Genomic DNA, 143,195 nt, shown 5'->3' on the forward strand with positions numbered 1-143,195 from the left:
GTACAAGGTGTTTGATTTAAGGTGATCCTGCCTCCCGGAGGATGGTGCCAAAGCCTCACGAGGTATTGTCTCTGAGCTGGCTTTTCCACTGTCTCAGCTCCGCACCGTCACACTGCTCCATGTGGCTGCAGATTTTGGGTGGTGGGCTGTGTGGTGTTACCAGTGGATCCTACGATTGCGGGCCAGCCCATCCCCACACTTCCTGGATTATAGCCCTTAAGGTGGGTTTTTCTATCTGAGGTGATATTATGGGGGGGTCATGTGCCACTGAATCAAATGCTTCATAAGCCCTTGGGTAGAGAACCATGGGCAGGAAAGGCGAGTCTCTGCTGAAACGTGTCTCTACTCCTGGTCTTTCAGGGGCGGCGGCGGCAGTCCTGTATAGTCATTTGCCACATACTGACCCAACCCAATCCAGAGGTTTGTCTTCCTCTCCAGCTAGATGGCACAGGACCCCGATGTGGCTGTCGGTATGAGCTGGTGCTGGTGCAGTAGTGGCGGTGCCAGGGGTCTTTCTACCTGCGGTGTAGCTTGCTATGAACTCAAGTCCTGTTCGTGTTCCGCTCAAGATGCGCCCACCTTCTGAGGTGGTGGGTCTGACTGACCCGTCCCGTGTCAGGCAGTCCCGGTGACAGGATTGCTCAGCATCTTGTGATCGGTGCTCTGTTTTCAGGAGCACACCACAACCTGTTTTTCAGAAGGTGTGTGATTCTTGGCTGTAAATGATCTTGCTTAGAAGTCCCTGGGACCGTGGTTGTGATTCTCTCCTTAGAGTCTGCCATGCATCATGTGGCAGCCTTCCTGTGACTGGAAAAGAAAGAAACATAGCACTTAGGTGTATCCGACTCTTGCGACCCCATGGACTGTAGCCCGCCAGGCTCCTCTGTCCATGGGATTCTGCAGGCAGGAGTACTGGAGTGGGTTGCCATTTCCTTCTCCAGGGGATCTTCCTGACCCAGGAATCGAACCCAGGTTCCCAGCATTGCAGGCAGATTCTTTACCCTCTGAGCCATGCGGAAAGTGTGCCCTATCACTACCTGATTCTGTGTATGTCACTGTCCTTTATGTCTGACACCACAGGGGCTGCGGGGTCACACGGCCCAAGCCATAAGGCTAACAGTAGCAGCAGCTGGAACCTTCTGTGGAGCCCTTCCTTGCTCTGGGCCGTGGTGGTTCTTCATGTCACCTGCCTGGGGAGTTGGAGCAGGAGTCCCAGCTAATGGAGTATGTCGCCTCCAGACTCATCGGTCAGGTGTTGTGTTTTCTTCTTCATGATGGGAAGTGAAAGATGAAATAATTTGCCTTTACGTTGGAGACATACTCCAGTATTTACCAGACCACTAGAGTCTCAGAAATTTTACTGATGCGGTGGGCCCCTGGGTCTTTATTAGTTTTCTCTCTTGCCTGCTGGCCTCCAGCTCCCTGGTACCTCTTGTTCCTCAGTCTCACTGGCACAATGTGGGCAGTGTGCTGGACCAGTGGGGCACGTGGCAGCAGCCGAATGGTGCTCAGCTCCGTGGGCCACCCAGGCGGTGCCCTGTAAGAGTGGTGGACGCATGCTGGCATCTGCTCCTTGTGAGTGTGGGCTCTTTTTGATTCTCTTTCTTGACTGGGATGGTTTGTTGTCGAGTTGCTAAGTGGTGTCCAACTCTTTGTGACCCCACAGACTGTAGCTCACCAGGCTCCTCTCTGCCCATGGGATTCTCCAGGCAAGAGTACAGAAGTGGGTTGCCCTTTCCTTCTCCAGGGAATCATCCTGACCCAGGGATGGAACTCGCGTCTCCTGAGTCTCCTGCATTATTAGCAGGCAGATTCTTTACCACTGAGCCCCCAGGGAAGCCTGAGGAAAATACATTCAGCAAATGAATGGCGTCGTAACGTGTTCCAGAGTTCATGTTAACCTCTGCAGCAGCCGGGTCATTCCTGGTAAGGCACGTGCTACAAGGCTGCCGCTTTTCACATTCCTGGGTCGTCTGCAGTTCCCATGGGGGCCAAACCCAGGAGTTCAAAAGAGCAAAGAATTACCATCCTGCACCCTTTGGATCTTTGAAACAGCACTAATCTTTGTCATCCCTTGGGGATATAACACTGTTTTTGATTTACTATTTTAGCCAGAAGCAGCAGTTTCAAAACCTCCTTCCATCCATCCTTCCGATCATGACAGCTCTAACCTCATAGGATTAGGAGGAGTGTGTGTGTATGTGTGTGTGTCTTTAGCACTCAGTCATGTCTGAATCTATGGGACCCCAGGCAAGAATACTGGAGTCAGTTGCCATGCCCTCCTCCAGGGGATCTTCCCGACCCAGGGATCAAACCCAGGTCTCCTGCATTGAAGGCAGACGCTTTACCATCTGAGCCACCAGGGAAGTCTTAAGGAGGAGTACATGCCAGTTACTAAGCATGTCAGTTCTGATTATCCATTTGGAGACCATGGGGTGGGGTGTAGCTGGAACCAGTGTGAGATGGTCCTGGGCTAGAGCTCCATTTATCAATCCCCCCATCTTAGCAGGGACCATGAGGATGCTTAGCTTTCCAAGTATCAATGTGAGTTTCAGTTTTTTGTCCAGCTTCTCTAGAATTGCTTGGCTAACCCCTTTCCACAGCCTTCAGTTATCTGAGTAACTCTGGGGAAGGACTGTGGTCCTTCTTCCTTTTAGCTAATGAGCTCCAGGTCCAAAAACCTGCTCAAGTATGAAGCTGGGGAAGGGATTATTATTTTATATTGGGGTGACTATTGTCAGCCTCCTGACCATCCATCCCTGATCTCTTTTGATTTTGCAGATGGAGTCGTACCCTTGTTAGCTGCCCATCTATGTTAGCCTAGGGATGCCGCATTCCGGTAACTCCATCACTCTTTGCAGGGCTTCCTGTTTGCCCCTCCACCTTAACACGCATCACAAAATTGCATCTTTCTGCCTTCGGATGGCTTCTGGTTTTTTTTTTTTTTTTTTGGTTCATATCTTCCCCATTGCTGTGAACAAGTCCACTTCTGTAACAGCATCTATCTATCTCCAGCCCCAGCCTACAGGGAAGAGCCATCATTGGACTTCCAAGTGATGGGGGCTGCTTCCAAGTGATGCTCACCTGCACTCTCCCGACAGCCTGGCTGAGTGGGGTGTCCTCTGGGCACTGGGTGTAACACTGGCCTTTGGAGGTGGGGTGGGGTTTCCAGCCTTACAGAGTACATCTCCTCTGGCATGCCCACTTCTCTGAGCCTTTCCCTCCCCTCTTCTCCTGTGCTCCAGGCCGCTTCTCACTTCATGTGGGCCATCACAGTAATGAGTGTGCATCGTCTCTTGGGGTGCTTGTCAGAGTGTAAATCCTGCATCCTGGAAGAATGCTCCCAAATTGATAAGCTTGCCTTGTGGCTCAGCTGGTAAAGACTCTGTCTGTAATGCAGGAGACCTGGGTTCGATCCCTGGGTTGGGAAGATCCCCTGGTGAAGGGAAAGGGTACCCACTCCAGTATTCTGGCCTGGAAAATTCCATGGACTATAGTCCGTGGGGTCACAAAGAGTCGGACATGACTGAGCGACTCACTTTCACTTTACTTTCACCCTTTATCCAACTTTATGATCTGGGGCTCTCGACCAAATACTCTCTGTCCAAATCTAGTCCCACATTGACTCTGTACTGCAGTTCCTTTGGGGTATAACCCCCCTCTTTCCATATCAGGACCAACATGCACACAGCTAGTTTCTGTTGTGACTTAAGCCTAGTTGTTGGCCCAATGGCAGCAGGAGAAATGGAGCAGATCCTGTGTCTGCATGGGCTCTGCAGTCTTCCAGTGAAGAGGCAGCGCCAGCCCCCAGCAGGAAGGGGCAGGTCCTCTGCAAGCTTGGAGGGCTCAGGAGAACCTGGAGAGTCAATCCAGAGGTCTCCATCCTGGGCGTCAGGGCTCCACTCTTTCCCAGCTTGGGCTTTGACTGTGGCAGAGTGGACCAGCCTTGGCTGGAGTCAAGCCTTCTTTGGAGCCTGGGATGAGTTTTCATTTCTCTGCCCTGCCATGGAGGGAGATGACAGCTTCTCTAAATGCCAACAGCAGGGCCTCTGGCTTTCCCATTTAGCTTTTAATTGCTGATTAACCACACTCTACCCTTTGTTATGTTTTTCCAGATCAGTTGGGTTTAACAATAGCCACCCAATTCAATTGTCCTGCTAGTTACTGTTCCCACCATATTTCTCAAATGTATCACACCAGTTAATGAATTCTCTTTTCCAGGCTGCCATCCTAATTTATCACCTGTGCCAGGGGCTATCTGTTGGGGGAGGTGAGGGATGGCCAGCTGGTTAGCAGGTATTTCAGCTCCAAGCTCTCATCCCAGTGTCTGTTTTCCTGACCCACTTTCGGTACCAGCTGTATGTAACAGGTTGGGCTCTCAAAAAGCAGATTCTGTGACAGAATTCAATGTGTAGGATATTTATTAAGAATTATTCTTAGAATCAACACCTGTGGAGGGAAAGGGAAAGAAGCAGGATGGGGCAGAGAGGGAAGTTGCGTTGCCCTGCTCTGCCAGTTGAAGCCTCAGCTGACCCTGGGGTGAGTTCTGTAGGTGGCATATCCTTAGTACGTTAAGAGGTGTCCTGAGTTGGGGCAAATGGGCCTGGCCTTTATATCCCCATTTTGATCAGTCACAGGGTGTGTGAAGTCCTGTGAACAGGAAGTCACCTTAGGTAAGAAGGCCCTCTTCTTGTGAGGCAATCCCGGAAGGAGCTGATAGCTGAGGACTGTCTGACAGAGGCAATTTTCTGCAGTTGGGATAAAAAGTTCATTATTCTTGAAAGGGTACCTGAGTGGTATATCACAGTATCCATGCAAGGAGTGTACTTATTTGTAAAAGAAAGATGAAAAAGTTTTTAGCTGGTGTTTGGCTAATCAATAAGGACTCCATAAACTACTGTATACTCGATAGGTAGTTACTTGAGGACATTTACAAGTGATAGAGCATTATTTGGCATTGGTTTTCTTTGGGATTGGAATGAAAACTGACCTTTTCCAGTCCTGTGGCCACTGTTGAGTTCTCCAAATTTGGCAGCACTTTCACAGCATCATCTTTCAGGATTTGAAAAAGCTCAACTGGAATTCCATCACCTCCACTAGCTTTGTTCGTAGGGATGCTTTTTAAGGCCCACTTGGCTTCACATACCAGTATGTCTGGCTCTAGGTGAGTGATCACACCATCGTGATTATCTGGGTCGTGAAGCTCTTCTTTGTACAGTTCTTCTGTGTATTCTTGCCACCTCTTCTTAATATCTTCTGCTTCTGTTAGGTCCAGACCATTTCTGTCCTTTATTGAGCCCATCTCTGCATGAAATGTCCCCTTGGTATCTCTAATTTTAATGAAGAGATCTCTAGTCTTTCTCATTCTGTTGTTTTCCTCTGTTTCTTTGCATTGATTGCTGAGGAAGACTTTCTTATCTCTCCTTGCTATTCTTTGGAACTCTGCATTCAGATGCTTATATCTTTCCTTTTCTCCTTTGCTTTTCACTTCTCTTCTTTTCACAGCTATTTGTAAGGCCTCCTCAGACAGCCATTTTGCTTTTTTGCATTTCTTTTCCATGGGGATGGTCTTTATCCCTGTCTCCTGTACAATGTCACGAACCTTAGTCCATAGTTCATCAGGCACTCTATCAGATCTAGTCCCTTAAATCTATTTCACACTTCCACTGTATAATCATAAGGGATTTGATTTAGGTCATACCTGAATGGTCTAGTGGTTTTCCCTACTTTCTTCGATTTAAGTCTGAATTTGGCAATAAGAAGTTCATGATCTGAGCCACAGTCAGCTTCTGGTCTTGTTTTTGCTGACTGTAGAGAGCTTCTCCATCTTTGGCTGCAAAGAATATAATCTATCTGATTTTGGTGTTGACCATCTGGTGATGTCCATGTGTAGAGTCTTCTCTTGTGGTGTTCGAAGAGGGTGTTTGCTATGACCAGTGCATTCTCTTGGCAAAACTCTATTAGCCTTTGCCCTGCTTCATTCCGTACTCCAAGGCCAAATTTGCCTGTTACTCCAGTTGTTTCTTGACTTCCTACTTTTGCATTCCAGTCCCCTATAATGAAAAGAACATCTTTTTTGGGTGTTAGTTCTAAAAGGTCTTGTAGGTCTTCATAGAACCAGTCAATGCACAATTGCACTCATCTCACATGTTAGTAAAGTAATGCTCAAAATTCTCCAAGCCAGGCTTCAGCAATACGTGAGCCGTGAACTTCCAGATGTTCAAGCTGGTTTTAGAAAAGGCAGAGGAACCAGAGATCAAATTGCCAACATCTGCTGGATCATCGAAAGAGCAAGAGAGTTCCAGAAAAACATCTATTTCTGCTTTATTGACTATGCCAAAGCCATTGACTGTGTGGATCACAATAAACTGTGGAAAATTCTGAAAGAGATGGGAATACCAGACTACCTGACCTGCCTCTTGAGAAATCTGTATGCAGGTCAGGAAGCAACAGTTAGAACTGGACATGGAACAACAGACTGGGTCCAAATAGGAAAAGGAGTACATCAAGGCTGTATATTGTCACCCTGCTTATTTCACTTCTATGCAGAGTACATCATGAGAAACGCTGGGCTGGAAGAAGTACAAGCTGGAATCAAGATTGCTGGGAGAAATATCAATAACCTCAGATATGTAGATGACACCACCCTTATGGCAGAAAGTGAAGAGGAACTAAAAAGCCTCTGGATGAAAGTGAAAGAGGAGAGTAAAAAAGTTGGCTTAAAACTCAACATTCAGAAAACGAAGATCATGGAATCTGGTCCCATCGCTTCATGGGAAATAAATGGGGAAACAGTGGAAACAGTGTCAGACTTTATTTTGGGGGGCTCCAAAATCACTGCAGATGATGACTGCAGCCATGAAATTAAAAGACACTTACTCCTTGGAAGGAAAGTTATGACCAACCTAGATAGCATATTCAAAAGCAGAGATGTTACTTGTCAACAAAGGTCCATCTAGTCAAGGCTATGGGTTTTCCTATGGTCATGTGTGTATGTGAGAGTTGGACTGTGAGGAAAGCTAAGCACCGAAGAGTTGATGCTTTTGAACTGTGGTGTTGGAGAAGACTCTTGAGCGTCCCTTAGACTGCAAGGAGATCCAACCAGTCCATTCTAAAGGAGCTCTGTCCAGAGTGTTCATTGGAAGGACTGATGCTAAAGCTGAACCTCCAATGCTTTGGCCACCTCATGAAGAGTTGACTCATTGGAAAAGACCCTGATGCTGGGAGGGATTGGGGGCAGGAGGAGAAAGGGTGAGACAGAAGATGAGATGGCTGGATGGCATCACCGACTCAATGGACGTGAGTTTAAGTGAACTCTGGGAGTTGGTGATGGACAGGGAGGCCTGGCGTGCTGCGATTCATGGGGTTACAAAGAGTCGGGCATGACTGAGCAACTGAACTGAACTGAACTGAACAAATGATAGAACTTCAACTCAAAATAATTTAAGTAATACAAGAAATGTACTGTTTACATAATTAAGAAGATGGCATGGACTTCAGGAATGGATTGGTCTAGGAGCTCAAAAGATGTCATCAGGATGGGTCTCAGTCTCTCGCCACGTTCACACACCTGTCTCTCCATCTCTTAAGTCTCGATCTCCTCTGCATCAGCTGGAGTCTGAGGCAGTCTGGCCTTGTGGACCAGAAGATGGCCACCAACAGCTCCAAGCCCACGTCCTGTCGGCTCAGCAACAGAGGGAGCCAGCCCTCACCCCTCATCCCACCCAGGGATGAATAGTCTAGGGTAAATCTCAGAGCTGACACTCATTGGCCAGGCCTGGGTCATGTGCCCATCCTTAGAGCTGGTGGGGGTCGGGGGGTCGGGGATGAGATTAGCCCCTCTTGATGGGAAGTTGGGAAGAAGAGGTTCCCAAAGGAAAACTGAGAAACTCTGAGCAAAACAAAAGGGAGATGCTAGTTAAAAAACAAAAGCAAACAACCCAAAGACAAGTATCCATGCCCTCTACATCTGGGAAGACCTCTTTCATTCTACCTAGAGGATGAAGGGCATCAGACTGGTCTTGTCTATTTGGGGGTATGTGAAGGGTGTGTTCAGAGAAGGCGATGGCACCCCACTCCAGTACTCTTGCCTGGAAAGTCCCATGGACGGAGGAGCCTGGCAGGCTGCAGTCCATCGGGTCCCTAAGAGTCAGACACTACTGAGTGACTTCACTTTCACTTTTCACTTTCATGCATTGGAGAAGGAAATGGCAACCCACTCCAGTGTTCTTGCCTGGAAAATCCCAGGGATGGGGGAGCCTGATGGCCTGCCGTCTATGGGGTTGCACAGAGTCAGACATGACTGAAGCGACTTAGCAGCAGCAGCAGCAGCAGCAGCAGCAGAAGGGTGTGTCTCATATGTCTACACAGGAAGCATCTCTGTGGCTTCCTGGCCCACTGGACCTGACTCTGGGGAACGTCAGGCTGGGTCCTGGGATGGAGGCTAAATGCAGGTGGATTGAGAGGCCACCTCCCACTCCAGTTTGTCCTTAAATCATTCCTTCTGCAGTTTTGCATCCACTCAGTACACATTTTTCAGCCTCTGCTTTTCCTGGCCCCAGTGCTAAGCCAGGGGGGTGGGGGGGCGGCAGGGCAGGGGCAGCTGATGGCCCCTTTCCAGTGAGAGGCTGGGGGTGGCTGAGGGCCTGGCCATGTCGTGTTTATGGGACAAGGCAGCTCAGAGCTCATAGTTGAAGGGAGTCGGACCCAGAAGCCCCCAGCCTATCTGACCCTTGGGTGTGCTCTCTTTGCCTGGGCAGTGTTTTCAAGCATTTATTTACATTGGTGGTGGTTTAGTTGCTCAGTCGTGTCCGACTCTTGTGACCCCATGGACTGTAGCCTGCCAGGCTCCTCTGTCCATGGGATTCTCCAGGCAAGAATACTGGAGTGGGTTGTTGTTTCCTCCTCCAGGGAATCTTCCCAACCCAGGAATTGAACCTAGGTCTCCTGCATTGCAGGAGATTCTTTACCGACTGAGCTACAAGGGAAGTCCTTTATTTACATTACCATTACTGTATTATTTCATCATACCTCCTGTGAGACTGATTGAAGGTGTGTCTCCATTTTATATACCATTAAGGAAGAAAAGCTCACAAACCCTGACATGCCATCAGTTGCAAGATGAACCCCAAATTCAGTGATTTTCAAATGTGAAAACGTCATTCCTGACATTTAAAAATGGGGCTAGTTCACATTAAAATCCTGTATTCTGTTTTCTTCTGGACTGCAAACTCTGGCAATGCAGGACCCACATCTTTGCATGGAAACAGTCAGCTGGAGATAAGTGGGGCTTTCTTCTTCTGTTATTTAACATTTTTTATTTGTTTTATTTTAAATAGATAATACATTCTTAGAGTTGTAAATCAAAACAAAACAGAATAAAAAGAAAATCTGAACTCCCACACTTGTTGCCATCCAGTCTGTTCTCAACCCCTCACCACAAATAAACCCTTGTATTAGATTCTTGTGTATCCTCCCAGTTTTGGTTAAGGAAAACAAACAATAAGAATAGATATTCCTTTGAGTTTGATTTATAATGGTGGTGGTTTTAGCTTCTAAGTCGTGGCTGACTCTTGCGACCCCATGGGCTGTAGCCCACCAGGCTCCTCTGCCCATGGGATTCTCCAGACAAGAATACTGGAGTGGGTTGCCATTTCCGTCTCCAGGGGATCTTCCTGACCCAGGAATCCTGCGTTGCAGGCAGATGATTTACTAACTGAGCTATTAATGATGTATCTGGCAGATGTTTCCAAATCTGTAGAGAGTCGCTGGCCACCCAGAGAAGTCAGTTCTCCTTTAACTGAAGTCTCCTTGCCGCCCACTTTCTTCTTTACAGACCCACTGGGTCCCTGAGGCATTGATACTGTGCAAGGACCTTGTCGGTGCCCCTTGTGCCCCCTTGGGCTCCAGAGCACAAGGCCTTTCTGTGTCCCCCATTTCTTTGATTATAGGAAGCAGCTTTCATTTAGCCTCCATGACCTTCCCTGAGTTCTGATCAGCGGACTCAAGCAGTTGTTAATTAGGGAAGGGAGGGGATGCGAGACCAGGGAGAAACAAGCAGTCAACAGCAGCCTTGGGGCAAGGTTCTGTTTCCCCATCAACAGGTACACACGACCATATCTCTGAGCCGTTCTGCAGATATTCAAACCCCCTCCAGGTGGGAACGTTAACGATTAGTCATATGCTGCCCACACGCATGTAGACCTCTGACCAGCTGGACCTGAAGGTTATGATGCAGACTCCACTTACCTCACCACCAACCCATCAGAGGAATGTCCACAAGCTGATCACACCCTCTTTGAACAATTACTATAAAACTTCTCACTGTCTTCCACAAGTTGGGGCACATGGTTTTGAGGGTGTTAGCCTGCTGTGGCCCCCTTTGCCTGGCAAAAATAAAGCTCTCCTTTTCTACTTCACCCAAACTCTGTCTCTGAGATTTTATTCAGCATTGATGTACGGAGAAGCTGAGCTTTTGGCATCAACATTAGAGGGCACCCTCCTCATCTGTCCTGGGGACACTTGGTGAATGTCAGGGCAACGCAGGTGAGGAGAAAGATGGCTAGATAAATAGGAAGGAATATTTATGAGTCTTTCTTGGTGGTCAGCCTGTGTGTGAATGCTTCCAACTGATAGTAAAGGCTCTCTGGTGAGTGGATAAGAATGCAGGGCTGCACAAGGTCAAGGAGTTCAGAATCTTGTTAGGGGTGGGGAGGGGAGAATAACATGAAACAAAATGGACCATGATACCACCAGAGAGGAAGGTATGATCCTGGGTAAGTTAATTAAATTCTTTGAGTTTCTGATGCCTTATTTGCAAAATAGGGATATTTTAGTTCCCATCTTTTAGGGTTATTGTGTACCTTAATGCACTAGTACAATGCCTGGCATATAGTAAGCTCTCAATATGTAATATCTCCGTAGGGGCAGGGTTGGGAGGAATAATAAGACTGCTTGGAGGTTACGATGAGTGGGGTTTTGAAGGTTAAGTAGGAGTTCACAAGATGGAGAAGTGGAAGTAGTACACTCTAACCAAGGAAATAGTATGGGGTCTTCTAGCTTGCCTTCAGGTGTTAACTCCATTTCAAAAAGAATGTAACTGCATCTCATACAAAAGATGTAGCCTGCCTGAGGTTAAGCATGCAGGGATGCAGAGCCGGGGCCCATAACCAATTCTGTCTGACCCTGAGCCTAATGGTCAATGCTCACTTCAGCACTTGGGAGTGCTATCACTCCCTAGATTCAGTCACGTGGCAACTCAGAGTTTATGTTTGGTTGCTGTGGGATGTGGGCAACTTTGCTTTTTGAAGGAGGGGAGATCACCTGGTGCTCAAGAGCTCAAATCAGTGTCTTTCACCATAGCTTAGCTTTGAGCTCCTCTGTATAAGCTGCCCTCACAGATGAGTTTTCCACATAAGGAGTAAAATGACTGTGGGAAGCTCAAAGCTCTTACTGGGCCAACTCAGCCACTGTACAGGAGAGATGGAGCCTCTTTCCTGGTGGTTTCAGGTAAAGTCACAGGTAGGGCTCTCTCACTGGTCAGACTTGGGTCACAGGCCATTGCCAAATCAATCACTGCACCTAGGAGCCTGGGGCCCTCTCATTGGTCACACTTGGGTCATGTGACCATCCCTGAACCAATCAATTGGCTAAAAGAATGTGGCCTTCTCACAGGTCAGACCTGGTCACATGGCTACTCCTGAACCAATCAAATGGCTAGAAGGTGTGACCCTCTCACAGATCAGACCTGGGCCACATGACCACACCTAAAGCCTTGGCATCCTGTGCTACAGGAGCTGAGAGTGTGGGAGAAGTGGTTCTGCAAGGTAATACTGGGGTCCTGCATCTAGAAGAAGAGGAGATGACATGTAAGCAGACTAAGTGGGTATTCGTCACAGGACCCCAGAGGAGCCCAGAGAAGTGGTTTGTGGAGACAGACCTGTCCATGGGTCTCCTTAGACCCAGGCTGAGGGAAATCAGGGGGTCAGGAAAGCCCTCATGCAGTCCTTTAGGGAAGGTAATCAGGGCCCCAGACAGCAGCACACCTGGGAGTACCATAGCCCTTGCTAGTGACTGGCCTGGTCACAGGCAGCCCCGTGGGTGGGGAGGTGGCATCCTGTTTCCTCCCCACACTTTGTGGATTATAGTTTGGAGTAAGGAGGTTTAAAGGGACTTCCCAGGTGGTGCAGTGGTAAAGAACCTGCCTGCCAATGCAGGAGACATAAAAGATGCAGATTCAATCCCTGGGTTGGGAAGATCTTCTGGAGGAGGGCACGGTAACCCACTCCAGTATTCTTGCTGGAAGAATCCTATGGACGGAGAAGCCTGGAGGGGTCGGTGCAAAGGGTCGCAAAGAGTAGAACACGATTGAAGCGACTATGCACTCATGCACGAAGGAGGTTTAATGGAAAGATCTGAGCTTCTGTGATCCGTGGGCCCAACCCTGGAATCCATCTGACAAATCACTCCAGGGGTTCGAGGTGATTAAGCAAGAGGAGGAAAAGGCTTTTCCAAATTAGTACCAACCCCTGGAGGGACAGAAACCGGCCTAGGGGAAGCCAGAGAGGGGAGGCCAGTCCGGCAGCATCCACTCACCCTTTGTACAGAGAAACCTGTGTTTCCAGGGCAACAGCCACATCCTGATTGGACACCTCACCTTGCCAGGGAGTGCAATTTGAAACATTCTGGCGTATAATTTATTGCGAACATTCTGTGCCCCAGGCCTTGTGTCAAGTGCTTTACATACATGACCTCCTTTTATCCGTTCTGCGTGAGGGGGTATCATCGTCCCTGTTTTAAGTAGGAGAGATCCAAGGCTCCAAGAAGTTAGGCTCCCAAGGTCACACATTGTGAGGCAGAGACATTCGTTTAATATCCAAACCCTGGTTCTTCCAAACCAGGACCCCTTTGATGCTGGGGGATGGAGACCCATGTGCAGCCTGATGCCCTTAGAAGAGAGGCGGGTGGGTCTGCTGGCTGTTTCCTGCAGCCACTCAGCAGACGTTCTGAGAACACTCAGATGTAAGACTCAGGAAGGGACGTTCTGGCCCCAGGATCCCCTGCCCCAGACAGGTGCCTCCTTTTGTGGCCTCTCCTGGAGCCTGGAGCTCCCTTTGTCATCTAAAGCCTGGCAATTTAGGGCCCAGACGGAGGCCCCCAGGCCTGAGCGCTTCAAAGGGGAGAGTGGGAGGTTTGACAGGAGGGGTGGGAGTAGGCGGGGAGGGGCAGGGCTCAGAGCCCCAAGGGCTGCAGGAGGCGGAAGGCGGCTTCATTAGTCTGTCCCCAGGAGACCTGGCAGCCAGTTATTAAATGCTCCCTAGGATGGTGAGCTTGGCAGAGGCGGGAAGAAAGCAATTGTGGAAGTTGCGGGAGGTTGTCTGCCTCTGTCCAGACCAGGGAACCCCTTCTCATTATACGAGGGCACGGCTGAGACTGGGGTTCTCCAGGCTCTAAACCTGTCACCATGGTACCAGGACTTCCTTGGCAGTAGGGTTGGTGTCCTAAGCATCCTCGGATGCAGTCATGGAGGTGGGTTGACCCCAGAGCCATCCCTAGGCCTCTCCAAGATGCACTGCCATCCTGGAGTCTCCTTGGCTGCCGTGGGAGCTGTGGGGTCTAGCGGACCCTCAGTCCTTGCCTTGTCTGTCTCTGAGTATCCTGACAATTCTCTTCGTAGTCTTGAAGTGTCTTCCTGCTCCCAGTTGTGGAGAAATCTGTTAAGTGACTGAATAGTCTGGCCTCTCCTCTTCTCCCTTCCCAACATTCCGTTGGGCCATGGGCTTCCAGAGCCTCGAAGCTCATCTGTGCTAACTCACATTCCTCCCCCGGGGCTCAGACTCACTGCTGAACAGTTGCCTCCTGGACATCTCCTGGGGCTGCTTCAAGGTTAAGTCTGCTCCGCCTCTGTGGCGCCACCACCTTGTAGAAGGGCTCCCACTAGAGCAGACCAGGAAATGCAGTTATTCCCAACTCCCTCCCTTCCTGGATGCACCATGGGCAGGCCACACCTAGCCTGTTCCATTCTTCATTAGCTCTTCAGTGTCTTCTTCTCTGCGCCCTTCTCCATGGGTGTGCCCTAGTTCATCTACCCTTCCTTCTTTCCTGGAATCTCCGTGTGGGTCTCTGAACCTCTGCTTGACCCTCCTTGCTCCCTGTTCATATCTCTCTCCTGCTTAAAATTCTCCATGGCTCCCCACACCTGTGAGCTTCCCTGATGGCTCAACAGGTAAAGAACCCGCCTGTAATGTAGGAGACAAGGAGACATGGGTTCAATCCATGGGGTTGGGAAGATCCCCTGGAGGAGGATATGGAAACCCATGCCAATATTCTTTCCTGGAGAATCCCACAGACTGAGAAGACTGGTGGGCTACAGTCCAAAGTGTCATAAAGAGTCAGACACGAGTGAGTGACTATGGGCTTCCCTTGTGGCTCAGTTGGTAAAGAATCTGCCTGCAATGCAGGAACCAGGTACTGACTACACATGCATGCATGCCCCATGCCTGTGGATGATGTCTATATTCATCCTGGCATTCTGCACTCTACATGGCCCAGCCCCTGCTGGAGCCTCTGCTTCCATACCCCTTCCCAACCTCTGCATGCTCCACGTCCCACAATGTGCCGTGTTTCTTGACACTCCGAGTCTTCGTTTCTGCTGTTCCATCTTCCAAGAACAACTTTCCCTGCTTTTGGTTGTGATCTCAGCTTTTGACTCCTCCAGGAAATGTTCCCTGAATATGTCCCTTCTCCCTGCCTTTGGTAGGTTTAGGTGCCTCTCCTGTGGGCTCTCATAGCATCCCATATGCTTCTGCATCATGGTACTTAGCACTGTCCATTCAAATTGACTACAGATCCTGTCCTCTGCTCCGAGCTGGCTGTGGGAGCCCAGAAGGCCAGGGTCAGGTGTCTGGTTGGTGTTCCCAGTATCCAGCTTAGGCATATGGTAAATGCTCAACCAGAACTGCAGAAAGAAATGAGATGTTGACCAATCTCTCTAATGTAACATCAGGGTCCTTTAATGTGTATATTACTCAGTAGTCATGTATGGATCTGAAAATTGGACCATAAAGAAGGCTGAGTACCAAAGAATTGATGCTTTTGAACTGTGCTGTTGGAGAAGACTCTTGAGAGTCCCTTGGACTGCAGGGCAATCAAACCAGTCAATCCTAAAGGAAATCAATCCTAAATATTCATGTGAAGGACTGATGCTGAAGCTGAAGCTCCAATACTTTGGCCACCTGATGCAAAGAACTGACTTGTTGGAAAAGACCCTGATGCTGGGAAAAATTGAAGGCAGGAGGGGAAGGGGATGACAGAGGATGAGATGGTTAGATGGCATCACTGACTGGATGGACATGAGTTTGAGCAAGCTCTGGGAAATGGTGAAGGACAGGGAAGCCTGGCATGCTGCAGTCAATGAGGTTGCAAAGAGTCAGCCACAACTGAGCAATTGAACAACAACAGCATCACTATTGTGGCAAATCACCCCAAATTCAGTGGTTTAAACAGCACATTCATTCTTCTACAGTTCTGGAGATCAGAGATCCAATGGGAGTCAATCTCACTGGACCAGCCTCAAACGGTGGACAGGGCTAGGTTCCTATTGGAGGTTCTAGGGGAGAATCCATTTCCTTGCTTTTTCCAGCTTATGGGCCCTTTTCCACTTTCCTTGGCTTTTGGGCACTTTCCTCACTTTCAAGGTCTGGAATGTTGGCTTGAGTCTTTTTCATGTTGCCTTTCTCTGGTTCTCCCTTCTGGCTTCCTCTTCTTTAAGGACCCTGGTGATTACACTGAGCCCAACTGTATTCAGTTCAGTTCAGTTCAGTCGCTCAGTCATGTCCGACTCTTTGCGACGCCATGGACTGCAGCATGCCAGGTCTTCCTGTCCATCACCAATTCCTGGAGTTTCTAGGACTATCTCCCATTTTCAGGTCAGATGATTAGCAACCTTAAATTCATCTGCAGGATTAATTCCTCTTTGCTGTGTATAGTAACAACATATTCACAGGTTCCAAAGATTAGGACATGTACATTTTTGCAGGGGAACCCTGTTCTGCCCAACACAATGTGGAAGAAGGGCAAAGTAGTACTGTGTGAATTTAGGGGCCAAACCCTGTGAAACTCTAAGAGTTGGGGAGACCAAGAGCAAAAGTGGTGGGGTGGGGTCAGAGAGTAGGTGATTTGATGCAGGTGAGAGAGTTTCTGAGAGAGCTGGAAAGGGATTCCTGTCTGCAGTGGTCAGATCTTCAGGTAACAGAAACCCACTCCAAACTGGCTTTAAGCACAAGGCAGATTTATTGACTCATGAAGCTAAAAAAGAACCACAGGTGAGAATTCCTCTCAGTATGGCTTGGTTGGGGTCAGAGGATGTCCCTGCAACTCCATTTCTCTTCATTTCCCAAATGGGCTCTCCATCCCAGGCTGGCTTAGTCCTCAATCCACACGAAATAACAATATGGCAGCAGCCATTCCTGCCCCATAGCTCAAGGTTCCAGAGCAGCTGCTGGGTCTCTGCTTTGCCTCCCCTGGCTCCTGAGTCTTGCCCACAACTGATAACAGGACCATGGGAATACTTGGTGCTGGGTGGATTGGATTTGACCCAATCCTGGGTAGAGAATAGGGGAAGAGTGGGTTCCCAAAGGAAATTCTGGGAGCTGTTTTACCACACGGGCAATGCTCCCTACACTGTCTTAGGACAGAGGGTAGCAGAGAGAGCACTGAATTAAGAGGAGACCCGGGTTCCCATTCTGGTTCTGCTGTGGGCTCGCTGTGTGACCTTGAGCAAGTTACTTATTGACTTCTCTGGGCCTGGCTGTAAAATGAGGGGGAGAGGTGGGATGCTTTCTAAAGGACCTTCCAGCATCAACAACCCTACCACTTGGGGGCATTTCCCATCTGCTTAGTCCATCTGTTTTCTTGTGCCTCTAGATACTAGTAGTAAGAATTCTTAGAAAACCCAGTAGTTTCTCTGTGGGGGAAGTTTCGGAGAGTAGGGCTAAGTTTGGGATCTGCAGTAGGGCTAGAGAGGCTTGATCTTCCAGATGAAGTGCTGGGTTCATGTGAGAATTTGGGGCCTGAGCAGGTGGTCAGGGACTACCACGACTTAGGGCTTGTCTGCCCCTGGGGCTAAACCTCACCCTGTGCCTGGTGTCAGGGCTTAGAGTGTGACCAGGTGGGGGTCTTTGTGAGAGTTGGGTTCATATACGGCTGAAGGGGAGACTCAGCCTAGGTTTGGTCGGCAATCGGGGGCAGCTCCAGCTGGTGTGTGGGTGACCCTGGTGTCATGTAAAGGTGGCTCTGGCCACATGTGACCTTTCAGGCATTTATTCTCATCTAGCATATTATGTATTTTCCTTATAATTTTGAATCTCATCTGCCTCTCTGATCAGAAAGTCAGCTCCATGAGCTCAGGCGGTGACTTGGTCCTCTGTGGACTCTCCAGCTCCTAGAATAGTGCCTGGCACGTTGTCCATGTTCAGTAAACAACTGTCAAGTACTAAATGAATGTGGAGGGACATGCATCTAGGTAAAGCTACTGCTGTGTGCACCAGACTAGCAGTTCCCCAACCCTGCTGCCCATACGAACCTCCAGAACTGACAAGAACCCCAGTGCCCAGGGGGCACCCCTTACCAATTGTATCAGAATGTCTGGAGGCCTGAGCCAGACATTGGTATTTTTTAAGGACCCCAGGTCATTGCACTTTCTGCAAAATTTGCCAACTGCTCACTACAGTAGACCATGTGAAGTGTGGATGTGTGTGTGCCAGGGCTGGGGTGGGGGTGCATGTTCCACCTCGTGGGGACACACAAAGCGGGCCACACACCGGCAGGAGAAGGGGGACCAGTGACGAGCTGCAATGAGCTCAGGTTCTGGGTGCAGGATGGAGACTTTTGTCCGAGATCTCTATCACAGTCTCCGCACACCCGCCACGGAGGTGATTACTTTGCTATCACAGAATAGATTTTGGCTGTGAGTCAAGAAGAGCTCTTGCTTCCCAGCTAAACGATGGCAAGTCAATTTGAGGTCTCGGCTGGAGCTTCTGATTAGGGCTGGCAGCCAGGAGCCTCAGGCTGTGAGAGTCACTGCAGGGCTCAGCTAGGCCTTTGGGAGGAGGTGATAGGCAGGACCCAGGGGGCAGCCTTGGGGTCAGAGAGCCCCAATTTTCTCTTGCGGGGCAGGGGAAGCCTAGATGGGGCCACTGTCCAGATTTGGGAGTGCAATCTCCGTTTACTTAAAGTAATAATACTGAAAGTATTGGTCATCATTTATTGAGAACTTGCTATGTGCTAGGTATTTTAATACACTTGTTGCAATTGCTGGGGAGTGCAGATACTATTATCCTTTTATATGGAGGCTCTGAGGGGTAAAATAATTTGCTCAAGGTCATTCCATTACAAGCTGGGTTTGGGGCCAGAACTGATGGGAAAAATCCAAATGTTTGCTCATGGTGACTTACCATGTGTTGGTGTGTATGTCTGAATTTTCAGCTCCTATGACTATGTCATTCAGATTGGAGGCTCAGTGCCTAGCCCAGCATTTGGTCATGAGGAGGCCCTTGGGAAGAGTTTGCCATGTGGATGGATGAATGAAGGAATGTGAAGGACTACTTCACGATCCATGAAGTAGTCTGCCTCCAGGATGCCCCCCGACCTCCAATGCCCTTTCCTCCTGGTGCCCATGTCCTGTGCAGTAGCCTCCCACACTGAATCAGAGCTAGTTTATGTGACAAACAGAAAATTGCAGAAATGATGATGGGTGACTTCTGAACCTGGGTCATGGAAGATGTTGCAGCTTCTACCTTGCTCTCATGGATTACTCACTCCAGGGGAGGCCAGCTGCCATATTGTGAGGACATTCAAGAAGCCCTCAGGAGAGGCCCTCCTGAAAAGGTAGCCTCCTGCCAGCAGCCAGCACCAGCTTGCCAGCAATGTGTCTGGGCCATCTTGGCCGGGGGTCCTGTAGCCCCAGTCAAGCCTTCAGATGAGACTGCGGCCCCAGCCTCACTAGAGATCTCAGTCCAGGACCACCAAGTCCAGTCACTCCAGAATTCTAGCAGCTGTGAGAGACAAGAGATGTTCATTGCTTGAAGCCACTAAGTTTTGGGGTAATTTGCTATGCAGTGACAGATAACTAATACATATTCCTAAGTTTCTTTTGAGCTGAAGAGAGCTTCCTGGAAAAGACAGTTACTCCCTTCTGCCTCCCTTCTCACTTGTGGCCCTTGTCTCCCAGCTTGTCTTGTGTTACAGGGAAAAGACATGAAATACATTTGGCTTTAAATCCAGGCTTCTCAATTTACTATGGAAATTAATTCTTTTCCTTCTCATTTCCATATCTTCTCCCTCCTCTCCTGTCCTCCTCTTCTTATTTGTCTTCATCAGTCTGCCCTTGGTAGAAGTAGCGTTTTGTAGTAATGGCTGTCACTTTTTAGGTACCTGCTCCATGCCGGGTACTGTGCCAGTAGACCTATAGACATTATTTTCTTTAATTCCTTAAGAGACCCTGGTGGTGTTAGTTAGGTTGGGCATTATTGCACTCAATATTTTTTTTAAAAGATAAAGAAACCAAGGTTCAGAGAAATTGAATCATCTGCCCAAGACCAGACAGAAAGAATCAGGATTCAAAGCCAGGATTGTCTGAAAACCAAAGCCTGTGCCTATTCCCATTATAAACCTCTACTTCTGAGCATTGGTGTTCTCATGAGGAAAGTGAACACAAACCTGACCTCAGAGATTCCTGTAAGGATGAGCAGAGGTGATGCCTTTAAAGCAATCAACCCTGTGGATGCCGTTTAGCAGGGGCTTAGTAAGTGGAAGCTTCCATCCCTTGCCCCATGTACTTTAAGATGCACTGCCTTGACCCTCTTGTAGACAAGCTCATGCCAAGTGCCTCTTACTATGAGAGTTAATGTGAGTCAATGTGGCCAAGAGCTGGAGTCCATGGGCCTGTCCCAGGATGGAGTGGGTGCCTGGCCCTGGGGCCCAAGGAGGTGGTAATATCAGCCCCTGGCCCCACCCATTCAGCCTGTACCCTGAGTCTGAACCATTCGGTGCTGGCCTGGAATGGGGAAGAGCCCTGCAGGAGCCTGCAGTCACAGTCAGTGCACCGTGGAGAGGCCAGTATGCAGAGACAGCTCCAGCTGGAGGATCCCAGCTAAGAAAACATTGTCCTTGGGGGGTATCAAATCATCTCTCAGATAAGGCAGAACACCCCAATTAATTACAGGCACTAAGTGAGTGGTCTGAAAGCAGAGTTTTGCAGCCAATTAAAGGGATGCTGGAGGAGGCTTCATTAACTCCCTGTCTCCTGGCAGCTCTTGGTTTAGGACCTGTCCACTTCTTTCTGAAAGGATCTCTTCCACACTCTGGGGGACGGGAAACGTGCAAGCAGAGTACCCTTTACTAGAGATGGCACAGGAGTAGCCTGAGTAGCATAGGAGGATGCATTTAGCTAAATCCTCTTCCCAGTCCAGGTTTCTTGATGTCCTGTGCTTTGATGCCTGTGGTGAACTAAATGGTCAAGACATCACTCCATTGGAGGGCTAGCCCAGCAATCACATGGTTTGTGCTTTTTCTGCCCTCCAGACTCCCTACTGGACTCTTTCTCAGGTGCCTCAAACCCAGAAACCCAGATCAAACTCATTATCTTCCTCCACACCTGTCTCCTAGCACCATTCTAGATCTTGGGGAATGGAACTATTAATACTTAAGATGGAGACACAGGCATTGGCCTGCACCCTCCCTCTCCATACCCCTCACAGCCAATCCTCATGTCCTGCCAGTCTTCCCTCCTGTATGGCCTTCTGGTCTACCCACTTCTCCCCACTCACTTGCCACTGCCTGAAGTCAGGTATTGCCATCTCTGATCTTGATATTGCCCCAATTCCTCCCTAGGCTCCTAGTTCATCCTCTTCACCACCCTAATGGTTTTCCTCAATCTGATCAGGTCACACTCTTCTAAGGACCCTGCAAGGGCTCCCCACCACCTGCAGGAAGAGCCCAAGCTCCACTGTGTGATATCCCACCTTGGTTGATGTCCCCAGACTCTCAGCTTTTCACCAAGAACTCAAGTTCCTGTAGACATCTCTCACCTCTTCCTACCCTACTCCACCACCCATGTCAGACAATGCCAGCTCATTTGCCTGCAGTGTCCTCCTCTACCAGCTTGACTCTTCCTAGTTTAAAATTCATTTCAGATGCTGCCTCTTCCAGGGACCCTTCCTCAAGTGCCTGGAGTTTGCCTGTATCATTGCAAATATTTAGGTGGGTAATAGGTCTGTTTATCTGCCCGTTTCTTCCACTAATGAGTAGATTTCTGGATGGAAGGGCTGTTAGTTGATGTTCTTGGTACCTAGAACTACCTAATGCTGCCTGGCAGGTGGTGGGAGCACAGTAAGTACTGTTTAACTGACTCTTTAGGACAAGACATTCAAGGCCCAGAATAAGAGGATGCTGGCATTTCCCACCAGGGCACTTTGGGGTGCATCTGAGGTAAAGGAGAGGAGAGGGAGGCAGAGAATAAACATCTGAATGCCTGGAGCTGTTAGTTTACTGAGGAGGGACCTGGGCCTTGGAGGGACACTGGCTGGCCTACTTGTGGAGCACACAGGTGGGCTCCCAGGGGAGCAAGAAGCCTTCACAGACCACTTTTCTCCAACTCCCAGGCTAGAAAAGGGTTTTGGAACCTCGACCCCAGCTCTGAGAATGGCCTCAGTCTTGCAGAAGCCCCAAGAGAGCATACCATTGGCCCCTGCCCTGCTATGAGACACTTCCCCCACCACCCAGGGCGGAAGTTTGTGGCTTGGCTCCACTGAAGCTCTGCTCAACTCCTGCTCCTCTGTGGGGAAGGGGCTGCCTCGGGCTCTGTGGGAGCAGACTCTAAGATGACCCGAGGGATCCCTGTCCCAGTGTTTGTACCCTTGTGCAGTCCTTTCCCTGCAACTGTGGTTGGATCCTGTGACTCCTAACCAATCAGTTCAATTCAGTTCAGTCACTCAGTTACATCTGACTCTTTGTGACCCCATGGACTGCAGCACGCCAGGCTCCCCTGTCCATCACCAACTCCCGGAGCTTGCTCAAACTCATGTCCATTGAGCTGGTGATGCCATCCAACCATCTCATCCTCTGTCGTCCCCTTCTTCTCCCGCCTTCGATCTTTCCCAGCATCAGGGGCTTGTCCAGCGTCATGCAGGAGGTGACAGTGGAACTGGGTCTTGAGAAGCTAGGGAGGGGACAGGTACTGTTCATTTTAGGCAGAGGGGACCGAATAGGCAAACATGAAACAGCATGAGACATGTGGGAACTACTCGGGGGTGGTTGTTTGAAGCACAGTTAGGTGGGGTCAGACCTGGCCAGCGGGGGTCATATCACACATGGCCATTTTGACAATGATGATTTTGCCCTGTAAACCACTGAAGGATGTTGGGCAGCAGAGTGACATGGCTAAGTCTGGGTTTTAGATGAGTTTAGGTGGGATGGGGTGGTGCGGAGAGGGTGGGTAGGAGGGAAGAGATACAGTTTAGGAGACTAGGGTGTGAGGAATGAGTGTCTATCCAAGCAGAGAGAAGAGGCTTAGCTTAAGGAAGGGTTATGCGGGGGAAGGGTAGCCAAAGGTGGTCTAGTTCTGACCCTCAACAAAGCCTGGCATGTGTCTGTGTCCAGAAGCAATGCTGAATGACATCCTTTCTCTGGGTCCCCGGCCTCCTGCACACAGCCTAGCAGAGGTAGAAACTCCATCAGTGTTGGTGAGACAACCAGTGACAGACTTAGTTGGACTATAAGAAGGCTGAGCGCCGAAGAATAGATGCTTTTGAACTGTGGTGTCGGAGAAGACTCGTGAAAGTCCCTTGGACTGCAAGGAGATCCAACCAGTCCATCCTAAAGGAGGTCAGTCCTGGGTGTTCATTGGAAGGACTAATGTTGAAGCTGAAACTCCAATACTTTGGCCACCTGATGCGAAGAGCTGATTCATTTGAAAAGATCCTGATGCTGGGAAAGATTGAGGGCAGGAGGAGATGGGGATGACAGAGGGTGAGATGGTTGGATGGCATCACCGACTCAATGGACATGGGTTTGGGTGGGCTCCGGGAGTTGGTGATGGACAGGGAGGCCTGGCATGCTGCGGTTCATGGGGTCGCAAAGAGTCGTACACCACTGAGTGACTGAACTGAACTGAACTGATGTGACTTGTCTCTGTGTCAGGATGCCACACCCAAGAAACTTGTGAGAAAGGGTGGCAAGAGATGGGGTGTGGGGCTTACAGTCAGGCTGAACCACCAGCTCCTGGGGTTGTCAGCGGACTTTGAAGGGCAGGATGTGAATGGCCCTGAATCTCTGGAGCCAGCCTTCACTCTGGCCTCAGTGGTTTCTGGGGGTCATTCATTGCCACAAGGTCCTGGCCAGAAGTGAAGGTAAAAGGGAAGGTTTTCTGGGGCCGCTCCAGCTCTGTGGGTTGGCCCCTCACTTCAACTGGTGTCGCAAGTCACCCAGGCGGTGCCGATGGACAGAAGAGGACAGACAGACCGAGAGCTACTGTACAAGGTCTTTTCTTTGTGTCATGGTTGGTTTGGTACATCTTAGCATCTGCGTCATACAAAGGGGGAGCAACAGCCATGGCTTTTGGTCAGGTTCAGGGGGCATGAAGGGGTGCCCCTCCCCTCCCCCCAGGCACTGACACATTTAAAGGAAGCAGAGCAACAAGGACACAGCACAGAGGTGGGGAAGGGGCTCCCCCACATGGGTAGGATGGCCGTCCTCGCCCAGGCCTCACTGGGACCCCCAGCCCCCACTGCCCCAAGGGCCAGCAGGAGTGCCTCTTACTCTCTTTCCATGAAGATAGGGGACACCGGGGTGGGGAGGAGAGCAGGGGCTGTTTGTGGGGGGCACGTCCTCAGTGCCAGTCTGACCCCCAGCCCCTGTGCTGGCCCCCACATCCCAGCCGGATGGAGCAGTGGCGTGGTGGTGGTGGGCAGCCCTGCCAGCTGGGCGCAGGGGCTCGGGGGCTGCTGCTTTGCCCCCCTTTTACTCTAGCCAGGAGCCTGTGGGGAGGCTGTTTTGCTCACCAGCTGTCTCATCTGAAAGGGACCTGAGCTGGAGTTATTCTGTACCCTTCTCTCTCTGGCTCTCGCCCTCTCTCACAGCCAGAAAGGTCTCTTGACCTCGCATTTGGAGGAGACTGCTTCCTAGTTAAGGACACCTTCTGGCCCTGGATTGGAGGATGTACCTGTGTGGAAACCCTAGCCCTCACCAGTGCCCGGCACAGGGGACCTGGAGAAGCCCGTTCTCTGCTCCCTGGCGGTCAGCTCCCAGGCACATTGAGGAGGAGGCCTTCCCTGGCAACTTGACCTCTTGTTCTGTTTTCACTCACGGGCGCTGATCACTCCTTCCTTTCTCCTAGCTAGGGGATGCCTCCCTTGTGTGCTGTGTGTGTGCGTATGAATTGTGGGGTCACTCCCTCCCTGCCCCGCCTCCTGAGTGTGTCGCATGCACACTGCCCCATTTGGGTGTGATACACTCTGCGTCCTCCCATCAGCGGGCCTCACGTCCCTCTCACCCCATGTACTTCGTGGGACCATCCATTCCCAACTAGAGTGCCCCACAAATATTCTGTGCCCCCACAAGTGTGTTGCCCATGACATCCTCTCTGGTCACATGTTAGCCTCTCTCCACAGTGAGGTCTGTGTCAGGAACGATGGTCATTGTGTTTCTCTGGACCCAGGAGTCATCCCCTGGAAGTGTATGCCTCAGCAGAAATTCTTCCCCTGTCTCCTCCTCTGGAAAGATGGCTAGTCCTGCAGCTCAGAAGCAGGCTGGAGGAGTCTGGGATGTGCACCAGCCTGAAGCCAGACAGCTTGGAAGGCACTCTCCTCTGGGAAAAACCCTGAGCCCACTCTGGGCGTGCAGAGGGGCTGTGAAGACTGTGAGAGACACCCTCTGAGGGTCTGGTGCTCCTCGGGCCTGCCTGGGATGTCCTGCATGTATGAGTAGGTTCCCCTGTGCATCTGAAGCGCCCTGGGCCTTGGTCTCCACTGCCCATCTCGCATTCTCTGTGCCTTGGTACCACCTCTGAGGTCTGTGGGCCCTTGTCAAGAGGGAGACCTCTCTAAACACGTGGGGTCCATCCCTCTGTCTAGGTGGAACCTACACACAGGGTTGGGGAGGTCTGGGGCCCCAAGATTGGACCCCGTCTGTTTCTGCCTCAGGCCCCTGGGGCCCCTGAGAATGACCATCCTGCCCAGGATAACAGACACAAATAGACAAGCAGACAACAGGGGTGCAACGTGGCTCCCCATCACAGACACAGGCACAGACACGGGCCCCTGGGGCAGGACACAGGGGCACAGCAGAGGTGGTAGGGGCAGGGGAGAAGGGCAAGTCCAGGGGACTGCAGCTGCTGAGGCCCTGCTCCCCAGAGAAGGGACAGACCAGGGGACTTTTCTGGTTCCCTAAACATATGGATTGTTTTGTCTTGTCTTTAAAGTATTGCAGTCTAACTGATATGGCTTTAACTATTGGAAACAGACAGAGAAGACACATGTCTGTCTCTGAAATAAAAGCATAAATTCACTAAAATGGAAAACCTGCAGAATGCAAACTGGGGCCAATGGGGCAGGGGCTTCGGGGCAGGCAAGTCGCCCCCACCCTGGCCCCTGCTTTTGGGGTAGGCCCTGGTGGGGGCCAGCATGGCTTCTTGGGGCACTGCCTGGGTCTGTCTCAGTGGACTTCTAGGACTTCAGGCAGGAACCCCCCAAGGGCAGGAGGACTCCAGGCCAAGGACAAGGTCTCCTGTTGGATGTGGCCACCCGTGACTAGTGGTTTTGGGTCCAAGAGCAGCCATCTTACCTATCTTCCTTTTCCCCAAGCACACATCCAGCACACAACTGCTTTTTCAGAGCCCACACACATGCATACGATAGTCTCAGCATATCTGACAGTTCTCTCAAACATGTACTTTTACAACATTTAACACATTCTTATCACTCCTGATTTATACACTATTTTTGAAAACAATTGCAGACATGAGCTAACTCATGCAAGCTGTAACACACATACAAGATGGTTAGTTTGCACCTATGACACAATCTGAACTCATACATACCACCTCAAACAAGCATACATATACAAGGCTGCCTAACATACATGGGTCTCTGACACAGGGATGATGACTAACACACACACAAAATCTCAAGACACTGTAATCACAGGGCTATATGTATAACCTCAGGACACACAATTGCTGGTACAGTCTCTGCCATGCACATTCATGCATGGCTGGACACACACCTTCCTCTCTCACGTGCTCCACGACTCCCTCGTTCTCACACAACTGACTGAGAAGGAGGCCTTGAAAATTTGGGGTGGGGGGAACAAATGTCCATCTCACATCCCAGAGGAGAGATTGTTCTTGGCCAGTGAGATGAATGAACAGACACCTTCTGTCAAGTGGGAACTGGCTTTTCCCCAAAAGCTTGGGGCTTTGGCCAGGAAGGTCAAAAGTGGTCTTCCTGGGGTCTGTGGAGCCCTGGAAGCCCATGAACAGGACAATGTGAAGAGGGGTGGGTAAGAATGGGGGCAGCGAGGCTGCGCCAGGGGGGGAGTCCCATGGCATAGGCCATCGCTGCCCAATGGCTCCAAGTGTTTTCCGGGGGCCTGGGCAGCCCCTTGGCTGGGCAAGCTGGGCCCAGCCTGGCAGTGGGGCTCCAGACCTAAGTGGAGTGGGGGGAGGGACAAGGGGCTGCCCTACCCTGGGGTCCCTCCATAGATGAGTCAAAGTCCACAGAGGATCCGTGTGGAGGGACTGGCTTGGCAGGGGCTGTGCCTCTTCGGGTGGGGGTGGTAGAGGGGTGCTCCTGGACCGGGTGTCTTTAGAGGGAGGCAGGAAGGAGAGCCCCAGCCTCCTGCCCAGCCCCAGGCCTGGCCACAACAGAGCAGGCCAGCCTCAGGCTAGGCCCTGACAGGCCAGACTTACCCTGACTCCCTTTCTCAGAGCCAGGCCACTCAACCCCTGCCCTGACCTGGAGGCCCACGGGGATTTAGAGGCCAAAGGTCAGCATGCTGGGCAGGGCTGGAATGTGTCATTACTTTGGCTGGCTGGGGACAGTGGTCCTCCTGGCAGTGGGGCGCATGAAGGAATGTATGGGCATCACCACACCAGCACAGACTTCAGGCTTCCGGAGGGGGCCTCCAGTGCCTCCCGCCTTGGGCTTAACACCTCCTGTTGGAGAGAAGCTGTCTTCTTCTTTTCAAGCAACTTGGGAGTGAGGTGATGGAGGCGGGATACCCTGGATGAAGGAGGGCATGAAGGAGTGCTGAGGGGGAGGAGCCCCTGGCCGGGGAAGTGGGGCAGAGGCCAACTGAGGTTTTCCCCTTCAGAACTGAGACTTAACAGAATAAAAAGAAAAGAAAGAACCAAAAAGAAAAGAAAAGTAACAAGTGGATGGGGCCGGGGGTCGGGGGGTGGGGCTGGTTACTTCTTGAACATGTCCTGCAGCGGCCCGGGCAGGTATTTGAGCACCGTGTCCAGGATGCTCTCCTCCTCCTCCTCCTCCTCGTCCCCGCAGCCTGCTGGGATGGCCTTCTTGGGCCGGGTCAGGCTCCCCTCGCAGGGCTGCTCCAGGGCCGCCTTCTCCTCGGCCTCCTTCTCCTCCTTTTTCTTCAGCCCATACTGGGGAGAGGAAGGGTGGAGAGGAGCGTGAACAGGGCAAGGAGAGAGCTGAGTCTCACGGTCATGCACGTGCAGCCGGGGCAGCCCATGGGAACTTGCTAAGCCTCGGGCCTCCCATCTGTAAAATGGGCATAAGGGCATCTTCCTTGTGGGACTGTGCCTGTCTTCTGTGGGTTTTTAACAAGAGAGAGACGATGCATGGGGTTTCTTTTAAAATAAATACCTGCCCTGTTAATTTCTCTGCTTTTGTTTGAAATCTTTCAAGATCTGAAAACTGAAGGGTCTCCCACATGCTTGGGGCCCAATTTTGGTGACAAAACTTGTCTTGAGCTTATGGAAGCCTACTTAGAGCCTTGATTTTTCTGCAGGGCAAGCAGACAAGTATTGAACTGGCACAGGGCGGCAGCTGCAAACCCACCGGAAGTGATGCATGACCGTGCTCGGGGCACTATAGTCCTTCCCCCAAACATCTAAATTCTGGATTCCAAACTTGTATGGTCTCCAGGATTTCGGACACAAGGTCATGGACCTACAGCAGCAAACATTCAGGACTGTGTGCACTATCTTGGTTAATCTCCAAAACGGTCTTGAGGGAGGGTGTTCTGTGACATGCATTTTTCTGATGAAAGGAGTGAGGCTCAGAGAGAACCAGGTCTAAGGCAAGCACCAGGATTCAGGGAAACCTGAGGTTGTGGGGCACCTCTTCTACCCCCTACACTCTAGGATGGGCAGGAGGGCGGCGCTGACCTTGTCTCGTATCTGCTGCCGGACCTTCTCACGCTCCGCCTCCATGCGGGCGTGCTTGGCCTTGCGTTCCTCCTCTTGCTGCCGAAGTGCCTCCTGCCGCTCCTCTTCCTTCTTCTGCGCGTCAGGGTCCTTCTCCTCCTCTCCACCCAGCATCTTCCCCATGTCCTTGGTGGCCCCTGTGGGGGAGGGTTGGGGAGGAAGAGGGCGGCGGCGTGGTGGCAAGGCTGGCATAGGGAGGCCCGGGGCACTGAGGCCCCTGGGTTGGGAGTGGGGAGCGGGTGCGGGGGGCGGGGAGAAGGGGGTGCAGGGCTAGGGCCTCACCTCCAAGGGCCTGCTTCATGACGAAGTCCATGCCTACAACGTGCGTTAGTGTGCCCTAGCCAGCAGCTGAATTTGCATGCAGCGCTCCAGGCAGGCCTGGCTTGGGGGCGATGCGGCTACCTGCAAAAAGAGGAGTTGGAGGTCAGATGGGCAAGGCCTCTGCATAGGCAGGATGGTGGAGTCAGACAGAGGAACGCCTCACTCTAGTTCGGCATCAGGCACCATCAGTCAGACCCTAAAACCCAGTGCTTGGTACTTCAGGGAAAGGGGATGGAAAGGAGCTGTTTCCTGAGCACTATGCTTCATGCAAGGCATGAGTGCGTGAGCATGCTCAGTCCCGCAGTCCTGTCCAGTTACTCTTTGCAACCCCATGGACTGCAGCCCACCAGGCTCCTCTGTCCATGGGATTTCCAAGGCAAGGATCCTGGAGTGGGTTGTCATTTCTTCCTCCAGGGGATCTTTCTGACCCAGGGATCCAACCCATGGTTCCTATGTCTCCTGCATTGCAGGTGGATTTTTTTTTTTTTTTTTTTTTTTTTACCGCTGAGCTATCGGGAAGCCCTGTGCCAGGCACATATATGCTGTCAAATGACTTCTGATCCATATTTTAAAGCCTTCATCTTGTCTGTATTGTTTTAATTTGATTAAGTCCAGGAAAGCTGGAGAAAGTGCAGAATCTGGATGCAGGTGGAGCTGGGTTCTAATTGCCACCCTAACTCCTTATTTACTGTGTGACTGCCACACAAGTAATCCAATCTCTTTGAGCCCCCGTTTCCTCCTCTGTAAGACAGAGATGGCAGTGCCTCCTTTCTCAGGGCTGCTGTGGAGACTGGAGAGAATTCCAGCCTGGGTTGCTGCATTAAGCCCTAGAAGGAGTGAACTTGCATTTGGGGTCCCAGCAAATCAGAGGTGGGTGGAAAAATGAGAACAGCCCGCTTATATTGAACATATCCAGGCTTCTGAAATTAGACAAATGGAGAAATAAGTTATTTTCATTGCATCATACATGTAAGTTTTCTGTTTTATAGCTTAATACTGATTTTTATTTTGAATTATGCATAGGGAGTTAGAGAAATGGTAATATTCTTGGGGCTTAGGCCTTTAAAGTACCAAGCACTGGGTGTTGTAAGCACTCAGCTTATGTTAGGCCTCCTTTCCTTCTCCCTAAATCACCAACTTTCAGTTTCTATTATATTTTTTATTGTTATTTTTTTGCCTCAGAAGATTTTCTCCAAATAAACTCTTAATGGGAATCTCATTATGCAAAACATAAATATGGAACTATTCCAGCAGTGGTGGAGTGGAGGGGTAGCCTAGAGCCTTTCTCTACCCTTGGCCTCCTTCTTAGGCTGATCTTCCTGCATCCCTGAGAATTTGAACCCAGATGCTCTAACTCTCAGACTCTTTCTTTTTATTTTAATCATTCAATTTCACTGGTGCCTTTGTAGGCAAATGCACCACAAATTCTTTCTCGGGTGTGGGGGGGGGACATCCATGAGCTAATCAAAGTGTCGTGTGCCCTGATGGTCAACTGAAGCCAGACCTACTCCCCGAGGCTTGGGGGTCTTTATGCTTGGCGAGGAGGATAAAGGGGTCCTAGGAAATGGTGGCAGAGGAGTCAGGCCGGATATTACAACCAGGCTGAGTTCAAGGTCACTGGCTGTTTTCTGATCTTGGATTTTCCTCATTTCTTTCAAAATGAGGAGACGTATCGGCAGACTGAGATCTTTTAATACAATGGCCCTGGAAGTTCATCTGAGGACTTCTACGTGAACACATCACCTGATTATGGGTTGTTTTGTGGGGAGAAAGTCATGATGGAGTTGAAATCCATCCCCAGCGACTTTGGTATCAGACACACCTGGTTTGAAATCCTGCCCCCACCCCCAGTCCTCACTGGCTGTGGCTCCCTGGGAAAGCTTCAGCTTGTTCCCTGCAAAATGAAGGAGTGTTAAAGGCTAACCCTGCACTGATGTTAGAAGGGGAAGATAAGATACCGGTCAGGTGCCTGGTGTGTGGCTGGTCCTCCTTAATGTCAGCCATCGCTGACTGCATGTTTATGAAGACACTCCAGAAAGGAACAGGATTTCCAGGAAATGCAGGAGAACCCACCCTGATCCAGAATTCTGAGTTTGAAGGCGGCTCAGCTCAGTCAGTCAAGATGTTTTCATTTGACTAAAAATATTGTAAAGAGACTGCATGTCTAAGAACAGGAAACGAATAATAATCAAATGATTTCAGGAACTCTTGGGTTCCTTCTCTGTGTTTACATGCAGCTCAAGGAATTGCCAGGTGGTGGTGGAGGACGCAGGAGTCTAATTTGAGATGTTTCAAATTGGTCCACAGGGCACCTGGGCTTTAGTGCCTGCCTCATCCCTAACTTGCTGATCTGGCGAGTCTCTCTCCAAAGTCAGATGATCTACTGGGCCCCTTTCCCAGCTCTTCTGTTGAAGCAGTTCTGAAACATTTGAACTGCTCCCTACCCCACTGTATCCCCAAACCCCTCTCCTTTCTTGCTTCTGTGACTCAGTTCTTTCCTCGCCTCCTGCTCCTTCTTCCCTCCCTTCATTTGCTGCTTCTTTTCTTCCTCTTGTCTCTTCAAATTGAGTTCTCCAGGACTCTGACCTCAGTCCTTATCTCTTTTTCATCTCTAATCTTTCCCTGGGGGAACTCATCCTTTCCAGAGGCTTTAATGGGCACCAACACTGATGACATCTAGGCATCTTATCTGGGCACCAGATACTCATTCATCCAATAAGCATTAGTTGAGCCCCACCTACTGCGTGTCAGGCAGTGTGTTAGGCACTGGGGAGATAACAGTGAACAAGACAAAGTCCTGCCCTCGTGCAGATTACATTTTGGGGTGCGTGTGAGTGAGTGTGTTTGTGCGCACGCACGTATGTGTGAAATAGGCAAATTAGTCCAGAAATACACTTGCCTCCCTCTTGAACGCCTCCCCCTGAATGTCCCCTGGCACCACACTCGACATGCCACCTCTCTATCACCAAACCATCTCCTTCTCCAGACTCCTCTGTTTCCTGCATTCATTCAGAAAACTTCGATTGCCACCACCCACGCCCCTGCATGCAAAGCAGTCAACTCAAGGACTCGAGTCTTCTCCATGCTACACCCCTGTCACTCCAGGGGCCTCTTACTCCCAGCTTGCCAGGATCATGGAGCCCAGCTTCTTGGGTCCACCACCAAGGTCCTGCGGCTGACTCCCAGCACGGCCCTTTCAGCTGCTGAGCCATTTGTTCACCCTAGTGAGACTCCCCCTAACCAGTTTCTTAAGGCCCAACCTACTCCTTCCTCATCCCTCTCAGCAGGTGATTTCCTTCTCACTCTGTATGATGTGGTTCAGCTGAAGATTCAGGAGGCCTGGAGTCAGGCACATCTGACTCAGATCCCAGATCTGCCACTTTTTAGCTGTGTGATAGTGAGTAATCGACCTAACCTCTCTGAGTCTCAGTCTTCTTTATAAAGTAAGGATTGTAATAGCCTTTTGAAGGCTTAGAAATAATCTATGGAGTGCAGTTGGCATAGGATGGAAGTTCAGTAAATGGTGGCTGTCATCATTATCAAAACAATTAATGTTTTGGTAGTGTAAGCTCCTGGAGAAGGCGACGGCACCCCACTCCAGTACTCTTGCCTGGAAAATCCCATGGATGGAGGAGCCTGGTGGGCTGCAATCCATGGGGTCGATAAGAATCAGACACAACTTCACTTTCACTTTTCATTTTCATGCATTGGAGAAGGAGGTGGCAACCCACTCCAGTGTTCTTGCCTGGAGAATCCCAGGGACAGGGGAGCTTGGTGGGCTGCTGTCTATGGGATCGCACAGCCTCGGACACGACTGAAGTGACTTAGCAGTAGCAGCAGCAGCAGTGTAAGCTCCTGCACGCCACAACCCCCCTCCATCCAACTCCCAAGGGAGAAAAGTCTCCCTCCTCCCCCCCGAAGCCTATCCATCTGCCTTAGCTTCAGAGTTTCTCTCTTTGCATCTTCTCCTTGATCCATTTACTACTCCCATTCCCTCACATCTTCAATCTCTTCTCCTTAGGTGCCTTTCATCCCCTTCCTTCTCCAGCCCCTGCTCTGACGCCCATCTTTCTCCTAATCTCTGCCTCCTAGCTTCATGATCAAGTGGTTTCCCCTTGGTGTTACCACTTTTCCACCTCCCGGTCAAACCCTTTGTCTCTGTGAGATCAGAGACATGGAACTGCTGCCCTTGCTGTCGAAGCTGCCCTGGCTGGAGTTGCCAGAGTCCTCCTAATACCAGACCCAGGAGTGTTTCCATGGCCCTCCTCCTCCACCACCTCCATCCCTCTGCAGCATCAAGGCCAATGAAGACCCCTCACCGCCCTTTCACTCGCTCCGCTGTTTTCAACCTTCTTCCTAAATCTCCTGAATTCCGTGACACAGCCCTCCTGTGGTCATCATCCTACTTTTCAGATGGTCTTCCTCTATCTTTTGCTGACTCCCCTCCATGGCCCCTCACTCTCCCACTGTTTAAGGGGAAATTTCACCTCCCCTTAATGGTTTATGCCCTTCTTCAACCCTCTGTCTCTCCCCAAACCTGCACATTTAACTCTCTGCTAGATAGTCTCATTTTGGATCTATCCAAAGCTCCATCTCATCCTCATCTCTTTTTCCCCTTACCCCTACCAACCACCTTTTCCTTAGCATGCCTTGTTCCCGTGGCCTCAGTGAAAAACACCAGAGTCGGTGAATGCTTCATTCATTCCTTCACTCACTCACACTACAAATGTTCTTTGAGCATCTTCTGTCTGCCAGGCATTGTTCTGGGTGCTGGGCTGCGGCAGGGAACAAGGGAGTCATTGCATTTGGTCTCACAGCATTCAGTCAGCTGCGGAGGTAGACGCTGAACAAAAACCGCAAAGGGAATTGGCAAGTTATAATTGGGATGGGCTTCTGAGGGAGAAGCCCAGGGATTATAGCTTCATAGTGTTTCCTGCATCCACACACCCCCTCTCCTGTGGCTGCTAATGCCGTGGTTCAGGGCCTCCGTGTTCTGAATTTGCGCATAACCGCTAACTCCATCCCTCCCCTACCTTTCATCCATCCTCCATAAGGCTGTCCGATTAATCTTCCTAAAGGGCAGATGTACTCATGCAAACATACCCTGCAATGGCTCCCCATGGCCTGGTTAAACCAGCTAGAGTCCTTGTGGTGACCTTCAGGTCCTGCACAGTCTAGCATCTGCCTGCCTCACCATTCATTTCCCATTCCTTGCATGTGGCTCGGTATCAGCTATACCTCCACATATATCCTTTCCAAAAACTCCTGGGCATCTGTTCAAGCTATTTCCACAGCCCTGGAACCTCTTAACCTCATCTCTGCCAGTTCAAGCCCTGGCCTCTCAACTTAGAGTGACCTTGAGCAAATGACTTTATCTTTTCTCATCTGTAAGATGGGGACAATAAAACTTATGCCCAATTCATGTTGTAAGCATTAAATTAAATAATGCAAATAAAGTGATCAGTCCAGCATTTGGCACATAGTAGGTTCTCAGTACATGTTAGCTGTCATCATCATCACCATCAGCAGCAGCATTAATTTTCAAAGGTTCCCTTCATACATCATTTTTGCCATAAAATTTCCCAGATATCTTTGGTGACATGTGATGGAGTCTTCCTCTCTTGAGACCCATGGCACGTTCTAGGGCAACCCTGCCTGCCTCCAGCTCATGCACCCTGTCCACCTATGCGTCTTTCCCTTTCCAGCCACTCTGAAATCTTCCCAGGGCAGGGCTTGTATCTTGTGCTTTTTTTTTTTTTTTTTCCTTTCCCAGAATCTACAATCTCTCCTAGCTAATGGTAGAGCCTCAGGACATGTTTGCTGGATCGAATTGAATGCTGTGTTTAGCGAGTATGTGGGAGTGTACTCGTTCAAGGTATGCTCCTGCGTGTTTGAACTTAGGCATCATTGTGATTCTTCGTGAGCGTGAGTGCAGGCGTGTGTGTAGATATGCCTGGAGGAGTGCTGAGGTCCGGCCGGTTGCCTGCAGTTGATTTTGGCCAGACCGCCAGGAGGCGCTCCTCAGCGGGTCTGCGGGAAGCTTGGTCGATCCCTGCGCGGGAAGGGCGATGGTGGTGGTGGTAGTGGGGACGGAAGGCTGGGGGAGGGGATGCAAGGAGGGGTGGGGGAGGGATGCTGCTGCAGCACCAGGTTTCCTTGCCCTTAGCGCGCCCGGGATGCAGCACGCGCCTTCAGCTTCCGCTCCCAGACTCTCCCAACTCATCCCAGCCCGAAGGCAGCTGAGGCACCTCCTCAGGCTCGACCATCTGAGCCCCGGGCAGGTTTTAGGACTGGGCCCCGCCACCCGACAAGCAGACTCGAGCACCTGCAGTGTTTGTTCTTGTGACTGTTTATCCGTTTTTGTTTCTTTTCTTTCTTTCTTTCTTTTTTCTTTAATAGCTCATGTCCGGGCCATGTTCACTGCAACTCAATTCAACACTCATTTGCTTTTTGCGGGGAACTCTATGCAAATGCGGTACAATGACAGGGGATGTCCCCCTATCCCCCTCCCCACCCCCACCCCATGCTAGAAGGGAGAGCGCTAGGGGAGAGAAAGGAGCAGTGGAGGGTGGGAATGGGTAAGGAACTGGCTTCTGGAGAAAAGCGGAAGAGGCGGGGGCTTCGTAATTCTCCCAGCAGAAGAGGGGGACAGAAATCCTGGCGCCCCTCGATCGGTCCCCCGCAGAGATCAACGTAGCCGGCTGCTCAACCTGGAGCTCGTGGTTGGCCACTGAAAGCGCCCCTCCCCACCGCCCCCCAACACTCAGAGCTCCAACCTCAAGACCTGGCCGGGTCTCAAACTTTGCTGAGGGAGGGGGCAGAGTAGGGCCGGCGACTGTCCTAACTGACCCCAGGCAGCGAACGGGGCAGCCTCAACCCCGGCCCCTCCTCCTCCACGACAAATAGAGTCCTCTAGATTCCCCACCCCCAGTCGACGTGTGGGCTCTCCTCCCCACCACCTTCGGTCTGTCCTCCCCACTCCCGCCGCCCTCTGACTCACTCCGATACCCGAACCGTACCCCTTGGCGGGTGTGTGTGTGTGTGTGTTGGGGGGGGGTGTAGTCCCTCTTCCTGGGCGAAGAGGGCCTTGGCTGTCTCCAGGTTAACCACAAACCTAAAGTAGCTTAGATTGACGTGCCCCCATCCCTCCGCCAAGAGCTCGAAGTTGTTCTCTAGGTTCAGACTTGAGTCGCCCGCCGCCTTCGGGGCGGTCCTGGCTCCCCGGGAGCCGGGCAGTTTTGGGCTTCTGCCCGAGGGTCTCTGGCTCAGGGACCCACCCCTCCTTCCCAGTTGGCTAGCGCTTCACTGCCTTTCCCTTCCGCCTGCAGGCGTCCCCTTCTCGCGGGGAGCTGTCCTTTCAGCACCACCGCGAGCGCGCCCGGGGGGTCCCTGCAGCGGCCGCGCAGCCTCCGTTTCCAGCGCCCGGGTAGTCGCGGGGAGCTGTCCCTCCGAAAGCGGTACTCCGCAGCTTCCCGGGCTGCGCTGCGGCCTCGAGGCGAGAGCCCAGACCCTGTTGCCCACAGCCCGGCTCCGCCCTCCCGGCCCGCGGCCAGCACCGACCTGGCGGTCCTCGCAACCGTCTGAGCCACTGCAGGGCTCCGGCCGAACTCAGCGAGGCAGTTCCTTCTGCGATTCCAGCTCCCACTGCCGCCTCGTGCAACTCCGCCCGGTGAGCTGGGGCCGCGGCTACTGCCGCGGGCGGCTGCCGGAGGCGCCCTCCAATCACGCCCGTCAGCCAGGCCCTGACGTGCTACCGCTCCCCTTCCAGATGGGAAATTCAAATCTCTCTCTCTCTCCTCTCTCTCCCCCCCTCTTCTTTCTCCGGCTCTCTCCCCCTCTCTCCCTCTCTCTCCGTTTCTCCGTCTCTCCCTCCCTCCCTCTTCCTCCTCCCCCTCCGTTTCCCTTTCCCATTCTCCCTCCTTTCCCCTCTCCTAAAATAGAGAAATCTCCCCTCTCCTTCCTTCTCCACCTCCCCTTCCACCTTCTCCTCCAGATACCCCAGCAATCCCTCCCGCAGGGATTTAGGATAGAGCTGCCTATCCCGGCCAGGCTCTCCGGACGGCAAGCTTGCTCCTTCAATATTCCAAGGGGTAGTGCGAGTCAGGAGACGGAGGGAGGGTGTTTTGTTTTTTTTTAAAAAAAGCAGAAATCCAAGATCCATTGCTCAGGAAAGCCCACCTTGAGCCGCTTTTTTCTGGGGGTGGGTGGGGGGTGGGGCGGTGGCGGCAAGAATACTGGAGTAGGTAGGAGATCCTCCCGACCCAGGGATTGAACCCGAGTCTCCTGCATTGTAGGCAGACGCGTTACCGATGAACCACCAGGGACGTTAGGAAAGCCCACCTTGATTCCTCCAGGCAGAACTGATCACACTTGCCTCAGCACTCGCTCAACCCCCGCTCAACCCCCAAGCACACCCCTGTTTCTCTGTTTGCTTGTCTCTTGCCTGTGAGCTCCTACAGGGTGACAGGACCACCGTCAGATCATCTTTGCAGCCCCTCCACATCCTGTCCTGTTATGGGAGCACTCAGGAAACGGATGGATCATATGGGCAAGGCCTCCATAGGCAGTAAGGAACATTCCACGTGGACCCAGAGGGAGAACACTGCTGCAAAACTGCTGTGGACCTTGGGCAAAGTGAAAGTGAAGTCGCTCAGTCATGTCCGACTCTTTGTGACCCCATGGACTGTAGCCCACCAGGCTCCTCCATTCTTGGGATTCTCCAGGCAAGAATACTGGAGTGGGTTGCCATTTCCTTCTCCAGGGGATCTTCCCAACCCAGGGATCAAACTCAGGTCTCCCGCATTGCAGGCAGATGCTTTAACCTCTGAGCCACCAGGGAAGCCGTTGCTAAGACGTTCTAGATCTGATATTCTGTGAAGAATAAGAATAAGGAATTCTTTGGCAAAGTTTATTCTGGAAGGCCATATTTTCTCTCCTTTGCCCAGGGAAGAAAAGGAACTACCAAGAGGCAGGACAACATATGCCCCCCCACCACCACCCCAGTCTTTCTTTCCTCCTCTCCTCACACTCATCTTTTCACTTTATGACTCTCTCCTTATGAGCCTCTCTATTCTGCTTGCATCTTTTGGCTCTAAAACACTTCCTTTAATCCAGCCCCATGTGTAGGAAAATGGCTTCAGAGAGGAGGGGCCATGCACCAGGCCTTTGAAAGATTTGCTGGAGTTTATGCATCAATCAGGGTTATGTCAGAGTGGAGATGACTCCTGCTTCTGTAGGGGATGGCTTCCTTCCAAGAAGGGAGCAGTAAGAGCGGCAGAAGGGCAGGATCTGGGAAAGGCAGGAGGCCTGATTTTATTCCAATAAACGGGGACTATTCCTTTATTTATGTCAACAGCAAAGACCTCAAAATGCAGGACCCACCCCCCCACCCCCCCACCCCCCCCCCAACCTCCCGCCATGCACACACACACACACACACCAGAAGGCATTGGAAGACCTACCTTCCTCACCTACGGAGTCACTTTCTAAAGCTTATCTCAGGTTGTGAGACTGGGAGTAGGGGAGTCCCTTCCTTTATGGCTGAGTTTTCCATTCCATGCTGTGTTGGCCCATCAGCAGGCTCATTTAAGATTTTTCTTCCTTTTTTAGAGGCAGACACTAATGGAGGGGGCAGAGGGGAGGTTGTTTGATTAGAGTGACTTAGACTTGCCACTAATGCCTGGAGGGGAGTTCTGGGCAGAGAGATCTGACATCCTGTCATTTCAAGAGTCATAGTCCTCCTCTCTCCGCTCCCCTCTTTTTCCCTGTTCTCCTAGAACAGAAGCTCAGCGAGTGGATCTGGCTGGCAGCACTCTAGTTGCAATTTGGCTTTTTCCACAGTGGGCATCGCCTTTGACATGGATGTTGACTAAGCTGGGCTAAAAATCCAACTTAGCCTTCAGAAAAATACTAAGCTCAATTTTGGTCACAACACTTTAAGATAGATTTTAGTAGGCTCAAATATGATTAGAAAAGAAGCAGAGTGGTTAAGTGGTGGGTGTCTGGAAATCAGGTTAAATGAGAGATGGTTGAGGGATTTGAGGATGCATTTTACCTGGAGGAGAGGGTTCTTAAGTGGGATTAGCCCTTCAAGGACTGGCAAGTTTTGCTCAATTTGTAATTCCAGCACTTAGCATGCCCCTGGCAAAGCAGGCGCTAAAGAATGGCTGTTGAATGAATAAGTGACCATTGCAAGGGAAAAAAGGAACTATCATTTTTACCAGTGCTAATGACAGAATGGGGGCAATGGGGGAAGGTAAAGGAAGGCCAACAGAAGCTCTAGGAGGAAGGACCTTCTGCCAGCGGGAGCTGTACAGCTATAGTATGGACTGCCCATGTGAGGTGCTGAGTTCCCTATCCCCAGAAGATAGCAGGTGGGCGGCAAGTGACAGCTAAAACCCCCTTTGAGCCCCAGTTTCTATGAGCCTATTAAAACTGCATGAGCTGACATGAGTCATGTCTAGCTGCAGAAAATCTTACTGGCGAATAAAAGGGCAGCTCAATCAAGTTTTGGTGGCTTTGTCCTTTGAACGATTAAGACATGATATTAGCCACTTCCTGTCAAAAAAAGATGGTAAAAAGATGAACACTTGCTCCTGTTACCACTGTACCAGTGGACAACGTTCAGTGTCACCACTGAACCAGTAGACATGGCTCCCAAACACTCTTTTATAATTGCCAAAATGTTGCTAAATATTGTGAACATTTCCTACTGATTATATTATTGCTAATCATATGACCATCAGGCCCCAATTATGTCTTAGGTGCTCACTTCGGTGCTTTGCATAAAGTATGCTCTCTCCTCTAGTTCACACAGACCCCTATTTTCAAGATACAGAGGGCAAGGTCCAGGGAGATACAGTGAGTTTGGGGCAGATCCAAGACTCCAGCCCATGACGGCATGACACTGAGCTCCAGGGGCCTTCCACCAAGCTGGGCTGCTTCTCTTCTGACACATCCCACAGCCTATGGAAATGTAACTTTTGCTCTGCCGATATATTTTTTTTACATTGACATTTATCGTCTTCCCTGTTCTCCAGTTTCTCGCTTGAAAAAAGAAAAACCTGCTATGAGTTTTCACACTCAGATTGGGGTCCTCATGTCATGTGGGTTGTCAGCGTGTCCTTCATCTACTGCATCTCTAACCCAGCCTGCTGAAGTCCCCACCCCACCCTGAGTCTTGGACCTTGCAGAGCCTGCTCTGTAGACAGCTTCTAAGACACCTGCTAAAATATGAATATGGCTCTGCTTAAGGTGTCTAACCCTGGCTAGTGTTGGATTTCTACTCTTATTTATGAGCCCTGTGGGCTGGGGCAGGGGGCCAGGTTTGAACAGATTTTTAAAAATGATCATGTGCATGTCTCGAATGCTCACTAAGAAGCCAGTCAAGAGAGCGAATGTCAGTACTTTGTGTGAGGAGTGAGGGACAGTGTGTGAGGAGTGACAGCTGTCAGAGACTATAAATGTGATCAGTGAGAATGGCTCTTGTCCAAAGGTCAGCCCGTCTCTTCCCTGCAGCTGCCTCTGTCCAAAGGACACCCTGGCTGCCATGTGGGAGATGAGGAGGGTCTTGCTGAGCTGGCCCTGACCTCCACTAGGAGATGAGCTGGTCAGTGCAAGGAGACATTTGAATGCTCCAGATGCTGACTCTACATCCTGCCATTCCTAACTGGAGCCTGGAGGGGCAGAGTTGGTCTTGGTTTGAGGGGATGGCTTCATGCCAGAGGAGGACCAGAGCTGTGGGGGTGGTGCACAGGGAAGGGCTCTAGGCCACCTTACTCCTCTGGTGAGTGCCTCCCCTCTTGTCCCTGATAAGGCTAGGGTGCCATCACTGTCGGGCTATGAGGTCAGGGTCCCAGTTTCTCTCCTTCAACATGGAGTGACACAGACAAAGGCAAACCCGCGGATGTTCAAAGCTGCGTGTGTGTGTGTGTGTGCCTACTTCTGGACGCCGTGCAGGTGGGAGTGGGCAGCATCCCTGTGGGGGCATACAGGGGCTAGCAGGGCAGGTGTGGGTCTGTCTCCATGTGTGGTGGTGTACCCCTTCTGACCTGAAGTGACTCTGGTGTGAGCGTGTGATTTTGTGTAGAGCTTAGTGGGTTGTTGTTACAGTAGAATGTGATAATGGCATGGGGTGATGGTTTGGGTGTAAGGCACAGGTATTATATGCAGCTAGACTCTTGAGTTATGACCAACCCAAAGAGCATATTAAAAAGCAGAGACATTACTTTGCCAACAAAGTTCCATCGAGTCAAAGCTATGGTTTTTCCAGTAGTCATGTATGGATCTGAGAGTTGGACTATAAAGAAAGCTGAGCACTGAAGAATTGATGCTTTTGAACTGTGGTGTTGGAGAAGACTCTTGAGAGTCCCTTGGACTGCAAGGAGAGCCAACCAGTCCATCCTAAAGGAAATCAGTCCTGAATATTCATTGGAAGGACTGATGCTGAAGCTGAAACTTCAATACTTTGGCCACCTGATGCAAAGAACTGACTTATTTGAAAATACCCTGATGATGGGAAAGATTGAAGGCAGGAGGAGAAGGGGACGACAGAGGATGAGATGGTTGGATGGCATCACCAACTCAATGGACATGAGTTTGAGTGAACTCTGGGAGTTGGTGATAGACAGGGAGGCCTGGCGTGCTGCAGTCCATGGGGTTGCAAAGAGTTGGATATGACTGAGCGACTGAACTGAACTGAATGCAGGGTGGGCTCTGTGCAGCGACAGAGGGTGCCCTTTATGTAGACCGTGCCAGGTGCAAAAGTTCTGGGGCATGTCACCATGTCTGTGTGATGATGGATGTCCTGTGTGTTCCTGCCCATGAGGGATGACACCGTGTGTCAGCGTCAGTGTGGAGTGGTGCTGTCACTGATGGTAAGGGTGCAGGGCTAAGTGTGTCACAGTGAGTTGGCACACATGCCACTGTCCCTGTGTGGGACAGAGGGGCTTGCACGTGCAGCCAGGAGTGTGTCATCACCACCGTGCAGGCAGACAGCCTAAATGTGTCACCAAGGATGAGCGATACTTTCTTTTCCATTCCCCCACTCCCAGAGAAACCCCTGGTAACCCAGCCTGTCCCGTCTGGGAAGCCGGAAACTTTTGCCTCCCTTCTCCATCCTCCACTTTTGTTTCTCAGGAAAAGGATCCCAGGTTCCTCTGCTGAATCCTGACCCTTTGGTGGCAAGTGGAATGTGTGTGGGAACATTCTGAGGAAACCCTCTCTATTCCAGACTCTGCTCCCCAACTCAAAGCTCCTCCCCAGCCCAGCATCTGCCTACCAGCTCCTCAGAGGTCCTCCCTACCATCCTCCCGTCCCCACCCTCCCAGATCCAGGCACTCATTAGCATGTCAGACAGTCCTCTTTCAGCCCACACGTTGTACCCTGGGATATCCCCACACAGTTGGCTTCCTCTCGTCCTGGGTTTTCCTAAAGCCTTACATTTTCATGTCTGCCAAACCAGTCTGCACATCCCCCCCCATCCAGCACAGGCACAGGGAGGATGTTTTGGGGTGAATCCTTCCTCTCTTGCCACAGGTTCTTTTTTGAGCTCTCTGCTTGGCTACTGCCTCCACTCCTCCAGCCTCAGCCCTTCCAGCTCTCTGGGACATGGTTGGATCTCTCTGTCCATCAGGAATCCCCCCGATGGTCCCGCATGCATGTGTCATCCCAGAACCAGCCAACGCACCCCACCAAGTTTCTTCATTTGAGTCCTAGTGCTGGACTTGCTCAGGCATATCAGTAGAGCATCAGCCTTTGGGCTGTGCCCTCAGGAAGTTCCCCTTCCAGAATGTCCCTCTAACCCCATGACACTGGGTCCCTTTTCCCCTCCCCCAAGTAAAAACCTTTACTCAGAAAGATAATCTTTAGACCTTGGAATCTTGTCCTTAGGCACATGGAAACAGAATAAGAGTTGCAGAATACTAGAATCATGAGCACGGAGAAGGCAATGGCATCCCACTCCAGTACTCTTGCCTGGAAAATCCCATGGACGGAGGAGTCTGGTGGGCTGCTGTCTATGGGGTCGCACAGAGTCGAACACGACTGAAGCAACTTAGCAGCAGCAGCAGCAGCAGAATCATGAGCAAAAGGCCATTTTAGAATCACATTTAGAATCACAGACTCTAGAATGACAGGCTCTCTAAGTGGTCGCCTCCTACTCAGATCCCGTGCGATGGGGGGAAGTGTTAGAAAGATTGCAGACTTTTGGGGCTCATCCCATGTGGATAGGCAACAATCTTAGAGATGGGAGCCCAAGAATTTGCATTGGTTACCAAGACCCCAATATACCCTCTAGTTCTCAATACACCCACTAGTTCCCTGGTGGCTCAGACAGTAAAGAATCCACCTGCAGTGTGGGAGACCTGGGTTCGAGACCTGGGTTGGAAAGATCCCCTGGAGGAGGGCATGGCAACCCCCTCCAGTACTCTTGTCTGGAGAATCCCCATGGACAGAGGAGACTGATGGGCTACAGCCCATGGGATCATAAAGAGTCAGACACGACTGAGTGACTAAGTACGCACACTAGTTGAAACAGCCTTGTCTTGGGTCAGTAGAATCTGACTACATATGATCCTGGGTCTTATAGGAAAAAAAAAGACTGGATCAAGGAATCATAGAATATTTTACAAGCTAAGTTTCAACTAATCACACACACGCACTCACACTTTGACAATGTCTTGAACTGCGGATTGGAAAGCCATCCTACAGTGTGATTTTGTTCCTGTTCTAGGAGGAATTTTTCTTTTGCAGCCTCGCCGCTCCTTTTGGAATGGAAGGCTTTTCCCCCTGTCTCTGCCTCCATGGTCTTGCCTCCATTTGTGGAGTTAAATGTTCTTTCCATCTGGGTGCAAAGGCGGCCGACAGAACCCCTGTGTTTACGGAGCAAGTGAGCTGGAAATGACTTCTACTTTCCATTTAGGACCAGCACACCCTGGCCCACAAAACAGATTTTGCTGCTTGATAAAATGAATCTGAGGGGACATTATCGCTGTTTTACTAAAGCAGTCATAGCTGACGAACATGGACAACAACGGTTAGTAACCTCATGGAGCTTCTTCTGGTCAAGGAAATGAAAGACAGAAAATGCCGAGGGGCAGCAGAAGGCTATTTTGGAGACTGACGGGAATGCATGTGGGGTGTGTGTGTGTGTGTGTGTGTTTGGGGAGGGGGAGTGAAGGGAGGCGATTAAACATGCATGAAAAAGCACATGTATTTCAGCAGCACTGAAAAGGTACATTTCTGGCCATCTCACCCAATGTGTTCAACTCACAGATGAAGAAACCGAAACCCCCAAAGCGGGGGACTTTCTAAGGCCACACGGCAAGTTATTGAAACCCCTAACTCCTGGATAAGTGTTCTTTCCCAGTTGCAGCTCAGCATCATGTTCTTAAAACACCTCCAGCATGCCAAGCACTGTTCTAGGGATGTTATAGACATCAACTCTTTCAGCTCATGACAATGCTATGTGGTAGGTCTTTTTCACTCAATTATTCTTTTATCAAGCATGTGTGGAAGGCCTCTGACACCAGGCAGTCTCCTAGGCAGACAAAGATAAGAACTTTCAGAGTTTCTCTTCTCCTCTTGATTCTGCAGCGAGAGATGCAAATATTCCCCAGAGAGATAACGCAGGACCAATTCACACGTTCAAGATCTTTTCAGATCGGAAGCTCTGATTTGAAGCACTCAGGAGTGAGCGGGGAGAGGTGCCCACCAACAGTCAATGATAAGACAGCATACTAAGTGCTATCCTAGTGAAGAGGCAGCTCTGAGGAGGAGAATCAAAAACACAGCTTGCAAGACAGATGGGACTGGAAGCCCAGAGCAGGGAAGGACAGGGAGGCTGGCTCCAGGGCTGCTCGAGTCATCTCAGAGGCACCATGGAGGGGACAGCAAGGGCTCTGCTCACACAGAGAGATGGGTGAAATCTCAGCAGCTCTCTGCCCTTTCCGGAGACAGTGGCTTTTCTCTGAGACTCAGTTTCCTCTCAGTGAAATGGGTTAACAATCCCGAGCTCCCAGGGCAATTGTTAGACTCAGACAAGACAGTGCCTAGGGAATCACAGCACAGTCTCAGCAACCTCTTTCTCTCCAACAGCTGAGGAAGGTGGGAATTTCTTCTGGTGTCTGGGGCAGGGTGATCATTAGACAAAGCCTCCTTTTATGAACTTCTTGGTCAGAGGACTCTGCATCACGAGTCCTCTGAGTTTGGTTAAGTTGGGGTGAGAAAGGAGAATTGGAAGCTTAGAGGAAGCTGGGTTTGGGGAGGGGGATGTTTCTTCTCCGTCTTTACCCCTCCTTGGGCTTCCTCTCCAGCACAAGTCGGGTTGGAGCATCATGTCCTCTCATGTGAATTGCCTGGTGGAAGTCCAGAGGGGGCTTAAATTCGGGCCTGAGAACATGAAGAATTTTCCACCCACAAATCTAAAAATGGCTGCTCTGTGCCACTCAACCTCCAGTTGTTTCTTTCTGGCAGGAAAAAAAAAAACCACCTTTTATTTGGCAAACAAGCAAGGGGTTGGAAAGGTCTTGGGAACATGAAACCAGGGAGAAGCTGAAGGGTTTGAAGAGGAAGGAATTTTCATATCCTGAACCTCTCACTGTGCTAGGTGATTCATATCTTTATCCGCTTTAAACCCCACACCGACGCCTCCCATACCTTAAATGTCACCATGTCCACTTTATATTCAGGTAGTGATATTCACACTCAGAGAGGTTAGGGCCTTGCGTGGGGTAGCACAGCTGAGAAGTGGCAGCAGCAGCAGCATTGGAACTTGGTAAGTCTGTACAGGTGGCCACATTTTCAGAGGGGGACCAGGTGGGTTTCTGGCAACCAAGCTAGGATCTGCAGCTTTGGGGCAACTGGTCCCAGAGTGTAGGTGATCCTGCTAGGGCACCTATATGGGGATCATGCCACAGGCTGGTCCTTTATGGGGCTGGGTGTTCCAAATCTGAGGTGATTATAGGTGATGGGGGCTGTAGGTCAGGGCCCTGAGGATTTAAATGAAAAAAATCCCCCCTCTGCCACACTTGGCTCACTTCTGCTCAGGCTGGCTCAACCTGACTCTTCACACTGGCATCTCACCATTGCTTCTGCCTCTGGTCTTCCTGCACGCTGACTTTCTAACTGGCTTCCAGATCTGTAGGAGAACCATAGCTTTCTAAAACACGGCCTGATTGCATCAGTCTCCTCCTCAAAACACATGGTGGTCACAGCTTATTTTGCCACCTCGCACCCACTCCTCCCGCGCGTGCCATCAGCTCTGGAGGAGCCAGCCTATGTATCTCATCTGGAGCCACGGATGGATCACATGACCTGGGCTAAACCAATCAGCATCTCATTCTCCTTGGTTCCCCAGGTCAATTCAGGGATAGTCCCAGGACCCAAGTCAGACCAGTTGGGGCTACAGAGACACTCGATTCTGGAATTACTGCTTGAGCTAAAGGACGTGGACTCTCTCGCTTCACTGATCTCTATGAATCGAGTTTCCCAAGAGCTACCGTGAGGAGCTTCAGAATGGGGACCAGCTCAGAGTCAAAAAAAGGAGAATGGAAAAACCCTAGCCTGGTGACCTTCTTTTCCCCCTTGGCTCAAGCTGTACCTAGAGCTCTCCTAGATCTTATCATTTTTATGAGCCGATAACCACCCCTTCCCTTTTCGTTCTCCTTAAAGCTGCTTTAGTTTTTTCTCTTCTTGCAAAGAAAAGGATCTTAACTGACACAAAAAGTCCTTTAATGTCTTCTGATTGCCTTCAGGAGAAAGTGCCAACCTTTTAGACTGGTCCTTCAGGCCCTCCCAGACCAAACGGTCTCTCCAGCTCCATGAATGCCGTCTGTGCTGCCCGACCCCGGTGCCTCTGCACCTCTGCCCACACTGGCTGCTCCCAGCAGAGGCCTGCCCGCCCTATTCCGCTTTGACTGGCATGGCTCAGCTGAGGTAGAAAGGAACCCTTCTGGAAAGTGAGGCTGAGTCCGGGGTGTCCTATGTGTTCCCACATCCACCTCTGCATTGCAGCACCCTTGAGATTTTACATTGGATGTTGATTTCCTTGTCTTTCTCCTGAGATTTTGAGCCCTTTGAGGAGGGGGGACTCACTGAGCATGAGGGATTCATTCAGTCAGCAAATATGGACTAAGCGCCTACAACAGGCCAGGGACTCCTGTAGGTCCTGGAGATACCACGGAGAGAAGAAAACAACTCACAAACTTCTGTCTTGTCTGAGGGGGGAAGCAAACGCTGCTCCAGTAAACAGACACAGCACTGGGTTCATTTCAGAAGGCGCTCAGGCTATGAGGTAATAGGGGAAGCCTGCCCCCGTCTCTGGGCTCAGAGGCTAGAGGAGAGCCAGGCTCAAAGCAGGCCCTCAGGAGCAGTTTTTTTCATGAATGAATATTGAACATCCCCAGACACCCGGGTGCCCCTCAGCCTTCCTTTATGACGACTGCTCAGAACTCTACCAGGACGTCTTTGTTAGTGATTTATTCCCCACTTCCAGCCTATGCCCCCACTTGTGGGGATGGGGGGGGGTCCCAGTGACATAAATGACATTTTTTGTTTGTGTGACACTCACCTGTCCCCATAGGGGTTAAACAAAGCCACCTTCTCTGTGACTTCGTGATGTGGCTCCACCTGCAGCTCAGTCCCGTGTCAGAAAGCAGGGTGTGCCTCTGCCTGACTTGGATCAAGTCTCGGCCTGGCCTTTCTCTTTCCAGTCCTCGCTCTGTCGTCTCCCTCCACAGACCTGTCGCCAGCCCTTTGATCCCCTCTGTGACGCTCCTTTGGACTGTATCTGGCTCCATAAAGCCGATGAAACCTCTTCCTGCTTGTGTCACTCCCGGGCTCCGAAACCTTCGGTGACTCACTACTGCCTACAGCAAGTTCAGACCCACGAGGGGTTCCCTTGATCTGCCTCCTGCCTCCTCCGCCAGCCGCTCCCTGCTGCAGTCCACTCCACACTCTGAAGTTCACTTTGTTCCTCTATTAGTTCATATATCCTTGGTTGTCTTCTCCTACTGGGGTGTAAGCTGCTTGAGGGCAAGGAATGTGTCTTGCTCATTCCCGAATCCCCAACATCGAACAGTGAACTTCCTCGCTGTGAACGCTCCATGCCTGTCTCCAGAGGCAGCATCTGTGCATTGCATCGCCCTGCCACTTGGGGTTGAAATGGCTTGTGGGCCTTAAGACCTTCATCTTAGGTGCGGGAACTTGGAGACCTAGGCTCCTTGCTGGGCCACAGACCACAATAATAGTGCTAGCATCCTCATTTAAATCTTGTACTGCTCCCCTCTGTCCCCTTCTTTTTTGTTTTTTTTTTTTGGCATTTCGTAGTCCATACACATAACCCCCGGGAGTCCCTTCCATGTCTTGGTCCCATCACTATGGTGTTTTGTCATTGGGATGTTTTTGGTGTCATTTGCTGTGGTGACCACATTTTGGCCTGTTTGGCATCTCTTTGACATCTTTTTGTTCCCTGCTTTTAGACTTTATGATCCCGGTGGGCATTAGACCCACAGCCAGCCAGTGAGCACTATTAGCTCACACAGCTCTGGCCACTGTGATTGGCTCAGGGTTGGCAAGTGATGCAAGTTAAGCCAATGAGAGTCAGCTCTGGGACTTTAGTAGGAACCAATGAGAAAGAAGCTTTCTATTTCTAAGGGATTTGCAAGGTTGGCAGAATGTGGGCCTGAGCAGCTGGACCTTTTTGTCACCACCCAGAGAGAGCCTGCCTGAGGGTGATGCCAACACAGAGAAGAGGAGAGCCAAGAGAAGGGAAGGAGACAAATTCCTGATGGCAGCATTTGAGTGTCCAGATCTCGATGTGCCTTTAAGCATCATCTGCTCGTGTACTTTTCCATTATGGGATCAGTAAATGCCATCTTTCTGCTTAAATTGTTTGGAATGAGGCTTCTACCTTCGCCACCTGTGAGGGACTTGCTGGAATCTGTGATGTTGGAGCTGTATGTCCCCTCCTTCCGAAAACTTCTAATCAAGCAGGCTCTGACCCTGGAAGGACCCTCTGTTTAATGTTCTCACATCCCGGGAAAGAAAGAGCTGCTCGTCCTGGTCCCAGTTTTCTCTCTGTGACCAGTGCGATGGTTCCCACGGTCATGTTGATTTCAGCGAGAGAAGGACCTCACATTGCCAAAGCCCCAAACTTTACATCCACAATTCCAGTTCACATATCCACATCCCCTCAAAAATGCACATATTTTTGGCCAAGAGCTATGCAATTTCACCCTTGAGTGGCATCAGCTTTCTTGGGCGGGTGCCATCTCTTTCTGGCGATTTGTCTGCATCTCGTTTGTCAATTGGAGTTGGAACATTTGCCCGTCAGAACAGTGCCTTTGGTGTCCCCACTTCCAAAAAGCAATTTGGGAGCAAGAATTTCCCTGAGGTCCTCCGCAGTCAAGGCTGACGCCGAGGCTCCCTCAGATAGTCCAGACTTCTCCTTTTCGTCTCTGAGCTCTCTCCCAGAACTGGGATCAGAAAGCATCTTGCTGGTCCTTTATCTGACCTCTTTCCATCTGATGGATGTGAAAGACTTATGATTCTTGTCCCCACATTCCTTCTCAAGGTGACTTTTGGGGTGTCTTTGGACTACATCATTTCAAGGTCTCACTGTCCTGGGTAAGCTTCTTGAGCCTAAGTCATTAGTTTGTAAAGGTTTTTCAAAAGTTGCCTTTCTCCTTGCAATGCCTCTGAGGCACCTCTGTTTAGCTTATTATTTTATCTTGTTTTGTTTCTGACTATAGTAGTCAGACCATGCTGAGCTGTGGCTGGGAGAAGGAGGTTCTATGCAAGGTTGATGAGGCTCAAGGAAAGTTCTACCATCTTGATGATGCTGCCAACTCGATATGTGGCTTCCAGGGTCACTGTGGCAGGAAGGGAGAGCTGGAGTGTCACAGAGGTTCCCACAGCCCCAGCTAGGAGGCGATCTTGTGGGCTTGCTTCTGTTTGCAGCTCGAGATCCATGCTCCCACTTCCTGCCCAGCTCTGGGCCCACAAGCCTCATCCATATGGACCAATCACCAGGCTCCCTTTGCCCCTGAGCTTCTTTGTGTGTGTGTGTGTGTGTGTGTGTGTTTATGGGAGTTACTGGCAGGGATTAGAGGATGTTTAGAGCAAAATGAGAGCGGCCCTTGTCTAAAGGCCACTGCTCCTGTCAAGTGGTCCTTTCCGCATAGGTACCTGCTCCAGGTTTGGCAACTACTCCCTCCTTGCCCTTCGGCCTTGGAAGTGGTGATGGCTCCCCACCAATGCTGGCCCAGGGGAACGGCACTGTCCCCATGGGACATGCCTGTCCTGCCTATGTTTCCTCATCGGCAAAAAGGGGCATTGCCACTTTCTTTAAGATGCACTGGAGAGCTGAGATGGTGCATGTACAGGCGCTGGCACATGGAGGCATCCAGGGAATGGCAGCTAGAATTAGCCATCACATCCCTGCCTTGGAAAGAGTGGCATCCAGGTAACACGTTTCCCCATGCACCTGCTCAGGGTTGGGTGTGTCTCGGTGCTGGAAGAGGGGTGGGCAAGAGAGAAGAGGTATCTGCCTCGTGGAGTGTTTCTGGTAGGCGTGGTCAGGCAATTAACAAGTAAATGGAAAGACAGATTATTTCAGAGTGGTGAGTGCGCTGCCGGAACAGAAAGGGGAGATTTGCGAAAGAAAGATGGGGTAGGGGTGTCTGGGAAAGGCTTCTGGGGATGACACTGGAGCTTGGCCTGAATATGGGATGATGTGGGGCAGCAGATTTGGGCTGAAGGACCCCCCCCTCCCCGAGCTGAGTGTGAGAGTGGCCTATTCCTGGAACAGAAAGGAGCCTGGGTGGGAGGAAGTGTAGGGAGCCAGGGGTAGAGAGCTGGCATCCTCTGGGTCCTTGTCAGCCACACTGAGAGTCCAGGGTGTTACTCAGCTGGGATGGGGTCATTTGCTAGGAGGTCAAGGGTCAGGTCAAACTCATGCAAAGTCTCTGGTTGAATTTTGCTATCCCCAACCCCAAGTGCTCTGATCTCATCAGCTGGGGTAATTTCTTTCTCAAATTGCCATTTGGGGAGAACTGAGGGCCTCGGTTGCAGGGAATCTGGGGCCTGCAGTCCCTCGGGTCAGGCCATAGTCCCCCTGGATCCCCTCTGAGGGAGAGCACAGCTGCTGAAGCCCCTCTGTGCTCCAGGCACAGTGCGAGCCCTGCATGCATGCTCTCTCCTTTCCTGGCTCCATCTCCCAGAGAAACTGGCGTGATCCCCTCAGCTCTCTAGATGTGGAAACTGAGGACCCAGCACCTCCTGTTCCCTCCTCACCTCAGGACGGCTCCCTCTCTCCTGCAGCAACCCACACGGCATCCTGTAAATAACCGCATGTTCCCAACACCTCTCCTCCTTCTCCTTGGAAACCTGCTCTCTCTTTGGATTAGGGCTGCCTGGTTGTTAGATTCCCCTCTGTGGTTCAGAGCTGAGCACGGTGGAAGCGGGAGCTGAAACGCTGTATCTAAAGGCCTGGCCTCTTTCCCTCATTAGCTGGGTGACCTTGGGCAGGTCACTTCACGTCTCTGAGCCTCAGTTTCCTCACCTGAAGCTTGAGTAGTGGATGGTAACTAACGTTCATGATGGAGATCAAATGGGAATCTGTAAACAAGGGCCCAGCTGAGTGTGGGACAGGCTCAGGGTGATTCATGAACGTGATTTACTGCTTTTCTTGCTGCTCTCATCAGTTCTGCCTCCTAGATGTTTGGGTCGGGGAGGGGTAGATCAGGGTGCACACACTAGGGCACTTGTAGGATCAGACAGATGACAGACAGGGAACACAGCTGAGCTCCTTGGGAATGTCCTGTGAAGCAGCTGGTTCTCTGAGCAGACCTGCACAGAGCCTGTAACAGGGAAGGGAGTCTGGTCCCCGGGAGGAGGTAGCCAGAGTAGTCCAGGTTCTGATGCCCCCTCCTGGGAGTTCACTTTAACTCAGGGCTGGCTGCAGACTCCCCCAGATTACAGGATCCACTCACTTAGGTTTCCTGTTGCCCCAGAGTTTCATATTTCCATCTAATTTCACCAAGTGGAAGGTCAAATATGGCCTTTTGTTGGCTTTTGGTGGATGTTCTGGAAGCAGGGGGAAGGGGCTTTATCTGCGGGGAGGGATGAACCAACACGACCCCTGAGGTTCAGAACCTGTGGACTGATGGTAGTGACAGGAGCCAACCTGACTGAGCGGCTGTGTGCTTCATACCTGCTACCCTGTTTATGCTGTGCGACCGCCTTAGGAGGTATTACCGCTGTGCCCATTTCACAGATGAGGGAACAGGCAGAGACAGGACAGGAAAGTTGTCAAGGTCACACAGCCAGAAGCTGCCCTTAAGGATTTGCATCCAGCCTGTCTGGTCCTGGAGTAGGCGCTCACCCCTCTGGGACCAGGGAATCTACCTGGGGGTGGGACTCACGCCATGACCAGGCTCAGGCTGAGGCGACTCTGAGAGATTTTTGAGCACGGTTAGTGTGTCCCCGACTGCCGTAGCCCAGGTCCCTGTGTTTCTGTGTGTTTGCTATGGCAGACACAGCTGTCTTATCTTATCCTGTAGCTTTTATTCTGCTCAGCAGCTTAGTACTCCCTTGAGGACCCACCCTCCCCTTGTTCTCTGGCCGTGTGGTTTGCATGGAGTCCTCTGGTCCTCTTTCCCTCAAGCTCTAAGGGATTGGTACATAACCCAGGCCTAGGGATGGATATGTGACTCAAGATGGCCCAGGGACACTCAGTCCTGAAGCTTGTTTTGGAAACATTAGAAAAATTCTCTTTCTGTTGGAGTTACTGAGCTGAAAAAGTGTGTACCTAGAGCTGCAGGGTCATGGTGTGGAGAGAGCCTGCCTAAGGGGGAAGCCGTGCCAGAGAGAAACTGAACTGATAGAGAGGGAGAGAGACTGACCCCTCACGATTTTGCATGACTCCTGGATCAAGCCTTTCCTGAAATCCAATACACTTGAATTTTTCAGTTACACGAACCAGTACAATCCTTTTTTGCCCTTAAATCACTTTGTTTGATTTTTCTACTATTTTCTATTTCTAAAATAGGATTGACTGGCATTGTGCTAACTATTCCATGTATGTTATTACCTTTAATCCAGTGAGAATATTGGCGTGGTGCCCATTATGCAGCTGAGGGAACTGAGGCTCAGAGAGATTTGTTATATTGGCGAAGGTGTCACAGCTAGTACATGGCAGAGCTGGGATTAGACCTCAGGCATTTTGACTCTAGACACCTTGATCACTTTGCCTTATGATAGAAGGCTGGTTTTACCCCCTAAATATCTCTTATAATCTCTACTCTCCGATCTCATCCAGCTGCTCTCCCTGCTTCTCCTCTGATCCCCTTTAATCCCCACTTCCTATGAGAAAGAAGCCTTCACCATCTACACCCTCAGACTAAGCTCTGTTTCCTAGCAGACATTTTTATGGCACAATGTACTTTTTCTTCTTAGCTCCACTGAACTTCAACAATGATTTGTTCCAGGTTTATCTCTTCTGCTGGGTGGGAGTCCCACGGGGGCAGAGATGACGTCTGTTTGGCCATTCTGCAGCGCTGATGCCTGGCACAGTGCCTGGCCTGTGGTGGGTGCCTGGTAAATGTTTGCTGAATAAATGAATTGTGCAGTTTTTTCGCTCCCACGGTGGCCCTGGATCACTGTGCACCTGTTTGACTGCAGTTTTGTATCATCCTGACACTGCAAAATTTGCTTGTGCTCTATTCTAGTTCACTCTAGTGTAGGGTACCTATGACCTTGGATGCTTACTTATCTTAGTGTATATACCAGAGAGTGCATTCTTTGGAGACTGGGGCAGAGTCTCCAACCATCATCCCTCAAGTAGTAGTAATAATAATAACAACAACAATACAAGGAATAATACTAACAATGAGCACTTACTATTTGCTGGGCTCAGCTCTGAAGCTTTAACATGCATTGCTTCATTTAATCCTTATGCCAAATGTATGTGTGTATACTATGATGACCCCTTATACTTAAGGGCAAACTCAAGCTCAGAGAGGTTATATGGTCTCCTTTGTGTCTCTAGTTTAGAGCTCAGATTCTGTTGCATGCACTCAAGAGAACTTGCTCCCCTAGTGACTTTAATGCAGGAAGGCGAGCTGGGTTGGAAGGCAGGAGGAGAAGCAGAACAGCTGAAGGGGGGCTAAAAGGGCCTCTTGGAAGGAAAAGCATCTTCACTGTGAAGGTCAGTGGAGGGTTGAGCAGTGAGGCGGGAGGGGAACCCTGAGGGCATGGGGGTGGGGTAGGAAGAGAGCTCAGGGGTGCCATAGAAAGGGCACCGGATTAAGCTGGAGAGCCTGGGTTCCTGCCCTGGCCCAGTGCTTGCTGGCTGTGTGACCTGGGGTAAGGGGCTGCATGTCTCCAAGCCCACGTTGCAGAGCAGATATCAGCCTCGACATAACACCTGGCAATTGCCTAGCCGGGGTCTGACACCAAGTAACAGGCACCATGCCAGGGGTGGGGTGCAAGCCACTTGCTGGGGCTGCTGTGAATTCCTCCGCTGCCTGAACTCAGGTGTCCCTCTCGAGACCCCTAGGCAGTGGGCCCTGTGACGGCCCCACCCTGCAGAGCAGGGGCCTGGCGGGCCACGCGGCCTCTTGGCTCAGCATCTCCCAGCATATGCGAGGCAGCTGGACCGTGCTCTGGCTGGGTGGGTCCACACCTCCTTTACCCTTGCACTCTTCTCAAGAAGGTTGAACTTGGATTTCAGTGGGAGAAGGGGCCAGGTGGACAGTTACTCGCTTGGTACTGTCGCTTCTTTGAGGCTCCAAGTTTCTCTTTTCATGGTTCTGCCTCTAGGGCCATGCCCTTTCTCCCTGGTGATCTCAGGGGGCAGCAGACAGGTATGTGTCAGCCCACGTGTGGGGGCCTGCGCTGGCACGGGGCCCAGGAAAAACAAGACCCTGAGCCCAGCCTGCTCTGTGAGCAGGGAAGCGCTGGAGCCGGCTTCTCAGGGGCCCCACCAGTCAGCTCAAGGGACGCTGCGTGGGGCTGGTGCCAGCCCCGGCCTAGAGGTGAGGCGCCCGCTGTGGCAGCCTCACTCCCTGGAGTAGCACCTTCACGGGTTTGTCACATCTGTACAGCACCTCTGCTCTTTACTTAACGTCACCCTCTAATTCCACTCACTTGCAAAAATAAAACCCTTCACTGCGTTCACTTAAAAAGGAAACCTCGACTTGCCGCTTCACACCGGAAAACCAGTGTCACTTGCTGTAACGGGGTAACGGTGTGCACACACACAAGGAAAAGGAGCTGCGTGTGTGTGTACAGCTCTGTGCTCGGGGCGGGTGCGCCCCGCGCCTGAGGGCAGTGAAGGGGAGGGGCTTGTATTGGAGAGTTGTGAGGACTCGGCCTGAGCCTGTCTCCCAGGCGCGATGAAACCCTGAAAGAGAACTGAAAAGGAGGCGTAAACCCAGCCAACGACTTTGTCTCTAAAGAGGCACCTCCCGAAGGACCTGCAGTCATCGGGGGACCCAGGCTTCTGGGCCCCGGCAAATACCCGCAGACACCTCACTGCTCACCTCGCTTCCCCTCTGTCCAGAGGCCTCCTTGGCCTCAGCTCCTCCAGCACCGAGGAAGCCACGACCTTGCAGACTGGTTGCTGGAGGAAAGGCCCCAGGTCGAAACAGCTTTCCCTGTAGCCAAGCGGGAGGGCACTTTGTCTCTCTGACCCTCAGTTTCCCCATCTAGAAACTGGGGATGACAGTTCCTATTTCCAGGACTGTTTGAAAAATTAAAATGAGATGCTGTGTGTCAGAGTGACTTTGTATGGTGCCTGGCACAGTGAGCGGGACTCAGGCGGCGTGCCTTCCTGCCTTTTTATCCCAATCCAATCTAATTTAAAATTCTGCCGCCACCTTTGCTGCAATTCCATTTCCTATCTCACAGGCTCTTTTTTTTTTTTTTTTTTGTCTAGAGACTCTGACAGCCTTGAACTCAGATCTTCTCTCCTTCATGTCCTCCAGGGTCAGGTCACTTCTCTGATCTTCAATTTGCTCATCTTTAAAATGGGAACAACAGGGAATTCCCAGGTTAGGGTTTGGTGCTTTCACTGGCAGGCCCGGGGAGGAAATCCCTGGTCAGGGAATGGAGATCCCTCAAGTTGCAAGCATAGCCCCCAAACCCCCCAAACAAAAGGGAGCAATAGCAGCCACCTCATCAAGTTGCTGTGTGGGCAAGAAAACACGTCATTGGCAAAGTTTGGTACACATGGACCGACTTATTTTTATGGTTTGTGACCCTCTGGGATGCGAAGATTGCTGAAGTGTTTCTGAGGTTGGACTGCCCATATCCTCGGGGGAAATTATCTGAGTTTGAGCCCATGTGAAAGACTTCTGAGTTCACGACAGGCACGAGCTGGTAGCTCTGCAGAGGGGGATGTCGTGGGCTCCAGCTGAGGCAGCTTCTGTTTTTAGCTGGAACCATTGCTGCTGAGTCCTGCCCACCCCCAGCCCCCCACTGCACCCCTCCCCCATGTGGGAAAACGGAACGTGGTGCAGAAATAGCCTGGTCCCAGGGGCTGTCCATGAGAAGGGCTTATTTTGACTCAGGATGCTGTAGAAGCTGTGGCAGGCTTGTCAAAATACATCTGCCTCTTCCCGAGCGGCCCACGGAACCTCAGACTGGCGCCAGGACCAAAGCACCGCTGCCAGACGTGCACATGTGGAACCGGGCCCCTGGGAGCAGAGGACAGGCCCTGCTTTGTTTCCAACAATAACCACCTCCCAAGCACTGGAGGGCAAAAAATAGATACCCTCTGACAGTGGCGTGGAGGAGCCCACCTGGGTCCTGAGGCTTGTTCATTGCAGTGACTCCCCCACCCTCTGCCTCATTCATCTCCGCACAGGGCCTGGCAGGGCCTGGGAAGTGGATGAGAGGGCATCACAGCCCTTCCTCTGTGGTCCTTACAGAGGAGCCTACCATGAGGGTTGTTATACCCATTTCACAGGTAGGAAATTTAAGGCCCAGGCCATGCAGTGACTTCTTGTGATGAGGCCTCTTCTCCAAGCCCTTCTTTGCACCTTGAGCTGCCGTCGCTTTCCCCCTGGGGTGCCCTTCCTCCTCTTAGGATGGCTCGTGACTCAGGACACACGTCTTCTTCTCTGCGCAGAGCTGGTCCCCGCCTCCTTGGGACTTGTGCCTGTTCCCAGATGGCTCTTGTTTGCCTGCCTGGTGACTTGGCATAGTGGCTCGTCTCAGAGATGGCAGCGTCTCTGCACTGCTGGGCTGAGCCTGGCCGGCCCAGGGTGGACCTGACAAATTTACTGTAGGAATGAATGGCTCTGGAGTATTTTCATCCAGGGGCTCCCCACTTAAACCCAGGGATTGACTGAGTGCTCAGTTAGGGAGCAGAGGAGGGCAGGCCTGCATGGGGCTCCCTAACCCGAGGGTAGCTTCAGGATGACAAGAAAACAGGCTCATGGCTTTAGAGGGTGCAGCCACCTGACCATGGGCTCTTCCCGTGCGAGGCGCCTCAAACTGGACTCCTGCATCTACCATCAGGACCGTTGTTAAGTAGCGGCTCTGTCATCTCCCTGTTTCCTCAAGCCCAAAGCCCTGGGCAGGGTGAATGCCCAGCTCTGAGTCTGGACTACCCACCCCATGCCATCTCTGCCCTTTCTCCTCCCCGTGGACTCCTCAGGCCTTACCAGCTCCCCCTGCACTGTGGCCCAGTCACCTGGTGTGTTTCCCCACCTCTGCCTGGCTCCCTCAGCCCCACCTCCCTCCATATCCCTTGCATGAGGCTGACTCACAGCTCCTCTGTGCGCTGAGCTCTGACCACGCAGTGCTGACCCTGCTCAAAACACTTGGCAGCTCACTCCTTTCTCCACCGGCATTTTTCCAGTGGGTCGTGCAGGTGTCCACAGGGATTCTGTGAGGAAGGGAGCCCTCCGTCATGTGAGCGGGGATTGCTGGGCTAAGTGAAGTCAAACAGATTGTTCCCTGCAGGAATTTTCAGGGCCTTTGATGTGCTGTTTGGATTACGATTCTCTGAGAGGCGACACAGCGCCTGGCATTTCTAGAGCTTATTTGAGCACAGGACTTTCCGGTATGGAAGGAACATCAAGGCGAGGGGTGTTCTGAGGCGTGCACTTGGGAAATGCTGCAGTGTTGGCTGGAGCCTGAGTGCCTTGCCCTGGAGGTCAAGGTCCTTCACAGCACAGCCCTAGCCTGCCTTTCCAGCTGCCAGTCCACAAACCTCCAGAAATTTCCACCCAGAAAGCGACCCTTCAGATGCTCCCTGTGCCGGCTGCAGCTGTCTGCCGCCCCCTCACCCACCTGCCAGCTCACTCTTTCCGTCTGTCCAGAGCTGCCTTTGCTGAGAGTGAAGATGGAGTCGCTCAGTTTTGTCTGCCTCCTTGCGACCCCATGGCCTGTAGCCCACCAGGCTCCTCTATCCATGGGATTCTCCAGGCAAGAATACTGGAGTAGGGTGCCATGTCCTCCTCCAGGGGATCTTCCTGACCCAGGGACTGAACCTGGGTCTCCCGCATTGCAGGCGGATTCTTTACCGTCTGAGCTGCCAGGGAAGCCCCCAGCCCAAATGGCAGCGGCTCTCCCGAGCGATGGCATGGGAGTTCTCCCGAGCGATGGCATGGGAGTTCTCCCGTCTTCCTCTGGCTCCATGGGTCCCAAATCTTGCTGCCCTCAGGTCATTCTGAACATGACTTTATTATGGGGAACTCTTTGGATCCCCTCTAATTTGCTTTTAAAAATTTGCAAACTTGAGTATTTTAACCCATATCAGTGCAAGCCCCTCACTTACGATGCATGTCTGGTGTATCTAGCTGCTGAGGGTGAGGCTGCTACGCAGACAGTGCCTCCCGTGTGTGTGTGTGGTGGTGGGGCATTAAGAACTCCTGATTCACTAGGCAAACAGGACGTGTGCAAAGCCGTGCTTCTGATGCTCAGCTCACAAGTTTATTCCCCCTAAAGGAATGATCTTATTAATATTCTGGGAGAGGCTAGCATTTACTGAGAGCTCCCATGGTGCACGATACTGTCTTGACGCTGTACACCTGGCACATTACCTATTGGCCAGAAAGGTGCCAGGAGGGGAGCTCCCAGGAGTGGAGCCATGGAGCGCTTGAGGGAACAACGTGGAAACGTGACCCCAGCCCAGGGTGGTACCGGAGCTGGGCTTCTGCTCTAAGGTCCCCAAGCAGGACTCACGTCACAGGACTCCTCTTCCAGGAGCCTTCCCTCACCCCACGGACCAGGCTGCCTACACTCAGCCAGAGCCTCTGCTCCTGTGTTTGAATCCCCCACTGGGCTGGGAGCTCCTCAAGGTCAAGGCTTACTTGTCTTTACACCTCCAGTCTCTAGCATGGGGTTTGGCTGCATGCATGGAGTCGTGTGCCTGAGGGAGGGATAAATGTGTCCAGGCCTAAGGAAGATTCCGGGCTTTTGTGGGAACAGTCCTGGGAAGATACAGGCTGAGGTCCAGCGCCCTGAATCTCACATCACACATTCCTATGAGTTTCCCTCTCCTTTGGCTCCAGGGTAGCTGGCCTGCCTGATGACTAAGAACATCACTTCTAGCTGCAAACAGCCACCTGGAGGTGGCTGGTGGCAACAGGTAGGCCAGCCCCACCCAAACAAGAGGACTGACTAACTTTTGTTCTCTGTTGGTACCTGCTGAAATGTGGACACGGTTCAGCATGCTCTACAGCACTGATTGGCATCAAAACACACCAACACAGTCTTCCTGGCATGCGGAGGAATCCTGAGAAAATGCAAATTAGATCATTGCATGCTTTTGATTAAAACCCTCCATTAGCTTTGGAAAAACAACAACAACAACTACACTTAAAATGAAATACGACATTCTGGGACTTTCCTGGCTCTTCAAGGCCCCCGCAGGAGCTGGGCCGTCTTGCCCACCATTTGCCCTTCATTAGCTCCACTCCAGTCATACGAATTCTTTGTCTTCCTTGCGCTGCCAAGCTTATTGCTGCCCCGGGACTTTTGCACCTGCTGTTCCTTCTGCCTAGGACACCTTTCTGCCATATCCTCACCTGGCTGGCTCCTTCTTGATATTCATATTTGCCTCAAACATCCTCTCTTCAGAGGCTGCCCCTCTTTTACTCTATCTAAATTCTATTTAAATGAGACCATCACTTCTTATCTCCATTTAATGGTCTTCATGTCACTTGCCGCTGTCTGAAATTGCTTTATCTTTTTTTGGATGTGTTTGTTTACATGCTTATTGCTCATCTCTCCAGCTAGAATACCGTCTCCACGCGGGCAGGAACCTTCTCTGCTGTGTTCACTGCTGTGTCCCACTGCCTGTTTCACCCATTGCCAACAAGAGGGCAGCTGGGAGACAGTGGGGTGGTTTGGAATGTGGGCTTGGGCTGATGGCCAGGGTTCAAATCCTAGCCTGCCATTCACTGGGAGGTGACATTCTCACTTTACAGATGATGAAACTGAGGCACGAGGAGGTTTACCCTGTACACAAAGCACCCTGGTGGCCCTGGGGAGGAGTCATGGTCCCATTAGCTGTGGGGCTGGGGACAGGAGCGTGGGAGTAGAAGCTGGCGGTCCGCGGGCTTTGGACCTGTGTCCTTAAGCCTGCTGCCTGCACCTCCACTGAGTCGCTGCCTCTTTAACCAGCCTTCCCTCTTGTCACCAGGCCACCCCCATGTGGCCAGGCCCTCTGCACCAGCTGGACTGTCATTCTGGCTCTCTAGCTGGACTTGGGTTCCCTGAGTCCCCCCACCCCCCTCTCCCAGATCTGACCAGTGTCACCCCCCTACACAGAAGCTCTCAAGAGCTCCTGCCTGCTTTCCAGATGCAATCCTGCCTCCCCCACGTGGTGAATAAGGATCTCTGCCATCTAGTCCCTGTGAGCCTCTAGGGCCTTAATCCACCTGCACCCAGCCCCCTGCCCCGGCATCTCTCCTTTAGTTGCTCTGAACTACCTGCGATTTCCTGAAAACATCCCGTCTGTTCTCGCCTCTGTGTCTGGGCCCCTGGCTCCTCCCTTTGCCTGGGACACCCTGTTTGTCAACCTGGCTTATTTACCTCCCCAGCAGGCTCAGCTCCGCACCACTTCATCCGGACACATTTCCTGACCACCGAGTCTGTGAGCCCCATCAGCAGCAGTCCTGTCCCTGGATTCTCACCGTGCCTCAGCCTTGGTCGCTCGTCCGTCTTCCCCGCCCTTCTCTGTACCTGGCTCCCCGTGCCCCCAGCTCTGTAAGCAGGTGTGGTGGGCCCTGGGAGCCTTCCTGAGTTCCTTGGCTGGATGAGGCACCCCTGTCTCTGGAAGCTGGCTGTGCACCCCTATCACACACTTACCATCCTGCAACTTCCCACCTTCCCCTCCAGCCTATGGGCTGTGTGAGGGTAGGGATCTGTCTAAACGTTCTCCAGGGCCATGGCCAGGACCTAGTGTCCAGCAAGCACTGCAGACAGCTTACTGAATGAACAAGCAATGATTGTCAGCCCCGCGAGGCTGCTGCCAGGTGGTGGCTGGGAGCCACGCTGACAGCATCACTGACTGGAAACCTCACTGATTACAAGAAGACCTGAGCCTCACAGGGCACTGGCCAGCACAGCGTTTGGAGAGGGGCCCAGGCTGGGCCAGAAGCGCAACCTGCTGGGGGACCTGGGGAACCATGGTGCTCGGCTGTAGGCAGCTCTTTCTGCTACTGACTAGTCAGGCCTGGGGAAGCCAGGGTTAACTCCGTCGTGATTGGTACCAAGAAATGGAGCCTGTGTGGATCCAGGCATGTTTTGTATAGGCTGGCTGGTGCCTCTCTTGGAGTGGAGGGCCCTGGGCTGAGCAAGGCTTTCCACTCTATCTAATCCTGTCCTGGACTGAGATGAGGGCAGAGAACGCCTATCGGAGACTCAGGGTTCCGGGGACTGGCCCATTCCCATCCCCACCTACTTCGAGTTTCTGTGACTGCATGGAGGGGCATTGAATTTGATGTTCTTATAAGACCTGGGTTCAAATCCCAGCTCCCCAGCTTCAGCCACAGCTCTGAGATGGACTGACTGGCCAAAGGCGATGTGCAGGAAAGTGCTTTATCATGGTGCTAAGTCGTTCAGTCGTGTCCGACTCTTTGCAACCCTATGGACTGTAGCCTGCCAGGCTCCTCTGGCCATGGGATTCTCCAGGCAAGAGTACTGGAGTGGGTTGCCATTTCCTTCTCCAGGCTGCCATTTCCTTTGTCATTGCCAAGGGGCTAATGCAGCTCAGGAGGGGAGCCAGCTGGAGAGTTTCCATGGAGCACACCTTCAGCCTGGGGCCATAAATGCAAGCTGGGTGGGGGAAGAAGAAGCCCCCAGCCCCAACCTGCTTCTCAAACTGCCTCGGATGCTGGAGTGCTGGGGAAGGGTAGGGGGGCTCACTTATAAGCGTTTTCCAGGCACAAATCCTGCTCACACTCCTCCACACAGCTCTTCCAACCCAACCTGTGCTGTGTTGCCAGAAGAATCTTCCTAAAATACTCCCATCATATCACTCCCTTGCTCAGAAGCTTCCTGTGGTGGCCCCATGTTGCCTGGGACGAGCCCACCTCCTCTGCCAGCACCCACAGCCCCCTCCAGCCTCGTGTCTCTCTGTCTCTGTACTCAGGGTCCCATCTGGAACCTCCTTTGTGTCCCTGGCACCACGGTCTCCTTGAGTCATCTCAGTGTCCCCGAAGATCAGAGGTGCCCCCTACCCATGTTGTATACGAGGAAGCTGAGGCTCATAGAGGTGGCCTGACTGGCTTTGCTCTTCCTCTTTGGAGCTGCAAGATTTCTCAAAAATCACTGCATCCAAGCTGCTTTCCTTTTGCAGATGAGGGAACTGAGCTTCAGAGGAGGGACTGATCTGCCCAAGGTCACTCTGCTACAAGTGGGTGGAGAAGCCTGGAGCCTGGGTCCCCAGCTTCCCACCCAGCCCTGTGGTCACGTCACCCCACCGCTGGGCTGACCACGTGCTCCCTTGAGCTGCCGGGGACACACAGGCGTGGAGCACTGGTGTGTCGTGCTTGCCCTGTGGAGTCACAGGTTGGCATTCTGGGGGTCCCGAATGGCTAGTGCTGGAACTGTGCCCACCCCTGGGGAGGACTGGCCTGGCACCAGGCTGAGGGGTGTGTGGGACACGGTCAGCAGTGAGTAACTGTAAGGCAAGCCTCAAAGGGAAGGGAGGAAAGAGCCAGGGGTGGCAGGAGGGTTGCTGTCCCCACTGAGGTCGGGTCCCAGTGATTCAGGAGGGGGAGGTGTGAGCCAGGAGACTGGTCGTTTGTATCACTCGGGCTGCAGAGGTTGAAGTCACAGGTGACTCCCCTTTCCTGCAACCAAGACCACCCATCCTGAGTTCCCTCCCAGTCCTGGGCCCCTGAGACCATCTCTGGCCTTAGAGGGTCAAGGGCTTGGGTGACCTTGGACACAGGTCTGTCCATCCATTCCAATAATCTCCCCTGGGCTCTTGCTCTGGGCCAGGCAATGTGTCAGGCCCTACCAATGAGAGCCCTGCCCTTAGGAGGCTCTCCATCTAGCAGGGGCATCAGACAACACCTAAACAAACAAAAGACAAGGTAATGTCAGACAGTGATGAGTGCTCTGAAGACAGTGAGCATGGGATGAGGGGGAAGGGGCCATGGGAGGGCTTTCTCTCAGAGAGCAAGCCCTCCCGAGGAGGTAACATTTGCACTGCAGGCTGATCTGCCAAGGGAAGGAAGTGGCAAGTGCAAGGGCCCTGGGGCAAGAATGACCTAGAGCTTTGCAGCAATGGACAGGAGACCAGTGTGGCTGGATCTTCAGCAGCAGGAATTTGGGGAACTGAGCCATGAGAAGCCACACGGGGCCATGAGGGTCCCAGAGAAGACTGGATTTTAGTGTAAGTGTAGTGGATCCTTGTAGAGTTACAAGCAGGGGAGGGACAGGTCCAAATGCCTTTTAAGAAGGCCTCGCTGGGTGGTGTGTAGAGAACAGATTAGGGCAGGGACCTGAAACGGGGTTGATGGGATAGAAGTGGGTAGGTGGGTGGCTTCCTGGGAGAGGCAGACAGTGAAGGTGTTATGTGTTTGGCCTCTTAACATCTTAGAGCTTAAATTTTATGTTCCAGAAAAGGGATCTGCTAGTGACTCTTGCGCAGGATTGCTGAGAAGTTAACATGAGAAGCCTTCAGGAGAGTGAGCAGTTGGCCATGGCGTCTGCAGCCATACGCTGTCCAGGGCGTTGGGAAGGCCTTCGGGAATCACAGGTCAGGTCCCTCTGGGGTTGCTGTCTCTAAGAACTTATCACTTTTGGAGATATTCTAGGCAGAGGGGGAGTCTGGAAGCCCACCAAGCCATGTCTCTAAGTCTATGCCAGCCTCTTCTGTCTCTCCCAGGGGCTACTGCATTGAAACAATATTTTCCAAAAATACAACCCAGCTCCCAAACAGAGATGCCTCTTTCCAGCCTCTGCAATTCACAAACACTCCATTTGTAGGACTCAATGTCCTACAGAATCTTGTAGGAATTTTGTCCTGCAGAATGTGTCTATAGAATGCCCTCCTCTGGAAACGCACTTTTCTACTACCCCCTTCTCTACTCACTCAGTCTCAGAGGGTCTCAGTCTGCTCTTCTGGGTGTGACAAGTTATTCCTACCTCAGGGCCTTTGCATTTGCTATTCCCTCTGCTTGGGTTCCAAGGGAACATTTCATGAAAAGATGGGGACAATAAAGGACAGAAACAGTATGGACCTAACAGAAGCAGAAGATATTAAGAAGAGGTGGCAAGAATACACAAAAGAACTATACAGAAAAGATCTTAATAGATCTTTTAAGATAACCAGATAGCCATGATGGTGTGATCACTCACTTAGAACCAGACATCCTGGAGTTTGAAGTCAAGTGGGCCTTAGGAAGCATTACAACAAACAAAGCTAGTGGAGGTGATGGAGTTCCAGCTGAGCTATTTCAAGTCCTAAAAGACGATGCTGTGAAAATGCTGCACTCAAGATGCCAGCAAATTTGGAAAACTCAGCAGTGGCCACAAGACTGGAAAAGGTCAGTTTTCATCCAATCCCAAAGAAAGGCAATACCAAAGAATGCTCAAACTACTGTGCAAATTGCATTCATCTCACATGCTAGTAAAGTAATGCTCAAAATTCTCCAAGCAAGTCTTCAGCAGTATATGAACTGAGAGCTTCCAGATGTTCAAACTGGATTTAGAAAAGGCAGAGGAACCAGAGATCAAATTGCCAACATCTGTTGGATCATCAAAAAAGCAAGAGAGTTCCAGAAAAACATCTGCTTCTGCTTCATTGACTACACCAAAGCCTTTGACTGTGTAGATCACAACAAACTGTAGAAAATTCTTCAAGAGATGGGAATACCAGACCTCCTTACCTGCCTCCTGAGAAATCTGCATAAGGTCAAGAAGCAACAGTTAGAACTGGACATGGAACAGTGGACTGGTTCAAAATTGGAAAAAGAGTACGTCAAGGCTGTATATTGTCGCCTTGCTTATCTAACTTATATATCATGTGAAATGCCAGGCTGGATAAAGCACAAGCTGGAATCAAGATTGCAAGGAGAAAATCAATTACCTCAGATATGCAGATGACACCACTCTTATGGCAGGAAGCGAAGAGGAACTAAAGAACCTCTTGATGAGAGTGAAAGAGGAGAGTGAAAAAGCTGGCTTAAAACTCAACATTCAAAAAGCTAAGATCATGGCATTCAGTCCCATCACTTCATGGCAAATAGATGGGGAAACAATGCAAACAGTGACAGACTTTATTTTTTTGGTCTTCAAAATCACTGCAGATGGTGACTACAACCATAAAATTAAAAGACGCTTGCTCCTTGGAAGAAAAGTTATGGCCAACCTAGACAACATATTAAAAAACAGAGACACTACTTTACTGATAAAGGTCTGTCTAGTCAAAGCTATTGGTTTTCCAGTAGTCATGTATGGATGTGAGAGTTGGACCATAAAGAAAGCTGAGCACCAAAGAATTGATGCTTTTGAACTGTGGTGTTGGAGAAGACTCTTTAGAGTCCCTTGGACTACAAGGAGATCCAACCCATCCATCCTAAAGGAAATCAGTCCTGAATATTCATTGGAAGGGCTGATGCTGAAGCTGAAACTCCAATACTTTGGCCACCTGATGTGAAGAGCCAACTCATTTGAAAAGACCCTGGTGCTGGGAAAGATTGAAGGCAGGAGGAGAAGGGGATGACAGAGGATGAGATGGTTGGATGGCATCACCAACTCGACGGACATGAGTTTGAGCAAGCTCTGGGAGTTGGTGATGGACAGGGAGGCCTGGTGTGCTGCAGTCCATGGGGTCCAAAGAGTCAGACATAACTGAGCGACTGAACTGACTGACCACTTGGGCTGCTTTTCTCCTTTACCTTCACACGGCTGGTAGCTTCCCATTCAGATGGCAAGACAATTTCAGGCCACCCCCTCAGAAGCCTTCTCTGATTTTTTCTTACCCACAAGCTACCTTCCTAGTCACTGGGGATAATTGCTGTATTTTATTTTTCCCAGCAATTATTGTCAGTGGGGCCATTATCTGTGTGCTTGTGGGCTGTATTCTCCCACTAGACAGAAGACCCTTGAGGCAGGCCCTTGTCTCACCCTGTTGGTTTCCATAAACCCAGCACCCAGTCCACAGTAGCAGCTCAATAAAGGTTGCTGAATGAATAAATGACCAATTCTTTTACATAGACACTCATTTTCCTGATGAAGAAAACAGAAGATGCTTGCCTTCTGGCACCTCCATTTCTCTCTCTCTCTCTCTCTTTTTAGTAGCAAATACTTTATTTCATGTTAAAGAAATTTCAGAATAAAAAATGTTTTTAATTTGACCCAGGATTATCTGCAATGGCAACCCACTCCAGTACTCTCGCCTGGAAAATCCCATGGACTGGCTGCAGTCCATGGGGTCGAAAAGAGTCGACCGAGTGACTTCCCTTTCACTTTTCACTTTAACGCATTGGAGAAGGAAATGGCAACCCACTCCAGTGTTCTTGCCTGGAGAATCCCAGGGACGGTGGGCTGCCGTCTATGGGGTCGCACAGAGTCGGACTCGACTGAAGTGACTTAGCAGCAGCAGCAGCAGGATTATCTGCGTGCCATATATCTGACTTTTTAATAAACATTTACAGGAATTTTTTGTCTGGTTATTACTAATTCACTATTCTCCTTTTTTGAAAATGGAAGTGTATCCACCGCGTTGTGTTAGTTTCTGGTGATGAGCAAAGGGATGAGTTATACACATGTACATGCATTCTTTTTCATACTTTTCCATCATGGTTTATTAGAATATATCAAATATAGTTCCCCGTGCTAAGACCTTGCTATTTATCTTGGGGGCCCTGTTTCTGTTGGTGGTCCCCACCCTCTCCCCACTGCCTTCCCACTGCCATTCAAAATTGAGACACAACCATTGGCTGTTCCTCCTTGCCCCGCCCCCAAATCCTGCGGGCCACTAATAGCTCCACTTGGACACTGCTTTCAGTCTGCAAAACTCTCCGGAGACAGCCTCCTTTTATTAATAACAAGGCTCATTAACCTCGTCCTACAGACAAGGAAACTCAGGTCAAGAGTGAGGCTGAACGTGCCACCCCAGGCTAGCCCCTGGAGGAGAACACAGTGAAGCAGACCTTTTGGGCGGAGGAGTGGTGAATGGCTGTCTCGGTGGTGGAGGGTGGGGTGGGGCCTCCCCAGGGCTCCGTGGCTCCTGCGAACCCTCTCATTGCTGGTTTGCCCAGTGCCCTCCTCCCCATAATTTTGAAGGGTCATCGCTAGGGCCTGAAGAGCCAACCATCCCCTGTCTTGCTCTCTTGATCTCTTGTTAGCCTCTTGCTGGTGAGAAGTGACAGCCTTCTTCCCCTGAAAGGTCTCTTCAATCCTTTAGGTGATGGATTTAGGCAGAGACACGTGAGTGCCTCCATTACAAAAATGCGAGGAGACAGGAGGTGGTGTGTGCGCTCTGGTGAGGGGGTGTGTGTACACACGTGTGTGTTGAAGGTGTGTGTACCTGGATGTGGCGTGTGTGGACGCACATGACTCTGTGAGTGTGTGTGTGTGTGTGTGTGTGTGATATTGCACAGTGTGCATGAACCCGTGTATGTGGTCGGGCGGGGAGGGAGAGAGGGACCGAGATCATAGTATATGCTCCTGAGCGCCACTGTTTACAGCTCAGGGCTTTCTGGCTGGTGCTGCAAGGCTTCATCAGGAGCTGAGGAAGGTCAGGCTGCCACAGTGATACAGCTGAGCTTGGCCAGTCCTCTCAAGACTCTTGAGGAAGGCAGAGATGAGAGGGAGCCTTGGAGGAGGGTGTGAGCCAGGGCTGGCTTGTCTTTGCTGTCTGACCAGCCGCCCCTGCCCGGCTGACTCAGACACTGCCTGCCAGACAGTGACGCTGTCCCCCCGGCCCGCTGACCTCCCCGGCCACCGGCTGGCTGACCCTGCTGGCTGGGAGATGCGCCTCTCTCAGGAGCCTATTCCCCGGGAAGCCCGCCTCAGTCCTAGCTCAGCCTGAGGGCTGGCTGCTGTTCGGAGATATGAATTCTGATTCCCTTGGTAAATTAAGAAGGGTCTTTATGCCTTCCGACCCACTGTTTCCCCAAGGCCTCTGGACCTCATCTCTAGGGCTTCTGGTTGTACGTTCCCCAGTTTCCTCCTCTGTGAAATGGCCACAAGTCAAATGTGCTGTGAGAGTCGTGGAAAGGCAGAGCCAGCAGATCTCGGGCTCGGGAAGGCTGCCTCAAGTCCCAAAGGCCAGGCCCTTTGCCTGGGCCACGGCAGAACAGCCTGGCAACTTCAGGGGGGCAAGAAGGGCCACTGAGGTCACGGGCCAGGCAGGGCCAGAGGAGCAGGGCTGAGAAGCTGGGAGCACAACCCCGTGGCCATGCCTCCATAGGCTCCAAGTGCTCAAAGAGATGTCAGGTTGGGAGGATGCCATGTGACTTCCTGTGAACGGGGAGGAAGACAGTCAGGTCGTGGGGGGACCTTTGTGGCAGCAGCTGAGAGCGGGGAATGGAGGGGGAGAGCATAGGTTTTGGAGTCAGGCTTGGCCCAGATCTCAGTGACCTCGAGAAGGTCACACCCCTTCTCCTGGTTTCCTCTTCTGTAGGATGAGATAATAATAGCTGTCTGGCTGTATCGTTGGGAGCGTTGGTTTGCTGAACAGGAGCATGTGTGTGAAGTACCCAGCCACGCTGGGGGTCGTCAAGGAAATGATGATGAGGGGGCCCTAGTAGACCAGCTGCTCCTGACTGTACGTGGCCCTGTGGTACCACCCTGCAAGGCAGCCCCAGAATCGCCCCGCTAGGCAGCCTGGCTGCCATCTCCTCCTCTCAGCTCCCAGAGTGCCCTGTATCCCCTCCTTCCCAGCGCTTCCTGTCAGACAATTATTATCAGTTTGGATCTCTGTCTTCTCCATAATTCTTCAGCTCCTGGAAAAGGGGACTAGGGGAGAAATGCTTGTGCCTGATTGAATGGTGTCTGTCTGTCTGTCTGCTGCATTGAGCAGTGAGCAATGGAAGGGCAAGGTCAGGGAAAGGTAAACAGATTTATTCAACTCCTTCTAGCTGTTCTACATACTTCACATCATTTCTCACTAAAACTTTGCAAGGTAGGCGTCATACTCCCATTTTGCTGATGGGAAAATTGAGGCTCAGAGAGAGGGGGCACTGGTCTGAGATCACTCACAGCAGGAGAGGAGGGGACCTGGATTCCCTCTCAGTCTGTGTTTCTAATCACCACGCCATTCTGACCTCAGGTGTAGAAGGCAGGCCCCTCACCTGTCCACCCCAGGCCCGCTGAGCAACACATATCCAAGAGCCAGCTCTGCAGTAGAGGTGCCTGTGTGTCCCTGTGAGCCAGGACCTCTGTCCTCTGGCGCTGCAGGGGGCAGGGGTGGGGTGAGGAGGAGGAGGCGGCTTGGGGTCCCAGGACCCTAAGGATCAGATCAGGGCTTTGTCCACAGCAGGCACAGGCACACAGCAGTTCCACGCTCCAGCTGTCTCCACCTGTAAGTTCAGGCTGTGTGTTCTGGCCTGTGTCTCCCGTGTGTCTGGGTTATCTCCATGTGTGTGACTGCTCCCTGGGTGGGCCTCTGTGTGTCACTGTGTTTGAACCCACGTGAGCACATGGGTAAGCCTATGGTGCATCCGTTGGGGGTTTGTGCAAAATAAGCACCTGTGCGCCATGGTTTCCGACTGGGCCTCTGAGTGTTTGTATCCAGGCGCAGGTTTGCAGTTTGCGGGGGATGTTTGATCACGTGCAAGTCTAGGGTGTAGGGTGAGAAGCAGCCACTGTCCTGAGTCTCACCTTCCCCTTCAAACTCTCTGCTTCTGGAATCATTCAGGTGACCAAATGTAACACTTTCCTTGCCTCTACTTTCAAGCAGTTCTGGCACCGCCTCTCCAGTTAGAGAGTTCTCAGTTCGAATCCCAGCTCCACCACCTGCTGTGCGGGAGGCTGGTGGGTTACTCACTCTCCCAGGCCCTGGTTTCCTCTGTCAAATTGTAGTGACGACCCGAGATGACACCCCTGTGCCCAGCACAGAGGAGATGCTTGGAGCTCAATGTGCTCAGAAAGTTTTGTCACACCGCGAGTAGTCCCTCTTGCTTCCCCACGTGTGTGGAAACCAGATATTTCCCAGATGTCATTACCAGACAGTCGCCTTGCTGTCTGGCCATGCTCATCGCTTTCTCGGACACCAACTAGAGCAGAAGAGGCGAGACCCTGTCAGACCTGCTGTATCTGAGAATAAGTGCATACTTGGCGATGGGGCCATGTGGCTGTGTGATTGACTTAGCCCTGCCATGAATTGTGCGGACTTTTCACCTCTGTGGAAGGCCAGATATGAAGCTCTTAAACTAAAGACAGGTGTTTCCTATTTTTAAATGAATGGGTAACCAAAATTTTTGGAGCTACAGGCTTGATAAATGAACGTGTGAATTTGTTTTGAGGATCTTATGACCTTTTCGTCGGAGAAGGCAATGGCACCCCACTCCAGTACTCTTGCCTGGAAAATCCCATGGATGGAGGAGCCTGGTAGGCTGCAGTCCATGGGGTCACGAAGAGTCGGGCACTTACTGAGAGACTTCACTTTCACTTTTCACTTTCATGCACTGGAGAAGGAAATGGCAACCCACTCCAGTGTTCTTGCCTGGAGAATCCCAGGGACGGCGGAGCCTGGAGGGCTGCCGTCTATGGGGTCGCACAGAGTCGGACACGACTGAAGTGACTTAGCAGCGTGACCTTTTCGAGCAGGGTCCACCTAGTGGTGAAGTCAGACATTGCAACTCAGCTCTATTCGGGCTTGTTAAATACCCAGGGGAAAAAAAATTCAGGTTTAAATAAGCTTTTTGAGAGCTTCCACTGAGCCAAGCTTTGCACTGGGTTTGTCTCCATGTGGTCTCATTCTTTTGATTAGATGGCAAGCTCATTTTATAGGCGAAGCATCCAGCCTGCTAGGGGTCATTTGCTATTAAGTGATACATCTGAATTTAAATCCTGGTCTCCTGACTCTGGGTCATCTCCACAAAGACGGCTGTTTTTTCAACCTCTTTCACAGAAATGGAATTCTCTTTTTAGAGAAATTTGAAAATAGATAAGAACGTTAGAATAACTTTGCTATCTGGGGTGATTGTGGGCCTGGAGACCCCTGCATGGGTCCCTTCTCATCCCAGAGGTAGACCTCAAGTCCTCTTGTTGAATATTGGTGTTTCAAAAAACACAGCTGGCAAACCACATGCCCCCACCAACCCCAACTCTACCAGAAAGGCCTGGCTTTGGAAACTCTGGGAAAGTGTAAAGGTGATTGATACAAGAGGGGAGATATGGAAAATGCTAGAAACAGCTGACTCCCACCTGGGAATGTACGAGTGGGAAGCTGCTGTTGCCCTGGATCTGCCAGGATATGTTAGGGTGCCCCCAGCTTCAACAAGATTCTTAAGCCCATGACTCTGTCCACTGTGACCCCTCCCTCCGGTTTGGGAAAAAGTGAAAGTGTTAGTCACTCAGCTGTGTCTGACTCTTTGCAGCCCCATGGACTGTAGTCTGGCAGGCTCGTCTGTCCATGAAATTCTCCAGGCAGGAATACGGGAGTGGGTTGCCGTGCCCTTCTCCAGGGTATCTTCCTGACCTAGGGATGGAACCCAGGTCTCTTGCATTGCAGACTGATTCTTTACCATCTGAGCCACCAGGGAAGCCTAATTTCTAGATGAACATTACAATAAAAATAAGTCATTTTGGAACAGGAGGGAAAAAAAAATGAGGGAAGGGGGCAAGGCACAACGTTTAAAAGAATGACATAGCCCTTGAGGATAGGGCATAAACTGATTAGAACCAACTAGACCAGCGGACCTTAAACCTCATTATATGCTCATTGTAATTTGGACTGCAAGGAGATCCAACCAGTCCATCCTAAAGGAGATCAGTCCTGGGTATTCATTGGAAAGACTGATGCTGAAGCTGAAACTCCAATATTTTGGCCACCTCATGCCAAGAGTTGACTCATTGGAAAAGACTCTGATGCTGGGAGGGATTGTGGGCAGGAAGAGAAGGGGACAACAGAGGATGAGATGGCTGGATGGCATCACCGACTCAATAGACATGAGTTTGAGTGAACTCCGGGAATTGGTGATGGACAGGGAGGCCTGGCCTGCTGCAATTCATGGGATTGCAAAGAGTCGGACACGACTGAAGGACTGAACTGAACTGAACTGAATACATTAACATCTAAAGACATGCCCACTAGCGCCGTGACAGTTCTGAGGCAGTAGCCCAATTCCTACATATCTCTTGCCCTTCTCCAAACCAGTTGGAACAATCCTCCCACTCATTAGCCTATGGAAGTACCCACCCCACAAAACTAACCACCCCTTATCTCAGGGCCCTTCTCATCTTTTGAGAGGACAGAATTCTGTTTACAGAATGTGTTTCTCTCTAAATAAATCCACTTCTTACCTATCTCTTTGCCTCTGAATTCCTTCTGCTCTGAGATGTTAAAACTTGAGCTTCGGTAAGTCCTGATACAGATGAGCAATTTCAACTAAAAGACAGTTGGGTTCAACTCCCAATATGAGTTTTGGCTGGGTTCAAATTCCATCTGAAGTGTGGTTTCAACTTTATTACCCAGAAGAATTTAGAGGTGTGTTGTGGTTTAAAAAAATACATTTATGAATTTGTTTTCTAACAACTTCACTGTCAGCAGCTGTGATTATCTTGCTTGCTCTGTCTCTCCAGTGAGACACGGCCCAGCTGCAAGAGAGCAGGAACCTTGTCTATCACGTTCTGCGGGCTCCCAGGGCCTGGCCTTGGGCCAGCAAGTTGGGTGCTCAGCCAGCAGTGGTGAATGACTAACTGAAACAAAGGGGAAGACTATTCCCATTTCACAGATGAAGAAACCGAGGCTCAGAGAGGCTCAGGGGCTGCCCATGATCAGGCAGCTGGTAGACAGCCAAGTCAATTTGCATCCAGCTACAGCTTTACTGTTCGCTGTGGAGCAACAATGAATTGGATGAATTTATTCACCCACCCCCGTCCTGCTGAGCAGAGATGGAGATTGACTAGACTCTTGCCCAGTAAGCCCCCAATTCGCCCTCCAGCCTCCTGGTCTGGGTCCCATTAACCTGTCTGCCGAATGGGGATATAAAGACAGAATCTCTCTGGGGCCTGGGGAGGATTAATCAGCAATTAGTGTGCAAAACATTTTCCAGACAAATGTTAAGTATTATTAGTATTTAAATTTAGTTTCATCTTCCCCTGCATCCAGACAAAAGGGAACAGATGGCCCTGGCTCCAGGTGGAGAGGGGGAGGGCGGGGCCGCGCCACACCAAGCGGGAAGTTTCAGCGCTCTGCCTTCCAATTAGCCCCTGCCTGATGTGGGAGCCCAGGGTGTCGAGCTGCAGTTGCAGGGAGATCTTAATAAAAGCCACGTGAAGGTCATGGGATAGCAGGGTTTGGGGTCTGAATTTCCCTTCCTAGCTGCCTGACCTTGGCCAGGTCAGTGCTCCTCTGCAAGCCTCAGAACAATGATATGTGCTTTGCAGGTTTGGAGTCGGGGGTGAATGAGACCCAGTGTGAGAAAACGCTGGCTGTGGCCCCCGAGCCGTGAACCAGGGTCTCCTTCTCATCCACGCCTTCAGGATGCCAAGCTTGGATCTGCTTTCCTCTGGAGAGGCTTTCTGGGAACTGAAAAACCCTGGGACGTGGAATCCTGGAGATGTGAACGCAAGCTCTGGCTCTACCACTTTTGGGTTCTCTTCTAGCCGTGACCACGAGCCTTACCTGTAAAATGGGTGTGATGCTGGTACCTGCTCTGCTGCCTTGCAGCATAGAGATTGGCTGAGACGCTGGCTTTGTAAACTTTAAAGGAAGGTATAGACGGCAGTGTTTGCTTCCTGTTTTTTGCTCCAGGCCTTTGTCCTTCGGGCTGTGGAGGACAGTAGTAGCAGGTAGGAGGCTTGGACAAAATCCGCATGTATCTCACTCTGGCTGAACCCCACTTCTGGGCCCCATCTCTCCACCTGCCCTCTTCAGTTGGGAGACCAGAACCCAGAACACAAGTGTTCACAAGTGGGCTCTGGATTCCAGAGTTGCAGGGAATGACCTGAGCAGGAAAACCAGGGTAGCCAAGATGGCTATGCCATTCACGTTTTCCTTGGGGCCAGAAAATATGCCTGAAGTATATGGGCAGCAGAGGGACTGTGGGCAGCCTGATATGCAAGAAAAATGGGCTGCAGAGACATCAGAGCTCAAATCTAGAATCTGCCCCTTCTAATATCTGGGCCCCTGGGTATGCAGTTTTCTCTCTCCAAGCCTTCATTTTCTGATCTGTAAAGTGGGAATGCTAACACCCTCAGAAGGGCCACTGCTGCTGCTGCTGCTGGTAAGCCACTTCAGTCGTGCCTGACTCTGTGCGACCCCATAGACAGCAGCCCACCAGGCTTCCCCGTCCCTGGGATTCTCCAGGCAAGAATACTGGATTGGGTTGCCATTTCCTTCTCCAATGCATGAAAGGGAAAAGTGAAAGTGAAGTAGCTCAGTCGTGTCTGACTCCTAGTGACCCCTTGGACTGCAGCCTACCAGGCTCCTCCGTCCATACGGATCAAATTAACAGAGAAAATATGGAACCCAAAGCTGGAGTGCCTCCTGGGATGACTCTGAGTTTTCTTAAAGCAGAATAGAAAGGGGAAGAACTTCCGGTTGGGTACACTGCCTTGACATTGCCATTATCCTTATTTTCTGTGCCTCCTTATGTTCTGTGCCCCTTCTGATAACAGCGCCTTGCTGTATTATCTGGGAAGCTACCATAGTTCTGCTGTCCATCCGCGTCTAGTTCATCAGATCACTGCAGCCCTCTAGTTTAGGGAGGCCACGTGACCTAAGCCAGCAGTCCGCAACCTTTTTGGCACCAGCGTCTGGTTTTCTGGAAGATCACTTTTCCACAGTGGGAAGGGATGGTTTGGGGATCATTCAAGTGCGTTACATTTATTGTGCATTGTGTTTCTATTATTATTATTATATCAGCCCCACCTCAGATCATCAGGCATTAGATCCTGGAGGCTGGGGATCTCTGACCTAAACAAGCCAATTTGAATGAAACCTAGGACTTCTGTCGGCATTACAAGGAAAGGGGTCCTGCCCTTCCAGCTGGCTAGGAGCTGAGGGACGAACACTTGATGCTCACGGCAATATTTTGTGACCTGAATTCTTATTTTGGGCTGCACACAGGCGCTGACAGTTGTTATATCATCTGAATTTATGTGTCATGGTTTTCTGTTTTTACTTAAAAAAAAAATCAAATTGTTTACAACCTGCTTAAAAGATATTAACATAATATAGTTAACTTTGATCTTATCTCAAAGCAGATATGCTCTGCTTAATTTTCAACTTCTTTCACTCTGCGATGTCCCAAATTGACCCCTTGGTCCTCCCTTCTGGCCTTTGCCCGTGTTGCTGCCTCTGTCTGCAACTCTCTTCCCTGACCCTGCCCCAGCTTACACCACTGGGATCTTGCTTTTGCCAAGTTTTTTTTTTTTTTTTTTTACTTCCCATGCTGAGCTGGCTGACTCTCCTGGCTATCCGTAACCCCTCTGCCTCTCCACAACCAAGCACAAATCATGTTATATTGAACTTGTCTATGGCTATCTCTGTCCCAGATACTGAAGTCTTTGAGGGCAGACCCTGCATCTACTCAGTTCATTGCGGGGTGCCAGCTCTGAGCACAGCGGCTGGCACATTGGTCCTGGATAAATGCTTGTTGAATGAATGAGCATTTATCACTATTCATGCCACAATCACAGCAATAATAACACCTACATGTGCAGGTGCCCACGCTCAGTCGCTCAGTCGTGTCCAACTCTTTGTGACCCCATGGACTGTAGCCCGCCAGGCTCCTCTGTCCCTGGGATTTCTCAGGCAAGAATACTGGAGTGAGGTGCCATTTCCTCTTTCAGGGGATCTTCCTGACCCAGAGATCTAACCTGTGTCTCCTGAACTGGCAGGTGGATTCTTTACCATTGAGCCACTTGGGAAGCCCCTATGTACGCATATCTCTGAACAGTCTATGAGCGGTATTCACATGCATCATCTCATCTGACTCTTCACAGAATTCTGTGCAGCTGGTGTTATTGCCTGATTTTATATTTGTGTGGACACTGAGGCCCAGAGCCGTGTGATGACTTCCCAAGCTGTGTAAGTGGCAAAACTACCTTTCAAAGGTGAGTCTTCCTGTCTCTAGATCCAGTGATTCCCCCTCCATTTCCATTTCATGCCAAGACGCTATTGGTTTGGAAAATATGGTAGGATTCACCCCGAAGTAAAATCGTGTGTTGAAACTGTGGCCAGCTGGAGGGGTGGTGCTCCAGGAAGGAGCACTGGTTAGTGATGGGGGCTGGAGCCAGGCTGCACTTCCAGGTTTGAGAAGTTCACAGCTCACAAGGAAAGGAGATGTGATGCAGGAGAACTGGAACAGGGAGCAGGAGGCTGGCAGTAGCTTAGCCCAGGGCCCAGGTGGGGTTTCCAAAAAGGGGCCAGTTATGACAGGAAGGAGAGTCCTCTCCAGTCTGGGGACCAGCTGACTCTGGAGATGAGATCTACTATCCTTTCTCTGGTCTCCCATCCCTACCTCAGACTCTTGTTGCCAAAGCTTTCAGACCACACCCATCTGAGGACTGTTGAATTAAGACTTCTCAGAGGGGGTAGAACCTGGGCTTTGGACTAGAAGCTTTGTTCTATTGTTTATCATTTCTTCCATATCAATATCAATTCTGTCCATATTTTCCTGTTTAACTTTGACTCACCCTCAGGTCTCAGTTTAGAGGTCTCCTCCTCCAGGAAGCCTTCCCTAGTTCTCCCTGTTGGAAAAGGAGTCTTTCCTGTGCCCCTATCTTCCCCCTCCACACTTCTTTCTATCACAGCCATGAGTACCCTCAATCTATCACAGATAGATAACCCAAGTGGTGCCAGTGGTAAAGAATCTGCCTGCCCATGCAGGAGATGCAAGAGCCATGCGTTCAGTCCCTGGAGAAGGACATGGCAACCCACTCCAGTATTCTTGCTTGGGAAATCCCATGGACAGAGAAGCCTGGCGGGCTACAATCCGTGGGGTTGAAAAGAGTCAGACACAACTGAGAACACACTGCCACTGAGTACCCTAGAGGCCCCTTGTGGGTTTGTATTTCTTGACTGTGATTCTTTGAGGGTGAGGGCCGTGGTTTGTTCATTTCCACAGAGACAGTGCTTGTCATCTGTGAATGGATGTAGCCATACCTAATCACAGGGGGGCGGATTGTGAAGATTCAGTCATAAATAAGATTTTGAAAACCTACAAAATGTTATGGCTGACATGCGATGTGGACTAGTCACTTTCTTCTTAGCTAATGTTATGGAGAGCTTACTCCCAGCAAGCAGAATGCTGAGAGTCTCACGTGCGTGGTCTTGCTGGGTCCTCTCCGTGTGTACTTCCTTTCTTAGTCTGAGTAGTGAAGGGTTCTGGGCAGGGATGCTTTTTTATTAATAGAAGGCATGGAAAACTAGGAGGTCCAGCCGTGTCCCCTGAGGCCTCCCCATGTACTCTGACCTCAAGTCTTCTGGGCCTACATTGGCTCCTTAGAGGTGGACGTTTGATCCCATTTTCTTTGAACCCAAGTGCAAAGAAGCCCCTTACTGCCTAGGGCCTCGCTACTGACTTGACTGGCATTTCCAAAAGGAACACAGCTGAAAGCTTAGAGGACTCAGTGAAGAGATGGGTACAGACAAAAGAACAGCAGAAGCAGCAGTTTCCAAAGCCTATGTTCCCGGTCATGCAGACAGCCAGCTGGGCCTGGCAGAAAGGACCCAGACTCCAGAGTCCCACAGACATGGCTTGCCTCTGCACACTGTGCTCAGTCTCAAATAAGTCAGTTCATCTCTCTGAGCCTCAACTTTCTTCTCCAGAAATGGGGCCATCAGGACTTAAGTTTCTATGCTCTAGTAGGGACTCATGCCTGGCATGGCAAGGTCGTCACTGAGCTTCCTTCCCCTCCCCCATGGTCCTCTCATCCCTCACTGCGCTGACCACAGGGCTGGACACATGGAAAACAAGGAGATGCCACTGGTGGGCTGAGTCTCCTGCTCTGAGTCTGGGACTGCGCTCGAGTCCCGTCTCTAGCTCCTGCACCACTTTCAGGGCCAGGCACCTATTTGGGGCCCAGGACACGTTTGCTGAAGGAGAGTAGGTTCTACGTGGTGGAGATACAGGAGCACAGGAGAGAGAGGTGGAGGGCAGACTAAGGAGAGGGTGAAGGTAGATCAGGAAGGAGCTGGATCCAGCTAGAATAAAGTGTGAGGATGTAAATAAGACCCCTTTGTATAGGCTGTGCCCCAGGCTTGGAATGCCCAACTTCAGTGTCTGACGTACTTACTGACATGCCACATTGCCTCTCTTCAATCCAAACTCAGATGTCACCTCCTCACTAGCTTTGCTCAATCTTCTGGGCAGGCTCACGTGCCCAGGCCTCTGTGCAGAAAAGCAGGTGCTTTTACCCCCAGGTCATAGTTTTTGGTTTACTTGCCTGACCTCCTGCAGCCTCCTTGGGGCAGGCACCATCGAGCTTCTCTTAGGATCTCTGTGGGCCCAGGGTTCAGTAGCCAGTCAGCTCAGCTCATGCTCTTTCCCTGAATCAAGGCTGTGTTATACTCGTAAATGTTCTGCTCGGAGCCCAGAACAGATGCGCATGTGCCTGGACACCTCTCCCTTCTCAGTCACCAGTTCAAAGCCCAGTGGGGATGAAGGGCTCAACTGACCCTTACTTGTATGGGAGCAGCTGTTGACCTTGGAAATGCAGCTTGTATGGTGTGATTGGGTAGACAGGCTTTTTTAATGGGGAGGAAGGGAACCGGATTCCAGTCCTTTCTTCTGCTGCCTGACGTCAGGCAAATCCCTTTCCTTCTCTGTGCTTTGAATTCTCCTTCTGTGACTTAAGCCGTGGAGATAGCAGGGGCTGAGCTCAAGAGATAGCTTATGTTCCTCCAGCATCTAAAATTACATCATTTACCTTCTGGGCTTCCCAGACACACATAAACACTTATGTGTATACACACCTACACACAGAAATAAACAGATAGAGCCTACCCAGACACACACACACGCGCACACACATAGATTCACATCAACATACTGACCTTCAGAAGCAGAGACACCCAGTCACATGTCACACTTGCGCGAGACACAGAGACACTCGGGCTGCCGTGGACACATACCACCCCCAGATACACAAGACTCCACTTTACGGTACTCAACAGATGCAAAGTCTCTGATACCCACGAGTGTTGGCGCACAGGCACACACACATCGCCTTTGAGGAATCGGAGGCCCCGTCCAGCTGGTAGGGTGGGGATGCTTTGAATGAGAAACACGGCCCTTCCCCTGGCACGTGACATGTCCCCCTGCCCTGTCTCCCAGGCCTGGGCCAGGTGGGGGCCCTGTGGTCCTCTAGGCTGAGCAGTGAGCGGGATAAGCGTCGCTTCCCACCAACAGGGGTGAAGACTGGGCAGGGGACCCATCTCCCAGGTTACTGCCTACGGATGAGCTTTTTAAAATAGCTTCCTGCTGTTTCCAGGAAAGCCCTGTGGAATAAAGACTCCAGAGACTGGATTTTACTTGTTCCTTGCTGTCTGTGTTGCTATGTGCAAAGTACCCCAGAGAGACCTCCAGCACGCCTGCCCAGCCTCCCTGGTCGTGGCTATGGGCTGCAGCCAAGAGGCAGAGGCTGAGTGTATCTGATGGTGAGGGCTGGGGTGTGCTTCACCACTAAACCGGTCCCTCCTGGAGGAAGGCCACTGGCTCAGCAACCCTGGGTGGGGGCTTTCCGCACCTCCTGGGGGTGGCATGACATAGTGGTTTACACCCGGGTTCTGCCACTCCCTGGCTATGACCTGGAATCCCTTAACGTCTCCGAGCATCAGTGTTTTCACCTGAAAAATGGTACAAATCATCTCTCTCCCACGAATTGTGAAAATTAAACCACAGACTGTAGGTCCCATCCTCTCTCCCCCTGCATGCCGCCCTGCCTTGCTCCCCTTGCTGAGGCCCTGAGCTCTGTGTCTGTGGGCTCTGGGCAGTCGCCATCATGCTAAGGGTCTGGGCCTCATCCCCCGCTCTGTGACTCCTGACTGTGTGTCCTTGGGCACAAGACGCAGCCTCTCGTTTCTTCATCTGTACTGCGGGACCTCTATTGTCCGTGTCTCAGGGTCATTTCTGGGTCGACAGGCCATGGAAAATACTCTGTCAGCCTGGATGTGGCCAGAAGACATCATCCCCACCCAGATGGAGACCTGGGAATGAGAAGACTTTGGATGGTGGAATTCTAGACCTTAGTGTTGAAGGGACTAGGTCAGTCCAGAGAGGGCAACAGCCTTTCTGAAAGGCCCAGTAGAATTCAGAGGGCAGGTATTGCTCCAGGCCCGCTGTTCCTCCTGATGCTTTGGCAAATGCTGACAGAGGGACTTGAGGTGCTGGTCTGTCTCTCACCCACTATCCTGGCAAAGGGGCACATTCCTAGGAGGAACTGATACTTCCTTCTGGCAGGTGAGCTGGTGAGCATCCTTGGGAAGGGAGCATGGTGCAAGGCATGTGGACCTCCTCCAGGGCCCTTTCCACTGCTTATTTGCTGGCTGATCTCCAAGAATTGGCAGCTTCTCTGAGCTTCAAATCTCCAAGAAATTGGGGATGCCTGCCTTGCAGGGAGAAGAAGAGAAGTGAGAAAAGCCTAAGACCACTCATGAAAAGGTAGAAGGAACGTTCTACCTCCATGACACTGGTTTCTGCATCAGCCTCTTCTGCCCTTTGCCTGACCTGGGGGGACGAGGCCAATTCGCAAGATGATTTGTGGGTGGAGGGCCTATCCTGGGTAAGAGAGATGATGCATGCTGGAGGCCAAGTCAGGAGTGTGGGGTACATTCTGCCCCAGGGGCTGCTTTCCCTCCACAGACCTGCCTGTCCCCCTGGCTATGAATCACAGCATCTCTACAAACAGAAGGTGCTTCACACCTGTAGGTTTGCTGGCCTGCTTTTCTTAGGCATTAGGAGCCTTGGGGTATACATAAGACAAAAGTTGCCTGAGTATACAGAGACATGTATGAATACCTGAGGCAAGACATTTAGATGAAGAAGAAGATAGAGTTATCTAGCTCACTGAGGCTCAGAGAAGGGCAGGACCTCACCCAAGGCCACATTGTAAGACAATGACTGAGGTAGAACTCAACCCTTGGTTCAGGAATCTCCCAGTTGGAAGAGTCTGAATCTTTTGGTACAACTTTCTATCCAAAAGTTCCTGCTTACGTGCCTCCAGGGGCGAGGAGCTCACTACCTTATACAGCAGCTTATTCATTTTGTGATAGCTCTGTCCTTGGATATTTCTCATTCACACTGAGCTAAAATTTTATCCCCAATGACTTGAACCTCTGCCCTGAAGACCAACATTGCATTGCTTCCGCAGGTAGATATTTGACAATAGGCATCACATGCCACCAGTATTGTGTTGTCTGGTCTCCAATTTTCCCCTGATCTAACAGATCTTTCGGAGAAGGCAATGGCACCCCACTCCAGTACTCTTGCCTGGAGAATCCCATGGATGGAGGAGCCTGGTAGGTTGCAGTCCATGGGGTCGCAAAGAGTCGGATATGACTGAGCGACTTCACTTTCACTTTTCACTTTCCTGCATTGGAGAAGGAAATGGCAACCCACTCCAGTGTTCCTGCCTGGAGAATCCCAGGGACGGGGAGCCTCATGGGCTGCCCTCTATGGTGTCACACAGAGTCGGACACGACTGAAGTGACTTAGCAGCAGCAGCAGCAGCAGCAGCAGCAGCAGCAGCAACAGATCTTTACCATCTTAGTCTGTGGAGAGACCACCACACCTTGTCATATCTAGATTTCCAAAGAATAAATCATGAAAACACCAGAGGCTGCCTCAATGAGAATGTTCAATAAATGCAATAACAACTAGATTTTTTTTTATTAGTAAAGGCAAAATTGACTCAGAAGTAAAAAGGGAATTTTAAAGGCCTTTTCAATTTGTGATTCTCATGTGAGGCAGTTAATCTAAAAGTAAATAAAAGCATCCAAGTGCCAGAAAAAAATATGCAGTGAAATGTAATTTTTTGCGGGTAAATCTGACTCTACTAAATTATCAGAGAATTATACTTAAAATAGACTGTGAATTACTTGGGGAAGAGTCTGAGTCTTTCCATCATCACCCACAACAGCCAGAGCTGGCCAGGGCACACAGACTACGTGAACGGATAGTTTCAGTTGGCTGTTACTTTGAAAGCGCAAAAGGCCAAGCACATCTCCTTGCTCTAGACCTTAAAGATGTATTGAGCAGGCCTGGGTGCAAGATCTAATACAGACGCCAAACTCCGGAAGGCATAGTGGTCCTTCTGTATAGCTCCAGGCTGCAATGGAAAGGAGGTCAATAGCTGGTAGTTTTGCATACTAAGCACCCATTTCCCTTTCTTTTAGTAAGGCACCCCCATTTCCTTTGGGGGAACAGCTCCTCTCCCAGACTCCTTTCATGCATTAACTAGAATGAGCCTGGCAGCCTGAAGCGCCGATAGATGTCACATGGCCAGGGTTTGGCCAATCAGTGCCGCCCATTCATCTGGGCTACAGTGATTGGCTCGAGGATGGGCATGTGACCCATGAGAAGCCAATGAGGCTCAGCGCGGGAAATACTGTTGAAGCTGTTGGGAAGCCTCTTTCTGTGGTGGGTTGCTAAGCTAGTGGGCTCTAAGTCTAGAACTGCAGGGACCCGAAGCTGACTGAACATGAAGCAAACACCAAAGGAAAGAAGAGCCAAGACCTGGAAAGAAGCTGAGATCTACTCTTATCATTCTAGTTGCCTGATTCAGCTAGGGAGGAAGCCAATCATCCTTTGAATTTCTCATCACATATGCCAATAAATTGTGTTTTTGCTAAATTTACTTTCAACTGAGTTTCTTTCACTTGCAACTGGGGGATGTGTTGACCAGTAGGAGAGTACAAGAGTTAAACTTCCTCTTCAATTTTGGAAGATAGCTGATAGGAAGTCATCCTTCTCCAAGCTTCCTTGGGAACCTGAGTTGGCCTGGACATTGGTAGGTCAGGTAGAGTAGAGGGGCAGGCAGGAGCCAAAAAGCAAGGTGCCATCTTGAGAGGTTTCTTGCTGTCTCTCATCCCCACATCCAATCAACCATAAAATTCAATACATTCACCCTCCACAAAACCTCTCTAGCCTAGTTCAAGGCCCCTCTGATTTTTACATGAACTATCACTCATGTTTCCAAACATCTGCCTCTAGTTTTATCCTTGTGAATCTTTTTTCTACAAATAGAGAGCTCTTTCTAAAGTGCTAGTCTGATCACAGACACTCTTGTGCCATGGCTTTCCATGGCCAAAGCCTAGAATCCATTACCACTAGCAATGGCATTCAAGACCTTTCACTATCTAACCTAACCCAACACAGTTTTCCTTTTGTCCACCCTCTTCCATTCATACAACCTAGAATCATCCTGAAAATGTTCTCCCATGGCCCTGTCTTTCCATCTGTCCCACTGTCTGAAATTGCCTTTTATACCAGGTTCAGCATAAACATCAACCTTTTGTAAAGTTTCCCCATGTTTCTCTCCCCACTCAGTCAGCCCCACCTATCCCTGGGCTCCCACACCTGCACAGAGTTCTAGCATAATCTCTAAACTGCCTGGTGGTCCTAGCTTGTCTTTGCGTCCATCTCTCCCTCTAGTCTGGGAGCTCCTGCAGGGCAGAGCCAGACCCACTCATCCATCAGTCCTCAGCACCCAGCTCACAGCTGGCCCTGGGAGGAGCCTCACAAATCTCTGATATACTGCATATTGCCCAAGCAATTCTTAGTGTTCCGTCCTACTTACCATGTCTATTGAACTTAATCATTTAAAACTATTTTGGGGTGGGAGGGACCAGGGAGTCAATTGCTCAACCTCCCCTTTGTCCAGGGCAACAACCATGGCAGGTCGAGGAGGTCGCCCTCTCCAGCTGCTGGGAGCTAAGATTTCCACTTAGGGAAATAAATGGGATTTTCAGGAGGGTGGGGATGAGGTGTAGAATTTTCAAGACATCTGACCTGATACCAACAAAACCAGACATAAGATGGTGATGGCCAGGAGAGCATTCACACTGGAGGGATAGGGCCTCGTCCCACACTTGGCTCCAGTCTTAGAATTATTGGACCAGAGGAGGACAGTCCATTTAATTGATAACAGAGGGAGAACAGAGCAATACTTTTCTTATCCCAAGTCTAGGAGATGCCCCCGAACATAAACAATCAGATCTCTCATGCTGACTTCTGTCAGTTTGGATTTTTAATAAATAAAGGAGAAGCCAATTCCAAATGCTGTACCCCAAGATCTGTGCTGGAGTCTTAAACATCCATTGTCTCTTCTGACCTTCCACAATCACTCAAGGAACAAGATATTACCCCAGTTCCCCAGGTGAAGGAATGGAATCTCAGAGAGATAGGATCATTAACCAAATCACATGGTTGGTAAGAGGTGGGCAGAACTTGAGATCCAGTCTGAATGGCTGCCTTGTTTCCTCCCAGCTAAACCAGTGAGGTAGAATGAGTATGAATTTCACAGTCAATGGGAGAACCTGCTGGAATCCTGATCTTTCACTTTCCAGCCAAGGGGATTATGTAACCCACAGAGCTTCTTTGATGCCCAATTTCCTCCCATGCATCATGAGGCGCAGTAACCTCTCCTCTCAGGGCCATTGTGTGAGAACAAAGCAGAAGAATATATCTCCTGAGTCAGGTGCATAGTAGGGTTCCAATGAAGGTGCTGGCTATGAGGCTTTTCCCCCCTGCCATCCTCTTACTTCCATATCCCTATCTCACTGCCAAGTTCTAGATCAACTGAAGCTCGAGAGGTCAGACCTCAGCCTTCAGTTCGCACTGATTCTGAGAATGCAGGCAAGTCCATTCATCTTTCTGGGTCTCAGTTTTTTACTCTGTGAAGTGAGCATGCTGCCAGAAGCCCTGTACCCCAGTTGCATGTGCGTATGTGCTCAGTCGCTTCCATTGCGTCTGACTCTTTGCGACCCCATGGATTTTAGCCTGCCAGGCTCCTCTGTCTATGGAGATTCTCCAGGCAAGAATACTGGAGTGGGTTGCCATGCTCTTCTCCAGGGGATCTTCCCAACCCAGGGATGGAACCAGCATCTCTTGCATTACAAGCAGATTCTTTACCCAGCAAGCCACCTAGGAAGCTCCTGTTTTCCAAAGCAAGCCACCTAGGAAGCTCTTGTTTTCCAAAAACAGTAATGAATGGGGGTTGGGGAGAGAAAGTGGGTTTTTTCCCTAACAGCAAGGTGGGTTTGTCTAACAATGTTGTCAAATTTCTCACTTTTGGGTTGGAGTGATATCCTTGTGACTTACTTCTTGCTGAACAAAGCTCTGACTGGCAGTTAAGTGTCTTTGATTAATAAAAAATGGGAAAAATGAATTAATCATGACTTAAATGCAGTGTGTTTGGGAAACAATCTTTAAAAGCTCAAATCTCCTGGGATCAGGAGAGGGGAAAAAAGTGTCCTTGATGGTGAAAGGCTGAGGACCCCCGACGTCCATGGACCCTCCAGCTGTGGACAGAGGACTGTGTGACTGGGGTGTGTGGGGCTGCCCCTAGGGACCAGAGGCTTGGTCCCTTTAAGGCTCTTCTCCCCTCCACCAAGCCCCAGGCCTCTGCGGAGGAGGACATGCATTATTGAAAGCGCATTTCAATACCTATTCACTCTCCTTCTCCTCCTCCTCCTGTGGGTGGCAATCACAGTTTACATAATCTGTCTCTCTGTCCTCCCTGGCAGCTGCTCCCTTCTGGCTGAGAGGTTTGAGGAGGGGAAGGGAGGGGAGGAGGGAGACACATTAACTGTGCTGCCCCCGTCAAGGAGTGGCCAGGTTCCCTCGGAGTGAAACAGTGAGAGCAGACCTTGACACCGCACAGCCCTGAGTGCAAGTGTCACTGATGTGATGGGTGTGACCTTGCATGCATCACTCACCCACTCCTGCCCCCTCCCTGGTGATCTTGATCAACTCTCAAGGCCTCCACAATTGCCTCCGGGCTGATAGCTCTCAAATCTCTATTTCTACCCCAGACCTGCCTCCTGAATTCCAAGTTCATCTGTCAACAGCTTAAGGGACATCTCTGTACTCACAGGCAGCCTATGCTTAGCACATCCCAAACTTGTCCTGCTGGTTTTCTTCCAGACCATTCATTCGTCTATCTAGCCAATCATCCATCTCTTCATTCTTCCATCCATCTCCATCCATCCATCCCTCCACCCACCCAGCCACTCATCTATTCATCCAACCACTCATTCATTTATTCATTTCAACCACCCATCCGTTATCCATTCCTCTAACCATCTATCCATCATTCCTACATTCAACCACTCATCCATCCATCCACTATCTACTAAGTGTCTAGCATTTGTCAATATGAAGGCTACCATAACACATAAGACAGGCACTGTGGTTTTCTTTCCAGTACTGTGAAGGAAACAGACAAGTAAATAGAAAGTTATAATGAATGTGATGAGTATGACGGTAAGGGAAGCATAAGGTGCTGTACCATGAGGGTGGTGGTCGTGATGGTACCCTATACAGCCTTGAGAGGTCTGAGAAGAATTTTGGAGGTGCTGACAACTAGGCTGAGACCTGAGAGACAAGGAGTACATCTTCTTTTCCTCTGTGTTCTTTGTCTGCATTACCCAGGTGAATTGACCCCCAGTACCCATTACCCCACAAAGAAGGCTGAGTGCCAAAGAATTGATGCTTTCTAACTGTGCTGGAAAAGACTCATGAGAGTCCCTTGGACAGCAAGGAGATTAAACCAGTCAATCCTAAATGAAATCAACCCTGAATATTCATTGAAGGACTGATGCTGAAGCTGAAGCTCTAATTCTTTGGCCACCTGATGCAAAGACCCAAGTCATTGGAAAACACCCTGATTCTGGGGAAGACTGAGGGCAGGAGAAGAAGGGGGCAACAGAGGATGAATGGCTGGATGGCATCACTGACTCGATGGACATGAGTTTGAGTGAACTCTGGGAGTTGGTGATGGACAGCGAGGCCTGGCGTGCTGTGATTCATGGGGTCATAAAAAGTCTGACACAACTGAGCAACTGAACTGATGCAAAAACCCAAGTCATTGGGAAAGACCCTGATTCTGGGAAAGACTGAGGGCAGGAGAAGGGGGCAACAGAGGATGAGATGCTTGGATGGCATCACCAACTCTTTGGACATGAATTTGAGCAAACTCTGGGAGATAGTGAAGGACAGGGAAGTCTGGCGTGCTTCAATCCATGGGGTCACAGAGTCGGACACAACTTAGGATAAGTCATAAGTCACAACAACAACCTGTTAAAGTAAATAAATAGGATATCCATTGTCCCTACTTGTAACAGTGTAACAGTGCCTCTCTGGGAGGACCTCGCCCTTTCCCACTCATAGTCATGGGTTCGGTAGGAGGATCACGTCATCACCAGCTCCGGGGTGAGTGTGTGACCCAGGTCTGGCTATAGGGATGGACTAGGAATCAGTTCCCTGAGATTCAGTCCCCACTGGGAATTTGGTAACCTATTTCCACTGGATTGACTCAGCTAGTGGAAGGTGGTTGCTGTGTTGCCACTCAGAGTGGGAATGCATGCCTAAGAATGATGCCAGTGTGTGGAGGAGCAGACCCAAGAGCTGCAGAAAGAGATGCTTGAGGTTATCATTTGAGTCTCTGGGTCCAAGAGTGCATGACACAAGCCATGTCAGACTTTTCTTTTTTACTTTAAGCCATTTTGAGTTGCATTTCTGTCCTTTGCAGTCAGAAGAGCCCTCATTAACGGTAAAGAGCCTCATTAACAGTAGGAAAGCATTTTCAGATCCTTTGTCTTATTTGATTTTCACAACAGCCCTAGGAGGCTGTTTACAGATGATGAAATGAAAGCTCAGAATGTTGAGTCAGTGAGACTCAGACCCAGGTCCTTCAGACACAAAGTCCACGCTTTATTCAGGATTTCTTGGAGGTTAAATAAGGAAGACACTGAGCAAGACTTCCACGTGAGAGGAGTGCACTGAGCAGCTAGCCCATAGGAGGCAATCTTCCTCCCCGCAGTCAGCCCACGTTCCACGACACGACTGCGTTCTAATGTCTGACTAAAAGTCACCTCCTCCATGAAGTCCCCAGGAACCCCTCTCCTTGATTCCCTTCAGCCCCTATCTGTGTCTCCTTTATCACATCGGTCACTTACAGCCTCCCCATCTCACTTATTCAAGTGCATGACTCATTTCCATTCCAGGGAAGTGCATGCTTTACTCATATTTGATTAGACCCAAGCTCCTTGCCCCATGTCTGGCACCCAGTAGGGGCTCAATCCATTAAAAAAAAAAAATCAGTATTTGAAGTAAATTAATGTCCGAAAAAGACATACATTTAGGATGTGAATTAGAGTGACAGGGGAAAAAAAAAATAGAGTGACAGGGAGATGGTGGGGGGCGGGGGTGGTGATCAAAATGAGACACAGAGACAGACACACAGCGAATGAGTCAGCAAGAAGGTAAAAGGCAGAAAGAAGAGGGGGTCTGAGAAGAAGAGAGAGTCCTGGGCGTAGGGAGCCAGGAGGGGCTGCTGGCCTTGACTGGGGCTCAGTTGGCCTTGTCCTATGTTGGGGCAACCAACTAGAAAAGACTGTTTTCTCCGAATCCAGTAAGATTGGAGGGTTCAACCTATGGGATGGGTAGGGAAAAGCTGGGGGATCGAGAAAGAATTCCCAGGACCCTCTCCCTGCCACTAGGGCCCAGAGTAGGCAGACTTTGAAGGAGCTGGTTCGAGAGGAGGGGGCAAAGCAGTTGGGAGTCAACAGCAGCTATGACCTTCTGTTGCAATGTCTTGGGATCTCCCCACAGCGGTGGCTGCGGTGTGACCCTTCCCTCCAGGAGTTGAGATTGGAACCCAAACCAGAGAAGGATATAGCCTTGCAGGCAATGGGCCTATGACTCTCCCACTCTGCTCTGGGACTGAGTGGTTGCCCACCTGTCCCCCTCCATCAAATCTTCCCCTTTCCCCATGTCACGGCTCTAAGTACTATTAGGGAGGTAGAATAGGGAAAAGGAGTCCAAAATGGCGGTGGCTAAAAGACAGGGAAGGGAAAAGCCCACGAAAATAGAACAAAAGAAGGTCTGAGGACCGGAGTGCGGATCTCAGGTAAAACAAACAACATTCCTGGCTGGCCCAATTTACATAGGACAGGCCCAGGGAGAGATAAACAAATAAATAGAGGAGCCAAAGCTAGCTCTCTCTCTCTATCTCTCTCTCTATCTCTCCCACGTGCTGGGGTGCTCTTCTCCTTGTGTCTTTGGATCGACGTGTGCTCACGCCTCGAAGATGGATTTTCCTGCTATCTTCTAAGTAAAATAGAGCTGTAACACTGATTTGTCTAAGAGCTATAACATGGTCCATTTGAGACCTGAGAGCTATAACACGGTCTATCCAAGACCCGAGAGCTGTGACACGCCAAGGGGGCTTTAATGTCCGTCACTCCAAATCTTTGTTGTGATGAGACAAAGAGCCGAGGAACATACACTCCTGTGACAGTACCATCCGAAGTGATCCTATTTACAGTAGCCATCTGCTTGTTTATTATCCATCTCTTCCCCGAAGGGGAAACTCCATGATGACAGAGACCTTGTGGGTGTCCCAATGCCTAGCAGTGCTTGGGATGCTCACTAGATGCTGAGTGGATTAATGAATGGGAGGACAGGCAGGATGGCACTGTGGGGTGTGTGTGTGTGTGTGTGTGTGTGTGGTAGGAGTGGGAGGGTTGCTTGGAGGTGGCGTTGACAAAGCACTTCACAAAGCGAGGCTCCCAAAATAAAGACGTCTGGGCTGAGAGCTGAGAGCCCTTGAGAAGAGAAAGGCCCTTCTGGGGTTAATTGTGTGGCTGTCAACCTGCATGTGGGCAGCTGTGGGGAAATGGAGCTCCTGGTGGGAGGGGAGGGGCGGCCTTCCTGCCCCTGCCACACCTGCGCTTGAGCAGTGAGGAACCCTCCAGGGCCTGTTGTGGCTGCCGGAGACAAAAGGATGCTGCTCCTGCCACTCAGGAAGGCAGGAGGCAAAGAACAGGGCAGTGGGCAGGATGGGGAGCCTTGTCCCCAGTCCTGGAAGGCTCAAGGGAGGGAATGGGAGTTTGTCACCTAGACTGGTGCTACCTCACGCCAGGCAGGGAGCTGGCTTGCTGGGTCCCCTCCACAGGCTCTGAGGAAGGCGGTATTGAAACGGATGAAGAGCATAAGGCCCAGGGAGGTAGTGACAGGTCGAGGGCCCACAGTGGGTGGTGGAAGGCAGGGATCTGACTTGGGTGGGCCTCGCTCCTCCTTTCACGTCACTGGGCATCCAACACAATATTGGGGTTGGTAGGCACGTGGCTTCTGATGGCTGCCCACCTTTGCTAGACTTCTGGGGAGAAGGAGGAAGGGAGAGGGGAAAGGGAGAGAGAATCTTCTCTGGTGTAAAATAAGAGAGATAAGTGTCTTTGTAGTTGTTTTTTTACTTTTTTTTCTTTCTTTTTTTTTTCCTATTCTTTTTTTCCTCCCACAGTGTCCCACTCTAGTCTGAGACTGATGAGGAAATGAATTGAGGGTCTGAGGCCCCCATCCGTGGGCTTCACTCTCAGCCCCAACTGTGAAACCTTGGGCAAGTCATTCCTCCCTGTTACCCCAGTCACCTCATCTGTGAGAGGTTGATAAGGAGGCATTTGAAGAAGCAGAGGAAGTAGATGAAGTCCAGCACCTACATGAGACGCCATTGGTATCAGCCAGAAATTTCAGAGAACCTACTTCTACCATCTCCACCATCCTACTTGGCCACCCAAGGTGACTTTCTGAAGTGCAATGTAGACCTTGTCTGTCCCCTTCCAAGGACTTGAATAAGTACTTCAGGAAAGATGATGGTCAAATGGCCAGCAAGCCTACATGTCAGTTTTCAACTTTACTAGTCCTCAGGGAAGTGCAAATTACAATCAGTGCATTCTCACAAGAATGGCTTAAATGGAAAAGTCAGAAAATGTCAAGTGTTCGTGAGAATATGGAGCCACTGGAACGTTCACGCAGTATAGCAGGGACTGTAAGTTGGGTCTACCATTTTGGACCAAAAAATGTTTGTTCTCCACAGGGACCCTGTATCCTCTTGGATGCATTGATTCTACTTCTTGGCATAAACGCAACAGAAATGTACATAAATGTTGATCCAAAGCCACGTAGAAGAATCTACATGGCAGAACTTTTCATAAGAGCCCGAGGTGAACACAACCTGAATGTCCCTTGGCACGAGAGCGGTGGACAGACTTTGGTACAGTTGCACAATGGAATGAAATTTAGCAATGAGGATGAACACCGTGAAAGAGTGCAACATGATGCAACAACACGAAAGACATAATATTGATTGAAAGAAGCCAGACACAAACACTGCATGATTTCATTTACATGAAGTTCAAAAGCAAGCGAGCTAATCAATGGGGTTAGAAGTTGAGACAGGGGTTCCTTTGCAGGGGATGGCGTCTGGGAAGGTGAGTGAAGGGGGCTTTGTGCACTGCTTTTAACTTTCTGTTTCTTGGTTGGTTACAGGGGTATGTTCATTTCGTGAAAATACATTGAGCTGTAAATATATGATATGATCACTTTTACGAATGTAGGTTGTGTTGCAATAACAATTTCCCACAAAGCCTCACACCTTTCCAAGCCTCCTCCTAGTCTGGGGCAGGGTCTCAGCTCTGCGCTGTCATTCCAGGCCCTCTGCTGCCTGCTCCGGCCACCCGACCATCAGTCCCTGCCCTAAGCAGCGGGACAGTGCGTAGGTCTTTCCACAGGCCAGGATATTTCTTATCCTTGTGTCTTTTCCTATGTTGGTCCTCTGCCTAGCATCCCCATTTTTGCCCACCTCCTCATCCTTTCCTAAATCCCCCATTCTCAGGTGGGCCTGGGGCCCCTCTTCTGAGCTCTCACAGTCCCCCTACTTCCCTTTATCTCAGCAACTCCCATCATATGGGTTTAATATTATTATCACATGGTCTTCCCCAGTATCAGGGCCTATGGCTGATTCATGACTCCAGCGCTCAGCATGGAACCTGGCATAGAGGACTGTGAATGCTTGCGAAATGAATAAAGGAATGTTAATTCTTATTCTGAACTCCTGTTGGCGCCCTTGTAGCTTCCCTTACTCCCAGGCTAGGCCCCCATCATTGTCCTGTGACAGTCTTCCAGATATTTCTCTTCTCTGCGATCTTGTCTCCCATGTGATGAGTTTCTCTGTCCTCTCTCTGTAAGCTGGAAATAGACTCATATTCCCCTTCTCTGAAACCCTCGCCTCCTTCATTCTCACTACACTTACTTTCTCCTAGGGGCAGAGGTAGTGATCAGTCATCTAGAGAGGAGAGTTGGGCCAGGCACCTTTCCCTCCAACTCCAGTCCCCAGGGACATCAGATCCTCTCATTACAAATACCATGGGAGTGGTTCAAAAATGGAGCAGGATGCTTGGGGGTTGGGGGCCAGATATATAGTGGACTTCTTATCAACAGAGGCATGCAAATGGGAACTCGCTGACTGCACTCAGGAGTGCTATTGATAGGTTAGATTCAGTCCTTTCAACCCAGTGGGGAAAAAGAAAGAAAGTGAATTCACTCAGTTGTGTCTGACTCTTTGGGACCCCATGGACTGTAGCCTACCAGGCTCCTCCGTCTATGGGATTTTCCAGGCAATAGTACTGGAGTGGATTGCCATTTCCTTCTCCAGGGGATCTTCCCAACCCAGGGATCGAACCCGGGTCTCCCACATCGTAGACAGACGCTTTACCGTCTGAGCCACCAGGGAAGTGGGGAAAAAGAAATGATGTCACTTGAGGTACTACTGTGTACCAACCAGGCCCTTTACATGTACCTCATAGACTTTGCACAATTGTTCTGGGAGGAAGGTGTTACCATTGTCCACATTTCCAAGATGATGAAACTGAGGTTCGGAGAAGTGAAGAGCCTTGCTTAGAATTTGACTTATTAGGAAAGAGCTAGAATTTGAACCTAGGCGTTTCTGGCTCCCAAAGCTTGCCCTCTTTCTAGAGCATGTCTACCGTCCTGGGATTCCATTTCATGGAAACATCTGTGATTGCATTGTGCCCAGCCTGTAGAAGGCATGATGTGTGTCTCTGAGCTTCTGGGGGGCCCACTGACCCCCCCGCCCGCCCTTGGCTGAGTTTCTGGCCAAGGGTGGCAGCAAGGGTCAGGATCCCTGAATGCATCGGCATTTGATCACAGAAGAGAGACCCTCTGAGTAGCGGCAATCATTCCCAGGCCATCATGGACCTCAGATGAGATGCCAAGGGCCCAGACGTGATTTCACTATAAATGGTTTGCTCATTGGTGTTTGACCTCTACTTTCCATCGATTTGATTTCCAGTTCCTAGTGTTTACTGATTGGGAAAAAAAAAAAGCTCAAGCTAATGAAATCTCTCCCTACTTCTTTCCTACTTTTCTGGATGTCATAAATGAAGAGGTGTTTCCATGCGGTGACCTTAAGAGTCCCATTGTTTCCTGTGAATGATGGGCCCTGGCTGCCTTCCACCCATATTTCCAGGCCTTTAGAGTGAGACTGGTCATGGGCCTCCTTCTGGCCAACGGCTGTGAAGAGAGCCGGTAAGTGTCGCTTCTAGGCTGAGGCTTGTAAGAGTGGGTGTGAGTTCTCCCGTGGCGCTCTCCCCCTGCTCCCTGATGATGGAGGTAGTCTGGTTCCCCAAGTCACTGCTCGGAAAGAAGCTGCCTGGAGAGCTGCAGGTCCCACAGCAGACTTCACAGGAGAGAGAAACAAGCCTTTGTTGTATTAAGTCACAGAGATTGCAGGATTAATTTGTTACCACCGTATAACCTAGCCACCTTGACAAAGCAGTCCCCACAGCCCCCCTTCAGCAACACCACAGCACCTCGTACATGTCAGGCACTGTGCTAGGAAGAGACATGAGACACAGTGGGTGTCCTCACCCTTGACGAGGCAGCAGATGAAAACAAATGAGTTTTTATAAAGCAGAGTGTCAGTACTGTGACAAGAAGAAGTGCAGCATCCACAAGGAATCCAAAGAAAGGGTGGACAAGGTGGAGGGACGAACAAGTCACAGAAGGCTTCCCAGCTGGGAAGTCCCTTCTCAGCTGGGTTGTAGTGGATGAATAGAAGTCAGTCCGATGGCTGCAAACTGGTGGTTTGTACCATTTGGTCAGCACGGTATTTTAAATGTTAATAATATTTAAAAATGAGGAGTCTTGTAAAATTCTGGATTTGGGGCTTCACTTTAAAAACTCAGGATAAAGGGATTTCCCTGGTGGTGCAATAGTTAAGAATCCACCTTCCAATGCAGGAGATGAGGGTTCGATCCCTGGTCAGGGAGGTAAGATCCCACAGGATGCAGGGCAACTAAGCTGGCCTGCCACAACCACTGAAACCTACATGATCTAGGGCCAGTGCTCCACAGCCAGCGAGAAGCCTCCACACACGCAGCTAGGCAAAGTCTTCATGCTGCAGTGAAGAGCCCATGCACCACAGCAAAGACGCAGCTCAGCCCCTCAACCCCAAAAGAATCCAGCTCCAACAACTGGCTGGAGCCGGCAGAGGCGTCCCCTCTAGACAGGCATGGCTATTCCAGGTCATCTCAGTTACCTTCATGCATTTGCTCCCTGCCAGCCAGCAGATAGTTGGGTTTGCAACCCCTGAGTGAGCAATTCTCATTAGACTTTGTCAACCCAGCAGATCCTTTTCAGCCATGAAAAGTCTGAAGAACCACGAACCAGGCTTGTCCAGCCACCTTCGTCTCCCAGACCATCAGAGGCTCCAGGAGATCTTCATGGGAAGCACAAGAGGCCCTGCCTCGGCTGACCATGTCCCCAGAGTGGGAGGAACCCTGGTCCAGCCAGGGTGGGAGAAAGGAAGCCCCGTTATGGTCCCAGAGAGGCAGGCCTGCGCCTCCCACACACACCCCTTGTAGAAGACATGCGCTACTGGGCTTCGGCTGCCCAGAATCCATTTCTCCTCCTTTTAGTAATAGTCCTTTGATTTTCTTTTCAGGAACAACCCCTTCCTCAGTGTTCAAACTTGGAGTGAGTCTAATCAAACCTCCATGCTGTCTGTTGGCCAAGAGGAGGACACAGGACACACGGCAGGCCCGCTTGTGCGCCTCCTGGGCTGTGAATCACATGAAGACTGAGGCGAAGAAGAAACAGCTGTTGTGGCCGATGCAACCCAAAGGGGAACTTAGGGAAAAATGACTTCAGTTCCTGCTCCCGAACTCCTAGTCTGCCCCAGCCCCTATCCTTTCCTGGGTCTGACAACAAGCCTGGCCTTTGATTCTGGGAGCTATCTGATACTGTCTTCATAATCCCTGCTTCTGGTTGAGTGAGGCTGAATGGTTTCTGTTGCTTCTTACCAACACACCCTAACTCATACCCAGCCCCTCTCAAAGGCTGGTATGAATGGCCTGGGTTCACACCAGATTTCCCCTGAGCACCTAGCTGGTGCAGGCTGTGGAGGCAGGCCTTGCCTGTCCCCAGTCCTCAGCTCCTTCCTCCCCTCTGTCAGAGCCACCTTCTGCAGGCCCAGCCTCACTAGGAACTGGGATCCCTCCAGGGCCCACCCTCTGGGGTCACCCCTAGCTGTCCTGACTACTGTGTGGCCGCTGCCCTGGTCAGCCTGGCAGCTCAGGGTCATCTGCCCAGCAATCTGACTCCTCAGGATGTGGCCTCCTCTGCCCTCCCCAGGACAACGCTTGCCCCAAAGCTTGTGGCCAAGTCAGAAGACATCCTGCTTGTGGGCCGGCCTGGACTCTGGGGCTGTGCCTCTGCCAGCCTGAGTTTTTTCTTGGTCGAGGACTACCTTTACGTGTTTCTATGTCTCTATCCTACTTGTACTTTTATTGCCTTTATACTGAACAAAAGTAACACTCCCTTTTTAACCTTTAAAACATGTACTTGAAAAGGGAACAGGAGATCCTTCTCATAAACAGAATACCTGTATTGTGTTCTATACATGGAAAGTAATAGTAAAAAAAAATACATGGAAAAGACAACATTGTTATTCATTTTCAGCCAGATACTCTTGGCAGCTGAAGACTGGGTCTCTGTCTTGGAAATGAAGATCAACAAGCATTAGAGAGGCCTCAAGGAGATGCTCCCCTACAACTGAGACTTCCTCCTTGATGGAATCAGCTGAAGAGGAAGTAACTCTCTCCCGGGGGTATTTGACTTGTGCCTGAATAACTCTCCAAGTAATCTCATAGACCACTCGTGGTTGGTGCCCGTGGATGCTGCCTCAGCAGCCTCTGTCTGCTTCAAGATCCTATGGCCAGCTGACTGCCAGGACCCGCTTACTGCTGCCCTCTGGGGCTTGTCCACTGCTGCCTGCCTGAAATTGACCACTGCTGCCTGCCCCACCGGAGAAGGCAATGACACCCCATTCCAGTACTCTTACCTGGAAAATTCCATGGATGGAGGAGCCTGGTAGGCTGCAGTCCATGGGATCACTGAGAGTCGGACATGACTGAGTGACTTCACTTTCACTTTTCACTTTCATGCATTGGAGAAGGAAATGGCAACCCACTCCAGTGTTCTTGCCTGGAGAATCCCAGGGGCGGCAGAGCCTGGTGGGCTGCTGCCTATGGGGTCACACAGAGTCGGACACGACTGAAGCGACTTAGCAGCAGCAGCAGCCTGCCCCACGCCCATCAAACACTGGATTCCAGACTGACCAGGCCTGGACAATTGCTTTGCCCGAGTGGAGAGCTTGGTTCTAGGCTGAGCCATCCCATCAAGGTACAGAAAGTTATAAGAATTCACCATCTTGAGCCCGCCTTAAATGACAGGCACTATGGTAGCTGTTTTATACACATCATTTCAAATTTTGCTACCTTACAGTCATTCATGTATCACCTTCATGATTTCTGCTGTTATCAGTGCTGTTCATTTACTTAGTGTTTTTCTTTAAATCGATTTGCGTTTCAAAAAGCACAGAATTTTATTTTAAAAGGAAATGCTATATTATTTTCATAAATCATGAAGTCTAATATGCTGCTTATATTTTTCTAACATGCATCAATCGTGAGCTATTAAAATAATAAATGTTTATCCCTAACCACCTAAAACCATCACACACACCATCAATCACACGCGCACCAGCCTTTGGGAAATACGACAGCATCTTAGCTAGTGCTCAAACATCCTTGGAAGAAGGATGGTTTACAGACAAGAATGTGGAGGCTCAGAAGGGCCCCATCTCATGTCCATAGGCGGAAAGTCTAGAGGCTGAGATTTGCATCCAGACAGGCTAACGCAGATGCCTAGACTATTTCAACACTGGTGCTTTCCAAATGATTTTTTTCAATCCAAAGAATCCTTTACAAATGAAAATGTGTGGATACCCAATATACATGTGTGCGAAGTCACTTCAGTCGTGTCCAACGCTTTGCGATCCCATGGACTGTAGCCCACCAGGCTCCTCTGTCCATGGGATTCTCCAGGCAGGAATACTGGAGTGGGTTGCCATGACCTCCTCCAGGGGATCATCCCAGCCCAGGGATTGAACCCACGTCTTACGTCTCCTGCATTGGCAGTTGGATTCTCTTTACCACTAGCACCACTTGGGGAGCCCAATCCAATGTATAAAATAGATAAAATTGCAGTTTTAAAAATCTGAATGGCATGGTCTAGGGTGGGTCAGGGGAATTTCCCTGGCTCAAACTCATCCTCTGGTGGCCCCTGAGAGTCTGCCTTCGAAGCCTGGTACTCTGAGGAACATTATTTTAAACCTGCACTGTACCACTCTTTCTTGACTCTCCTTAGTCCAATTTTCCCTATAGGCCACACTTCTGAGGGACAGCTTTTGAATCTGTGCTATCTTTTCTGGCTGGACGTCTTCACCCTGGGCTTTTGCCATCTTGAAATCTTGACATTTTCCATCTTTCCCTCTGGAAATCTTCTACTGGCATTGCAAGCCTTACTCTGCTCTCATAATTCATTCATTGAACACTGGCGTCTAACCTGTGCCCAGCTTTTTAGACGGCATGGGGGACTGAGGAGAGCAGATGCCGTGCCTCTGATGGGTTCTGAAGCCAGCGTGGGAGAGGGACTCACAGACACAGCTGCGCAGACTCACATCGCAGCCGCGCTTCACCAGAATCCCATTCATTTCCTCAGTTCCCTCTCCCTCAGATGCCTGGTCACATCCTGTGATGGGTGGTGACTGAGATGGAGCCAGCAGAGGGGACCCCAGCAGTGCTGGCTGGCCTCAATGTTGGGACTCCAGAGGTCTTGTCTGATTACTCACTAATGTTCCTGCATTGCTGCTCCCTTTAGTAACCACTGCCGGATGGAAACCTTGAATTAGACTCATACTCCCTAAGAACCCCAAACCTCCCCTCCAGCAGGAAGACCAGTTTATGACTCTGCCAGCATCTGCAGTATGGGAGCTCTGCCTAACTGTGGGCTACCACAGGCCTTCTCCCCTCATGGTGGAGCTGATTTGGCCCCTCAAAGCTAGAGTCCATCTCCCACTGAAGTGGGTATCCCCCAAAGTCCTCTGTCTCCCAGGAAGAGAAGACTCTGTTGCCCTAAAATATGGAAAGATCCTCACAGAGTGCCAATAAGTTTTAAAGATTCCTGAAGGACATTCAGCCTTGCAGTGCCCCCAACGCTGCTACTTTTTGGCAATGGCCCTGTCCTCTCTGAAATGCCTGCATCTTTGGAAGGCTCTGAATGCCCAGAACAGCACACTAGGGGTCTCCCCTGTGGGACCATGTCTAAGTCAGGCTCAAGTTCTAGGAAGCTTCTCCCTTGGTAGTCCATTTGAGTCCATTAACAAATGCAAAACATGTCAGTTCAAGCCAAGTCAACTCAAGTCAATTCTACTCAACTCAACCCAACAACCCATTTGTTGTTGTTCAGTTGCTCAGTCTGAACTCTTTGTGATCTCATGGACTGCAGCACACCAGACTTTCCTGTCCTTCACTATCTCCTGGAATTTTCTCAAACTCACATCCCTTTAGTCAGTGATGCCATCCAACCATCTCATCCTCTGTTATCCCCTTCTTCTCCTGCCCTCAGTCTTTCCCAGCATCAGGGGCTTTTCCACTGAGTCAGCTCTTTGCATCAGGTGGCCAAAGTACTGGAGCTTCAGCTTCAGCATCAGTTCTTCCAATGAATATTCAGGGTTGACTTCCTTTTGTATCGATCTCCTTGCAGTCCAGTGCATAATTACTGCATACTCATACCTCAATGCATACTTACTGCACATCTCTTTGTCTTACTACCCTGAATCCAGCTCTTGTTTGGGGAAAGTTAGAATCCGACAACAAGACACAATCTTTACTCTCAAGGAGTTTTCTATTTTGAACCTAGATTCAGCACAAAATTTCCTGAGAGAATGGATACCTTCCAAAGGGGCCACAGAAAGAATGTCCCTTTCTGGCTTGGAGACAGTCCAACCGGTAGCTTAATCCCTGCGGTTGGCACCATAAGACTTTTCAAACCGCCCTTGGACTTGTCTGACCTCAAGACTTCAGACTGCAGAGTCAGTTGGCCTCTCACACTTCAGAGTAGGATAGTTTATTCATAAGAGTCCTGAGTAATTCATTCATTCATTTATTCATTCACAAACACGTATTGAGCATTTTATGTGCTAGGTACTTTACAGTCATTATACCATTTAATTCTCACAGCAATCAGTCTGGATGCAGAACCATTAAGTGGTCAGCTAGGATGTAACTCAGCCCTAATTCCAAAGCCTGTTCTCTTTCTGTCTCATCCCACTGTCTCTTAGAACAATTGAGTAGAATTCATAATAAAGCATAGAGATCCCCGAATGCTTAAACAAACACATTCTATATGGAGGGAAAGAGTGGATTAATGAATGTTTTATGTGAGGCAAAATCCCACCTGACCAGTTTAGTAGAATGCTTTGAGAAGTGAACTATATACGGAGATAAAGGGTGACTTTTACAAAAAGCCTTTGTCAAGTTTTCATCCCAAAGCCTATTAATAAAATTGATTCATTATAGAACTGGGCAGAGGTGGGTGGTGAGTGGGAGGGAGTCTATTTTTGCATGGATAGAGAACTGGCTTAGAGACAAGAAAGAGAGGGTGGAGATAAATGGGTGCTTTTTCAAACAGGGAACTAGGATTCCCCAGGAATCGGCGCCGAGTTTGGTCTTATATAACACCAGCACACTAGCATCGAACCCCTAGTGTGCACAGGCCCTGTGTTAAGCATGGGGGTATCCAAACAAGCCAGGCTCAGTTCCCCTCTTGGAAGAGTCCACGAAAGGGGATGCTCAGGGACAGCTCCAGGTTTACAGAGAAGCTCCTGTGAAATGGCATGACCTCGGAGAGCAACTGGAGAAGGCTGCTGGGGGATGGAAGGGAGTGCCAGACAGCAATCAGAAAATCTGAGCTCTGGGACCAGCTGCACTACCAACTTTCTGTGTGACTCTGGGCGAGCCCCTTCCCTCTCTGGCTCCCAGTTTCTGCTCCTATACAATGAAGAAGTTGGATGAGATGAAGGGCTGTGGTGTCCTGGATGGGGGACAAGGATTTGGAATAGGGCTTGGTTATGAGACAGTCTGCATATATTGTGGCCAACACGTCTCTTTCTGTCCCTGAGCTGTGGTGGGAGAGACCACTCTGTCTCTGTCTCTCATTTGTGAAAAGTGAGGATGAGGCAAAGAGCCACGAGGTCTGTGATGCTGGGGCTCAGAGCCCAGCCTGGAATCCCTCAGTGGCATTCTCTGCGAGTGACTCAGCATCATAAATAGCTCCCATCTGGATGAGCAATGATATCTATAGCGATCAAGCGATCTCTATATCCACACACACTCTCTCTGTGCAAATATGTGGCTCAGTGTATGCTAAATACGAGGTGGCCTGGAGACGTTCCTCCTCTTAAAAGACTATTTGGTATGAAACTCAAGACTGTTTATTTAAAGAAACAAGTTTACAACTATGCACGTTGGATTACTGGTAGTGGGTGGTGAGGAAGAGGCGAGGTGGATGGATGAAGGGATGCTGGGTGTGATCCAAGCTTGGGGGCCACCTGGAAGAGGAACCAAGGCTGACAGGTCCACCTGCGGGGGTGGGGGTAATGAACATCCACATGAGACGCTTGGGATCCCGGGGTGGGGGTGCAGAGGGGAGTGTTAAGCTCATCAACGCAGAAGCTCAACAAAAGGCATAGGAACTGGGAGTGAGAGGAGAGTAAGCTTCCAGCTCTGCTCTGCCCTGCCATTGATCTTAGGCAATTCATTAGTTCACTCATTCATTTGTCAAACAAACACCAACCACATAAAAGGTATGTAGACCACTTGGGGATACAGACAGGAAAAAGAGGGTAGGAGCTCAGGCTTAGCCACCTGCAGCTGTCCGTCTTCAGGCAAGTCCTTCCCTTGCTCTGTGCTTCGGTTTCCTCATTTGTAACCTGGGATAATACCTCAAGGTGTTTTTGGGGAGGGGAGGGTCTTCACAGAATAAGGTAGCACACACAAAGATGTTCTTCTCTGTTGTAAGCTAGCGCCATTCTAACACGTTGCCAGGTTGACCCATCTCATTCCCACTGGGGAGTGCTCTTGGTGACCGCCGAGGGGAAGTGACGTCACGACCACCTTCCCCAGGAGCGGGGGTGGGGGGCGGGCGGTGCGCTCTGAACACCGCGTATGGGCGTGAGCCTGGGCAGTACCCTCACCTTTGCTTCCTGGCTGAGCTGAGATGCAGGAGCCTTCAGTTACCAGGCAGAGCAGGTAGCATGCCAGAGACCCACAGACTTCCTGGAACCGGGGAGAGGGTGGTAAGGGCGGGGCGGGGAGAGGGCTGCAGGGGGTGGAGCGGCCTCCTAAATGGGCACGCCTCCCCAGCCCCCTCTGACAGATGAGCCCTTGCCCCTGTTGAGGCCACACTGATCCTCTGGATCCTGGCAAAGGGCTGGGCAGTTCAGAATGGGGTCCTGCTTGGCAGGAGACCGAACCCTGACCCCACCTCACCTGCTCCTGACAGCAGTCGTCCGTCTTAGTCACCAGTTCAGGCAATGATGCTGCGGTACCACTGACCACACTGCTTTCTGGCTTCATTGTGATTTCTGACTGGTGTCAATGGGTGGGATTTACGGTCGGTCAGATATGGCTTTGAGTTCTGGCTTTGGGGAAATCCATTCCATTTCTCTGAGCCTCAGCTTCCTCCTGTATAGAATGCGGCTACTAATAGCACCAACCTCATGTATTGTGCCATATAGCTGCTTGTTATTATTTTTGGTTAGTTAATATTAGTGTTAGTCACTCAGTCGCGTCCAATCCTTTGTGATGCTGTGGACTGTAGTCCCCCCAGGCTCCTCTGACCATGGGATTCTCCCGGCAAGAATACTGGAGTGGGTTGCCATGCCCCTCTCCAGGGGATCTTCCCCACCCAGAGATTGAACCCGGGTCTCCTGCATTGCTGGCAGAGTCTTTACTGTTTGAGCCACCAGGGAAGCCTCTATTATTATTGGTGGTGGTGTTACATAAGATAATGCCTGTGAAGATTTCTATTTCATGGTAGCCCCTGAAATCCTAGTTACCTTCCTCTGCTCTCTTCTAGGAGGTACCAGATATACCTAAAAAGGCAAAGGGTACCCAGTAAGTATTTGTCGATCGAGCAATGCTCAGCAAATTCGCTAGATTTGCCTTCACATGGCTCAGAAGAACGAGGTCGATGCTCTGCTCCCAGATGGTAGGTGCTCACACAGGGGCTGGAAGGGGGCATGATCCGCTCGGTTTGTGCAGGGGTGAGCATGGAGCCGGGCGAGACCCGGCAGCCTTCGCTCTTTCTCTCCCGCTGCAGTCCGCTCTGCTCTGGGCTGGACGCCAAGGCCTCAGCCACTGCAGGGACCTGAGCACAACCTGTCACCTCCTCCTCGAATATTTTCTCTTCCTGCCGCCACCAGCGTCCTGCTTGCTGTGACACAAGACGTGCAGATTCCCGTCTCGGCAACAGGGCTGGGGATGGGGGCTTGGCCCCAGGTCAGGGGTTCCAATACATCAGCCGACTCAAGGCCCTTTAAGTCATTGGCGGTCTTCTGGGACCACCCTGGGTAGCACAGCCCTAAGCTGCTGGGTCTCAACAGCTCCCGGCACTATCGCCTCCTCACAGAATCCCCTCTGCCCCCTCAGCCCCTCCACTGAGACAGGAGCGGAGTGAGGAAGGGCCCTGCTGCCGGCTCCCCAGAGCCTGGCACTTAGCAGGGCTCAATAAATATCTGCTGACTGAGTGAATGAACAAGTAAATAAGAGGCTGGACGACTGTGCCAGGCCCTGTTCTAAACGCTGGTAACAGCACAGTGAACAGGGCAGGCAGGCTGCCTGCTCTGGGGAGGCTGACAGTGTTTGAATTTAAAGCTAGCAGCTGGATGGGCCAAAGGGCAGAGTAGCTTCTTCCTCGCTGGTGAGGTGGCGTGGGGGAGGGGGTCTCTGGTTGGGGCTGCTGGCTGCCGGGAGCATCTCTGAGCAGGGTCTGCGTGTAGAGTTGGGAGGCTGACCCTGCTAGGCAGATTGGGGTCAGTAGGTGTGAACTGTTACATTTGGAATGGATAAACAAGGTCCTACTGCACAGCACAGGGAACTATATCCAATCTCCTGGAATAAACCAGAATGGAAAGCAATAAAAAAATAATACGTGTATAACTGAATCATTTTGTTGTATAGCAGAAATTAACAAAACATTGTAAATCAACTGTACTTCAAAAAAACGGTGGGGGGTTGCCAAGGAGAGGAATGTAGGTGTTGTAGTCAAGTGCTTCGTGTCTACCTACTGCTGAGTCCCAAAGAGGTAGCATGTTGCCTGGCACATAGTAGGTACTTAGTACATTTTGTTTAGTGAGTGAAGGGTAGGCAGAGAGTGTGTTGGGACTACACAGGTCTAGGGACTTGTGGGAATCAAGGGTGTTAACTACTGGAGTTCTTATGACTCACACTTGAATGGGGCTTTGCTCTTTCTAGAGCTTTCATGCAATGGTGATTATGCTCACTGAGCAGGTGAGGGGCCCACTTGGCACAGGTTTACAAGTGAGCCCACTATGCTGGGTTTTAGTGTTATTGACATAAGCAGCAGCATGGTGACAGCAGTTTCAACGTAACTGAGTTGTCTCAAGTCCTTCACATCCACAATCTCTAATACTCTCATTAGAGTAGCCAAGGTCATACTCGTCATCACAGAGGAGGGCTCAGATGCTCTGAGAAGTGTTAATCTTGCACAGTTGGAACCCGGGTTTACTCTAGAGTGAGGTGTTAAAAAGCTCACAACCTAATTGGGACCCAAAGAGGAAAGTGGCGAGTTAAAATACGATGTGACATCCACCTGAGCGGGGGTTGGTCAGAGGAGACTCCCTGCCAGGAGGCGGTGGGAGGGCTTCCCTGAGATGAAGAGTCTGGAGCTGAGGCTTAGGGACAGTAGGTTGGAAGGGTTTCCCAGGCAGAGGGAAGAGCATCTGAAGAGGCATCAAGAGAGCATGGTCTTCCCAGGCACTTGGAGGAGTTAGGTTTGGCCAGAGCCTTAGGGAGAAAGAAAGATGAGGCTGGGAGATTGTTGGTGCCAGGTTTGGGGGCTCAGTTTAGCAGGGTGTGGGCTTCACCCCGAGGATCCTGGAGGGCCCTGCAGGGCTTAGCTTTGTGCTCTAGAGAGCTCCTCTGGGAGACAGCTGATGAGTTGGGGGACGGGAGGACTCAGCAGCAAGGCTTGTGTTTGATGAGGCGCAGGGCAGAGGAAAGAGCCTCTCAGCCTCCAGGCTTGGGTGATGTGTCAAGTACAGAGATGTGGGTTCTTTGTGAGTCAGCCCTTCGGTTGGCTGACCCACCCTGCAGAGTTGGAAGCCCTCCTGCAACTCCAAGAAGACCAGTGGGTCAGGTCCTTATCTCTGCCCCAGCCTCAGCCCAGCCGAGCCGTCCTCTGCCACCTGACTGCTCCCAAAATCTGTCCTAGCAACCTCACAGGCTTCACCTTGGCAACTGCAGCCTCTGCACTCCCCTATTCTGGCTGGGCTGGAGTGGAAGGAGGAGTTGGGGTCCCTCCCATCCACCAGACTTGCCTTGCAACCCTGGCTGCCAGCACCCTTGGGCTGATCAGGTGGAGGCTGGCCTATGTGATGAGGGATGTGGGTCTGGACACTGGACAAGGCCCTGGACTGAGAACCTCGTGAGCTGTGTTCTGACTGCAGGGCTGGTGCTGTCTGAGTAACCTTGGTCCAGGATCTCCAACTCCCAGGGCCTCAGTTTACCCTTCAGTAAATAAGGAGAGTGGACAAGACCATCTCTAGTGTATAATATTGTCTTATTCCAGTTATCCCCGTGTTTAATCTTTTCTGTGGTTATTGGTTGGATGCTCTGATGATGGCATGGATTTTAGTGTTGGACTGCAGGCATTTAAATCCTGGTTTGCTTGGACAAGTCACTGCACATTTCTGAGCCTAGAGTACTTTCCTCTATAAAGTAAATAAACTGCATGCTATCTCACCCAAAGGATTGAGAGTCAGGTGATGGTATGTAGGAAAGTGCTTTGTAAATGAAAAAAAGCTACACGAATGTTACCTATTTCATCACATGGACAGTGCTCAGTAATGATGTATTAAATGCCACCCACCCCAACAGCAACAAGAGCAAGCATTCACTGATCTTTAGCACAACAATTTCATATTCACAACAACCAATAAAGTAGCTATTATTATTTCCATTTTCCAGGTGAACAAATGGGGGGCCTCCATAATTAAGTATAGAAGGAGCTCAGCCAGACTCCCTGGCTTCAAAACTTGACTGTTCAAAATTTAATGAGGTGGCCACACCAGCATCTCGTCTCTCCATCTTTGGTTTTTCCTCTTGCCTCAAGTCAGGATGTAACTCAGGGTCTGGTGGGTACAGGGGCAACCTTGTCATTTTTTGTGCATCTTCCAAGTGCCAAGAATTGACCACTTTCTCGGGCGTTCATAAGCATGCCACCCCCTCCCAGGGAGTCCCGTTAAAATGCAGATTCTGATTCCATGGGTCTGGGAAGCAGCTGCACTTCTTCATTTCTAATAAGTTCCCAGAAGATACTGACTTTCCTGGTTTATGATCACACTTGGAGTAGCTGGGTCCCATGCGTGAGTGTGTGCTCCGTCACTTCAGTCATGTTCAACTCTTTGCAACCCTATGGACTGTAGCCCCCCAGGCTCCTCAGTCCATGGGATTCTCCAGGCAAGAATACTGGAGTGGGTTGCCTTACCCTCCTCCAGGGGATCTTCCTGGCCCAGGGATCAAACTCGTCTTCTGCATTGCAGGTGAATTCTTTACCACTGAGCCACCGAGAAGGCCCAGCTAGGTCCTAGAAGACTTTAAAGTGAAAGTGAAAGTGAAGTCGTGTCCGACTCCTTGCAACCCCATGGGTTGTAGCCTACCAGGCTCCTCCATCCATGGGATTTTTCCAGGCAAGAATACTTGAGTGGGTTGCCATTTCCTTCTCCAGGGAAATCTTCCCGACCCATGGATTGAACCCGGGTCTCCTGCATTGCAGGTAGATGCTTTACCCTCTGAGCTACCAGGGGACTTTATCTTATTAAATCCTGGGGATCAGGTTTAATTGGCCCCAGGGTCACAGATGGGGAACTGAGGCTTGAGATGCAATTTGCCTTACTCAGGATCCCACCATGTACAAGACATGGGTTTGAACTGCTTGACTAATGCAGTGCCCTGGGGGTTGTGGGCCTAGCAGTGCCTCCAAGATGTGTGGTCCCTGCTTGAGCTCTCTCTCCACAACTGAAGCAAGCAGTGATCTCCGAGTCCCTGTTTGGAGATGTTTGTTTCTTTCAGTTCATCAAGAACAGACTAGTTTTAGATGCTGGCTCCCTGTGGGAACAGGGCCCTGGCCCAGGAAGTGTCCCTGCAGGGGAGTGAGCATCTGAGGGTCAGGATTACATCCTGCACATGAATGACTCATCTTTCAACCTCTTTTGGAATCCTGTCTTTATTTGAAAATATTTTGTATTTTAATCATCATAGATTTTTTGCATTAACCTTATTAAAAAATACTGCACAGAATGATATTTATGTTGATGGCTGAGCTTTTTAGCATCCCCTTACATTTTGCACCTAAGACAGGCACCTCTCCACCTGCCACCCCCCAGCCTGGGCCGGCCCCGTGTCTTCTCCCTCCCTCTCCTGCCTCGTGGCATTAGGATGCTGCCTGCGAGGCACTGCGGTGCCCACCCGGCAGCCAGCCAGCTGATGGATTTATTTCCCAGCAGGAGAATCCATCACTTTGCTTGCCTTTTGGCTGACCTGCTCTGGCGATGGCAGTGGGGACTGTGGGTCTGAAGAGGTCCCAGGGATCTCTCTGATGTGGGCTTTGTCACATCAGGTCCCTTATGGCTAGGGTAATAGAGGTAAATGACTCAGAACTTAGATTCTGTCACCTCTCTGCTTCAACCAGAGCCCTGCCAGCTCTGCCCTCTTCTCTCCCGCCTTCCCCTTTGCTCAGTAGGTTTCTGTCCTGTGGTCTCATCAGGCTTATTCCTACCCCAGAACCTTTGCACTTTCTGCCTGGACAGCTGCTTCTCCCTATCCAGATGTTGGTTTCAATGCCTCTTCCATCAAGCCTCCCCAGCCTGCCTTACCTAAGCAGCCCCACTCTCCTTAGCACACCCCCTCTTTTATTTCCTTCCTAGCACTTACATAACTTGGTGGACTTATATTTGTTTACTCACTTATTTCCTCTGTCTCCACTAGAATGTGTTTTTATTTCATTCTTCACTGACTCTCCAGCTCCCGCAAGAGTTACTGGCCTGTCACAGGTGCTCAGTAAGTACTGAGGGACCAATGAGCCATATCCTGAGTTTCAGTTTCCACATTTGTGAAATGAAATACAACTCTAAGCCCACACTGTCAGAATCAGAGGCCAAACGGCCTGGGCGGACTGGCTGTAGTGTTCCCATTTCACAGTTGATGAACCTGAAGCTCAGGGAGGTGCAATGACTTGCCCAAGTTCACCCAGCTGAGAAGGGCTAGGGCTGGGGTTCTCCCCAGTTTGGAGAAGCACCCACTTCCATGCCTTGCTCAGAGGAGGCAGTCAGCAATGTGAAAACTGGATCTGAGTGCTCTGAGTATCTTGCCATCTGCTGCTTGAACTGCAAGACCCTACTTGCCCGCCCGGCTGTCACAGCTATCTGACAAGTCAGAGACAGGAATTCTAATGGCTGGTTTTTGTGGAACACAAAGTCCTGCTTCTTGCCAATGGAGAGATACATTTTCTCTGCATTGGCAATTACCACACTGAATGTCTGGGGAACGGTTCTCATCTTCCAGGCACTTTACCAAGATTAACTTCTGAACCCCATGCAGCACTGCTTGCTGCAGTTAGGGGGGTCCCTGGGGGACTATGGGCAGCAGTGTCTCTGTCACAGGGGAAGCTGGGGTTTGGAGGGGCTTGAGGCTCCCAAGTCAACATCTCCAGGAGTTTATTTTCCTAGGAGCAGTTTCTCCACTGTCCAAAATGCCCTGACCTTCTCAAGGATTCAAGGATTCTGACTTTCCCTGCCCCATTTGTTCACTGGTTCAGCAGTGTATCTACAAATATTTACTGAGACTATCCTAGGCATTCTTATAACCCTGAGGCTGCAATGGAGAACAAAATAAAATATATACTGTCCTTGCCCTCCTACAATAATGAATCTGTAGGGAGACAAATGACAGTGTCTAGTAACTGGCTGTGTGACTCTGGGTAGGTTCCTTTCTATTTCTCGGCCTTTGGGTTTCAGTTTATTCTCCACCCCTAATCCCCCCTGCTTAAGAGACTTTGATGACTTCTCACTGCAAAAAAAAAAAAAAAAAAGGAAAAGGAAAAAAAAAAGCAAGATGGGAAACTCCCCTGGTGGTCCAGTGGTAAAGAATCACCTTCCAAAGCAGGGGACCTGAGTTGATCCCTGGCCAGGGAACTAAGATTCACATGCCTGAGGGCACCTAAGGCCATGCGCCACAACTACTGCACCCACATGCTCTAGAGTTCATGCCCTGCACCCGGAGAAGCCCACACACCTTGACTAGAGAAAGTCCGAGTGCCTCAACAGAGACCCAGCGCAGCCATAACAGCCATTGGCTTGCAGACAAAAAACACGCAAACCAAGATGGGCCTCCCTGGCCTGATCTTCAAAATCAGGCCCCTCAGTGTTGGGCTCTAGTTGAACTTTCCCAGCACGTGTTCCCTGCCTTTCCACCCCCATTTTGCCACATTTTTATTTAACCAACACTCATTTGTCACTTTCTAAGTGCCAGGCATTGTCTAAATGCTTCACAAAATGTAACCTGTTTAATCCTAACAGAAACACCTTGAAATGTGTTGTAATTCTCATCTCCATCTTAAAGATGAGGACCCTGAGACACAGAGAGGTAGGTAATTTGCTTGAGGGCACACAGCTGCTAAATGGACCAGGCAGGCAGACGCCCTCTCCCTGCATCCACTGGCTCTATGTTCCGTCTCTGCCTGTTTCGGAGACCAATCCTACCACCTCCTCTTCTAGATACAACTCAGCAGACACTGCCCACCTCCAGGAAGCCTCCCCTGATGTCTTCTTGTCTCTGGGTTCCCGCGACGCCTTGCACATCTCCCCACGGTAGCCCTGCCTGCCCGTGGAATACTGTTGTTCTGGTTTGTGTATTGTCTTCTCTGTTGGATGCTGAGCATCTCAGCGGGGGAGGCTGTGTTTCACCCTCTCTGCTCCCTCTTGCCCAGCCCAGCATTCCCAGATCATCCACTCTCCATGCTGCAACCAGAGGCAGCTTTTAAAAACAAAACTAGTTCTTATCACTCCACTGCTTGAACCATGCAGTGACAATCCATTGCACTTAGCAGGCTTTGCATGGCCTGGTCCCTGCCCTCCCCTCCTTATCGGCTGCCACTCTCCTTCTCAGTCACTTGGCTCCTAGCCACTTTGGTTCCTGTCTGTCTGCAGACAGTCCAGGCTCACAATAAACGCTCTGTTGAGCTATTTCTTCTGCCTGGAACGTTTTGCCCCACATCCACACATGACTGACTTTTTTTGTAATTTGGGCTTCACTCCCATGTCTCCATTGCAGACAGACCTCCCCTATTGTTTGTTTGTTTGTTTGCTTAACTACTGTTTTCATATTTACCTTTTACTTATTGTTAATGACTGTGTCTATTGTAAGTCTGTAAGCCCCATGAGAGCAGGGGTTTGGAGGGTCTTGCTCAGCACATGGAACAGTGCCTGATATAATAGCCACTCAATGAGTTCATGTTGAAGGAAGAGTAGATGCTCTCCAAGGTCTCTTTGGGGAGCAACAATTCAACTAAGCCCGGATAATATAATATAACTTATCTAATTTGGTCTCATCTCAGGCTAAAAGCTGGGATAATTTCACAAGCTGAAATTCATGATCTTCATTACCCTCCTACGTCTTACCTGCAATCATACTCCTAGAAATAAGGCCACTTTATTGACTATTCTCTGCTGACTTCTCTTCATCAGGGATGCTTAAACTTCTTATACATGTTTTAATTTGTCCAACTAAGACTCAAGGAAACTTGTGAGATATTGCCCTCACCATTTTGCAGGCAGGGACATCCCTGAAAAGCAAAACTGCTGACTTGAGAAGTGCCCAGAGCCCAATGGGAGCACACACACTCGTCACAGCCATCACATTTCATCAACAACAGGAGAGACATCATGCTCCGGGAAGGCACAAGAGCTGAGCCCTGCCAACGCCTGGGCCAAACGCTACTCATTTAACGTCCCAAAGGAGTGGCTATCTGTAGCCAAGAGGGATGTGCAGCCAAAGTCAGGGCAAATGGGAAGTCTTCACATGCTTCTGGTTAAAGCAGGTAGGATGGACACACATGCACAGAATTAAGGTCTAGGTGTCCGACTGCAGAGCTATTGCTAATGTGCAGCAGTCAGAACAGAGGTACCATCGTCCTCAACTTTCTCCAAAAGATATGAGAGGGAGCTGTGTCAGGGTACCTCAGAGACCAATTGTCACACATTGTCATCCTCTTGAGAACCAGAAAGGACCCTTCTTGCCCTACTTCTGCCTCTTCCTTCCAGCTTCTTTGAGATGGGGAAGGAAATGGCATCTCACGTGGAGGGGCTGAGAAACTCTAAGGCCTAATCTTTTGGGCAAAATGGAGAACTCTTGAACTTTAAGTTCAAAGGTCTTGGCTCTGGTCTCAGCCCTGTAGGAACTTGGATACATTCCTCCCCATCTGTGTCCCTTGTCTTCTTCATCTGTAAAATATGGCTGTTGGGTTGGATGATTTCCATGACTTCATACCTTCTATATTTATGAGCTTATGATTCAGATGACTTTGAAAGGGAATCTCAGTTTTTTCTTCTTCTTTATGGGGCTCTATTTGTCTTTTGATCAGTTTTGCCAATAGTCACTGGCCCCTGGTCACAGTTTAGGTAGTAGAGAGTATTCTGGCTTGGTAAAATTTGTAAAGAGTTGATGTACCTTTTGCTTTTCCTAAAATAGTTTCTCTAAAGCATGTGGCTTATCACCATGGTGTGGGCTTCTCTCAAAACTTTTTACTAAGGAACAGGAATGTTCAGAACACATTAAGAAGAGAAAGTCATGGTTTGAGTTAGTGACTTCTAAGGTGGAATGGCATTTGAATGGCAGAGATTGTTGCTGATGTTAAAAATCCTTCTGTATGAAATGACAGGATGTCTTAGCTTTGCTTCAAAATAAGTCTGTGTTTGTGTGTGTTTGTACATGTATGTGTGATGAGAGTAGGTGTGGGTACAGATGAAATAAATTGCCCAACTGTTGAAGCTAGATGATGGGTATGTGGGGGATTTATTATACTATTCTTTCTATTTAAAAAAATATGTTTGAAATATTTCATCACAAAAGGGCCTTTGGAGACTGACTCCAGCTTTCTCTACACTCTCATTTCCTACTCCCCGTCCTGAGGACCCTGTGTCACAGTGACATCACCCTGGTGGCTGTGATTTCACACAGGAGGCCCCTACTCACAGTTCCATCTGTTCAAGGCAGTTTTCCTCCTTTCCTCACAGTTCATCACTCCTGCCTCTGTGATCTCACAGCCTTGCATACTCACCTTAATTACAGCACAATCATATCATATTGCAATTGTTTACTTTTCTGCTTCTTGTGCTGGTCTGTGCCCTTTTCAGGACACTTCTCTGTCTCCCTAGTTCACAGCCAGGGCACATAAGAGTCCTCAGCACATGTTTACAGAGGGAATAATATCAGAAATAGTAGTTATTATTTTTTGAGCACTTATTATGTGCCAGGCACTGCCCTAATCTCATTATATAGGTATTTCATTAAAGCCTCACTACAAGTGGGTACTATTAACCTGTCTTCTCAGAAGGTCATTTCTAAGGTCACAGACTTGTAAGTGACAGAGCTGAGATTTGGACTCAACTGAAACTACTTGGCCGTTCTCTGAACATCTGGTATTTTAAGACTTCTCGATCAATCTTACACAACAAGTCCAGGATTTGGGGAGCATGAATTTTAGGCTCAATTTTGCTACAAAATTGCTAAGTGACCTTGGGCAAATTACCTTTGCCCCCTAAGCTCAGTCTTTCCATCTCCCAGTGAGACTCTCAGTAAGCGAGGATCACGTGATTCCAGGGCCCTCCCTGCTTCAGCAGAGGAAAGGTTTCCTCTTCCACATTTGATCTCCTGTCGCCGAACTGGCCTCCCTGTTTGGGAACCTCCCAGCTTCTCATCCTCTTTTCTGGCCACTTGCAACCTCCCAGAGTCAAGCCATTTTCACAACCTGCTGCCCAGGTCCCCTCCTTCCCCCTTCTTTACTTGCGGGCTTCACTCTGGAGGTGGGGGCGGAACCCTAGGCAGGAGGGAGGGGGAGCGTGTAGCCGCCGGCTTCGTGAGGCTTCCCCACGGTTTCTCGGCCCCCTTCCCCCCACGGAAACTCAGCCTCACACTTTCTAGGGATGTTCCGGGGACAGTCGGAGTCAGTGATTGCAGCTGCCAGCCTTGGGCATCTGTGTTAGGCTCTCCGATGGAGCCCGCGGTCCCGAGCTAGCGTGGAGGTGGGGATTTGGAAGAAAGAGGGGGCGGCGCACGCCTTCCTCTTAGCCTAGGCCCAACCTGCCCAACTGTAGCCCGGGACCTTTCTGTGCCGTCGCCCCTCCCATCCTCTTTCCGACTTCCAGCTGGGACCCGCCATTGCACCGCCAGGCCTTGGCGAACTGCAGACCCAAGCCAAGAAACGCGCGAATATGACTAGGCCCCCTCCCCTGCTCGCCTCTGGCACTGCTCTGGGGGAAGTCGAAAGACCCCCACGGAGGTAACCACCCACTCCCAAGGAACGCGGGAGGCCCCAGCCAGCCCCCTGTCTTTGTTCGCGGCTCGCTAGGACGCTGGCGCCCGGCGAGAGCTGTCCGCCGCTACGGTGCTGACGCGGGGAACGGAGCCCGCGGGGGCGGAGGACTGTCCTCTGCGACCGTGGTACTGAACCCAGACCGAACCATTAGAGGAGCCGGCCGGGCGGGCGCGGTCCGCCCGTGCGAGAGCTGACCCCAGGGAGAGGACGCGGCGGGGCGCGGGAGCTCCCCCCGAGGTGGTGCTGAAGCGAGTTGGAGCCCGTGGCGCCCTCCGCCTCGCCCCGGAAGAGCCGGCGGCAGCGCAGAGCTACCCGGAGAAGGAAGGAGGGCGGAGGAAGCCGCCCTCAGGGAGCTCAGCAGCGCGGGGCCTATGGCTAGGGTCTCTCCCGCGAACCTGCTCCAGCGGAGGAGGTGGCGGCTCCGCAACGGAGAGCGAGCGCGAGTTCTACGAACCTGTTGGAAGCTGCAGCTCCACCGCGGCCGACCAGGGCGCCCGGGACCGAGGTTCTGGAGCGCCTCTCCCTGCCCCCTCTTCCTGGACTCCTCCGCGGAGGCGCTCCCTCCTGCCCGGGCTAGCACATGTGCACGCAGGGGGCGCCGAGCCCCTCTTCGATCCGCCCCGAATGTCCGTCGGGCTGCAGGGCGCCGAGTCGACAGGCCTCCCCCAAGGGCAGACCCGCTCCCAGGGAGACCCAAGCTTCCTGAGAAAGGAGGCGGGGGCTGGCGACGGGGACGAGAGAGGGCGCCAGCAGAGGTGTCTGTAACCCAGAGGGAGGCATGGGGGAGCTCCCTAGAGTCATTTCTGTCCTGAAGTTTAGAGACAACAGGGTCCTGTTGCTTAAGGGACAAAGGGCATCCTGCTTTGGAAACATCCCCCACCGCCCCACTTCATTTCTGGGATCAACGACCAAATGCAGATCTTGTACCTGCTCTGCAGCAAACTCCACTCACTGGTCCAACTGCCTTTCGTACCCAACTCCAGTCCATCATTTACCATTCCCTAGAGAGAGCTTTCTAAACCTGCCCTATTTATCGTGCATCTGTAATAAAACACAAGCTTCCCTGGTGGCTCAGACGGTGAAACCGCCTGCAATGCGGGAGACCTGGGTTCGATCTCTCGGTCGGGAAGATCCCCTGGAGAAGAGCATGGCAACCCACTCCAGTATTCTGGAGAATCCCCATGGACAGAGATGCCTGGTGGGCTGCAGTCCATGGGGTCACAGAGAGTGGGACACGACTGAGCAACTAAACAGTAGCACCAGTAATAAAATATAAGTTCTTTGGTGTGGAATTTAAAGATCTTTTACCAGGAAGACCAAGGGCTTCCTCTCCAGCTGTGTTCTTGTCAGGACAAATGAGCATACCTCCTGAACAGGATCACTGCAGTGCCCTAGCACCTGCTGCTCCTTTTGACTGGAACGTTCTTCCCCCTTACTACTTATGCTTTGTGAGTCAAAGTGTCTTCATTTTTAATGAAAATTTCCCTAATCTCTAAGGCACAATCAGCTCTCTTTTCTAAGCTCCCTCAGCCTCTACATTCCTTTACTAGACTTCTTGTCACACTGTTTTGTAATTACTTATGTATCTATATCCTCTGTTACCAGGCTCATAAAAACTGGTTTCATATTTTGTCTTCCTCTGTGTCTCTGTCTCCTAGCATGGTGATTGAGACACAATAGAATAGCTGAATTATATATGCGGAATGAATGCACACAGGAGAAACAGAGGTCAAAGGAACTTCCTTTTCTTCATGTGATTGCTCATTTGAATATATATCCATATATATTGACTATATTGACTATCAACATATAATTCATCCAACATATGAATATATACTCAAGTGAGCAATCTTATAAAGGAAAGGAATATATACATATATGTATATATTAAATATATATATCAAATCACAGCCTGCAAAGTCCCATGTGGCAGCATTCCTCCCTAGCCTTCCTGCGTCATCACCATCAACTCTCCCCTGACTCAGTAATTTCACCTACAGCAACTTCTGCTTTGTACCAAGCTGCTCTTGTGTGTGTGTGTGTGTGTGTGTGTGTGTGTGTAGCAGAGTTTTATTAAAGTAAGAAAAGGGGCAGAGAAAGCTCCTGACATAGACATCAGAAGAGGGACGGAGCGTGCCCCCCTCGCTAGTGTTAGCAAGGCAGGTATAACTTTTTAAATTAGTTATTGCAATAAATCAAAAGAATGTCTCAAGGTTGTAAAGATCTTACTAGACCCACTCCCATAATTTACATTTTAAGATAACAGGATTAGCCAGAAGGTTTTCAGGAAGGAGAAACTGTCCTCAAGAAGGATACATTGTTGTTATATAATCTTAGTACAGAGTTTAAACTGAGTTGTTCCTTGTGTAATCATAACTTCCGGGCTTAAAGAAAAAAATGTTTTATGTTACTAAGACTAAGGAATGTAGAGAAAAAAAGATGCTTGTCCTTTCCTCCTCCTTGAGAACCCCAGACCCCTCTCTCCTTGGGGACCCCCGGACTTCTTATCAATCTGCCTAGGAATTGACTCTCTTATTCCCCCCTTTTCTTTTAGGAGAATTATGTTGCCAAGGGAAAGGGGTGTCATTTCATTCCATAACTACTTCCTGCTGTGATGGGGTGCTGTCCCTAAATTGTTGAGGCAACATATTCTCCTAACCCTTATATTGAGGGTCTCTGATCCAGGGGCCCCAAGTAATAGTTGGAGGAAGTTGTGGCACTTGTAGGAGCTTGGACAACCATTTGTAACCTAAAAGCTTTCAGACGGTTAGAAACAAACCCTGTTTTACAGTTACAGATGTAAGGCAAACAGCAAAAACAGAAAAATTAGAATTATTACGATTAAGAGAGTTTTCCACCATGGGGAGCTAGTTAACATTTCTCAAAGTGAGGTGACTGAGGCTTCAGGAGAATCCATAGTCTGAATCATCTTGCTCATGTGTTTAGTAAAGTGAGTAACATTAGCACTATGTTGGGTATGAATAATGGCACAAGTTCCTCCTTGTGGAGCTGTTAGAATATCTAAGGCCAATCTGTTTTGTAAAACCACCTTTCTAATTTGTATTTGTTCAGCATTAAGGGCTGAAAGTTAGTCAGAGCATCAACTCATAGGATAATATCTGATCTGTGGTTTCCAGAGAAGGAACAAATATTGTAGCCAGATAATCATACCAGTGAAATATAGATCTTGCCCTACGAGTTTTAGGGTGTAGCAGATTAGTGGGTGTCTCTGGAAGCTCTACCAGCTCCAAGTAAATATAATATGCCTTGCCACTGTTAATGGAGAAGGCAATGGCACCCCACTCCAGTACTCTTGCCTGGAAAATCCTATGGACAGAGGGCCTGGTGGGCTGTAGTCCATGGGGTCGCTAAGAGTCGGACACGACTGAACGACTTCACTTTCACTTTCACTGGAAGCTCTGAAAATATGAAGCCATGAGTAAAATTTAGACCTAGGGTGCATCTTCCTATCCAGCCAGGGGGAAGCCAAACCCACAGGTAAGAGCCACATATCCAGTAGGTCCTGTTTGGAGCAGACCAGCGTGACTTCACTTTCACTTTTCACTTGCATGCATTGGAGAAGGAAATGGCAACCCACTCCAGAGTTCTTGCCTGGAGAATCCCAGGGACAGGGGAGCCTGGTGGGCTGCTGTCTATGGGGTCGCACAGAGTCGGACACGACTGAAGCGACTTAGCAGCAGCAGCAGCGTGACTGAAGGATCCAGTCCCACCAAGCTGCTTTTTAAAACTTAAAAAAAAAAAAAAATTTCTTTTTTTCTTTTTTCTCTATTTTGGACCCTTGTAACCTTGATCTGAGTCCTTCTTGTCTTTTGGGTTTCAGCTCAAATGTCTGCTCCTAAAGAGGCCCTTACTGGCCACACTAATGTTTGCTTTCGAATTATTCTTTGACATTGTCTGCTTCATTTTTCTTAGTAATTATTATTCTGACATTATTTTATTTGTAGGTTTTCTTGCTGATCACTGGCTTTCCTTCAACTGGAATTGAGACTAGGGCAAGTATCATGAATGTCTTACTCCATGCAGTATTTTTAGTGATTAGCAATCCGAGGGGCACTTACCTCATACCAATGCATCTGTAGTCTGTTTCTCCCTGGGAAGATTTTAGCTATTGTGCAGGTCATTATGCAATCTTTTACTAGGTGTAAATTAACCGAGAATATTAAGGAAAGAAGATCACACTGACATTCCGTGGGATGGGGAAGAAGAGGAAGTGGAGGGCCACAGATATGTGGCTGTGAGATGACAGGCCCGAATCACAGTCTCTCTTCACCATGCTGGCTCCCTTTTCCATTCCATAGAAAGCACTTTCACACCCACAATCCCATTTGATATTCATAGCAACCTGATCTGGTAGATATTGTTCTCCCCAACATAAAAAATAGCTGAGGCCAAAAGAGCAAGACTCACTTAACCGAGATCACACAGCTTGTAAGTGGTGATGCCATTCCTGGCACTGTGCTGTGTGCTGGGGATCTAGAACTAAGACATGGACCCTGGAGAAGGAAAAGACAACCCACTCCAGTCCTCTTGCCTGGAAAAGCCCACGGATGGAGGAGCCAGGTGGGCTGCAGTCCATGGGGTCTCAAAGAGTTAGACACGACTGAACAACTAACACTTGCAACAAGTTTCAATGCAGTTCTGTGAATAACAGTAGTGGTTCTCAACCTGGAGATGGAAAAGAAATGAATAGGCTTCCAGCTGCAGAATAAACAAATTCTTTTCAATAACAATTTCAATTTGTCCAGTCCTTCCCAGGTGTCAGGTACTATACTAAGTGTCTTACACATGTTGTCTCCATTTATCATTCTTACCTATTTCTATCCTCATTTTTTCAGAGCTAATAGAACCTTTGGGCCAGGAAGGTCCCCTGGAAGAGGGCATGGCAACCCACTCCAGTATTCTTGCCTGGAGAATCCAATGGACAGAGCAGCCTGGCGAGCTACAGTCCATGGGGTTGCAATAATGGGACACGACTGAGCGACTTAGCATGCAATAGAACATTAGGGAGGTTGACTAACTTGGCTAAGGTTGTGAGGCTGGTAAACAGCTCAGCTGGGACTTAACTTGTTTGTTTGACTCAAAGCCTGAATTCTTAACCATTATGCACCCCAGACCTACTGAATCTGAATGTCTGGTGAGCAGGGATGGCCTAGAATTTGAAGATGATCTTTAGGTCATTCTATTGTATCTTAACCCCTTTGAGAAGCACTCCTGTAGAGAGTGTGGCAGAAGGAGAGGAAGAAGGGATGAAAGCTATCCATGGGGAGGGGAGGTTGAGATTTGGTCTTGAAGGATTAAGAGTTTCTAGGCAGAAAAAAGGTAAAGTATATCAGTCAGAGGGAATGGAATGTACAAGATCCTTGAAGTATGGAAATGAAGGGACTTGGTTTGGTGTGAATGGAGACTAAGGCTGATGGAAGGGATGAGAGATGAGAAAGGAGTCTGGAATGCAGTTTGGACTTGACTGTATGCCTTTATCCTACAGGCAGCAGAGAGTCATTGAAAGGCAAGAGCGCTTCTTTAATAACTGCCATCATCACCTTGATCATCTCGCAAGAACAACATTGGATAAGTCCTTTATAATTTGCAAAGTGCTTTCTATAATATGAACAGAAATACTGCTCTAGAGTGATGTGGACCTGAAGCTCCATGAGGGCCCCATATCCTTGGGCTTTTCTTATTGTTCCTAGTACCTAGCAGAGAAGCTGGTACAACATAGGAGCTCAGTAAGTATCTGTTGAAGAGGAAAAAATTGGAGGAATCTAGTTTAGAGGCTGCTGCAATAATTCAAGTAAGAGAGAAGTGATGAGAAGCATCACTTAATCCAAGAGTGTATAATTCTTTGAACTACTGACTCTGGAAAGGAAAAACCTATGGCCGCCTACCTCCAAGCACCTTCAAGAGGTTGGAATTTAGTTATCCAAAATGGTTGCTGAATAATTGCAACAATTTTCCTCTCCAACATACCAAAAATAAAAATGGCACCTGGGTGGCCAACACCCAGTCAAGCCAGGATTTCCTCTGTTGTATGCTCTTTATGTTTTTTGGCTCCTGAATTTTGTCCCAATGGTCTCTATTATGTGGCAATAACATTCCATGCCATTGTTTGCTTCAGTGTTTTAAAGGGCAATCACCATGCTAATGAAACTCAGTCTTGGCTCAAGAACTAAAATCTACCTTCTGTTTCTCCACCCCTCTGGGAAGTCCACATGGACCCTGATAATAGCTAACCTACAGATGACTGACTTATATTAGGCTCCTTTATAGCACTCGGGGCTTCTCTGGTGGCTCAGATGGTAAAGAATCTGTCTGCAATGTGGGATACCAGGGTTTGATCCCTGGTTTGGTCTTGCCTGGAGAATCCCATGGACAGAGGAGCCTGCCAGGTTGCAGTCCATGGGATCATAGAGAGTCACGTGACTGAGCAACTAACACTTTCACTTTTTTTTCACTTTATAGCCCTTGACATATATTAACCCTGTGAGGTAGGTATGACTCAGATGAAGAAAAAAAGAAGTCATGAGATTTGCTTGACAGAGGCAGACCTCAAACTTTGGCTATTTGACTTGAGTCTACTGTTTCCAACAATATACCTGACTGTCTCCCAGATACAAAATTTCCTATTTTGTTTCCTCCCAGGATGCCTGTGTAAGCCTGGGAAATAATTTAATCTCTGAGAGCCCCAGTTTCCTCTTCTGGAAAATGGGGATAAAAGTAGCCACTCAGGCAGGTTGGTGGGGGAATAAGTGAGGTAATATACGAAGACAACTAAATGGTGCTGTTTCCTTTCCTGGTCTTCCTCACCTGGGCCAGCAGTTCCACATCTGCTCAGCTGCTTGGGCCACTATTAAATTCTTCCTTCTCCTCAGCATCCAGTCCATCAGCAGATCATTCAAGCTTTCCCACCAAAATAGTTCATGTATAAGTTTACCTCTTTCCCTATTCACCACATCCCATCTTGTCCACACCATCATCATCTTCTTCATGGACTATTGCAAGAGCTTTTAAACTGATCTCTCTGGTTCCACTCATTCTCCCAAATGTGATTTTTAAAATGCTTATCCCATACAAAAAAGAACAAAAATTGTGAAAACAGTTGTTCAGTTAATCACCACAGAGTGATCACAACTGTGCAACCAGCACCCAGACAGTACAGTCCCTTTCATGGGATCTCAGTTATTACTCGCTTACTCTGCCTCAAAGGTAGCTGCATGTCTGACTTCTGACACTATAGATGAGTGTTGCTGACTTTTAAAATCATATACCAACGTGTTTTGTGTTTGGCATCTTTTGCTCAATACCATGTTTGACATTGTTGCTTTTGTCAGCAACATCCCACTACACAGTGGGAAAGATATACCCATCTGAATGAAGAGTTCCAAAGAATAGCAAGGAGAGAAAAGAAAGCCTTCTTAAGCGAAAGATGCAAAGAAATAGAGTGAGACAATAGAATGGGAAGGACTAGAAATCTCTTCAAGAAAATCAGAGATACCAAGGGAACATTTCATGCAAAGATGGGCTTGATAAAGGACAGAAGTGGCAAGGACTTAACAGAAGCAGAAGAGATTCAGAGGAGGTGGCAAGAATACACAGAAGAACTGTACAAAAAAGGTCTTAATGATCTGGATAACCACAATGGTGTGTGTGGTTACTCAACTAGAGCCAGACATCCTGGAATTGTGAAGTCAAGTGGGCCTTAGGAAGCATTACTAAGAACAAAGCTAGTGGAGGGATGGAATTCCAGTTGAGATATTTCAAATTCTAAAAGATGATGCTGTGAAAGTGCTGCACTCAATATGCCAGCAAACTTGGAAAAGTCAGCAGTGGCCACAGGACTGGAAAAGGTCAGTTTTCATTCCAATCCCAAAGTGCAATGCCGAAGAATGTTCAAACTACCAAACAATTGCACTCATTTCACATGCTAGCAAGGTAATTCTCAAGCTATGCTTCAACAGCATGTGAACTGAGAATTTCTAGATATACAAGCTGGATTTAGAAAAGGCAGAGGAATCAGAGATCAAATTGCCAACATCTGTTGGATCATAGAAAAAGCAAGGGAATTCCAGAAAAACTTCTGCTTCATTGACTATTCTAAAACCTTTGACTGTGTGGAACACAACAAACTGTGGAAAAATTCTTCAAGAGATGGCAATACCAGGCCACCTTACCTGCTCCTGAGATACCTGTATTCAGGTCAAGAAGAAACAGTTAGGATCAAACATGGAACAACAGACTTGTTCCAAATTGAGAAAGAAGTAAGTCAAGGCTGTATATTGTCTCCCTTCTTATTTAACTTCTAGGTAGAGTACATATGTGAAATGCCAAGCTGGTTGAAGTACAAGCCAGAACCAAGATTGCAGGGAGAAATAGTAATAACCTCAGATATGCAGATGACACCATCCCAACAGTAGAAAGCAAATAGGAACTAAAAAGCCTCTTGATAAGAGTGAAAAGGGAGAGTAAAAAAGTTGACTTAAAACTCAGCATTCAAAAAAACTTAGATCACGGCGTCTGGTCCCATCACTTCATGCCAAATAGATGTGGAAAAAGTGGAAACAGTGACAGACTTTATTTTCTTGGGCTCCAAAATCACTGTGGATGATGACACCACCATAAAATTAAAAGACTCTTCCTCCTTGGAAGAAAAGCTGTGACAAACCTAGACAGCATATTAAAAAACAGAGGCATCACTTTTCTGTTAAATGTCCAGATAGTCAGAGTTATGATTTTTTCAGTAGGCATGTACGGACATGAGAGTTGGACCATAAAGAAGGCTGAGTGCTGAAGAATTGATGCTTTCAAAATGTGGTGCTGGAGAAGACTCTTGAGAGTCCCTTGGACAGCCAAGAGATCAAACCAGTCAATCCTAAAGGAAATCAACCCTAAATATTCTTTTGAAGGACTAATGCTGAAGCTGGAACTCCAATACTTTGACCAGCTGATGCAAAGAGCTGATTCATTGAAAAAGACCCTGATATTGGGAAAGATTGAAGTCAGGAGGAGAAGGGGACATCAGAGGATGAGATGGTTGGATGGCATCACCGACTCAATGGACATGAGTTTGAGCAAACTCTGGGAGATGGTGAAGGACAGGGAAGCCTGGTGTGCTGCAGTCTATGGGGGTCACAAAGAGTTGTAAATGAGCTAGGGACTGAATAACAGCAAGTATATGACGATATCTCAATTTGTTGATGGATTTTTCAGTTGTTTTCAAATTTTGTGTAGATCTTTTGATATATATATGTAAGGGTTTTTTTTTAATATTCCCATGAATGAAATAAATGTGTGAGGTGTGTGTATATATTCAACTTTAGTAGTTATTTCCAAAAAGTTCTCCAAAATGGGGATACCAATTTACACTCTTAAAAGCTATGTTTGAGAGTTCTGCTTGCTCCACATCCTTGACAACACTCTGCATTGTCAACCTATTTTCACTTTCGACCATTTTATGTATGCAGTGAATATGTAGTGGTTTCAATTTGAATGGCTGATCAAGTACATGTTTAATGATTATTTAGAAAATTTCTTTTGTGAAATGGTTGTTCATTTCTTTTATCAGCTTTTCTATTGTGTTATCTGTCATTTCCTTATTGATTTATGGGAATTCTTTACATATTCTGGGTCAGAATCCTTTCAGGTTATATATATTGTAAATATCTTCTCCCAGCCTGTGACTTGCCTTTTTCCTCTCTTGATGGTATCTTTTGAGCAACAAAAGTTGCTAGCTTTATTTTTATCAAATTTTCCTTTATAGTTAGTGCTTTTTGTGTTCTGTTTAAGAAATTTTTGTCCATGCAAGATGACAAAAACATTCTTCTTGTTATCTTTTAGAATCTTTATTGCTTTATCTTTTGTATTTAGATTTACAACCTGCAGAGAACTGATTTTAGTCATGGTATGAAGTAGGGGTTAAGATCAATTTTTCTGACTGTATGGCTACGCCATTGGCACAGCACCATTAATTGAAAGACCATTTTCTCTTGCACTGTTCTATATGCTATTTTTGTCATAAATCAAGTGTTCATATTTGTTTGGGTCCAATGTGGCTTTTAAAAGTGTGAAACAGGTCAAGTCATTAGCGTCTTACATCTCTGATAAATCTTTCCTGTTGAATCCAGAATAAAATGCAAACTTCCTATCATACCCTTAACGATTTCACGTGGTCCGGTCCCTGTTAGTCCTTTTATTCCACCACTTTCCCTCTTGCTCACTCCACACCAGGTGAGCAGTTTCTTTTCACTCCTTGAATATATACGTCTCATTCACAGCTCAGGACCTCAGCTCTTTCCATTGTTGAGTATTCCTCGACATGCAGACATTTTTACAAATGTCTTCTCTGGGAAGTTTTAGCTGCCTATGTTTTCCAAACAGCCCCTTCTCATCCCAAGTGACATTCCATAGGATTACCTTGTTTCACTTTCAATAACGCTGATTGCCCTTTGAAACATTTGTTTTCTGTTTCTCTTACCAGAACATAATCTCCATGAGAGCAAGTCAATTGCTTTTATCTCTGAGCTCACGGTGCTGGAAAAGGTGGCTCAGGGAATGTTTTTTGACTCGGTGAGAGTGACAGCTTCTCCACTCTGTTTTCCATTTCATCCAACTCTTGAGTTAGTGCAGTGCACAGCATCTCAAAAGTTGTAGTGTTGTGTGACATGAAAATTTCCAACATTATTAATGTTGGAAAATTAATTAATTTTAATTAATCATGCTTGACTTATTTGCCTATTTTTATTGATATTCTTAAAATCCCAGCTGTCATTATTTCATCAAATCAATTTATGAGGGGAATTCTCCTAATTTTTAAGGGGAATTCTAATTTTTGAGAGGAAAAGGAGAAACATTGTTATTTTTTGAGCACTTATCTCATTCAACCCCAAACAGCCATTTGAAGGAAAGTGTTCTCACCCTCAGTTTACAGATGAGGAAATAGGGACTCAGAGAGGCTCATAGTGCAGTCAGTCCTCATAAAAATAGTTTAATCAGATTGCACACAGATTTCACAATGAAGCCAGTTCAAGCCCATGTCAGAACAATTCCACAGAATTTGTGGCACATGAAAATGAGGCATTTAGCAGAGGATTTAAATTTGGTTAAGGGGAATAGAGCTTGGGTTCTAGACTTGGTCTTATCCCTTAAGAAATTTGTGACATTGAAAAAACCACATGAAACCAAATTTCTTCATACCTAAAGTGAGAATAAAATAGAATCTATTTTTTAAGATTATCTAGGGGATTAAATGGTAATATGCCTGTAAAGTGCTTGTATATAAAAAGAGTTCGGTAAATGTTGGTTGCTATTATTATTGCTGTCTTGAATAGTAACCCAGCTTGCTCTTTCAAGATTTGCTGAGGAGTTGCAATAGGAGATAAGATGATTAGAAGTAATTAATGTAGAACTTTAGAGTTGTATGTAAAATCCTGCAAAACAGAACTTTGAGAGTCATCTTTTTCTGGTGGAGAAGAACATTCTGAATGTTTCCACTTGCCTGTACAGAGAAAGGGAATAGGCTAGAGAGGTGAACTGACTTATTCAAAGTCACGGAGCTTGGATCCAAACCCAAACCCCCTTCACCCTCAAGCTGGTACAATTCAAGGTACTTAGTCCCCTCCCCTGGCTCCTGAAATCACAGCCCCTCCCCTCTCCATTGTGTCTGCCATAGGGATAGAGAAAATCCAGAGATAATCCCTAAGCCTCATTTGAGCTAATAATCACATCCATTTATCTCCCCACCAAGCTGCTTATTGCAGCAATGGACAACAGTCCAGCTGATCGGGGTCAGCAACTCCTCTGGCACTGCCTGGTTGGGGGTGGGGGTGGGGCGGGTAAAGAATGTTCTAGTGACATGGTGGGAGGCAGAGTCCTACAGAGAAAACAGCAGACAGACCTGGACTCACTGGTTGGGGGTGGCATCCAGGACCTGAAGACAGCGTTACCCATAGCTCTTTAGGGCAAATGAGAGACAAGTACTTCATGAGCATTTATTCGGGTTCAGAGACCAGAGAGGGTAGACTCTCTGAGCTTCAGTTTCCCTATCCACAAAATAGAGATAAATACATCTGTGTTGCAGGGTCCTTGTGAAAATTCAATGATATGTTGAATCTCAGGGTGTTGACATGTTGAGATGTGTTGAGATGGCCTGTTTCTAGCTAAGTGTCAGTTGACGCCACAAAAGCCAGAAGTAAAATATAGGTGCCAAGCACCCTAGGCAATGTGAGGTGCCAGTCCACCCATGAAAGACATACTAATTGATTCTGAAGCAAGCTTGTCATCATCGTTGTTGTTCGGATGCTCAGTCGTGTCCGGCTCTTTGCAACCCCATGGACTGCAGCATGCCAGGCTTCCCTGTCCTTCACCATCTCCCAGCGCTTGCTCAAACTCATGTCCATTGAGTCAGTGATACCATACAACCATCTCATCCTCTATTGTCCCCTTCTTCTATTATCTTCAATCTTTCCCAGCATCAGGCCCTTCACATCTGGTGGCCAAAGCATTGGAAGCAAGTTTGGCCAAACTTAAGGGCATAAAAAGATTGAAGTTAAAAGAGAGAAAGAGAGAAGGTACCTTTGGAGTTAGTGTCTTTCTGGGTACCACCCTACCCTCCCTCTGTGATGGGGATGAAAGAGGAACACCTTAAGAGCAAGAAGGGCTCCAAGGAGATTTCCCTGGAGAGTCTCATCTGTATCTTCTGATGTCAGAAGACACGAGGCTGGTATCATCTATGTCTAGAGAACCCTAAAGAGTATGATTAGGAGGCTATATTGATAGAATTCATTATTTCAACAAATATTTACTGAACATCTACTATGTGTCAAGAATAGTTTCAGATACTTAAAATTCATCCATGAACAAAACAATCCCTGACTTTGAAGTGCTCACCTTCTCATGGGAAGGGAGATACACAATAAACATATATATGAGTAAGACATTTGCTGTGAACATTGTAATGGGAAATTATTGAGCAGAGATGGAGCTAGGAAGTGCTGGGGATTTTAGTATTTTTTCTGGTGGGTCAGAGAAGTTCTCACTAATAAGGTGCTATTTAAGCAACGGCTTGAAGAAAGCAAGGGAACAAGCCATGTGGGCATTGAACAGGGACTGTAAAGGCCCTAGGGTGGGAGTGTGCTTGGCACATCTGAAGAATCCAGCTAGAGATTCAGTTGGCCCGACTGGGGTGAGCAAAGGGGAAGTGGTTAGAAGGGGAGTCAGAGAAATAGAAGTGGGGGAGCTTGATTGCTATGGTGAGGACTTTGGGTCTAGGTAGATACTCGATAAACACTGAATGAATAAAGGCAAGAGCAGAAGAAAGGACTGGAGTCCAGGGGAGTTGGTTTGGATACTGGCAGTGAATCTGCCCAATGGGAAACAGCACTGTCAGGGGGCCTTAAGGCAGGACAAATCATCCCCTAGACTCACAGATGGTGGAATGCAGGGTTTTCAGAATCATAGACATAAAACTGGCTGTCATAGGGCATATATTTGTGTACTGAGGGGAGGGCAGGGACCAAGAACTTAGGCCTGGACCAGGTTTTGCCATTTAGGGGCAGGTTTGAATTTGGTTTTCTAGAAACTTTTCTTGTAAGAAGTCAGTGGCACTTTCATGGAAAAAAAAAATAGAATTTAGGAGTTCAAGTCCATCTCCACTGCTGACCTGTCATGTATTCTTGGCTTGAATGTCAGTTTGCTCATCTGGACAACTGGGTTACTAGTATTTACCTTTCAGAGGAAGTGTGAGGCTCCAAGAACGTAGTGGGTGGAAAGGAACGTGGTAAAATGTGAAAAGGTGTGAGACTTAAATTGTTGTCACTACCTTGGGGGCGGTTAACACAACCTCCATTCAGGAAGTATGTAGGACTTGTGGTCTTGAGTCAATTTCTAGTCATCCAACATCTCTTTTCCCCTTCATAAGAGTAGCTTTCATCTCTCATCTCATATCTCATCAGTATCTTTCATCTCCGTCGTCATGGAAATGACATGAGGATCAGCCAGTGACATAATCAAAGTCAGCCAACCAGGGCCAGTAAGACTCACCACTTTTTCTCTTGTTCAGCAACCTCCATCTCCTGTCCCCCTCACTTTTATTTTTCCTGGAGTATTTTAAAGCAAGTCCTAGAATCTTACTGTTTGACTTAGTTTGTGCCTCTTACCAATAAGAACTTTTTCTTCCTTTTTTACGAGTAACCGTAATGCCATTATCACAGCTCATAAAATTAACAATAATTTTATAAAGGTTTTTGACAATAGCAAACTGAAGCATTAGCTCAAAATTCTAAATAAAAACACTGGTGATTAGGAAGCTTGCAAAGATGTACTGATCCAGGGACAGAATTAGATGGTACTATTAGAAATTATATTGTAAAAGAATATTAACATGGGGAAAAGTTCAAAATGAGTGTATATAGTAAACATTTTGTAAAGTATGAAGTAGGTATAACATTTTTATTGTGTACAAATGTATATGTGTATATATAAATATACATATATATACATAATCTGCAGATGGTGACTGTAGCCATGAAATTAAAAGACGTTTGCTCCTTGAAAGGAAAGCTATGACAAACCTAGACAGCACATTAAAAAGCAAAGATATCACTTTGCCAACACAGGTCCATATAGTCAAAGCTATGGTTTTTCCAGTCATGTATAGATGTGAGACTTGAACCATAAAGAAGGCTAAGTGCCAAGAATTGAAGCTTTGGAGTTGTGGTGCTGGAGAAGACCCTTAGGAGTCCCTTGGACTGCAAGGAGATCAAATCAGTCAATCCTAAAGGAAATTAACCCTGAATATTCATTGGAAGGACTCATGCTGAAGCCAAAACTCCAATACTTTGGCCACCTGATGCAAAGAGCCAACTCATTGGAAAAGCCCTTGATGCTGGGAAAGATTGAAGGTGGGAGGAGAAGGGGATGACAGAGGATGAGATGGTTGGATGGCATCACCAACTCAATGGACATGAGTTTGAGCTAACTCTGGGTGATGGTGAAGGACAGGGAAGCCTGGTGTGCTGCAGTCCATAGGGTCCCAAAGAGTTGAACATGACTTAGCGACTGAACACAGCAACAACAACATATATTTTAAGAAGCTTGAAAAAGCACATACTGATATCTCCAGGACTATCTGAGAGGTGAGACAAGTGTTTATTTTTTTCCTTTGCATCCTTTTATGCTTCTGTGTGTGTGTGTGTGTGTGTGTGCACGCACACATGTGTGTACTGGGGACCAGGGACAGGAAGAATGTTGGGGAAGGATTATGGTCACTCTGATGGAACTGAATTAATGTAATGATAAAGACTCATTTCTGAGACTTATATAGAGTTGTTGGCAAGTGAACTTCAGTAATCTTTGGAGATACTGACAGTTGTCCTCTGACAAGGGATTAGCTAGCTTTAAAATGAAGATATTGTTGTAGTAGGCAGAGAGGAAAGATGGAATGAAATTGGATTCTTGGTGGCATCATTTGAGAGCCTGAACCAAGCCTTACCTGAAACTAAGCCAACATCTGCCCTTTTCATTCATGTGAGGCAACAACCTTGTTTTATTGTTTAAACCAGTTTAAGTTGGATGTTCTGATACTTTCAACATAAAGAATTCTAACCACTATATAGTTGGTTCTGAGTCCCAAAGTTTGATGAAAAAAGACTGGATTTGGAATTTCCTGATGTGAAGTCCCATTCACAGACCTCCTGCCCCAAGGCAGTGTAGCTTGTCAATCTCAGTGAACGCATGGTTAACTGCTACCTCTTTCCCTTGGTGATAAATGGGGCCAATCCAACAGAATGTAATTGTTGTGAACTGGTGTTGGGGACTGGCTGGAACTGGTCTGGGTTATTTCCTGGAAGAGGCTGGTATCATCTGAGCAGACATCTGGAATGAAGAGGAAAGCTGAGGACTGCACAGAGAAGAGGGGAAAGAAAGACAAAGAGCCAAGGAGGCAGAGACACACGGAAAAGCAGGATGGGAGGCGGGAGATGAGCTGTGGCAGGGCGTGGTGGGGTTGTGGAAAGAGACAGCTGTCCCTGATGCCCCTCTCAGTGCGTGCGTGGAAGGCCTGGGGCATATACTGAAGGATGGGCAGGCTGGCAGCGGGAGGATATCCTGAAAGATCGGGGAACATCCTCCTTTGATGGGGCAAGTCTGGTAGCCAAGGAACACAGCAATAACATGGTGGTCAAGGTCATTGAAGAGGATCTTGATTTCTCAAGATTAATTGGGGACAAGAAAAATACTCCACTTAACATGAACCACTTCAGGTAGGGGCTACCACTTAGTAGTAAATGCAGGCTAATAGATTTGATTTGGACTCGGTCAAGGGTTTAAAAATGAAATAAAATGAATGATAGCCTATATTTAACAAAACAGAGGTCATAATGGAAACGATATGTTGGTTTTAAGGACAAATAAGAATTGAATCAGGTGTTAAATTTAAGGGTTTTTTTTTTTTTTCAGTAAAATTGGACAGCTCATTACAACCTTCTTTATTTTTCACTTGACTTTTGTAGTACATTTATCAAGAGGCTCATTTTTGAACAAATATTCATGGATTAAAAAAAAATTCCCAAGGGTGTCTCATAATACTTTGATATCAAAATTATGCTCCTTTGAAGTGCCTTTGCATCCATTTGCATGGCGTTTCAGTTGCTTTGCTACATAATAAGCCACTTCAAAAGTTAGTGGTTTGATAAGAAACAATCATCTATTTAGGTCACTAATCCAGAGTTTGGGCAGGGTTTGTGGGGAAGGCTGGTCTTGGCTCCACGTAGCATCATCTGGGGATACTTGGCTGGGGCTGATGACTTCAGCCCTGAGGTTGCTGCCTCACATGGCTGGCAAGTTGGTGCTGATGGTAAGCTGGGATTGAGGATTGGAGAAGGCAATGGCACCCCACTCCAGTATTCTTGCCTGGAAAATCCCATGGACAGAGGAAGCTGGTGGGCTGCAGTCCATGGGGTTGCTAGGAGTCGGACACGACTGAAACAACTTAGCAGCAGCAGCAGCAGTGCCCCGATAGCTCTCCACCTGACCTTGTCACAGCTGGTCAGCCTTCCTCATGTCTGGATTCCAGAAGCTGCACGCCTTGTCTAATCTAGCTTTAAAAATCAAATAGTGTCCATCTTTCCATACTCTGTTGGTCAACCAATTGCTAAGTTTGGCTTTGATCCAAGAATAGACATAGACCCGAGCTCTTGATGGAAGGGATGTCAAAGAATTGTGGAGTCATGTCTGAAAACCACCATGACCTACTCCCTAATCAGAAATCATTTGTTTTTCCCATATGCAAAATATATTCACTTCTACTAGTACTTTCCCCAAATCTCATCTGTTCTGTGGTCAGGTGCAAGCTCAAGGTCTAGAATCACACCATCTGAATCAGGTTCGGTTGTCGGTGACGCTTCTCAGCTGCAGGATCTGGGTACGGTGGCCAGAGTGTCACTCCTCTTAATCGAAGAGCTGGGGAACTAAACAGGTCAGTTATAGGCCTCCTCCTTCAACCTAAGTGATGAGGCAAGCACAGCATATCTGCTACAAACACTTTCACTGGGAAAGGGGCGAAACAAGCCAGCCCCTTTTCATCAATCCCATATTAAGCAGTGGGGTAACTGAGGCAGGAGATGTGGCCCTGATAAAGAAGATGTTTATTTTTGAGGTTCCATATCTTAATCTTTGTTTGGAAGGCTTTGATTTTTTGTTGTTGTTGTTGTTCCTTTATGCACAGCCAGCCAACCAAAGCTTAGAAGTTTCTTTCCAGTGCTCCCAATATTCTGAACAGCTTTGCTGAATACTTCCCCCTTTTCTATTATTCCCTCAGCAAAGATAAAACAGATATCAAGATTATATGACCTTAACCTATGGGGGCAAAAATGGATAATTCACTATAGATATTTTTAAAGTTTTATTTGGAAATGATTTCAAACTTACAGAGAAATAGCAAGAGGAATAAAAAGAAACTCAAAATGTTTTTTATTCAGACTGAAGATAAAGAATCTCAACTAATTGGCTCCCAACTCCAAAAGAGAGTGTAAAGTGAAAAGAGAGGGCAGGATGTCTCTGAGAACATAGGCAAAGCCTGGGCTCACCTCCAGGTGCAATTTGAGCACAACTCTTCAAAATATCCAGTAATGGACATCATTTGACTGCTGGCCAGCAACCTTCCCCCTTCCTCAATGTTAATAGGATACAAAATTTCCAGATATGTGCTTTGCTTGGGACTGACCCCACCATGGGTCTCTTACAACAACCAAGCATGGGCTTTGGTCCTAAGCTGGACCAATCAGAATTAATTTGCTAGAATTATCCTAAGAATTCTGTGACAAAGAGCTGTTCTTCCCTGTTGGTCATAAAAGTAGAAACATATAGCCTAGGGAGCTACTTGAATCTATCTTGGGAATACTAGGGTAACAGCTTTGGGATGAAGGCAACACTGAAGATGATAGAAACCAGATCTTTGGTAACGTCACTGAGCTACTGGATCTAGCTTTGCCTGAAGCCTGAAATACTTCTAAAATTTTTAATGTCCATCAGCCGATAAATTCCTTTTATTTTTAAAAGTCCATTTGAATGAGGTTTCCTGTTATTTGCAACCAAAGGTTTGTTGATGTACTCACCCAATGCAGATAGTCAGTTAGGGACTGAGGATATTGGGCCAAGGATAAATTCCAGTGAAGGAAAGAGATCCCGAAGTTGGAGGGATAAGCGTGGTATTGTGTGATATGCTTTAAAGAGTGCAGCTGGGTTTCTTTCAAACTTCCTGATTTGTCCAGAATTGGAACAGAACTGGGTCTGTAGAATGGTGGTCAGTGGGCCTCAACTATGAGGATATGATGACAGTAAAAGCTGATACCTGATGCTGGGCAAGAGCTCACCAGCTCTGGAGCAGATCTGCCTCAGAACCTGGAGAAAGATGAGGGCAGGGGCTGGACAGTTTCAGGGGGCAGGCAAGCAGGGGAAGCCTCGGGCTCTCAGAAACTCTGAGTGCAAAGAGCCTTCTTCTTGAATAGTTGTAGAAGGGGCTACACAGGGGGCAGTGGCTCACAGGAGCACACAAGTATGACTTATCACGTGCCTGTGAGGGTGAAAGTGACGGTAATGATGTTAATGATGGCAGTGGTAGTAACAATAATGATTTCGATGATGAAAATTAACCGTTTGTTGAAAATCAACAAACCCTATGCATGCTTATGGATGTCTATATTTTGACATGTCCAGTACAATTATCTTATCTATAATAGCCTCCTTACTTTCCTTTGGATACTTTTTTCTCCACTATCAGTCCTTGTTGGAACTGGGTGGGATTGAGCCCGCCTGGAATCCAGGGTTTCAAACACGGCCGCTGCTTAAGCTTGGCCAACAGGAATATGGTACTTCCCTGGTTATAGTGATTGCTTGAGGAGTAGACATTTAGCCTAAAGTGTGCCAAGCAAAGCCCTTTCCAATCTTTCCAATCTAAAGAAACACTCTCTGTTGGTAGAATATAAGTCTAGGGCTGCTTCAAGGGAACATTTATTTGAAAATAAAGCAATTTTGGAGAACAGCAGAAGAAAGAGGCAGCAACAGAGAGAGATTTCTGATGATGTCACTTGACGGCCTGGCTTTTGAAGTTAGATGTACTCTTGACTCTTCACAGTTACACCTTGAACCAGTAAATGCCTCCTCATTTTTTCCCCCTTGAGTTGCATTCAATGAATGTTGGTCATTTCTAATCAAAATAGTTTGGATAGTGTATCTCTCACACGACCCTTATAGTAACCCTATGAAGTAGACGTGTAGTATGTCTCTTTTCCAGATAAGGAAACAAGCTTAGAGTGAAAAGTGCCTGCCCCCATCTGCAGAGCTGGTAGAGGGCCGAGTTTGCTGAGAATCAAGACTTTTTCTGGCTCCAGGGTCAGTGAGATGCACACTCTATGGCCTGGATGAGTTCCACATTCCTTCCCGGCACTCAGATTCTATTTCTCTGTCCTCACTGCCTCTGAGTTGGACCCGTGCCGGGTCGGGGGTAGCAGGTAGTGGACCAGCTGCTGCCTGGGTCAGGAGCCCAGCATGTTCTCAAGGACACAGATGGGCTGGCAGCCTTATGCATGGGCAGGGAGCCTGAGGCGGGGGTGGACACTGGCTCCTGGAGAAAAAGCTCATTCAAGACTCACTGATACCCAGCATTGGGCTCTAAGCCCCCAGGGTGCAGGCTTGGCACGATTATTCTCTATGTGCCCAGTGCCCAGCATGCAATGTCTGTTTAACTCAGCCCTTGAGAGCTCTTACACAATCGGGGGGAACCCCCCTTGGCGATGGTGATTGTCTGCTTGGATGTGTGTGCAGTCGGGAGAAACATGGAAAACTCTGGAAGCACATCCTAGATTTTTAGCATCCAGGGGAGCCCCAGAAAAATCTTGTTGAACCGAGAGGAATAAATATCTTAAATCCCTTGGAGTTGCTAGACCCATCAGTCTAGAATTACAACTCTCGGATTTCTGTAAGATTAATAAAGGAATAGATGACATTTTCTAGATTACAAACTACTAATGACTAGTTAGCACCATTTATTGAACAACTATTATGTGCTCGGTACTAGTTTGGAACTTTACATTCGAGATCTCATTTGATTCTCAGTATAGTCCATAAAGAAAAGAATCTGCCTGCAATGCGGGAAACCTGGATTTGATCCCTGGATGGGGAAGATCCCCTGGAGGAGGGCATGGCAACCCACTCCAGCATTCTTGCCTGGAGAATCCCCATGGACAGAGGAGCCTGGCGGGCTACAGTCCATGGGGTCGCAAAGAGTCAGACACGACTGAAGCGACTAAGCACAACACAGCACAGCTCAAAGTCCATGAAGATGTATTTTTATTTCCACTTGATAGATGAAGAAACAGAGGCTTGGAGACATGAAATCGTATATTGAAAGCCCCATGGAATGCATATTAGCAGAGATAGGAATTTCTACCCAGATCTGGATGTTCTCAAAACCGTGTTTTTTTCCCACTGTACCTGTTCTGCTGCCAATTATTGAATCAAGCAAGAGCAATCAAATATCCTCAAGGCCGAGTGGCTTTCACTTGATTTAAGCATCTAGAACAGCTCTGCTTCTGAGAGGCATCTCCTCAGTAGGTCTGAGCATCTCTGGAAATCTCCTGGCTGCCTCTCAAGCGTATTAAATGGCCAACACAGAGGCCTTCATCTTCCATACCCTAAACCTGCCCCCAACCCTGCCTTCCCCATCTTACTGGGGGCAGGGTGGGGACACTTGATCAAGACAGAAACCTGGACATGACCAGAGACTTTTCATTCCTGTGTCTAATCCATTGTTAGTCTGGTGTGGGTCCCCCTCCCCATCCCCACCTTGCTCCCATGTTAGTTTAAACCTCTTCATCTCTTGCCCAGGTGGCTGCAGCAGCCTACTCAGTGGTCCCTGCCTCCATTCTCCTCCCATTCTTCCTCTCTATGTCAACTGTTCAAGCGACCTTCTTGAGCACAGATTCGTGTTCAATCACTCCTTGTTGCCTGGAGGATAAAGTCCAAATGCTTTAGCCTGGTAGCCAGGACCTTCACAGACAGACGCCTGCCTACTTCCTCCTTTCCAGCCTCATCTTCTACCAGATCCACTTGTCACTCCAGCATCTCACATGATATGCCCTGATGACTTCCTATCGCCTATGTGAGGCAGGAGACAAGAGCTGAGAGCCCCCAAAGCAAGAGCAGAGATGGCTGTGACAGGGAGCTGCCTTTTCCTGGCACATGGACCCTATTCATAGGCTGTTCAGAGTTGTAGGGTCCTGCTGGTTCTTTCCTCCCTTTTGGGAGAAAAAGTGACAGAAGGATCAGGCCAGAGCATGGACAGATCCCCGCCCAACATGGGCACCATGGGGAGGGGGTCAGATGTATAAAGTAGTCCCTATCTGGCTTTCACTAACTATCTCCCTCAATAAACGACTCTACTCTAATCCCAGAAGATGGTGGCAGGCAAAAACCAAGGCCAGTCGCTTATTCTCCAGTTGAGTTGACACAAGTCTTTATGCTCTGCCAGGTGAGCTGCAGTGTAGCAGGAGCCATTTGTATTTTTTACCTTGAAATAACTCATTTTTATGGAGTGTTTCCTAAGTATTTAACCTAGCTTTCACAGAAACAGCCACATTGTCTTTTTTGCATTCGTATTTTATCAGTTCATGTTATGTTCAACTAAAGAATGTAATTACAAGAAGGAGTTCAATACAAGTGAAATATAGGGAAGAAAGTCCTATTTCTTTGAGAACTAAGTGGAATGCTTTTGGAAACACTCCATAAAGGTCAGTTGCAAAAATTTCTTTTTTGTCAAATTATGTATGGGTGAGATAGCTGTAAAATATTAGGGAAATAAGCATAGAAATTCAGAAAGATTCTGCACTCAGGTTGCTTTTTCTAGTTTCATTTTGAGGGAGCCTGAGGTGTAAATGTTAGACATATTATGGCTACAGTTTATGGAGAAAAGAGAGGCAGAATTCTATCAACAGGGCTATTCTTCAAAGCCTCAGAGGCTTCCATCTAAATATTGTTTTGATACATGTACATTTTACATGTTTTAAGTTAGAATAAGATGTTTAGCAGTAGTATGGGTCTGAGTATTTGAGTACCCCCCTCCACCCACTAAATTTGTATGTTGAAATTCTAGTGCCCAGTGTGATATTATTAGAAGGTGGGGGTCATGAGGGCGGAGTCCTTATGAATGGGATTAGTGTTCTCATAACAGAGACCCCAGAGAGCTCGAAGCCCCTTCTACCACGTGAGGACACAGCCAGAAGGTGCTGCATCCAGGCAGGGAGCCTTCGCGAGAACACAGCTGTGCTGACACCTTGATCTTGGACTTCCCAGCACCCACAACTGTGAGAAATTCCTTTTGTTTGTAAGCTATCCTATTTAGGGTATGTGGTCATATCAACCTGATTGGACTAAGACAGGCCGCATATATTATCTAAATGATTTTCCTGCTTTAATGGACTTTTGTGATTAACCAGTCAACTCCCAGCCCCAGCTATGTGCATTCAGTTATAGTCACCATACACAGTGCAGAGGGAGGTGACATTTTTGTTCGGGGAGCTTAGGAGTTGGGAGACCAGACGGTAGATACAGACATGCAGAGATAGAAGAGGAGAAACACAGACACGGGGATACTGCTGCTGCTGCTGCTGAGTCGCTTCAGTCGTGTCCGACTCTGTGCGACCCCAGAGATGGCAGCCCACCAGGCTCCCCCATCTCTGAGATTCTCCAGGCAAGAACACTGGAGTGGGTTGCCATTTCCTTCTCCAATGCATGAGAGTGAAAAGTGAAAGTGAAGTCGATCAGTCGTGTCTGACTCTTAGCGACCCCATGGACTGCAGCCCATCAGGCTCCTCCGTCCATGGGATTTTCCAGGCAAGAGTACTGGAGTGGGGTGCCATTGCCTTCTCCGAGACACAGGTATAGAGAGATCCATATACAGTCACCATTCTTCCACCATTCCCAGTTCACGAGGATGCTCTGTGAACTGTTTCCCGCCCCCTCCCCAGGCAAAGTCATGCACTGTTACCTGCATTCTGCTTCACTTTCCACATTGCACACTAACTCTTTTGTGTTTTGGACATCCAGAGATAAGTTTGCAGCAGCAGGAGCCCGCGTTTTGAGACCAGACAGACTTGAGTTGGAATTTCAGTTCTGTCCCTTGCTGGCTGTGTGACCTGGGGCAATACTCACAAACCCTCTGAACCTGAGCTGTGGCCTTCAACAGGAGCACATACAAACAGCCTCATAAATAAATGACAGGTGTTATAATTCTTGTTATGGGACATCCTCTTGTTTTGTACAATTCTGTTGATGCATCGTTTTTCTCTGGAGCTCCCCAAGTGCACGACAATGTCCTATTCTACTTTGTATTCTCTGCATCCCTTGATTAGAATGAGAATCCCCTGAATTTGTAGAATTAAATCATCTTGTTCCTCTTTGATGTTAATAATTTTTGAATCATCATCAGGGGCCTTAGGGTGCTTCCTTGAAAATTTCAAGGGGGATGAGGGGAAGGAGAGAGGAGTCAGAGTTGGGAGGAAGGCAGAGGGAGAAAAAGAGAAAGGCAGGACCTGGGGCGTCGGGCTGGCTCTTCCACCCTCTCATGGCCTCATTAGCGGCCGGTGACCAGGTGGAAGGATGCTGCTGAGGAAGATGCCTGAGATGGGGGCAGGCTGATGGAGATGGAGCTGCTCTGTCAGCCAGAATGTCAGTTTCCGTCAGTCACTCTGGTCCCTCTGGCTGGGAACGAAGCTGGTGCCAGGAGCCCCAGGGGAGGCAATAACAGATGTACGGATGGGGACAGGGGAGGGAGTGATGGCATTCTCTGAGGCCTTGCTGTGACTTTGGCACGGTGCTAGTCCTTTTTACCCCATCCTCATTTCCTGCTCGTGTTGACCCCAAAGAGGAAGGCAGTAATTGTACTGCCAAGTTAAATATGAGAAGCTGAAGACTAGAGAGGCTAAGTGTACCATACCACAGTCACACAGCTGCAAAGAGGGTTTGAAACCAGATTAGCCTGAAGCTGGGTACTAGGCTTTTTTTTTTTTTTTTAGCAAGATGTCATCCAGTCTTCTGCTCTGGCAGAGCCGACCAAGAGCCAACCAAGAACACAGGATCCTGTGAAATAAATTACCTTAGGATTCTTATCATGGATTGTTACTGACTTAGGGTCAGAAGCCCAGTGCAGAGTGCCAACCCTGCCATTTCCTGGCTTTGTGACCTTGAGCAAACCATTCCACCTCCTTGAGCCTCACTTCCATCACCTGCAAAAAGGGGCAATAATATGCATCCTGACTAACAAGGGGACATGTTGGAAAGGTGGAAAATATTAATAACAGTTACGGAGTGCTTGTCCTATGTCAGGTACTGTGACAAGCCCCTAAGAGTTTTATTGCATGTAAACTTCACACAAACCTGGGATAGAGGTTACTGTTAGTGCCATCTGAAGAACGTGGAGAATGAGGCTTTGAAATGTTATATAAACTTCTCCCTGGTCACACATTTAGAGTTGGAGGCAGGCTGCCTCATAGACCATATGATGCAGAGCCTGGATGCTCACCTTCCCTAAAATGTGGGTAAAAGAGCTTTTTAGAATGTAAAAGAAGCACAGAAATCTATCACCTAGTGAGGCTACCATGGAGCAGGTCTTTTGCTTATGGCTTCATCTGCATCGTTTCACATACTCCCCAACTGCCCTGGAAAGCAAGGTCCAGCAACCGCGCCTCAGAGAGGCTGATTCATCTGCCCAAGGTCACACAGCCAAAAGTGGGATACAAATCAGGGGTGCCTGATCCCACAACTCTAGGGTTGATGCTCCCATTGTAGACAATGATGGCAGTTGACTTGGTCCTGGGGCGACGAATCCAGAACGTGGCCCCAAAGTGAAGCCGTCACCTCCTGAGTGCCTGGATGAGGTCGTGTTCTCAGTGGCTCTCTTGCACTTCCGCCTGGAGACAGCCCTGTGGATGCTGCTGTTTTGTTTTCCTTTTAATGTTTTCACTCATGTTTCAGCTCGGCTTTTCTGTCCCGAGGCGCTTTAATCACCAGGGGCCCTGTTCCAAACGTGCCATGCATAAATAATGAAGGAAATAAAGAATGCCTGCTGCTTCCACTACCAAGCTGAGCGGGGGTGGGGGTGGGTGCAGGGGGGCAGGTGCAGTGGGGGATGCGGTATGCTGGGGAGTGGCAGGAATCTCCCAGGGTTTGCGCCCCACCCTGCCTCTGTCCTGCAGTGTGACCTCTGCCAGCCCTCGGAAGCTCTCTCTGCTTCAGTTTCCTCACTTGCCAAATGCGGAGGAAAGCGCCCCTGCAATCCTCACAAGGATGGCCGAATCAAACCGTCCTCAGGTCGTTTGGGGAGATGTGAGCAGGTGAACAAGGCAGGCGGAGGGTGTGTGGGTGTGACTGCTAACTACCCGTGCAGTTTAGGTGGGTGACCTTCCGTCTGCTTCTCTCTGTAGCCCAGCCAGGAGGCACCAGGAGCCCAGGTTTACAGCGCTCAGAGGGGAAGGCTCCAGCAGACACCCCAGATCTGGGATCACGTGTCTCCTAGGCTGGTACTTTTTACCTCCAGGATGCAACCCCGTGGGGAGTGGGTGTCCCAGGCTGCTCCTCCCCGGGGAGGAGATTTTTCCTTTGAGCAGAAACCCAAAGCTCCTGCTTGCACAAGACATACACAAGGGCTTGTCAGCTGGAGTGGAAGGGGCCCGGTGCCTCTCTGCGCCCCACACGTGCAAGCCAGATGTCCTTAGAGACACTCAGGATGGTCGGGGTAGCGAGCGGCTTCAGAGGGAAGCATGCTGAAGCTAGGCCCACTGTTTAAAGAGCAAGGGCCACCCAGGGCCTGGAGGTAGGGGACAGGCATGGCACAGAAGAGGCCCTGGGAGACCATCCCTGGGACAGTGGTGGACCTCGGGGTCCTGGAGGAGTCATCCAGCCATATCCCTTTGCTCTCAGGATTGCAGGCTCTGAGGCTGGTGGGATTGAATCCTATGGTCTGTCACCTCTCAGCTGTGCCCTTGAGCAAGCGACCTAACCCTTCCAAACTTCACTTTCCTCATGTTGATACTCTCGTCTCATAGGCTGGTCATGAGGTTGAGTGAAGATACATAAAAGTGTGTGATGCCTGGCAAGCTGTGAGTATTCAAGAATTTCTGTTGGTTATTCATGTTTGCAAAAGTAGAGTTTGAATATCCTCCCATCCATACACTAATCCATCTGGTCATTTGTCCTTCCACCCATTGGTAAATCCATCTATCCACCTATTCTTCATTCTTTCATCCATTTATTCAATGAACTTTCATTGAGCCCTACCCACATTCTAGCTCTTATCAGTGCTGACCCCTGGAGTTCTGCGATTTAAAACAAAACCAAGCAGAATGGAAACACACAGTTTTCATGCGCTGGGAGCTCATAGTTGAGCTGCAGGGTTAGCTATGTGTGTCAGATCAGGGCCTTGTCAGGAAGAATGTGAGTCCAACTGCGAAAGGCTCAGTGGAGGAAATATTCACAGGACAGGGACCAGGTTAAAGGGCTAACAAGAGATGGTGTACTACCTGGGAAGCTGTTACCACACTCAGGGGACAGAGGACAAGAGGAAGAAATGGTTACTTGAGCTCTACCAGAGCTGTGGCACAAGCTGGAATGAAGCAAAGCTGGAATCAAGATTGCCGGGAGAAATATCAATAGCCTCAGATGCGCAGCTGACACCACCCTTATGGCAGAAAGTGAAGAAGAACTAAAGAGCTTTTTGATGAAAATGAAAGAGGAGGGTGAAAAATCTGGCTTAAAACTCAACATTCAAAAAACAAAGATCATGGCATTTGGTCCCATCATTGCATGGCAAATAGATGGGGAAACAATGAAAACAGTGACAGACTTTATTTTCTTGGTCTCCAAAATCACTGCAGATGGTGACTGAAGCCATGAAATTAAAAGATGCTTGCTCCTTGGAAGAAAAGCTATGATCAACCTAGAAAGCATATTAAAAAGCAGAGACATTATTCTGCCAACAAAGTTCTGTCTAGTCAAAGCTATGGTTTTTCCAGTAGTCATATATGGATGTGAGAGTTGGACCATAAAGAAAGCTGAGTGCTGAAGAATTGATGCTTTTGAACTGTGGCATTAGAGAAGACTCTTGAGAGACCCTTGGACTGCAAGGAGATCCAACCAGTCCATCCTAAAGGGAATCAGTCCTGAATATTCATTGGAAGGACTGATGCTGAAGCTGAAGCTCCAATGCTTTGGTCACCTGATGTGAAGAGCTGATTCATTGGAAAAGACCCTGATTGAAGGCAGAGGAGAAGGGGATGACAGGGGATGAGATGGTTGGATGACATCACTGACTCAATGGACATGAGTTTGGGTAAACTCTGGAAGTTGGTGATGGACAAGGAGGACTGGCATGCTGCAGTCCGTGTGGTGGCAAAGAATCGGAAACAACTGGGCGACTGAACTGAACCGAACCAGACCAGAGCTGTGACTCTAGGAGGAGCATTGCCTAAGGGTGGGGTAGGGTGGGGTGCAGCTGGACGGAAGCCAGAGACTCAACCCCCACCCAGTCTCCTCCTCACTCCATCCTTTACTGGTGCCTCCCATTTGCTAAGCCAACCAGATTAAGGGGTTGAAGGAGCCCAGCTGCGAGGAAGGTGCAGAGGTAGAGGGCGAGCAGCAGTCAGTGTGGGATCTCCACTCTGTTCTGCAAACAGCCGGGAATGATGCTTGCACCTTGCATGGGGAGACGGTTCTGTGGCATCACAGCAGAGAACTCTAAATGCTGGTGGGAGTGATGAGGGCTTCTTGGATGACAGGACCCTGGGGTCTAGGGATGAGTACGTGTTAGATTGCATTCCTGACCAAGAGCTGCCTGAGCATGGAGATCTGGGTGCAAAGCAGGGCAGCATGGCGTGCATATGCAAGAGGAGGGGCAGACAGAGAGGCTCCCCTGGGGCAGGGCGGTGGGGGGGCAGAGTGGGGCGCAAGTGCTTACTGGTGGTCCTAGAGCAAGGAGGGGAAGGACTGGGATTGGATCAAGGTCCAAGGGCTTCTCTGGTCTTTTCCTCCCTCTAGGACTGCATTTCCCAGTTAGAGTCATTTTTGAAAAATTAATTTTTAATGACACAAGTAAGCCCTGAATATATTCTCCTTGTCAAAAATGAAAGTGCTGTGGATCCATCACTCCTGCTGCACTGCCTGCCACGTGGCTGGGGTTTGGTCTGCGACTTCCTTTGTTTAGTAGTTCTCCACCAGGGGCAACTGTGCCTTCCAGGGACATTTCTGATTGTCACAGTGGGCTTTGGTACTACCTGCATTGAGTGGGTAGAAGCCAGGGAGGCTGCCAAACACTCTGCGATGACAGGACAGCCTTATACAATGAAGACTTCTCTAGCATATCAGTAGGGCTGAGGCTGAGAAACACTGGCCTAGGCTAGGAATTCTTAACTTGTTTTTTTCACTATTGCCCCCCTAAAGAGTCTCTCTCTTTTTTCCTAAATACTAAAAAAAAAAAATACTAAACACATCTCCTCTCACCCATGATGTATTTTTATTATATCATTTATCTGCTATGTAGTCTATGCATATCTGTGCTTTATATACAAGGAGGGTAAGACTTAGCCTCCCTCAAATTGATTTTTGACCCTTGGTAATTTTGAACTCTGGTGTTGGAGAGGACTCTTGAGAGTCCCTTGGACTGCAAGGGGATCCAACCAGTCCATTCTGAAGGAGATCAGCCCTGGGATTTCTTTGGAAGGAATGATGCTAAAGCTGAAACTCCAGTACTTTGGCCACCTCATGCGAAGAGTTGACTCATTGGAAAAGACTCTGATGCTGGGAGGGATTGGGGGCAAGAGGAGAAGCGGACGACAGAGGATGAGATGGCTGGATGGCATCACTGACTCGATGGACGTGAGTCTGGGTGAACTCCGGGAGTTGGTGATGGACAGGGAGGCCTGGTGTGCTGCGATTCATGGGGTTGCAAAGAGTCAGACACGACT

At 49.3% G+C, this 143,195-nt stretch overlaps 1 protein-coding gene across 2 annotated transcripts; it reads right to left on the reverse strand.

The window, feature by feature from the left end:
• Positions 1–23,524: 23,524 nt before the first annotated feature.
• On the reverse strand, positions 23,525–114,751 carry CPLX2 (complexin 2). 2 transcript variants are annotated; one of them, XM_061429963.1, is made up of 4 exons: positions 114,131–114,751; positions 28,727–28,846; positions 28,406–28,581; positions 23,525–27,658 (listed from the first exon to the last, which is right to left on the reverse strand). In XM_061429963.1, the coding sequence occupies exons 2-4, from the start codon at positions 28,755–28,757 to the stop codon at positions 27,461–27,463; spliced, it is 405 nt and encodes a 134-aa protein (XP_061285947.1). In that variant the 5' UTR covers positions 28,758–28,846; positions 114,131–114,751; the 3' UTR covers positions 23,525–27,460. The 2 variants fall into 2 exon arrangements, with proteins under 2 accessions (XP_061285947.1, XP_061285946.1); XM_061429962.1 differs by lacking the exon at positions 114,131–114,751 and adding an exon at positions 36,326–36,415.
• Between the last annotated feature and the right edge of the window lie 28,444 nt (positions 114,752–143,195).

The sequence above is a fragment of the Bos javanicus genome, chromosome 10 (assembly GCF_032452875.1).
Source record: "Bos javanicus breed banteng chromosome 10, ARS-OSU_banteng_1.0, whole genome shotgun sequence".
Taxonomy (NCBI): Eukaryota; Metazoa; Chordata; class Mammalia; order Artiodactyla; family Bovidae; genus Bos; species Bos javanicus.

What these genes read in the sequence shown, in the direction of transcription:
- CPLX2 (XM_061429963.1), bottom strand. Translation starts at nt 28,757, where the DNA reads ATGGACTTCGTCATGAAGCAGGCCCTTGGAG. An exon ending in CATGAAGCAGGCCCTTGGAG is followed by an intron (nt 28,582 to 28,726) that starts GTGAGGCCCTAG and finishes CCTCCCCCACAG; the next exon opens with GGGCCACCAAGGACATGGGG. An exon ending in GGCAGCAGATACGAGACAAG is followed by an intron (nt 27,659 to 28,405) that starts GTCAGCGCCGCC and finishes TCCTCTCCCCAG; the next exon opens with TATGGGCTGAAGAAAAAGGA.